Here is a 144,179-nt window from a genome sequence, read left to right as displayed (position 1 = left end):
TTTAATGTCCAAAGAAAAAAGAAGCCTGTCCCTAACAGTGTCAGAGGTTGCTGTGATATTTTTAAGCCAATAAATGGTATTTGGTAATGCCGCACACACATTCCTAGGGCTGCCCTAGGGTCAAAAGGCAGAACAAAAACAGATTACTGGGCAGAACATATACTTCTAATATAGGCTCTACACCAGTGGAACCTGACTTGAATATCTACTAGAGCCAAATATGTGCCTAGTTTGATCTCTCCGGTTTCATATGGGCAAGCACAGCTTGTCCAAGGAATAACATTTCTCAATGTTCATTATTTCTAGACAACCCTTTCAACCAGCCAAGGTAAATACTATTAGAGACTGGATCCTGTGCCCTATGGGACGTGCAGGAATTGATGTTAAGAAGTTCAGAGAGGATTCCATTAGACGTGGTGCCTCTTCCCAAGGCTACAGCTAGATGCTTTCCTCGTCCATCCATTCTGAAATCAGCTTGGTGAACTTGATAAACATTATTGGAGGTCTTTGGAGGTAATTTCGGTGAGCTACCACTTCGAAGGCTGAAACATATCTTTATCCATGAAAAGGAGAAGTCCTCCTCACACCTTCTACTGACTGATTTACATGAATTGATTTTGAAGTCCGACATTTTGTAAAACTGGCTCGGCAATCCAGGTAAAGGTAAACATTATCATTAAGTGGAAGTATGTTAACTTAAACTCCCAGTGTTCCTACTCCTACCATCTTTTACTACATATAATATAGACAGGTTTCTTTACGTGGGCACTTACTCTAATCCTTTTCATATTTATAATGAAAAATATCAGTTGAGTCCATTGTAAGCTAGATAACTTACTTTCTTAACTAGCAATGCTTGAGGAAACTGTACACGGCGTGGCTGAAATAAATGTATTTCTCTTTCAAATGTTGTATTTTTTTATAAGCCCCCTGTTAAAGAGGCCATCTGTTCACCCTAGTCACTTGCCATTTATCTATCCAAAAACTTAGTTGGTGTAGCAGCAGATCTTTTCCGTGCATTCCGGCAGATGTTTTCTAATTGCCCAAAAAACACAAATGACTATGATAAATTGAAGATAAATGTCAACCAACAAGTAAAAAATTCCCATAGCTCCTTTAAACGATTCGTAAAAATCTTTCCAGCACTAACGTAGATTTTATTAATGCAGAAAGTCAGTGGGAAAAGGTGTTGTGCATCAGAGAATTATCTTTCATAATATCTGTGTTGCAAATCCAGAGAAATTTTCCAAGTATTTGAAAGAAAATCAAAACATATACAACTCAAATGTGTATGTTTTATATAAATGGATATCCCCTTTATTCCCATCGGACTTTAACTCACCTTCTCTAGAGCCTTAAAAACCGGGCTCTGATTTACGCAGCATATGGATTGTGAATAATACATGATAAATACGTTTACAAAAGAAATGTATTCATTTATTTTTTTTAAAACAGTTGTAGATTTTGCATAATAAAATGTTTTCCGGAAGCTGCATATTAACAATTTGTACCTGTTCTACCTGTAGCCCAATTTACTAGACAACACCCTGATTTCTTATCATACTGCTTGTGGTAAACAATGGAATGGCTCAGTCTTATTCACCCAACCCGACTCTGAAAGACTATAGACAGGGCTGTAACTTCCATGGGACAGGGGGGGCACCTGCCCCAAGCACTGCAAGATAAAGACACTTTGGTCGCCCAGCAGGAATTCTCCTGTGCTGCCTGCCACTTCTGGATGCTGATGTGATGCCAGTCCGAGCTGAGACCTACGACCTTGTCCCAGGTACCAAGAGCCTTTGTTTAAGCTCTCTATGGAGCAATTGACTTAATTAGCATTGCCATAAAGAATCAGCTCAGTGTGGCGCTTAAGCAGGGAAAGTCAGCCAAAATATCACATGACTGACAACAATGGCGGCCTCCAGGTCTGCAGATGAAGAAAGTTTACTGGAACAAAATTAACTAGTTATTTTGTCAATGCTGACCTAGATTTCTGTATACTTGGAATTTCTCCTTTAAGGACACAGTAATCATTTAGTACATGCCTGCAATAACGCAACTTTTTTTTTTTTTGTTGGAAGTAATGAAAGTTTGACCCCAAATTCTAGGCATTCGTTCCCATTAGCGGTTTTGCTCCACAAAGAACTTTCTATGTCTAAGGTACTTGTTGATTTGAACTTATTGCAATTTTCTAAATATAACTGAAAGAATTTCTAAATATAATACATCATGTGATGGAAGAAAACATGTTTACTTTAACGTTCTTGGTAATAATGTTTTCTACCTGTGGGTTTTGATTTTTTTACTTCAAACTGTTCCAGGTGCGATTTCAAAATCTCCGCTCTCATAGTTTAATATCTATCATCCAGTAGTAAATTTCAAATTGAAATTCAAAGGAAGCTATCCCAGTCTACTTGACTTTGAATTCTGCTCTCATAGATTAACATAATATTCTAACTTCAGAGAGTAGGTTGCATACATTTCATTTTTTTTCCCAGATTAGTAACAAAATCATGTTGTTTCAATCATATGATGCCGCAGAGATACCATAACATTGACGTACGTGGAAATATAGCTGATTTACAGATTTATAACACAAAATGATAGGTTTATGTTATAGGAAATAGTTATGACATACATTTTAAATTGCAAAACCTGCTTGAGTAAAACGGTTTATAGACTTCTCCAAAACACAGCTTAATGCAGTTTATTCTATTAAAATGAAATACAAATTTTGGTGGATGTAAAAGTTTTATACCATACTAAAGGTCCTTGGATCTTGTAATTAACTCGGATTGTAATTAACGACAATCACAGATCTGCCTCGGAGTCCATGTGGAAATACTGACCCGGTGTCCAGCATTGCCTCTTACAGATCATGAAGCAGAACCGAACAAAATTTGTGATACTTTGTAGTACATCTGAAACTAGTAAAGCAATAAAATCATTTAATTGCATTCTACCCGTCTTTCTTTATCCTTTGATCTCTTTGGTCCATCAGATCAGTATTTGCACATATCCTGCGCAAGCAATCCACAGCAACACGTTTTTTTTATGCTTTATTGATGGTTTTCATTTTGTGATGTGTCATATATTTATAAACTGAACAAATAAATTATTCTTACTTTTTTATTTATATGATCCTAACTAGTTACATAGAAAGGGACAGCAACTCTACGGAAGTTAAATATGATGTCTATATTCTAGCATGTTAAACTTTTTATGTTTTATAGATTATGTTTATATTGTTTTCCACGTATATTTAATAAACTGTTGTGTTTTTTAAAGCCATTTCATTGCCTTCTACTCCACATCTAAATTTGATAGCACAGCACCGAGAAGCCAGCTTAAGAAAACAAATGATTAATAAAGTGATACCATATCGTGTACAACAGAAAACTACAAGAGGATATTACATGACACTCTCTCATACAGAAGACATTTTTATTATGTCTGGAACTACAATTTAACACACTCCGAGGTACATATACAGTAGGTTAATTTAAAAAAGTTGGAATTTTAGAATGCATTACTTTGTAAGTACTTTAATATGTGTTCACTAAAGCTATAACAATTAAATAAATATGATTACTTGACTTTATGAGAAGCTGCAGCTCTGAAGCTGCATTAGAATGCCTTCTCTTTGGTATGATGATTCACACCACTGATCGGTTGCTTGAATCTGCCTAAAGGGGCAAATACATTTGGGGGATGCGGAGAACAAGTGGAATCTTCATGCACAACATAATAAAATAAAAGATCAATACCAAGAAACTCAAGTGTAAGGTAGTGAAACATTTTAAACAAGCACCTGGTCCCTTTATACTGCGAGTATACTACTGACAATGTCCTTCGAACTATCAATAACATCTAAGACTGTTCCACAAAGCTTTATTAAGTTCAGTTCCATCCTGTAGGATGTAGGAATGACCTGGTAACTACCAAGTATCTTATAGCTTGCCTTAAATAGATCTTTCCTGATACTAGAGGTCACATGTTATAGTGATTTGTTAATATTCTTTCTAGATTGTTGTATGCAACCTTTCCTGGAAGCACAGTAACCACAAGCTCACTGCGTGAAAGGGTTGGGCCCTTTTCTTTAGAAAATATATTAAGTGGCAACGCTATGGCTGATCCCCTGCCAAGTTGGTTACAGCATGGATGCCATGCTGTAAGTGCCATACCACAGAGAAGCAAAACAAAGCTATGCAGTTACAAGATGGCGTGTCATTACAAGCCCCAATGGAAACACCCAATAGCTTCTTGAAAATACAAATGAAACCCCCCGCTAGTATTTCCGTGCTCCATGTTGAGCATTGTAAACATTAGTGCTCATCATGTTATTGATTACAAGAGTCTGTCTTTCATTGGAGGCTATACAATCACTCGAATAAACAGCAAATGACAGGGAATATGTTAACCTCTTCAAGATTCGCAATGTTAGGAAAACTTAGCAATGTATCACCGCTCGTGAGGTACAGAAAGTGAGATAGGCACCAAACAAGCAAGACCTCTTGATCAATATTAATATTGTGATCTGATGTGTACATGCTTGTACATTGGCATACACATAGAAACAAGGTTAGTTTGAGTAGATCCCTTGTACTACGTTACTCTTGAAGTATGTTGTCTAAGAGAAAATGCTGTTCTTGGTTTCTCTGTGTAGCAGAATACATGAGTGGCAATTCAGAAACAAACTATTTCTTGCTATAGTTCTACCATGCTTTACCTTTAAACACGATTGCATGGATCCTTGTCACCCAAGCAAGGGTGACAAGTTAGTCATCAACTTGCCATTTTACATTCCAGAATCTTACTACTCATACTTACCAACATCATCCCTAAAGCCTGTCCTGACCTCTGCAGCAACCCAACCAGTTTTATTGCATCTTGGATATTAAGTAAAGCTTACGGTGTCATTTTAGAGATGTTGTTTTCAACAGACTGGTTATCCATTCCTGGCTGTAGGCACCTGTTTATTTTATCTACATTATATTAACTTTTATAATGAGAGCCTTCCTAATTAATGGAAATAATATCTCATGGTGTTCACATGATTAATGCAAAAGTTTCACATATCAATACCAAAAATTATGAGATTAACGTCTGGAAGAAAATGTTTTTAGGAAATGCTGAGATTTCATCTTCCTCATAGAAAAAAGTCTATACTGTTGTTTTGCATATAATATACAACCCATCGTTGTAGTCAAGGTATGTAGGAAGAACAGAAATGTTGTATTGGCCAATGCCTAGTACTACAAATAGGATGAATGGAACTTGACCATTAATATCATTGTTAAGTGAGTTCCATGCAATACTTTTCACAGCAGGAGTGGGGGGAGGAGGTTGTTATCCTTCTATACAAAGTGTGAATGAGACATCACATGTTCACAAGTTACTGGTTGAATTGGAAATATTCCAAGGAGGGGTACAAAATGACTACAGGAAATGGAAGACATCAGTTGTGAGGAATGTCAAGCTATTTGGGTTTATTTACTTTGAAAAATAGATGCCAAAGAATAGCATCATCGCATTGGTGAAATATATTCAAATGGAAACCGATCCTGATCACACAATCCCTCATTAAGCAATGTGAGTAATTTCCCATTACTTGAGCATAAATATCGGAGTTGGTTCTGTGCCGTAAATTGGCCCTTTAGGAAAAGTGATGTCAACCTCAATTAGAATAGTTCATCAAAATAACTCGTATGGAGAACCTAACGAACCTGACATAGATGACATATTTCTCATATACTTGCAAAACGCAATTGTGTGTCACCTCGTTATGAACAAACTAAATTAGTAATCCCAGAAAGCAAATAGATTTTCCCTTAATTTGCTAATCATATGATAGCTGGAAAATTGCTCTAAACTTTTAATGGGTTAAAAGGTGGGCACATTTATGAAGCCGACCTAATCTATGAATAGCGCGCTATGCCCCCAGAAGCTGTCCTATTTTGACCCCTGTCCTACTCTATAGGGAATGGGGAATAAGGAAGGGAATGGATGGGCTCCCCAAGGCAAATTAAATAAGAGCATTTGGTTAAGAGATTAATATGATCAAATGTATCACTTGTTGCAGATAAGGCTCTAGGCTCTTAGGTCCTAGGAAGCTGTCCTATCACACTATTATATGGTATAGATTAATATCCTGTTAATAATGTGCTACATATCTTGCAGATTTTATTACATTAAAAGTATCTGTGCTCCTTTGAAAATGTTTGTAGATTTCATACGTTTGTAGATGGAAGTCTGTAACCATCCTTGTTATTGGTAATTTACTTTGTTACAGGGAGATACTCCATAAATTCATGAAGCTGATGTTTTAGAGGTCCGGTGACCTCTTTTACTTTCTCTTGTATGAAATCTCGACTCATGGTACGTTTGTTTTTGTTAACCAATTCTTTAATCAGATATGTATCTTCAAATTATTCCAACTAAACGAACCTGATGAACAATGACCTTTGAGTGGAATTCTGGTAGGAACGTTAATGTGTTCAATTGGAATATGTGAATTAAACTTCATATAATTTATTTATTTATAATAACCTGATGGTAGACTGAGCAGGGCAAACAGGAGTACTGTGCATTACTCAATAAATTATGCTTACTCTAAATATAGAGCCAACTCAGATGTTCTTGCAAACGTAGCTTCTGGGGGTTTGCCTTTCATAATGTATAGTGATATTATATCTGCCACCAACTCCTAGTTTAGTAAACAGACACCATGGTCAACCGAGGAAGGTTGCACATATGTACGTACTGTTGATGCTTAGTCAAGATGCAACATTAACTGTCATAATGTCAGCTGTGACCAACCATCTGCAAATAATACTGAATTAAGGATACAGTGAATATGTAATTACTGGGGTCATTTTGGAGGTTACACAAGTTTGGAAAAAAGTGAGTGAAATTGAAACAGCTTGTGGTACGATTAGGAAATGGAGCTGATGATTGACTGGATGTATAGGAAACACAGCCAACTTTCAGGATAAGAGAACTGGCTAGTCCACACTCTCTTAAAAAAAACTTGACTACAATTTAAGATATAATACAATACTGGGAAGACAAGAGGACCGAACACTTTGCAAGTTTTACAAATTCACCGCCTTGACATAAGGTTCTGGCTAAGCACTGAACAGTGTGACATGCATTAGGTTCAGTGAAACTTTTTGGTAACAAACAAAAGGTAATATTTAACTTTTAAATAAGATGGTCACCTGTCAGGCATGCAGATAAAAAATCTGTTACTGGACCAATATTTTTTTAGATGTTATTTAGAGTGGCCAAATGGAAAATATCCTCCTACAAGACACCTTCTCTCCATACCAAATATGTACAGATAAAAATATACTCAGCCAAATGTTGGGCTGCAGGGTTGGATATACAGCCCTCTAGCAGAAATATTAGACAAATTTAGATTTCTGTGTCGAACACAAGGTAAGTAACTTCATTATAGGTTAACGTTTAATCTCTATGTCTCGTTGCAAGCTGGTTAGCAGATGGCGCTGGTGATAGATCATTATAAATGTAGTTTGTATAATGTTAAATAACTATGTCATTTTGTTGATCATGGTGTACTTTTAATACATATTGATGACAAATTTGTCCTGACACTGTGTGAGCATTCATGATAGGATGAGTAACCCAATGAGCGCAAAGACCTGACAAACTCTTCTACCATGGTGACCCCAGATGTGATCAGCCACTGGACATCAGATGACTTGCCCAGTAATGAAAGTATTGGCCACCATGAGGAGCTACTTGAGACAAGCCATACTTATTCAAAGATGAAGAGCATGGACAAACAAGCCAATGCTACTTAAATAAAAAAAAAATAAGCAGTCTTTAAACAAAAAAAAATTAATTCTGCAGGGCCTCAGATCTAGAAATACCCCACACCATCCGATGAGGTTATTGAGTTAGGTCTTCTGCGTTTCTTCTGCAGCATAGGGGTGACTAGATGTAATATTTTCTTGCCCCACTATGAGTATTAAAATATTCTGTCTTTCTATTTGGAACCTCTGTAACCCTACCTGTTACTCCAGCCCCAGTACTAATTTATTTAGTAATTCTGAAATCTTCCTGGAATATATGCAAACGATGGGGAAATATAGTGCAGTTCTCCAAGAGGGAATCAGAGGTGGCGATTATAGTAAGGATGAACATTTGAAAAATAGCAACTCCCACTTTACATAGGAATTCTCATGCTCACAACTATCAATCACAAAGATGTTTATTGCCAATTCTCCATAAAATAAGGAGAATATCCTAAAAGGCGTAATCAATATGAAACATTTTAGCAAAGCAAAACGGAAAGTTCTTTCAATTCAAATTAAGCTTGTAATGGAAGAGAATATAAAACATCCTTTACATACTGCAATCAATATTCGGAATTAGTATTTCTAGCTGAGTCCTGCCTTACACATACATAAACTGGAAATAATTAAATTAGCTCCTCCGGGTGACATCAATATGCATAGAAATGAGCAGAGAGCTTTGTTGGCTGGATGGCACCTATTTATTTACTAAGCTTAGTACATCTGAGTGTTTCTTTTGTTTCTGCAACAGAGTGAAGACATTACAGATTTGGAAATGCCTGACAATTATAACGCTGACATCAGCAATATTTGGCATTTTCTTGTCTGTACAATTCCTTGTGACAATCTTGAATGATTCCAGGGAAAGAAGACCCATGACCTGGAAAGAAGAGAGTGTCACCAGGAAGATTAACGCCTTCTGTATCTTCATGTTGAGACATGCTTTGCAGTAAGAGTTTTACTAATTACGGTTAAGGGTCTGTTAACCACCCATGATGATTGATAAGACCACAGATTTCCTTCCTCTGCTTATATTAGTTTACAATAAAAAAAAAAAAATGGAAAAAACCAGTAGAGACTTTTTATGGTTTTGTTAACTACAATGTGTTTTTGTAACATTGCAATCATGTTGGCAACCTTAAATACAAATATATTTATACCTCATTTAGTCATTTAGGAAAACAACATTAATCAGCTAATAAAAGACATCCTGCATGTGTTCACACACATGACCTTGTGCCAACATAAATGATTAATTTATATAAGCCCTATCTATTTCAGTCATATCTGTCTCAGCCATATAGCAGAAGCGGTAGAGGCTAAAATAGTCAGACATATATTAGATTATTGGACATGCATGTGGCTGGGTCTGAGACAATACCAAGAACTGATTAAGGTCTGCATCAGGCAACATGAGAAGACTTGATGGTCCACATGGTTCTAATCTGCTGCTGTCAAGTTTCTGGGTTTTAAATGTTGTATCACTGGACTTGACCTGCCTGTGAGTATACTGACACATTTTCCGGCACTGCACATTCCAGACAGTTAGTTCCACGAAAAACTAGGAAATCACTGTAAATGACTGTACATTTTAAAGTGTTTAGTTTTATGATTTTATTTTTTATTTAATATTTGTATCTTACAGGTTTTTTCCACAAAAAGATGAACGCTAACAACAGGTTTTCAATGAACATAAAGCAGGGGTATGTCACGATATTATAGTTTGTTACATCGAATAGCATTTTGCTACTATATAACCTTGTGAAGAATACAGAAAGGTAAATAAAGGTACGGGGCCGATGGGCACACTTACTTCCCCAATTAGAGAAATAGGGGAAAGGAGGTGCCTGGAGGTTCCTCCCTTTTTTTCAGAAGTTCACCAGGAAGCCAGAATCATGAAGACAGATTTGGGGAGAAATAGAAACATTCCTGCAATTGGGGGGGGGGGTGTCTGGTGACTCTCTCCCTTTTTAGGAAGTTCACCAGGAGACCAGGTTCATGGAGAAGCAGATGAAGAAAGAAGACATGTGGAGAATCATGACAAAAAAAAAAAAAGAGACAGAAGAGCAAGAAGACAGAAGAACAGTAGAAGTGGAGGTGCCAGAAAGTAGACAGTGACAGCAAAGTGGTTGGGCAGAGAAGGGTGGATTTTGTAATTTCATTTAGTTTTCTTCCGTTTGGAAATTAAACATAGGAAACTTTTATTTGGCAAAGTTTAGTGTAAAGTGGTATATTTACTGTATTGCTTTGTGCACATTCTTTGTGTTGTGGTTAGGTGAAGGTGTGTCCCTTTCTACACAAAATGACATCATCAGGCATTTATTCATCTGCTGAAGCCTCAATAACTATGATGACTATACATATTACGTCAAACACATACGACGGAGACTGACCTCAAGGTGTGGCCTTCTGGATTTTGTGGAAGCTATAAAAATGACAAGAATTAGCTTGTTCTCACTCTCTCTCTCTTCTATTGTAAACTTTACATCTTCAAAGAGGTCACAGGAGCAGGTATTAGTGAGCATATGAAAGAAAGTACTTCTGTCTGTGTTCAGAGACAATATTTTAGCACACATAATGATAAGCCCTATTTATATATACTTATTTTTAATTACCGTAATTGGCTGTTACTATACCAGAGATTTGTTGAGATGTTAATGAAATGCATGGTTGGTTATCGTAATAAACCTGGTACATAGGGTACGTATTTTAACCGGTGTTATCAAGGTATAATATAAGGTGCTGGAGATACAGAGCATCAGTATTCTATGAGCAATTTATTTATAACATAAGGTATCCCAGTGGAAAACACCATTACCAACAGGGCCATCTTTTAATATAATGAGACCCAGGTAGAGCTCTTTCAGTGGCCTCCTCAGCCCCGTAGTACTAGCACAGACCCCTCTCCTAAGAATTCCTGCACAGTCTACATGCTTCATAGCGATGGGATATGGTGTCCTATCCAAGGGCTCTCCAACCACTGGCGGAGGCATTGGTGGGGAGGTCTGTGCTGGCCGCTGCACATACCTCCACCGACTGACTATAATGGCTGTTGAGGAGGACCAACGGATACCTGTCATGAGCCCCTAAGGCAAGCCTGGGCCCAGATCAGCTGCCCCTCTTGCGAGGCATTAAAGTTGGCCATGGTTATGCATCATACTTTGAGGAAATATGGCTCTGCATGATTAAAAAATACAGTAGTCGATGCTTGTAGATTTCAGAGCAGGATGTGTAAACTGTCCAATTTGCAATACAGGTAATGAATAATTACTTTAATAGACATACCAAAAAATTACACAATGTGATCACAAAACTGCTGGTTTCCTCAATGTTCTACCAACAACACATATTCAGATCCACAAATACTAATAATTATTTATTCTTAATGGCAAGCTTACAAAACGAGACAAGCTGCCACAAGATACAAGTTACTGTGTAATACTCATGCTTTGATTGAAAAATACCTTGGCAGCATTTTCCACTTTCAAAGCTCTTCCAGTGCGAGTTGAGAATTTTCCCAGGAGGTAATACTGACATCTGGTAAAATTATTGAAAGAAACACACCCATGACTAACTCATATTTATACACCACAGCTAAAAATGAATATCTGCTCCTGCAGAGAAGGATTGTATTGTGTGGTTTTCAGACTCATATTCATGATAAATATTTCCATGTGCATCTATGATTTGAAGGTGTGTTAGTTAAATATTATAAGCACTTAAGATATTATACAAATACGCACATACAGTATGCTGTACTTTTAATGTCCTTTTTAATTTAATAGATTAAAAATGATTTTTTTCTAGTTGCAAATATGCAAATAAGCACAATTTCTAATACATTGGGCAACTTTTTTTTTTTTTTACTTGGTCTCTTTCACTTAGTTTACATTTTTACGGCACTGTATAATATAATGAGAGACAATGCACGCTGCTTTACATGAGATATGTTGGTGCTTTTTTATTATAATGATTATTAATAAGGACACAATGTTTTGAGAACAATCACTAGCTGTAAATGTTTCATTGTGTTCTAGTCTCGTGCTCTTCTTGAAAAAATTTAAAATAAACCCTTTTCAGAAAGCTGGCACTAAAGCCTGTCTGCCAGGCTTCCATAGCAATGTTTGCTTTCTGAACGGAGCTGCAAGAGGGTTAATAACTAGCGCTGTGCGAGTGCACTCCGCAATTATCTGTGCATGCAATCGGTGGACCAAAATCTGCAGATATCCATTCTGCCAGGAGAAAGATGAAGGATAGCAAACGTAACAATGTTTCCGGGGGGGAAATATGCTTGTGTGGTGGGGAGGAAATACGATCATATTTAATGATGATAGGACCCAGGCTAAAACATCCCTATTGCCCCCTGTGTTGTCCTTCCAGTGGGCATTCTAGGCCAACCATATCTTCTGCCAGCACCCATAGTCATCCTTCCCTCAGCCCCTATGGTAAGCTTGGGACCACATTGTTGCATGTCAAAGGCTTGTGAAGAAAATGGATTCATGACAACAAGATGCCAGATACCCATTACTTAGCTTTTCTTTGTAGGCCATTACAGTCAGTTAGGACCTGGTGGGCCACTGGGCCTTATTTTTGGTTACAGTAGAGACCACTTGAACCAGGATGTTTATTGGGGTAGTCCATTCTCAACACCATTCTTTAGATATTTACATTGATACAATTTTATCTCCAAGCTGTACTATGGAGAGCGCCATCTTATGAGATATAAAGATCTACATTTTTTAAATATAACCAGAATCACAATTTGCATCTCTTAATTAAGGTATCAAAATAATACATTTAAGAAGAATCAGTTTCAGGCATAAACCTTCCATTTTCTAGAAATAGCCTTGAGACTGTGGTATTTTTTGAATTTATATCTGTCGGGTTGAATTATTTATTCATGACAAGATTTCATTTTAAAAAAAAAACGGTTTTCCCATTGGAACCAACATTTTTTAGATTCCAGAAACACTGTGAATGCCCTGTAGTATATTTATTAGAAGGAAAATAGTTTGTGTGAACATCAAGAGTAGTGTTTGGATAGAAGTTCTCTCTGGCGTGACTCATCACTAATAAATTACTTTTTTTTTGGTTCTAACTTAGTGCTTTTAGAGATAAAGATCAAAACTTGCTTTACGAGGTTTAAATCATGTCACTTCATCAACAAAGGGGAGAAACAAGGCGCTTGGTATGTTTTTATGTGTGCTGTTACTTATATAAATTAGTGGTTTTCTTCTGTTTTATAACAATTTTTCTTTCATGTACATCAAAGGAACAAAGTCAGAAGCTTAAGGTCTCAGTCTTTATCAACTGCAAAAAAAAAAACATTTAAGCAACTCAGAGCAATTAATAAAATGACATGTTTTAGAGAAAAGCCTCAATGCGATAGAAGCAGTCAGTGAGCCACGCTCTCAGGTGCCTTTCGCTCAACAAGGAAGTTGTGGCTGTAGAAAAAGACTTGGGTTTCCCATTCTCCGTTCCGTAGATCCTTCTGTTATTATTATGTGTGGATTTATATAGCGCCATGATATTCCGCAGCGCTCTACAATAGACTTCTACAGATTGTGAAGGTCTAAAGTCACATTCCCAAATTGCACCATATAAGTCTGTAGCCAAAAATAAAACACAAGCAAGATAACAAGATTTGAAATAAATCCTTGCTCATAGAGATTTTTTTGGTTTTTGTTTTAGTAAAATATCCTAACAATTTAACTGTGTGTTCAGGAATTAAAACACGCAACCTCTATATCTTAATATCCCAATACAATGTAATGATGTCACATTAAGTAACGGGGTACCCAATTCATTTGCTTAAACACGTTTAAAAGCTGTTTAATATTTGTGTTTATTTTATTTAACAGTCTTTTGTCTTAATATTAAGAATATTAATAATGACCATCTCATACCACTGATGGTGATCGATCGTCTTCTAGAAGGTTATTTATCCAACTACCGATTTTAGTTTTAGTTAAATCTACTTGTTTAATCTACCTGTACAAAAAGTAATCTTGTCTACCATTGGTTAAGTGTAATGTGTTTTAGTCACCTACTGAGGTTATTTATTAGTTATGTGCACCATTTGACGTCTATGTAACTTAAGGTGGCATCGGTGCCATTAGTTCCAACCCCTGTTTCACATACTGCCCTACTGAGTGGCTCATCTGAATCAGGTTTTCCTTATTTTTGCTTCTAGAAATGTAGAAACTTTCCTGTCTGGATCGTCGATTTCTCATATTTTATGACAGTTTAACATGTTTAGACAGAGTGGGGTAGAGAAGGAAATATTTAGTCCATAGAAACTTGTGTGTATAGCTTATACATCTCCCCTGAGGTCCGCCTGGGAGGTAGAATTAATATAACAAACTATGTTTATTGGATTATCCGCTATTTGTATTTAGTGTGCAGGATTTTTGACCATTTTGATAAATCACAACCTCATTTTCTGTGTTTTTAGTTACTTGGTTACAATATTAAATATTTTTTGTAAACTTTTACAAATCCCCAGAATAACCATCTCTGGATTTTAATTTTGATTGCAGCAAAGTACATTGTGTTTCAGAAGTAGTAGGGTGTTTGGCTGATAATATTTACAAGTCGAAAGAAATTACCTATTTTAATGTTTATTTGCTATAGAAAGCAGCTATCCACCAAAGAGAAAGAAGGCTTGAGGTAGGGGGGGCGAAACGCTAGATGCTTTTTCTGCTAAACAGCACTTAATCATTGGATCAGAGTCTGCATTGACCTAAATGTGGACACATCTCAGCGGCTAAATTCAGGAGGCTAGGTAGACACAAGTTTCCTCAGGGTTGGACAGCACAATATAGAAGTTTTAATAAAGTATGCTCAAGAATCTAAGAATATTGGTGGCCCTGGTAAAAAATGGCAAAAGACATAATTGTGAATACTCTAAAAATGGTCTTATGTGAACAGTCCCCATTTTCTCACCAACATCTCCACTAGTACACCTAAACATTTAAGCAGGGCTCTCTCCACCTAATGTATCGGTTAGTCTTAGTCTGTCGATTCTCGTCTTGTGATAACTCCTGAATATATGTATTGTATTAAGCGCTGCGTAGATTGTTGGCGCTATATAAATAAAAGATAATAATAATAATAATAAATAAAGTATAAGCACAGTAATTAATAAGATTCCTAATAATCAATAAGATCTTTTCCTGGAGTTGGCATGTTAACAGAAGGTGGTGGTGGTATTAACTAGTTTGCAAAAATTAAACCTTATATTCCAAAAAATGTCAAGGTTCTTTACCACTTTATAAAAAAAATTAAATAAGTCTAGTTCCTTTCATAGCAGAAAATCAATTATAGGGCCAAATATAAAAATCTAGTCTTACTTCTGGGTGATAAACTAGTTTATTTTTGTAAAGGTAACATAATAAGGTCTACTAGTCATCTTTCAAGGACCTGACACATAAACCTCAGAATGTTTTAGAATCAGGTATCTTGACATCTGTCTTTTGCCACAAGACCTTATCCAGACATCTAAAACATTTGGAAATTGAATACCACTTAAGTGTAAAAAAGATGCGCATATTATTCTCCGTACCCTATGCCGTGTTCATGCCATTTAGAGACACCAATTCTATTTGGAGGTGGATTTCTTTAGTGATTTATGGCCAGTCTATAAATCACATATTTAAGTACAGAAGACATTTTCCCTCGCTACCGATACAAGGTTTCTGTTCCCGGTTTCTAAAATTGCTTGCACGTTTAAAAGCCGGGAGGATAAATTTATATGCACTAGCAAACGTCCTAGACGTATTCTACAATTTATTAATAAACAGACGAGAGAATATGTAATAGAATGTTTAACAGGATAAAAAAAAAAAAGCTAATATGACAAAATGGTACAAATTTATTTTTTAATGTAAAAAAATTGGGTCTAGACCCAGCTCTCTTTGGAAAATTAGGATCTGCCCAGAGAACAACTGCCCCCTGGGCCAACCTGCCCCTGCCTTCAAACCAGCCCTGGAGCTGGCTAGCAGTGAACATGGTGTCCGTATACAGTGACAGATGGAGATATATTCAACCGAACACATCTCCTGCAAGCCGAGGAACTAGGTGGTAGGCAAATGCATAAAGGAGGATTCTGTTGCATCCCTTGGTGCAATTACAAGGAAGAAAATGTTTTAATTGAAAGGGAGCATTCAGATACGTGCAAATGATGTCTAAACTAAAATTATTTAACTACATTCTATAACTAAAAAGACATGAAATCAACAAATCATGGCTGCAACAACAATAAGGGTGTTTTTGAAATCAGTGTCAATCACAGTTATAGCTCTATAGGATATTATAATTAGTAAAAAAAATCATTAAATACTACTGTATGATTGTTGATTTGGAAAAAAAAATGTCTTTGCTCTCTAAAAACAACTTATTTTGCATCATAACCTTCTGAACTGTCTTTACCATATCTACTAAATAGGAAAACAGGTACTCTTATTAGGTTGAAAGAACAATTCAATGTTTCAGTGTTTTCATTGTTCAAAATGGAGTCTGCAAACTTCACCAAGCAGCTCCATCGTGCTGACTTTTTAGGGACTGTACCCAGTTGGGAGTGAGTTTTCCCCATGTGGATGAACACCTGACAAGGTTCAGTACATTGGGCAGTATGTACTCAGAATCCAAGGTGCATCAATTTGCATTGATTTATGAGATTTTTTTCAATCCATTATTCACCATGGAATGACAGCATGGAGAGAAGCAGAGGAGAGTTGGCAACACTAGGAGTAGAATTTCACCCAGGTGGGCCAGTATTATAGCAGCCCAAAACATATTTGGAAGGCAGTATGCCCAATTGGTGCTATGTAGTCTAGTTTTAAAGATGCTTAAAGAAAAGGAATGCATAATATAAAAATCCAGTCAATAAGTAAATTGTTCCTAAAGCCCTTGTTTCTCCAGAAATCCTGGAGGGTCTATGTAAAATTACAGCTAAAGCTTACAAGAAACACAAGAAAGCTTACGCCAGCAGCCCAAAATCTTAAAATCATTGCAGCTCACAAGTTGTCAGCACAGGTGTTATTAGTGAAAGGTAGAAATAAAATATAGAATGGGAATCTGAAGGCCACTGTTAGGAATGGATAAGGAAGGACATTGATCAATACCCTCTGAAGCACGCTGAACATTGTAGACTAGAATGTCAAGGCCTGAATACTGAATGTTTTAAGGCTTCGTTGTATTCAGATTAGGGCTGACACCTTCTGGCCCCATGGGCACAAGTATCTAAAATGCGCACACACTCACCGTAACACATACACACCCACAAAACACGCATACACTAAAACATACTCATTCCATCACACCTCTCACACCCTTACCTTCCCTTGCCTGGAGCCTTTCTTTATAGCTAGTTGCACATTATGCGAGCTGCCATGATATTGCTATTAATTGCTAAAATAGCTAATATAATTCACTAAGGCGGTAGTAAGTGTTGTTAAAAGAAAGAAAATAACTCACGGGAGACACAAGCTTCAGAAGGTATTTTTGTTTATTATATAACATAATGTAAACTTAAAGATGTCGAAACCGGGGCGTCTTTGCTGGGGTGTGGGGTCATAGGTGGAAAGGGTAAGGCCAGGGCCAAACTGCACTCTACCCTGGCTGTAGAGCCGCCGTGTGGTGCTCAGCTTCTCTAACTAAATGTGCACGTCAACAACTCTTATGTCTGTTCTTAATCTTAGTTGTATTTTATGCCTACACATAGCGTAAATGCAACAAGAAATTATTAGCGTAAACTGATATGCATTGGCAATTAAAATTATTTTGGGGTTTACTCACATCACTGAAATGGTATTATTGCATCAGCAATCTACACTTATAATTAACACCTCGCTCTGTCAGTAATGTTGGATGTCATGTATTAATGGCACTTTACATGTGCGTCTTCAAAAATAATTCTTTCAGTATTTAATGTGTAACGTGATATAGCTGAATTCTTCCTAACACTTATTTTTGGCAGCATACATACCGGCTATTGGTGGGTAGCGCATCCCAGAGCCCTGCTGTTTCACACATCCAAACCACTTAAGCACTTCATATAGGAATGTTCATGAAATATTCATTCTTTGGGTTCCACGACCTTCTATTGTTACAAAAAAACCTTGTAGAATGTATTTCCACAAACATGACTATTTAAAGGGTTTTAATGCTAGGGATGTGTGTCATAAAATTAACGGCAAACCACTTGAAAATAATCATAAAAACATAATGATGATTATATGATTATTACAAATTAAGACCCGGAGCCAGTTTACCTGCGATCATTGGAGTAGTTCACTGCACTATTTTGTATCAAAGGTCTGCATTGAGAAAGTATCTGTACTACATACGAATATTCATATACGTTCTTCGTATTTGTTTTTTTTGTTAGTTTCCCACTGGTTGCCATTGAAAATGCCATGAAACGGCGATGAAATCAATAAATGAACGCGTAGAAGTTAGGAATAGGGAATTTGAGACCAATTTTACATACTTGCCTACCATTTGCAACTTACCTACAATGGCATAATTACCTACAATCCGAATTTGAATTTGAAATAAGCTTAGTTATAGGGCTAATGCAAGGTTAAGGATAGTAGCAGTGCACCGGTTTGGTTCAAGATTTATTATTAATTTATCTAATTTTAAATTTAATAGGTTAATAAATGCGTGATGTCACAATAGTAAACTAAGAAATGGCGGCCACAACACGAAAACGAAGACGAAAACGAAGACGAACACGAAGAACGCGTTTATCTGCCACCATAATCGTTTATTCGAAAAACGAACAAAGGAATGCACAAGTCTAGTTAACACTCTAGCTCTCCTGCAAGCTCTCCTACTCCCACTTTAGTGAATAAACCCCTCTGTCTAATCTGTTTGTAGTCTTATATCCTATATATAAGCTTTTCTTGCTTCCTAATATTACTGAGCTGTTCTGACCCCACATAATCCACAGTAAAATCCGTGAGGTGACTTGTTCGAGGCTTCTTCCCACATTAACTATGCATATACATAATAGATACCTTCATGAAGGAGCTCACTGGGTGTAATACCTATCAGGGAATTAGTATTAATATTAGTAAATACACCCCTACATCCTAGCTAACAGTTGCTAAGTCTCTTAAATGGACTCTTAAAAACATATAGAAATCAATTGTTTGTCTTTGGGAGAATCTCCAGCTCCAGGCAGTGGCATAGCTAAAGGGGAAGTTGTGATGCGGCCCATCTCTCTAGGGGGCCTGGGTGACCCCTGCAAATGTGTAAGTGATGTGAGATGGAGTGTGTGTTAGCATGAGTGGTGTAAGAGGGAGTGTGTGTTAGAATGAGTGTGTAGGTGTGTGTTAACATGTGTAAATTTGTGTAAGTGTGTTTACATATGTATGCCACAGTGTATGTTGAAGAAGGAGAATGGGCAATGATGGCACAGACTACCTGTTTGGGGACAAAGTTGGCACAGATAAGCTGTTTGGGGGCACTGATAGGCTGTTTGGGGGCACTGATAAGCTGTTTGGGGGCAAAGTTGGAACTCACAAGCTGTTTGGGTACAACAATGGCACTGTGGGACATGTTGCTTGGCGCACCAGGGCTATTTTCACACCGGGGCCACTCTCCTTGAAGAGGCACTCTCCTTGAAATAAAAGGTAGTGTTTTCTGTGCATGTACACCAGAGGTCTTGTAAGACCATCCTGGAATGGAGGAAAGTATATTGTGTTGCAGGAGGTGTGTAAGCCATATGCATATAAGCCATATGCAAATACATTAAAGGTGATCCTGCAAAAAACGTGAACATTTAAAGTGACCACTCCACTTTTAAGCTCATAAAAGTGCATGTGATGGCTGGAGTGTCCCTTTAATGATATGACACAGGGGAGCAGAAAACCCGCCATAGAACCCACAAGAAGCCTTACAACTAACGCTAGAACCAACAATATCAGCTAATTACTTATATTACAACCACCTATTGTTCCAGTGCAGTAAAGTAAGCACACAGAAGGATGTATTGAGAAAATATTATCAGATAAGGACTGCAAACTCAGACATAAGAAAAATAAAATAACCGAGAGCAGAACCGTACGCAGTTTGGCACCTACATGAAACATAAAATCGCAGTACATTTCTCAAGGCTTTGTTTAAACACATGTACGATTATACAAAATTTTGATTATCGAGTCCTTTAATTTACCAAGAAAATAGCGACATGAGTAATTTGAACTCCCCTGACCATATGACAACACTGATGCTACAGATTTATAATGATTACAGTTTGTCAGCGAAGAACAGAGGGCTCTATTGATGCTGGACGTTTGCACCCGTTTCTTATATTTAGCCTGGAGCTATGGGATTTATGAAGGAAAACAGTATAAAATATGCTGTATTTAGAAAGTGAAGGCATGCCACTGTAAGCAACTGGTTTGGACTGGTTTCCCTCCATTTTTTTAGTGAGGAATATTTTTAGCATCCCTTAACAGAAAGTGAGTGCATTTATTTATTGCACTGGGCAATAAAAAAATGAATTATGTTTTCTATTAAAAAAAAGAAATTATTATTACCCTGTCATGGTCACAGCATATGTTTTTAACAGATTTTGTTAAATATATATCATGGGCATTTACTCTTTGTAAACTGGTGAGATATTTTATTCTATGCTGCAATCTAACTTGGGACCCTGAATTTACCATCTTCTGTGTTTGGATATTAGATATTTGCTCTCGCAGTGTGATTTTTCCAGTAAAATCTTGTTCCTTGTGTGATAATTTCCTGTGCTATTTTAATATTGATATTTGACTTGGATGCCATTCAAATGATTCACACATCTAGGCTAAACACACAAGTATACATCCATGCTCAACACACACAAGTACACATTCATGCTCTCACACAAGTACACATCCATTCTCAGACACACTCGATTACACATCCATGCTCACACACACAAGTACACATTCATGGTCTCACACACACAATTACACATCCATGCTCACACACACACAAGTACACATCCATGCTCACATCCATCCATACATAAATAAATACAAACATATGTACCTATAGTATAGATATATATCCCACCTCTCGCTCGTTCCCACTTTCCTCTCACCGCTCCTGCAGCTTTCTCTCTGGCCACCCGCGCACATTAAAGGGATACTCCAGCTACTATATGGACTTGCATAGTCACCCTTATCTTTTTTGTTCTTTTGCATATGCATGGAGGGATTTATCAGTACCCCCACCATGTACTTGCACTGTTACCCTGCCATATATTGACTTGCAGGAGGTGTTTTTGGTCAATGTACTTGCTGATGAGCTTATTTCATTCACCAACCAGCTTGTTGATTTGAAATGTTACTTTTAGAGCGTTAACATAATTGATAGCTGCAGATATGATGGAGCGAGCCGGATTCTGCAAACAGGGGAATGAGTGTACTTGCATGTCAGCAAGAGATTAAAGAAAGAACTAGCCCTTTCACCAAATTAAAAGATAGGAAAGATGTCACAGTTTTCAGACACTGTTACAATATATGTGTTACAAAGATGAAATCAGTTTGTAAAATGTATTGGCTCACATGGTTGGACAGTGGGGTGAGCGGCTTTCACCACCTTCTGTATATCTCAATATTCACTAAGGAATTTTTCATGGCACAGTGTCAAGCCAAAAACTGAATTAATACTGAATTCTGTATTTAGACAGGAATTACTAATATTAAAATATGAAAGGAATGAACCGTCCCTCAGTTGAGAAACCTCTACCATTGCAACTTACATGGTATTTTGAAATAAAGATCAAATGTTGCTTAAAGGGCAGGGGAGGCCCGAGATATTGTGCTGCCTGGGTCCAAGAATGAAACCAACCACTAAAATCACTCTGCATCAATTATCAATTAGCACACTGACACTCCCGCTAATACACACGCACACAGAAACTCATACTAACACACTCATCCAGAGACTCACACTAACACACCCACTCAGACACTCACAAACACCAACACAACCAGGCACTCAACACTAACACACATAGCCAGGCACTAACATGCACACACTTTCTAACATACACAGTCACACACAGTCACACACACTAACATACTCACACATATACACATAAGCAGACTCATACTAACACTCACACAACCGCAACCAGAATCATTAACACTCACTGGCACTAATGCAATTCGACACACACAGACAATCACACTAACAAACACACAGTAACATACCCACACACACAGACACTCACGCTAACATACACAGACGCACAGTAACATACCCAGACACACACACTAGCATACTCACTCACACAATCACATACACCAACAGACTAACATACCCAGAAACACACATATAAGCAGACACACAAACATACCAAAGACAGACACATGCACTGACAAACACACAAACTAATATACCCAGACACGCAGTCACATACACAACCCACTTACCATTGAGAAACCTCAGCCTGTCCTAAATTCAGCTTCTTAAAGCAATATCATGTGATCCTGTCTCCTTTTTAATAATAATAATATTAATAATTCTTGCAAACACATACGGGCGCCAGAAAGAACTAAGTCTAAGTGCCGCCTGGGTCACAGGGACCTACCGGGAAGTCATGTAAGCTCTGTTAAAGGGTGTTTCTTTTGGATAAGGTATGCATTCTTGCTCTATAACAACGCTTTAATCTTAAACCCTCATTGTGTTTTCATGTAATTTACACTTTATCTATTGTGTTTCAAAGTGCTGTTTGTATAATAAAATGCAGCATTAAAAACATAATTCCTAGTATTGCTGAATGCTCAAACCGTTCTTAGTAATAATTCTGGGGAAACCTTGGTTCGTTCATGTACTTCTCTGTCTTTTCATGGACAGCATATGTAACCTTAGCATACATAATGATGTCAGAGCATAATGCAGATAATATTTCATTTCCTTTTCAATGTTATAAATAACTAACTGATAAATAAAGACAATACAATAGCATACGACAATATCTTCATTAATGTTAGATGAGGCACATTCAGTTTTACTTAATTATGTCATTCCTTCTTTTTTTCTTGCATTATTTTTGAATCTTACATTGTAGCACTACTTGAACGAAAGACTGCGGAAATTGGTTTACTTTGGGTGAAATTTTGCTATGAATAATGTTTTATGAAACAAAATCATGGTTCTGCTGGCCACTAGTGGCTTATAATTACTTAATGTCTCAGGGTATACTGGTATTATTGACAGCGGCATATTTATCTTCACTTCTGTCCTAGGCCTAACCGAAAGGCAACGTCACCATCCACCCCCTCCATGCTGCAGAGAGTCGGGATATGACATCATATCCTGCATTCCACCTTTTAAGGATGCTCTGCACCATGCAAAAGGAAGCTATGGAGAAGTGTGCATTGTCTCAATAATCTACCTTTTAATCGACATGTTGAGCAGTGGCGTGATCCCTGTTAGTCCGCCGAGGGACGGCCACCCCCTAGACCTTTCAGCCAAGTCACTGTCTATGATATCTAAGAGGAAGTTTATGGGGTTGTGCCAAGACTATATGAATGATACATGTGCTCAATATGTGCAAATAAACATGTTTATATTATGTCATTAAAGTTTCCCTATTTTTTAAACTTCAGTAAGTTTCCCCTAACACAGTAATCTTTGAGGTGCGGAACATATACAGAAGAAATGCATTTTTTTGTATCAATGAAGTAGATTACCATTGTTACTGTCATAAACCAGAATACAGTTTTTTTGTAAACTGCCTAAAAACAACATAACCTGTAAAAGCAAGTTATCAATAGCCTATATGAATGCACACAGCACATATATACGGTATATTAATCACACATCTTAAGGTGGATAACAACATTTATTTTTTCTATTTCTGTAACGAGAACAGACATTTGCAGTATTTTCCTTTTAACCACATAGAGGAGTTGAACTCCTTGCTCAGTATTGATTGACTACAAAGATCATGTAAGATTCATGTTACTTAACATGGATTGCAAAAACAAGCTGCAAATGTTATGTAATTCTGTTCTCTGGGCCATTGCAAAGTGGTATGAATGTTTTTTGGGACCCAGTATGATGATACAGTGGATAGATGATATGAATATGTTTCAGGTGCTTACATATCTATTACATGTACACGTCCTTCTATGATCCGTGCGTATAAATTATTGGTCTATGATTAAGTGATGTCTAGCAGCTTGAAACACGTTAGGCGTTTTTGTATCTTCCTGCCTCTGTCTCCCCTCCAACTTTTGTCTTGTCTACGGATTAAATGAAATTTCTTGCGCTCTGTACTTCATATAAGGATTGCTTTGATTTTCTTACCAAACATCCAGACCTGAAATAGCCATATCTACTACATACCTTATCTAAATACAGAAAACTGTAGTAGAGACGTGCCTCTATTCATCAGCTGTAGACAGAAGCTACCATCGCATCCTTGTACTTGCTCACTGATATGACTGTATCTCCTTGTTCATTGCTGAACAGATTCCGGGATACTTTTCATCTTGTCCAAATACTGTTTTCAAATCATTATTTCAACAACAATTATGCAAAGACAATATACTGGTTAACTCATTTAAAGCAGTCTATTTAATGAGGTGTATTTTAAGTTGGACAAGATTGGCTTCAGAGAATAGTTTGTCAAGACCTTTAGGTGCTACCCAAGGGTTGTACGCATAGCTCTTGGGTGGTGTGTGTTTGTGGGAGGTCAGGCAACATCCGCAAGGACATGGTCACCAGTGATGTATTAATGCCCTACACCAGACCCAGGAGAGTTGTCCCCCAACATACTATGCAGAGGGGGTCCTTGTTGTCCTCTGCAGAGCGCTGGGATATGACATCACGCAGGGAGAGGAAAGTGTTGAGTTCTGCACAGTCTATTACCGTATAAATGGGATGGTTTCAAGGAGGGATCACTCCAACAGTCTGCTGTTCTTAGTAAGAATTGAAAGAAAGAACCAAGTAACAAAATAAATGTTCCTATTTTACAGGCAAATATAGTCTTTTGCTTGGGCTGGACTGGTGATGGCCATTGCATGATGACATCAATGTGGTCGACAGCTGGATATGTGCAGCCATGTACTACTTTTTTCCGCTGACATGGGGTACGGCCAGACATACCCAGTATTTGCCCATTGTCCCCAACGGTCAGTCCAGGCCTGCTTAGTGAAACTGAGAAACACTCAACATGAATAATGACCTAACATCCTTTTACTGATAAATACTGGTGCTAGGTCTCTTGCATGTATATTCTGTATGGATTCATATTACTACAATAATACAGCCAACATTATGTTTTTCAACTTGGCTATGGTTTGATGAGTAAGATATCAGGAATCTGGATCAAATTGAATGAATCCAATTTCAAAGGCAGACAGCATTATTTTAAAAGTAGGAGACCACTGGAGCTTGCAGTGACTAAGTAAGACAATGAATCAAAGAATTAAACATGATACCAAAGAACAGGAGGTATCTTAACCCCTTCACTGTAAGATAGGCATACAAAGTGCTGCAAACTATGAAGTGTTCTGTGACAGGCTCATGTTAGCATACTTATAACAGATTCCTCGTGATTGATGTAATATATATTAAGATTTAGTGTACTCACGCTTTTATTTATAATGTTATGCATATACGTATATTATATTAAAGTTAGCTACAGCCATATTAGTACAATGCTTAACTATATTTGAACTTTGCTTAGTTTTTACTAAAAGTGGCAGTATGTGTCGGGTTCAAGGTCTCGCAGGTGTCCAAACAAGATTTGTAGTGAACAACATTGAGTGACATGTTCAAGGTCATGCTAAGTGGCGACAGGGGAGATGTAAAAAATGGGGAAGAAGAGAAAGTATAGAAGAAAAGAAGGAAAGAGTACAAGGATAAAAGATGATAGATGAAAAGGAAAAAAATGGAAGTGAAAAAAGGCAAGGAGGAAAATCTGAAAAGGAAAGAGGAGGAAAGGGTAAAGTGAAAAAATGCCAAAAGGGAAGGAAGAAAAGTGGAAAAGGGGACAACTGGCCAGTGGAAAAGGAAGAAATGGGAAAACAGGGAATGAGAAAGAAGCGTATGAGAAAAGAACAAAAGGAAAAAGGGGACCGGACAAGGAATGAAAGAGGAAAGAAAATGAAAAGAGAAAAGAAAAGGAAAAAGGGGGAAACAAGAAAATGAAAATGGAAAAGACTGAAAGAATTTCTGGAGAAATTGAGACTTTAAAGTTAAGGAATTAAGACTGATGCAGAAAATATATGTTTTACATATAACTATAAATTACTGTTATTTTACCGATACATTTGGCTCTTGCTCCTTCCTTTCTAAAGCACATATTTATTTGTCTTGTGGGAATTTATCACATACTGTTTACTGCAAAATATGTTGAAAATGGGAATAAGCTAAGAACTTAAAACAAACCAAAACATTTTGACACTAGAGAACAGATACAGATCTAATGCAGCGTTTTAGCTTGCCTATTGTGTTGAGTTGTCATAAAGATATATAGAACTTGAAGATGTTTCACTAGGCATAATCCGATAATGGAAGAACATCACCATTCCTGGGACCCTCTTTCAAGACTTTGAAGCCATTGTAAGAATTTGATGACGTACTTTATGATGACTGCTCCGCTCATAAATTAAATGCATATTGGAATAATTGCATTTTACGGTTTACTCACATTAGAGAGTGGGACTTATATCTAACTTTTCTCCTTCTTTTACTAACAGATGCATTCACACTATCCAAATGTCACAGATTTGCATGCAGAAAAATGCATTGGAATCCATATAACTCCGATATACATGAAATTAAAAAATTTCAAGTGGAGCAAACTTTCCTTTTAAACTACCTATAACAGCAGCTATAAAGTTGCCAGGATTTTAGGAATTAATTTTATTGTCCAAACTCATCATTTCTGGGTGTTTTACAGACAAAAGCCTTTGAAAAATGGTTAAAATTATAAAACAAGCTATAACATTTTATTCAATGCCATTCTATCTTCTACTACCCCAAGTGCCCCTAAATTCTACGTTCTTAACATATTTTTTTTCCAATACAGATGCCAGGACTAGTACACAAACACATACAAAAAACACCTCAAATAATCACAAAGTCAAACATCTATCATGCTTTGGGAGGAAAGCGACAATCTAATCCATGTATCCACCTTTAATTAGTTGTAGGATTACTAAATTCTTATTAAAAAAAAATAGCATTGCTACATCAACTTTAAAAACAAAACAAAAAAAACTTTTTCATACTCATGTGAGAATGGATTGAAATTAACCACTTACATGTTTCTTCTTTTATTTCAAGAACTTTAATATTTTCTTTATTTTATTGTCTGAAACATATGGCTAAAGATTCATTTTATAAGCTAGCATTTAAAAGAAGAAATGCATCAAAGCTTGTGCCATAAATGTTATATGTTTTGGTTTTAATTAATACTCTTAGTACCAACGGAATGTTCTTTTAGGTCAACACGTATTGGGTTTTTCTCTCCATGGTATTGCTAACTTATTTTAGGTAGCAGGATTTATTACTTCTCGTTTATAAGCAAATAGCACTGTCAACTAAAAATGCAAGCAAGGGCTACATTACAATATAATTCTGTATGTGTGTGTGTGTTCGTGTGTGTCTATGTTGTATCGTATAACGTAGCAACTAAAATATTCCAGCACGTAGACATGGATTTTCTCTGAATTAGCATGTCGATGCTTGGTTGTTAAAGCAAACCACATGAATGAAACTGAAAAGCTAGTTACCGTTAAGAGTTAATGACCTCAGCCAAAATGACTAAGGGAAATTAAAAGTAGTCTGACAAGCCTTCATATTGATAAAAAGGTTCCTTTTATGATGTCACCCACACAGATACCACAAACTTGTATCCCCGCTGAGGTGATAAGGTCAGCACTTCCTGCGTTTCTGAATGATGTCACGCACTATAATTAATCACCCAACTCTAAAATAAAACCAGACACACTTCTCCCGTTAATATACATTGAAAGAGAAATAACTTATGGAGAAGACATGCTTGGTTGGTCAAGACTTCACCCAAAGTTGTAATTATGGATCTGTTGATTATTTTATTTTGTTTTATACAAGAAAATATTCCAAGTGCATTTTATTTTGTAAAATGGGACCTATTTAAAGAATGTATCATACATATAATATTTTTTAGTCGTGGCCCTTAAGGTGCAGATGTGGAGATTGTGTCTCCTTGCAACTGTAAAACTTAAGTACATTCACATTTGTTGAAGAATGCAGAAACACCTACAAGATAATAGAAATAAAGGGAAATAAACCAGGAATTAAAATGAAGACTTATGGCTGAACAACCTATTTTTCTGATATCAAATGAATGAATTATATCTAGGAACACCCCCAATTTGTAACCCTATACAGCTAGCTGGAGACGCAAAGGGTTAAAAGTCACGCAATGCTGTCAGAATGAACCGCTCAACTAATTTAATAAGGCTACTATTGACACTGAAATACTCTAATCTATTTGTTAACATCATGATAGCAAGCTGTACCATTCCACTACATTTTAAACTACATATGGCTATTTTAGTAAAATAATATTGCGATTATTAATCAACATTTTTTTAAAAAACAATACGTTGTGGGTAGCTTTTAAAGGCGCTTGCATACCTGTTTCCCAGTATTGAGAGCTAAATTTAGGTTGGGTAACTGATTGATTTAATGCTCCAAGTTTATAAATAAATAAATAAAAAAAAAAAAGAAAAAGAGGCTTCTTTTAGACATACGAGGAATACTGCAATGCATTGTAAGAAGTTTCTGAAAGTAGAAGGTTATACAAAAACATAGGGGTCACTGAGGCTGTGGGCTAACTTTAGCTTAAGCCCATACAATAAAATTCTATAGTCTTTTTAAAAATATTGATATCTTGTTTATTGGAACCAAGAGATGGTCAATGTCACACTGAATTTTCAAATTATATATTATATATACACACACACACTATATATATATATATATATATATATATACACATACATACATACATACATACAGACCTGGGCAAGAAAAGTGTCCCACCTCTAAAAACTGTCAAAAAGGGGTAAACGTGTGCGGATGCAATAGTGTCACTACATAAGATGTTATGGTAACAGAAGTGGCTCCAATCTGACCAAAAAACCCCAGAATAAATTCACAAACAAAGCTGTTACACCAAGAGAATACTAAATGACAGCCAAATAAAGACCTACATCGAAGGTTTTATTTAAGGATAGTTCCTTATTATGTCCCAGGGAAACTTTCATGAGAAAAGCCTTGTTTATGTCTCTGTTTCCATACTTGTACCTTTTCAGCAAAAACTAAAAACCTTTTTGTGACTTATAGAAAGAGTTAATGCCAAAAGGCAGTGTGTTGTGAATCATAGTTGTCTTGATACAGATATGCAGTCAGCCACCCACTAGGAAGGCAAGCAATCACCATTTCCAAGAATGACTGGTTTTGCTTTAATTAGGTATAGCCTATCCTGACTGGTTAAGGGAAGCGTACATGCGGTATTATGAACCTCTGCATTGATTCATGAGTCAAACAGTGTCAGTGACTCAAAACAACTAGACAATAGTCTAGTGACTGGATGAAGAAACCACATTATGGCCCCTTAAAATGGCTAATAAAAAATGCAAGTCTGATATAGCGCTGTGTGATAAAGTATTTACCAAAAGCAGGCAAAAAAAAAACTCAACGAAATGTTTGCGCCAAAATAAATTTTAAATATAATTTTATATTTTTATTTTCACATGCATTAAGATAGTGAAACTGTAACAAGGATCAGACTCAAGTTGTCTTACAAAGATTAATGTGGTGCTCAAAGTAAGCCACAGTTTGGTTGTTCAGAGGAGAACCAAAATGATATATTACTGTAAAATAATTAAAAGTGCTTTCTGTGAAGGTCTATCTAACCAGGTACTTAAAGGATTTACATGGTAATTACTAGTGTCCAGTGAAGTGTACCCAACTACTGACAAAGAAATAAGATAGTTGAACCAAATTAAAGATAAAAAGGTAAAAGGTCTACCAAAGTTCACATTTCTATTAGGTTTAAAAATAACGGATGAGACTTTATTAAAAGCTGCAAGTCTTCAGCAAGGTACAGAAAGAACATTATATATAATATTTTATGTATAATATAAAAATATTGCATTTAAACAGAAGGGTCTTCAGAATGTATTTTTACTATATGATTACTTGGTTTAAGTTTTGTTGTTCCCTAAAAGGGTGTGATCATGGCCATTTATTATTTAAATTTAGTTTTTTTTGTGCTGCTTCAATACTCAACTGGCAGCTGCACAACATCTGCAGAAGTCTGATTCTTTATCATATTTATTGTGTGAGAACATAAGGCTTATCGGCATTAATTGGCATGCTTCCTGGTTAGCAGGACAGATGTAAAGGAAAAGGGACTCAGCACGGTACCCGTGCATTCTCGTCTTCCTGTGCAGGTGAGGTGAACAACGCATTGGGGAGGCACAAGCCACTGGGTAATTTAACATATTTACCTCCCTATCATATGGCAAGCTTTAATAGGGGATAATGCTTGCAACATCAGGTATCCCTTAGACCAGCTAAATCTAATCTAATATTAGAGGATCACCAGAATATTTTGATGCAACAATAAGAAAATTATAAAAAATAAATTAAAAAAAATCAAAAAAAAAATAATCACATTTTACCAATTTGTTTCCTACCACAACATTGAATTGTATATAGAAACTTATTTAAAATCTATACAGTTAATACAACTTAATATGTAGCTTAAATATGAAAAATTAAAGCACAAACACCCAAAACAAACAAACAAACCACACCAAAATGTAATTACAAAAAGTTTCTTTAATTTCACTTTATGGAAATACATTTGGGACTTTATTTCCATCATACAAAAAAAAGATAAATAGCTAGCATTGTCTAATAATGCAGATCTATTACGTTTTAAACAAATGGCTGGTGCCAGTTGCAAGAATTCTTTTCATTCTGTATAGGTTGACAATCATTTAACAAAAACAAAATACAAAACAATTTTGAGGTTGAAATTAATTTTAACTTATTTGTTTTTATTAGACCAATACTTCACATGTACACACCAAGGGAAAGGAAAGATGTCCTTAAAAAAAAGTCAAACATAAAACATCTATATTAATTTATGGTTTATAAACGCAAACTAAACCAATTTCAGTGACAGGCCACAACGATGATGAATGTGACACTTAACACGTGGCAAAAAAATCCCTTGTCACCTTAATGTGTAGCACAAAAAAAAAAATCAAACAAAAACACACATACAATACATACATCAATCGATATACTACAAGATGGAAAATGTTGTCCATGTGTAGGCATTAATATGTGTTTGGTGAACAAACAACCTTTCACTTTAAGATTCAAGTCAAAAATCACAGTCATTGCAAACACAAAGGAAGGCAAACTAAAACAGGTCATCGTGACACATTGTTAAAATATTTTCCCCAGGGTCTTAATGTTTAAGTGGTTTGTTTAAGGTAAATGTAATCTGGATTATCCAGCAGACAAAACTTTAGAAGATTTAAGAAAAACATAGCAAAGGGTCATATTAATTAAATACGTACAGAAATAAATGGGCTTTAAACCTACTCAAATGGCATCAATAACATCTAACAGTCAATAGGTTTAGCGATGGGGAAAAAAAGATGAATTTTGGAAGAGCTCTTAAGTGGTTCACAGATTCCTACCATAGTGATCAGAGCACCAATGTATTTATATTCAAGTCCAATGATTAAAGTTTATTGAAACCTGTAATATTTAGTTTCTTAAATGTTTTTAAATGCCCAATGAGAGCACTCTGTGCTCAGGTAGGAGAAGCCCAAAAAAAAAAAAAAAGCTTCAAGGAGAATATCTGTACATACAACATAAGTAAAAAAAAAAAACAGCAGGTCGACCACAAGATTCCAGGAAAAGATTTTTTTAAATGACATTTTATATTGATATGTTTATTCCAGCGGCATACAGAACATTTACATCTTGCAGCAGTGGAACATAGTATGTGCAGAATAGGAGAAACAAAAAAAATCAAGGTAAAAGGGAATGGATGGCGAAATCCAGCACAGGAGAATAAATGACCTGAAGGGGTTTTGATGACTTAAATATTAAATATTTTTAAATAACCCACTACTTTTCTTTGCTATATTTAATGATAAGTTATGTAGAGACAGCAATGCTGATGTGATCAGTGAGTTGTGCTTTTATTATGTTGTATCAGGGCTGGAGAAAGTAGCTGCGAGACAACATTTGCATGGCTATCTTAGACACAAAATGAAGTTATTTATGGCTTCCAAATCTTGTTTTGAGATCACCACTGCTACCAAGTGTCAGGAACTTCAAACAGAACAGAGGAGCTGCTGTTACTGCATTCTGGAAGACAAAAACACATTAAAAATACATCAAAATAAGTTCACATTTTACACTAACTTTTTTTTTTTTTTGCACAAATAACTGTCCTATTGCAATATCCAAAAAAGCAAAAGGCAACTTGGCAATAAAATAAATTGCAAGAAGGGATTATATTAGTTTACCAAACACATTTAGAACAATAGTGATTCAGTTTGAGCATTTTTTATAGAAAGAAAAAAAAAAAAAAAAAAAAAAAAAGATTTGCTATATAAAAATTTACACCAATATTATTAAACATTGAAGAAATCTTCAGTTTTGTGCTTTTTGGCATTCAAAATAGTCCAAATAAACACGTATAAGCTAAAATATGTTAATAAATCTCTGGGCAACATTTTTTTTTATTTCTGTATTTTTATTCTGCAAATGAAGTAAAACAGATAATTGAAATAAATGTGGGAGTGGTGAAAAGATTTGTGCCCTGGCCTTTAAATCAAAAGGCCGCTTGTTACATTTTAAACATTAACGCTAAATTGTTGCAAATAGTATTTTGTTTGGCCGAGCTTCGCAAAGCTTGGACCTGATTTTGTGTTTCTGGAAGAATGTAATCTTTCCTTAATGGCTCATTCTGTCTGCTGCGGAAGCCTCTTGTAATCTGCAAATGCAGTGAAGCACTAGGGAAAAATGCATTTTATATTTAATAATCGACAGTATCGGCATCCGACCGGATCGCTCACAACACTTTGGCCAAATGAAAAGCTCAGCTTATTAAAATAGTGTGCAATTTGTATGTAAGTCTGATATCTTGCACTTTATTTCTAAGCAAATGTACAAGTTTCTGTGCAACGAAATGATTGCAACTAGAATAGCAAACCTGCTGGTGAAGAGTCTGTTTTCTGGCGCTTGTGAACTTTTGCTTTCTCCTCCAGCTGCTCAGACGCTCCGGGCTCAGCAGAACCCATTTCTTCTTCCTTGGCGTGTGAATCTGGATCTTCAGACACGGCCTCCTCTTGGATCGGGCTCATGCTCCTTTTTACCGACGAACTTGGGGCAGCAAAGCTGACAAGGTGTGAACACACGTGTGTTAATTCAGAGCTAGAACGCTTTATTATGACATGAAAAAAACGATTACTACAAACAAAACACACAAAGGACGCAAATAAAAAATAAAATGTTTTTTGTGCTGCAGGATAGAGGAGCATAATTGCCTTTTATGCCACGACCATATTACCGTATGCGAGTGCAGAGTCGCATTTATTCATATAGGAGCACATAGCCTGGATTATGTTAGAGGTTGGGTATGAATAGGCAGAGACAATTTAAAATCCCTATCACGGCTAATTCACTCTGCATTCACTGTAATAACATCGCTTGGAACGTATTCGTTTGTCTTTTAATCCCACGGCAGGTCTAAGGTTTGGCATATTCTAAACAGTAAGCAGATACAGAGATATTGCTTCTGTTGTAAGCCTTTTTACTATTTCCATATGGAAATAAATCTGACACTTATTCAAAACAGGCAGGAAATGTGGCATTTTAACAAGAAAACCAAAACAAAACACAAAGCACAGTATTGCATAAAAAAAAATAAAAAATATTACCCTGTATGTTAACTGGGGAACCTTAAACCTGCTTTTCTCCTGTTCTGCATGAATATATGTCAGTGTCCCTGCATTAAGTTGCCGATTGTTCCATTTACTAAAGAGTTTCTAAGGCAGAAAGGGCCGAGTTGGCCCTGCATAAGGCATAGGTAATGTGGCATAGTTTGGTGATTTAGCTATACATTATACAGGGCCAGCACAGAGAGGCTCTCTGGCATTTGCCCTTAATATATATGGATGTTAGGGAATTCAGCATTTCTCCAAACACCTCTTTAGTGAGCGGACCCCTTTGTGTTTGTGAGGCAGTATACGGTGCAGTACACACAAGCTATTGCTACTCGCTTAGAACCTTAATCTTGCTGAATTTCACACATTACTTTATACTGCACTGTACTTAACACTCAATGAAAAACTTGCCCTCCAAGGAACATCCCCCTTTAAATACTTCCAACATGGCGTTATCACCCGCTAACGGAAAACTAGGAGTGCAAGATTGTGTTGATCAGACAGCAGTACAAAAGTGAAGACAGTCCGAGATTCCACACTGCAGTTCCCTGCGCATATCCCCGGTATGAACGCCATCCCCAAAATACATCTGGCTGCCAGATGTTACATTCAAAGATATAATGTCCAGTAACATGGGATGGATGTTATTCCCAGTATGGATTTTTACATCAAGGTATTGCTCAAAAAGGGAGAGACCAGATTAATGACTTTTCTAAATGTCAGAGACATTTGGCTTGTTCAGCAGAAATGATCCAGATTTTTTTTTTGAAATATAATATATATATATATATATATATACCGTATTTGCTCGATTATAAGACGACCCTGATTATAAGACGACCCCCCAAAATCTAAATATTAATTTAGGAAAAAAACAAAAAGCCTGAATATAAGACTACCCTATAGGAAAAAAAGTTTTACTAGTAAATATTAATTCATGTAAACAATATTTTCATATTTAATAAAAGCTATGATTGAGAAAAATATTTTTTTTATTTCCTTTTATTTGCCAACCTGCCCCCCCCCAGTTATGCACATCTGCCCCCAGGGTTGCCACTCTGCCCCCAGAAATGCCTTATACCCCCTATTTGCCACTCTGCCCCATTATGTGCCTTTTAACCCTCTATATGCCACTCTGCCTCCAGAAATGTCTTATACCCTCCTATATGCCACTCTGCCCCATGATATGCCTTTAATCCCCTATATACCAGAGTGGCATATAGGGGGTTAAAAGTCATATCATGAGGCAGAGTGGCATATAGGGGGTTAAAAGGCATTTCTGGAGGTATTTATATATATATATATATATATATATATATATATATATATATAACTGCTAACAGCAATCACACTCCTATCAAGCCAAGGCAGCCAGTAAATGCTGGAACCTGGGGATGATAGGAGTCTGAGTACAGCCTCCCTATGCCATGCTACCACCACCACCCCCCTTACACATCCATACTAACACACACTCATTCACAAACATTTAAATACTCATTCATTCCATTAATCACAAAAACCCTCCCTCCCCTTACCTGAACTGCAGATCTCTCTCTCGAAGACTTCTGCTGGGGCCCGGCTGTGCGAGCAACTTCTCTGGCCCCGCCCCCAGAGGAAGGAGGGGGGAGGCAGAGTTATGTGACACTCTTCTAGCTTCCTGTTCTCCTGCTGCTCGCGACCAAAGCACCGGTAAGCAGCCTGGCCCCAGCGGACATTTTGAGGTCTGATTAGAAGACGACCTAGATTATAAGACGAGGGGTATTTTTTAGAGCATTTGTTCTGAAAAAAACCTCGTCTTATAATCGAGCAAATACGGTATATATATATATATATATATATATATATATATATATATATATATATATATATATTTATTTTTTATTTTTTTCTTTCCACTTTTTCTGAACTTTATTTATTTACATAAATGCAATAATGTAAAAAAAAAAAAAAAAAAAAAAAAAAAATACAATGCAAATGAAGATCATTGATAGTCCAATAAAGGTAAAAAAATGTTGGCATACTTCTGTACCAGCATACCAGTGTTTCAAGCACAGGAAAAAAAAAAAAAAAAAGACCACGAAGAGCTCTACAACAAGGAGTTGCATAATAATCTAGAGCGCCCGTGTTAGCCAGACATAGTACTCACAATTTAACAGGATCAGAGAACACATCTGTTCCTGGATCACAGAATACCTCGTTCTATCAATAAATTGCACCTCAAAAAAGGTCCCACATTCTCAGCCCACAGACCAGTTTGGGAACTAAGCTACACTTTATGGGGAAGGGGGGGGCGGGGGCAGCAGCGGACACCGGTATGGTGTGAACGGATAGTCACCTGTTCATGTAAAAGTCTCTGGGATTCTGTGAAATGTATGAATTGTACTGAGTTTTTAACCGCTTCCTCTCCAAATCCTTCCAGCCATCTTCAGCCCATTTTCTTTTAGCTTTATTTTCTTCATTCCTTTTCTCAACATATTCAGCATATGTCTGGATTCGATAACTTTCTGCATACCTGCTGGTGTTAACGGCTGCAGGAAAAAAGACCAATGCCAAAAATTAGTTTTTAAGGAGAAAAAAAAAAAAAAAAAAAAAAAAAAAAAGGAAGATCATTCAGTGCAAAGAACCAAGCTTTGGAAGGAAGAAAAAAAGTTTAAAAAAAAATAAAATTTAACAATGTAAACTGCAGCAAAGCAGTTTTCTAACGTTTCAAGCCTTTATCACACTCCAGTGACCAGAGCTTTTATTTTTTTTGTACACTAAATGTGAAAACAACAATTTATTTACATACTATTTCTTCAAGGACAGACTTTATGGATTTAATTCCATACTAACGGGATTTCACTTGGATGAGGAACTGTACCAGCATGGTTCATGCTAAAAACAATATACCACATACACAGTTACAGAAGAGGATTTGCACTTCATTGATGCTCATGAAGGGCTTTGGACCACGGATTAGGAAAGCATCTGAGCAGCAACTTGTAACGAAAGAAACACTCCAGCAAATATATGGACATTATATAAGTTTGTATGCAAAGAAAGAATATATATTCCTCTCCGCCAATTATTTATTTGAGTGCTTCATAACCGCCCCCCCCCCCCCAATATGTATTTTATCACTGGCCCCCGGCTATTCGCCTTCCATCCTGTGCTCTGCAATGAGCATATGGCGAAACCGTTTGGGGCAGTAAACCGTTCAACCAGCGTCTGTAAAGTCGGTTATGATTTTTGGGTTTCGTCAATGTCCCATAGAAACCAAACAGTCTACTCATATGATCGCATGTGCCAATCAGTGATCACCCCTTCTCTCCCATACTTTACTCCTACCATGAAGCAGGGATAGAGCCATCTTTTATAGTTTTTGTAACTTCTAAATTGTTGATATGGGGGGGGGGGTTACTTTCAGAATAAAGAACAAATTTATACAACACAAATATAAATCTAAGTGCAGTACATTACTGTGATCAGCAGACTTCCTACATATCTTTGTTGCAACATTTGTTTTATAGGGATTTGTTTTAGTTAAGGGTGATGCATGTACTTTAGTGTCAGATTTGCAATAGAATGAAATGCGTTTTTGGGGTGGGGGTGGGTAATCAAAAAAACATACGTTGAATAATGGGTAAACTACATAAATGGCATGTAAAAGCATTGTTGCTCCACTGAAGACAAAAAAATCCAAAATAGGTGCCCTAAGAGGGAATTGTTGGAAATTATATTATATATATATATATATATATATTTTGTATTTTTTTTGTTCGTTTAAGATGAAACATGCCCAAATGCCATGCATTGATTGAGGTTAAACATTTCCCAAAACTGAAAAAAAAAATAAAAATAAAATACAATATAAGTAAGTTGGTGCAGAATCCCTAGAACGATCAATGTTCGGTGGGGAAAACGATATCTCTTGCAGCATGTCAGAGTTTTCTTTTAATGGGAAGCCATTAATTCATCACATACCTTCCATATTGCTCACTGGTATAAACAGGCTTTCTGAATATTTTCTTTAAAGTCTCATTACATAAACCAGGAGGTTTACTTTGCAAGTGTGCCAGCAAACAATATTAGTCTGGCAATCTTGTTAAGATCCATACAGTGTGTGGAAGAGAGCAGAAATGTCGTGTTTAGTAAACACTTAAAGCCTGGTTTGGCTTTTGCTGTGGTTCTATGCATCAGCGATAGATGTTGCCATGACCGATGCCTGGTATTTCTCTGGATTTGTGTTTCAAGAAGAATGACGAGAGCTTTAAAGTCTTAAAGCCCTGCCATATACGGCATATAAAACTCTATTGTTTATCATCTTCAAGATCATTCAGGTTCTAGTTTGCAGGATCTTTGGAGAAGACCAAGGCAGTCTAGAATGCTTCCAATATGGAGATGCGGCTAAACACCAAAGCCCTACATTGTACTGCGTAAGAAGCCACGACACATTAAGACCATAACTATATTCTATTCACATGGAAAAACTAGATACCGAGTTAAATGTTTGCATTAGACAAAAAAAAACCAAAAAAAAAAACCCTTCATGGTGCCGAGCTTCATGTGTAACTGATGGCTTTTCTGCTTTAACTTAAGTAGCATTAAAAAAACCTCATTGCCTGCTTTCATACAGCAACAATTTACCAACATTCCTTCAAGTCCCAGCAGCTTTGCAGCTTTCAGCCTTTAATCTGCAAGCCAAGCTCTGGCCTGGAGCCATCTGGAGAATGGATGAATCAGCAAAATGAATTGGCTGTCAACTAGTGTCCTCTGCAGTTTCCAATTTAACTGTCTGGAATATTAAAATAATAAAAAAGGGGGTGGGAAAAGCATTGTTGCTCGAGCTATTGTACTTTCACAGCACAAAGTGTCATGCACAGATCTCCTCGCTAGGTCATCCCCAAGCGGCAAACGCAAGCTCTTTGAAACTAATATTAGGAGTGGGTGAAATTGTGCGTCAAAATACAAATTCCTAATACATGTACGAACACACAACTTTTTCGACTGAATCGGTTCGTTGCAATGAGCTCTGTCAGGATTTTTTTTTATTTATTTTTAAATTTTTCTTAAAACAATTTCCCAGAAAATCTTTCGATCCGGAATATAGTACTTCTTCAAACCTTAAAAACTGTCAGTACCATGTCCTAAGGCAATACAGCGGCGCCCTTTCAAAATATAACCTAAAACCTTCCAAGCCAGCACCGTGTGCATTATATCAGACAGCAGCCGCAAACTTTAAAATTTAATTTTGGAATTTGGATGACATTTGTTTTCCCCTGCAGAAAGCTTTAAACGCCGATTTAACCCCTTAATGACAAAACCCGTACATGTAAGGGCTCAAAATGCATTGTTTTCAATGGGTTTAGGGACCACCCGTTGCGCAACATTTTCAGTGTTCACAACTTGCGGCTGCAAGTATTTCATTGTACGCACCAATCAAAATCATTGCATATTCCACGGATTACAATTTTGATTTCATAGAAATCAACTGCAAAAAAATAAACCCGTAAAGGTTACATAAAAGTGGCAAATATCTCCTAGAAAGATTTTCTTTACCAGACATGCAACTTATTCAGCCCAAGCATCACACAATCAGAGCTGGACCTTAACGAGCTGTTAAAATAAATAAATTTAAAAAAAAACCTGTTTACCATGCAACATGTCCTAACAAAAACCATCTTCTCAAATATAGGCCCCCAGCTTCATCTAATGGTCCCCTTCTCTACTCTAGGGTAATTTTGACAAGAGTTGAGTTTTGGGTTATAGCATCATAATATGATCATGGAAGGCAGGATTAGAACGTCAACACGGTTGCCCAACGTTATAACGCTCCAACGCTCTAAATAAGCCATACATTTTACACAAGGCCGTTTTATAGACCATGACATCTGCATAGCTAGTCTCCCCTTTTTGAATCCTTTTCTATGTATTCTTTAGGATTGCATCTTTCGTGAGGTTTCTTTAAAATAAAATAAGGTTGTGATCTATGGAACTGCTTAAATAGTATATCCAAGTACTAATTACAAAAGATGCTAAAAGGAAAGAAATAATTTTCATTTGGAACTTGTGATGTGGTCTCAGATGATGAAAAGAATCCACCACAGGCGGAATACGATAACTTGGTTCTCGGCCAATCTATTGCCGCAGGGGAAAAATAACAAAGAGACTGTGCCAAACTCTTGTCAGTTACAGATACTGTAGCTGTATTATCACACCTGTGCACCCAAATATCCAGTGACTCATCTGTTCCAAGGACCGGCGCTTTCTCCCCAACGACGAACCCCTCTTTGTTAACCCACAAACCAAAAAACTGCTAACTTGGTTCACATGTATTCTTATAGGTTAACCAAAATGTTGTAATGTTGCATTATAAAGATCTATCATACAAAACTGTTCTATGTTCTAAAATGTGCACATATGAAATAAGCACAGACACAAGACTCTGTCCAGAATCACTCTTCAGATGAGGTCTGCAGGGTTTCCATCTCTGATGGTAGTCCACTGGAAAACTCCAGTAATACCGAGGAAAGTTTGACGAAAGGCCAAAAAAATTTCTGTTAACAAAAGCCTTGTGTCAATCCTAAAGAGCTGGACAGAAAGACCCCAGACTTTTGCTGCTGTGTGGTAGAGAACACAAAAACCAAAAGACGAATACATGAACGGTGGGATTCACATAGGTACAGTTCCAAACAACATTGCATAAAACTCTTCTATTAACAAAAAAAACACAAAAAAAAAAAAACTGAAGCCAAAAACTAACCAGGTTACATTATAGATATCTCTCTCTCTATAGATAGATATACAAGGCAGGTCATTAAAATATTTATTAAGATCAATTCTAGTGCAAAATTCTACTTGCTAAGGAACAACCCATTCGTATGGGAACTATTCCACCGAGGGAATTTGGTCTGCTAATTGCTCTTTATAAAGATCATGACCCAGAGCACAAATTAGAACGAAGACGCTGTAAAGTAAGCCAAAATTGCATTATATCTCAGTGTGTAATAACAGGATATCTATCCAGTCTATTTCAGGTTCTGCATAGACCTTTGAAACATAAAAAAGGTTTTCCTGTTCCCAAAATGTCAAACCCACCCGCCTTTCAGACTATCCTAACGAATTAAACAATTTTAAAAACAAAACACCCTAATAGGATGACAAATTAGAGGGGAATAATACAGTAGTCTGAAGAAACAAAATCTCAATCAACACAGAAAAAGAAACAAGAACATAATATTCCCAGTGCTGCTATGATAGAGCAGTAAACTATTTACAAGAAATACTCTAAGCAGAGTTACACTGGAAGAACATTTAACACAGATGATCTCTAGAGTAAGTCGCCCATAGAAGGCTTATTTCTTTAAAGGATGTTAGATCACGTACTTCTCCATTAAAGTAGCATTTAACTGGAAACCATTAAAGCATAGAGGCACACAGCAATATATTAACTATTTCACATTTTTCAGCTGTTCAACCCAAAGATGGGGCTTTTTTTCCCCCAAATGCGCAGATGTTAAAAGGGAATTCCCGCCATTTTGTTGGTGGTGGTATAGCTACTTAACTGGTACGGTACTGGTAACGTGTGATTTGTAGGCTGGTCTTCATGTAAGTGTTAACGTGATTGCCTTCAGATAGCATACACGTGATTGCATTTTGCGATCCCCATGGATTTCATTGATGGCTTAGATCCCATTGACTAAAATGAGCGTTACTGATCATGTGCAGTGGCATACTCTAGTATGCTCCCTGCTTTCAGTAGAAACACCTGGAGGAGGAGCCGACGCCAAAGAACCAATATGCATGCAAAACAGCACAACCGTGCATTAGCGCTTTATAAAATGGATTCTACACAGACCAACAACACAATGCTATTTTCAAGAGTTTTTTCCTACATGTATTTTTACCATCATGACATTTTAAAGTAAAACGGCAGCATACAAAAACTGCAATTATTTTTTAGGGGAATAAAGCTTAGACTTAATTTAATAATTTCCACTTAGTGGCATTTTCACATAAAACCAAATGTACAATAAGCCTTCTTGCTATGGTGACAACCTATTAATGTCACCTCTTCTCTCGCATGAACAGCAAACTAAGAATAAGGTAACATTTAACTTGATTGCATTAGGATTACGCTTTACTTCTAGCGAGCACCATTTCGTCGTAAGTGCTAAATTCAGCAGAGTAGATGGAAGCGTTCTACCAGAGGTGATAAAAACGAATCCACAGAGCTATAACCAGGAAAATTTTGAAGTGCAATAAATAAGTTACACAAGAGGTCTGACTTATTAAAGCTCTAAGCTGTGCGGTGCTGCATGGTTATAAAGGATAACTCGTGTTTTAAAACCATCAGGATTATGAAGGCCAATAAATGCAATCTGGATCTAAGATGTTGACTCTACTGTCCTATTGTTAACTGATAAAAGGAAAATCAAAAGAATCTTACAGCTACTAGCAGTCAAAAAAATGCAAAACTGATGTTTATTTAAAAAAAAAAAAAAAAGTGCAAAGCAAACAGTCAGATACAGGCCATAATATCCATGTACATTCAGATATAACTTTCAAGTGTCAGCCTCCATCAACTTTTAACTTAGTATCTACAGGCAACAATACTTTCAATTATTAATATTACAAAAACGGTTTTGGAACCTCGAAGTGCATCAAAGCTTTAACCACTTGAAAGTGAGTACGCAGAAACTAGCCTAGCTTAGTGTTTGTACAGGCGCTCACCCCTTCCAAAGCCAAAGACTTATCCATACATCACTGCAAAGAAGGCCGGCTTAAAAAAAAACTGCAACATTTATAGTTTGTTTTGTTTTTTTAAATCAAGTGCAATTATCTTCAAAACCTATTAGACATTAGTTACATGTAGATGTATATCATACAGAACAAACATGTAACTATTAGATATGATGTACATACCAAACACAAAAATATACCGTATTGGCTCGAATATAGGCAGCACTTTTTCCGGCCTATAGGTGCGGCCTATATTCGGGGTCTAGCGCCCGACGCCCGGGACACGCAGTCCCGGGCGCCGGGCAGGCAGCGGGGTTAGGATACAGATCCCCCGCGGCGGTGCAGGGGACCTGCATCCTACTCCCCGATACGCTCAGATAGCCTCCCCTGCCAGCGCTTCCCACGTGGGGGGGGGGGGGTTGCGCCAGAATGTGAGGTTTTTGTCTAAGCGCATCGTGCGGGTGGTCACCGGCTGCGGAGGTTGTTTACCCGCATCGCTGCCGGCACTGGAAGTTGTATACGCGTATTGCGTAGATGTCCCCCGCCGGCCCGCAAGACACCGGGGGGTCTCCTCTGGTAAGTCAGGGGGAGCAGAGGGACAGTATATCCGGGGGGGGGGGGGACAGTGGCAGCATATCTCGGGGGGGGGAGGAGGACAGTGGCAGCATATCTCGGGGGGGGGGGGAGAGACAGAGTGGCAGCATGTTTTTTTGATGCTTTTTTAAAGAAAAAAACTCTTTAAAAAAAAAAGCACCAAACTTTTAGGGTGCGGCCTATATACGGGGGTGGCCTATATCCGAGCCAATACGGTATATATATATTAGATGTTTTGATAGTAAACTCTGGAGTGTAGGGTCGACGGCCATTTGACTAAACTATATTTTTGTGAAAAATCATTCAGAAATGGTATAAGACTGGGGAATTTCACATTTCAAATTTATATGGACCTAAGCCTTTAATATCTTAGAATTAGATAAAAGTTTACTCAAAAACTCAATCTGATACCTGAAGCATTAACCTTCCTTACGAAAGGAAACTAAATGCCAGGTTTGTGGAGGAGGCCTTGGTGGAGTTACTGCTGCCTGGCATCTGCTGACATTCCTGCTTGGCTGACTTTAGTAAGGTCGCTATCCTGCACTCTTTCCCTGCGTTATTCTTCATTTAAAAAAAAAAATTATATACACATATATTATACCGTATTTGCTCGATTATAAGACGAGGTTTTTTTCAGAGCAAATGCTCTGAAAAATACCCCTCGTCTTCTAATCGGGGTCGTCTTCTAATCAGACCTCAAATAGAGTCTGATTAGGAGACTAAGATCCAGATCCCCCGCACCGCTGCAGGGGACCTGGATCCTCCTGTCTCACCCCCCCCCCCATCATACACACTTACCGGTGCTTCCTGCTGTATTTCCGGGGCAGCGGGTTGACGTCTACGCGATCCGCGTAGACAACGTCCGCTGCAGCCGGAAGGAGGTGTGGCTAGCAGCGGGGGTTGTCTGCGTCCGTCGCGTAGACCTTCCCAGACTGTCAGAGATCTCTGATCTCTGACAGCCGGGGAAAGTATACGCGACGGACGCATACAAACCTCCGCTGCCAACTCCACCTCCTTCCGGCTGCAGCAGAAGGCGACGTCAACCCGCTGCCCCGGCTGGAAGCACCGGTAAGAGAGGGCTGAGAGGGGAGAGAGGGGAGAGAGGAGAGAGGAGAGGGTAGGGGAGGGGGGGAGAGAGTGTGTGTGTGTGTTAGTTAAATGGGGGCATAGGGCATTTCTGGAGTGGCGTTAAGGGGGCATTTAATAGAGCACTCTGCCTCCTGAAATGCCTTATACCTCCCTATATGCCACTCTACCCCATAATATGCCTTTTAACCCCCTAAATGCCAGAGTGGCATATAGGGGTATAAGGCATTTCTGGAGGCAGAGTGCTCTATACAATGCCTTTTAACTCCCTTAATGCCACTCTGCCTCCTGAAATGCCTTATACCTCCCTATATGCCACTCTGCCCCATAATATGCATTTTAACCCCCTAAATGCCAGAATGGGATATAGGGGTATAAGGCATTTCTGGAGGCAGAGTGGCATATAGGGGGTCAAAAGGCATACCATGGGGCACAGTGGCATATATAGGGTTAAAAGGCATATCATGGGCCACAGTGCCATATTGGTGTGGCAAGCCTGGGGGCAGATGTGCGTAACTGGGGGACAGGCTGGAAAATACAAGAAATAAAAACAATAAAAATATTTTTCTCAATCATAGCTTTTATTAAAAAAAATAGTTTACATGAATTAACATTTACTGGTAAAACTTTTTTCCTTTAGGGTCGTCTTATATTCAGGCTTTTTCTTTTTTCCTAAGTTAATATTCAGATTTTGGGGGGTCGTCTTATAATCAGGGTTGTCTTATAATCGAGCAAATACGGTATATATATATATATACACATATACATATATATATATATACATACACATATATATATATATATATATACATACACACATACACACACACATACATACACACACATATACACAAGGAAAAATGAAGGTGTAGAAATAACCAGGATCCCAAAAGCCAAACGAGAGACCGACATTGTAAGCAAATAACCCACCGTAACTTTAATTCAGAGCCTTACCAGGAAAGGGTGGAACATATTTCTTTCCTAGGCATCAAACTTCATACTGCAATAAAAGGTCAACAAGCTTAAGTTGCACTTAATGACTTTACTGCTCTCTCAGGGGGACTCTGCTGTTGCCACAAGCGTATTTATTATTTGATTATTGAACCAAAAGACAAACTTCGCTGTGGGATAAAGACATGTTTAGAAGACTGAACAAACGCAGCAGAATGATTTATACCTATTTGCTAGGTAATATAAAATATTTTCATAAACAAAGCATGACAGCCTTGCGAAATGTTTCAGTGATGATATTACTCTACAGTCCACCCAACTATCAAGAAAAACAAAAAGTATAAAGCAGGCCCGTATTTGTAACAGGCAAGAAAATGCAACCGACGTTTGGGAATGCCTGCAATGAGACCTCTGACATCGTGGTATGAGTGAAATATTTATGATGGAAACAATGAGGAGAAAAAAAAAATAAAAAAATTCAAGAGTCAACAACAAGAGCATGTTTCAACAGGCTGCCGATTGTCCGGGCAGACTGGTCAATACGCCCATTACGCCACACAGCTAGTTAGGAAAAGTACACTTTAGAGTCACTCTGCCATTTAAAGGAGCAGGCCATTTGGCACGTACTCCACGCAAACCAGCGCAGGCATTCTTCAGACTTCTCCATCTACCGCCGGAGGCCCCTACTAGAAACAGGAAGTGTACTTGGGTACACTTCCTGCACAAGCTCTGTAGATCTTCTGTTGATTTCATTGTGAGTAGCCGCGACAAACTCAAGCATGCCAGCGAAATGCTAATCCCCTTACTTTCAATGGGAGTGCAGCACATGTAGAAAGTGTACTTTCTACAGAGGAAAAAGGTGACAGATGTCTCATTGTTTAACTCAAATAAAAAATGCATTAGCATCCATGCAAAATAAACACAAGCATGGGTGAAAAAGTCAGATAAGTTGTTGGCTACACCGCGCACCTTCACGAATGCTTCTTACCAGAAGTTGCAGAGCTACGAGTTTGATATCAGTGAAGACCAGAAGAAAGTATAGTGAATAAACTACTTTGTGTGTTTATCAGCAAAGAGGAAGTTCATTAGGATGGTTGCAGTCTCTGCTGTCCATTATTAAGCTGGACAGGATTTTCCTACAAAACGGCACTGAACTGGCGTTGCTTAATGCATGGTTCAATCAATAAGGTGAATTTAAAATTTCTATCGATTTACTTTGCATAAAAAAAGATGTTTAACAAATCTGATCATCCTTCATAAAGCTTTGTAATATCCAGAAGTTGAAACCTTCATACACTCCCATTTGTAGAATAAGATACAGGCAGGTTGTTGCTCCTATAGTACAGGGATACCCCCCCCCAAAAAAACCAAAAAACTACCAAAACAAAAATGGTAGCATAGATCAGTTTTTCTAGTTAGTAAATTGCTGTTGTGTTTCCAATCTAAACACTGAATAATAAGTAGTTCTCGGGATGCTATGGCAGTGATGAGTCTGAAGCTTACCTTACTCCACCTAGTGGCTTCATTATTACGTCCTATAAAAAGTTCAAAAATAATTTTTTTAGTTGCAGATAAGAGGAAGATTTGAGGGAGAGACCTCCGAGATCCCATAAGTTTACAGTATGTGCCTTTTTTCTACGTTGGTCCCAGATAAGCATCTACACGTGGGCCAATAAAACTATATTTCTCCATATTACCAGGTGAAAGCCCAGTACGCAAGATGTTCTTTACTTGGTATTTCAGGATTTAATGCTTAATAAACATCACATCAGCTGCTCTACAAATCAATGCATCATTAAAAAAGAAGTTGTAAAGTCTGCCCGCTCAAATCTGACCTCTTTGGAAAAACATGTAACAGATTTGGTCGTGAGGCACTATAGTAAAGGACCAACAAACCCACCCCCCCAAAAAAACCCACAAATTAGAGATATATCCATTTATAAAAATCCAGATAAATAGTTTCCCTGTCCTGAACTCAGGGGAGAGAAGAGTCTCACACCCAAGCTCTAATTTTTTTTTCTTAAATTCAAAAGAAGGTGAGCACCAGACAGAAGGAAAGATTAATCAGAATGTGAGAGGCACAAAGCAGAAGAAAGGAGAGGCAGATTAGACAGTTTAGAGAGAAATGGTGACTAGGGATGTAATAATTTTTGGCCGATATGTTTCGGCCACTGATATATCAGCAACATGCCGTAATTAATAAAAAAAAGTTAGGTGGAAAATAGTCCGCAGGGGCCCTGCTTACCTGTGCGTTGCTTGCTCTCTTCTACCACCCAGGGAGGTGGGGGAGGGTGTATGAACGAGTATACGCGATTGTGGGAATGATTCTGTGAATGAATGAGTATATGAATAAGTGCTTGTGATAGCGTGTGTGTGTGTGTGAATAAGGCTCTAAGTGATGTGCAGACCCCATGCCGCTGGCAGCATCAATACACAAGGGGGCAGCTAGCCAGATTTCAGCATGATAGGAGTGTAATTGCTGTAAAATTTATTATATATATATATATATTAGTTATTGAACTGTTGTGTCCGATTTGGGTGTGTTAACCAACTTTTATTAAAATTGGACAAAAAAAAATTCAATGAGATATATATATATATATATATATATATATAATATTGTTATTGAATTGTTTTGTACAATTTTGGTGTGTTGGGAGAGAAAGAGTAAAGTTCTTGAGCTTATAAAATGGAGGCAGTTGCGAGAGTTATAAAGTGCGAGAGAATGAGGGCTCCAGCAAGAAGTCCGACGGCAGTAGGGACATGGCAGCTTAACACATAAATTAAAGAGAAAAAGTAGCGTTCTGCAGAGGAGGACAGTCTGCAGCAGCCGAGGCGTGGCCCTTCATTTAGAACATGATGCGAGAACGCATTAAGAGCAACTCAAAAGCAATGAGCCAGTGGCTGAGGCTAAATAACAGGACAAACTGGCCCCTGATAAGCTCCCCCTGCAGGAAGGTAGAGGGTAGATCAGCCTATTGTACAACTTTGTAAAAACAGAACATTTCTTATGATGAAATGTTATATGGACACCATCTTCTTCAACAAGTGGATTTGTGCAACCAGATCAGTATCTAAAAAGGCCATTAAAGTTTGCTCCCTATTTTACTGCCTACAACATGGTGGTAAATATACAAAAAGTCTAAAAGAAAAATGCTGAAGACAAGAAGCTAACAAGTGAAATTACACAGTTTATTTGCCTTGTTGCCCCTATGGCACCAATGATCTGTAGGTGGCCTTTGTACCCATTACCACTAGAAATCTGGAAAGCGACTAATAAAAAGGGCTCCCCCATATTAGATTATTCCTAACATGATAGGAACTGACTGATCACAAGATTCTGCTGTATTTGACTTTGCATCTAAGTCATTAAGTTACAATTCCAGTTTAACAAGAACACGCGAACCAACTTCACCGTTGCTTGGCGTTGTATTACAGAGCAAACCAAGTAATCCCTTAGTATGTAACCCTTTCATTAGGCAGTCTGTACTCAGTCTTAATGTAAAAAAAAAAAAAAAGCAAACAGAATATCTAAAGGTTTTTCATTAAAATTGACAATTACAAAAATACTGCTGAATCTGAGCACGGCTAGATAGTGAGCAGGGCACCATTTACTTGCCATATTGGTTATCTTAGTTTGTCAGTTAATGCCATACCCTTTGAATGTATGTATTTTAACACACTGCACATTGTTGGCATTATATAAAAAAAGACCACTTGAAGAGGTATCTTGTGCTTCAGCAGATAATGTTAGAAGTATTTTCCTTGAAAGTCAATGAAAAAAAGGCACTATTAAGATGACATGCTTTCACCAAAATATAGCAGTGACGTATAGGAAAATCTTAGACAATATCAATTTGTTCATTGCTAGAAATGTGCGCACACATCATATCAGAGTGCTTATTTTTTTTAATGTAATTCTGGGAAGTTTGAAGCTATGGGTGCATGATAGGCATACAAAGTTGGGTGTAAAACTGTTTTAGACCCGGGATTTGATGGGAGTTTAGACACCCAGCACTTCTGCAGCTGCTCTAATCTCAAACTTCACAACAATTTAGGTACAAGTGGCCTGGTCTGCTCAGGTTCCTGAGGCAGGCATATGATGCACGGTAAACCCTCTGCAGTTTTATATATCCGGGTGCTGACACATGGAACAGTTCAACAATATTCACTGCCAATAAAAAGGACAGTTGCTCTCCATCTGGTGGATCTAAATCAAATGCATAGCAGGAAGTCAAGTGGCAGCAAACTCAACTTTCCTTCCAAGATAAATATGATGGAGCCATCACTGAATTACACTTGTGAAAAGAATCACTGCATTAAGAGTATCTGTGAACTGGCTCCATAAAGAATAACCTAGCTTGTGTCTAGCCCCCCCCCAGGCTAAACCATTCAAGCACCCTGTTACACTGTAATAAGCAATTATCACCATCAAGAAAACGCCAGGCATGGCTCACCAAATAGGAAGTGAATTTACAGATAAAGTGACAGATAAGTGGAACCGGTTAATACTGTGAGGGAATTAAAACATGCATGGGATATCCTGATATATTACAGATTTAGACATTGCCATTGGCAACGGTTCAACACGCCAAGGCTTTCCTACTATGCATGCCAACACTAAACAATAAAACGGGCCAGGGGTGCACTTATTCTGCATTATTGTGGCCCATTATTGGATCCTTAATATCCGGCACTAAGTGTAAGTCACGTTCTATGCTCCTATGTTTGCAGTGACTCAGACACGATATTCAGCTCATTCATGTGAGAAGGTCCAGGATCCTTTTAAGTTGGTTAATTCAGCAAGGAGTATATATATATATATATATATATATATATATATATATATATATATATATATATATATATATATATATATATATATATATATATATATATATATATATATATATATATATATAAATAAATTTTTTTTTTTATTTTTTTTTTTACAGAAAGGCTGAAATGCAAACAAATGTCTCTTTCCTAGGAGCTCAATGCATACATCCCAACAGTCTCGGTTGTTTTTGGACAGTTCCAATTTATGCACATTGTCCCAGGCAGCCATTGGGTTTTTACACTTTGGGTAAGCAACAGCGTTCCATAAGCACCTTATAATGTTTTAATTGGCAAAACCCCACCATAACAATGGCTAGAAGCCATAAACACCAGTACGTTCTTGGTAGATTAGATGGCCTTTGTGCATTTCCTGAATCCTAGTTACTTCGTGTAAAGTAGCTTTATTTTAACACCAAAGCTTAAAGAACAAACAGGTTCTTATTTTTATCGAAATAATTGCAGGTCTTCTCAATCCAGATATGCCATTAGGTTTCAGAATTGTTCCAACAGTAATGGTTAAAAAGTGTTAAGGAAATAAGTTTGGAAAAGGTGTCACAGCAGCTTTCTAGTCATTGTAACGAAGGAGCTCTTTCTACATAGTTGCTATCGCACTCCTGTGCTTTTAACACTGAAAGAAAAGCCTGTTTCTACTGTGAAGTGCATACATCATCACTGAATGTTTACCTTGGCATGCTGACAAATCTGATTTCTAAAGCAGAACGCCAGCATTCCAACTCCTCGTTACTGAAACGCACAAAGCAACAGAGACAACCTAATTCAGTTGCGCGATGGGCCCAGTGCATCCCTCAACTAGCAATCAAGATTTGCCCCACCACCGCTAAATATGAATAGCATATTTCCCTAGTACATTTTACATATAGTCAAGTAGATTCTGTAGTGTTCTTATACTATGGGAAGATGAAGAGTAATATAAGTTTAAAAAAAACAAACAAAAAAACTACCAAGCTTACTGGCATACTGACAGAGGAGACCCTGGTCTTGTGAGCTTACAATCTATTAAGATGCCAAGGCAAAATGATTATGTTCATTTGAAGAGCTTGCATTTAAGCATTTCAAAGACATCCAAACTGGGGCCAGCGCGCAAGACACCGTGCTGCCTGTGTCAAAAAATAAAGTACTGCCCCCTGAAGCCACGTCCCCATTATGTGACACCAACAGCCAGACACTCAAACATACAGACACACCTACATTCACAACCAGCGACATTCATTCACACACGCTAATTTCAATGGACAAAAAGACCCACTTCCAATAACACCCGCCCAAACACACCCACACTAACATACCCCAAACACACTAACACATGAAGACCTACACCCAAACTAAAAAAATCACACAGACAAACACACAATGAGACTCAGTCACTACACTATCACCACTGAAGCCTCAGGAAGAGCTGCCGTCTGGGCCCCATGTAAGGGCCGGCTCCGAGTGCAGGAAGCAATAGAAAGTGAAGGTCCACTGCAGCAAGAGATGTACAATTAACCAGTCTGGGGATGGTTTAGTCATACTGTCCCTTTAAGGAAACTTCTAGATTAACCACATAAACTAAAGACCATAAGTCATTTCAGTTCTGCTCCTTTCCTGCAAGTTCCTGCCTCTACTGCCAATATAAGCTCTGGCCGCAGATGATATTGTAGTTTATAGTTGTGACAAAGTTAAACTCCCATCAAGAGAAACGTTTACACGAGATGTAGGTCTGGCTTGTTTGTCGGACACTAACAAATCCCACAAAATTAAACAAAAACAACTTCTTCAAAGCCTTAAGAAAGTTAGTCGGCTTTTGTTTAAACCAGCATGTTCCTTCCATAGAGGGCCCAAGCAGCCCAGTGCTGTATAGGAGATTAGAGCAATGGCTTATTGTGCGTATGGGGTGTAAATTGCCATGTGTTGGCACGGCACAATTTAAACAAGCCCTGCAATGAAAAGGAAAGGCTTCTCTGGATTCCATTCGCAGCCATATGCTGCATGTCACGAGAAGCCTCTCGACACACTGCATTTATTTAGTGCAACTTATACAAAGAACTAGTGTACAGTGACAGTAAAGCAATGTAATAAAGGCAGTGTCTGCTTCTACATAAGGAGGAGAGTATATCAGAAATGCCTGCAAATCTGATAGTTTAAGGGTTTACTGAATACATCTAATGCAAATATTACAAGGCGGAAACCCACAGCAAGTCTATCCTGGAAGAATGGCTTGCCATGCATATGCCGTGAGATGAGTAAAGAAACCTCATCGCTTTATTGATATGGGGAAGGTTAACTAGTTACAACCATCTCAATTCTTACAGAACAGTAGTTCCGGACACACACACACACACACACACACAAACCGCATAGTCAGTTGGACTCTGCAAGACCCCAGTTTAGTAAATCGAGCCGTAAGACACCCAAAGCATCCCCTAGTGCCAATGGCCACAAGGGGGACCTTTTTTTTTCCAGGGTTCCCCCACCCCACACGGTAGCATAGTATGAGAGAACATATTTGTAGGATCAATGCTCTATTTTTACAGAATTCTCTTCCCATCTACACTCTTCATAGCCCTTTTAAGTTGTGCCACTGGCCAGAGTCTGACTATTCGGCAGTAGCACGCCAGCTGTTAGTCTTGCAGATGTAGGTGTTGTGGTCTGATAAACATGCCACTTATTCCAACAGCTGGCACGCTGCAGATGGGAAACATTGGCTTTATTTCTATTTGGTCCAACAGCAGCTGGTGGGCTGTACTTGGAATGAGAATGAGAAGAGGACCTCTGTCTGTGTAAACCAAGGTATGTATGTATTATCCTTTATTTATATTGTGCCAACAGTTCATGCAGCGCTTCCTACAATACATATATACACACACACACACACACACACACACACACACACACACTTATACACGTATACATATACACACGGGGAAGGACAGAACTACGACAGACTAAGAAACCAATACATTAGATAGAGAAAGCCCTGCTCTAGAGTGCATTAAGTAAAGAAGCATCAAAATGGACATAAAGACAGAGCCTGAATGATCTCCAAATGTTTTCCTTAATATTTTTTTGGCTTCCTTCCCATGCTCAGACTATAAATGCGTGTATAATGACATTCAAGAAAGTGCGTGCATAAGATCAATAAATCATACACCAATTTTGTGTCCTGAACATGAAGCATGACTTCCCATGCAAATGTATTTCTAGTTACTTTATTGCAAATAGAAACACTCAAAACTATTTGGGGTAAATAAACCCAAGCCCCCCTCACCCCCAAAAAGTAAAACCTAGGAATTAGATACATTCTCAGTTACTTCAGATATTAGGATCACCACAATCAGCAAAGTGGCACATTCAGCGCTGGTTAATGAAAAGTGAAATCTATGTGGTGCAAATAAATTCACGTCAAAAGGGAAGATAATTTTGGAAGCCAAATCAATTGCAAGCTCGGCCATTATAATAGGGCTGTATGTTAATTTATGTATTCTATAAGCACTGGCCTGACACTTTAAGGCCAGCAGCCACTGGTACACCGCCATGAGCTGGAGGTAAATGCGCAGATCAATCGGCCACTTGCCGATTTGGCAGATGCCCCTTGCGGAAAAAACAAACTGCAGCGATCGATATTTCTAGAGCAGAACTAAATGTTTCCGTGAAGCAGCTAAAATACACGAATCAAGAACAAAACAAATGTAAGGGCATTCGTACAGCTCCCATGGGGTGCGGAGACATATTCATAAATGTACAGGCAGGTCACATTGTATACTCATGTTAGCCGTGTTATCTGGGTGGGGGCACTTTATTAAAAGCATGGAAACAAGAACATGAAAGATTTACAAAACACGTAAAGGAGACGAAAGTAGATAAAGGAGAATGTTTACAGCATTAGAGAGGGGGAAAAGAAACAAACACATTTTTATAGTATTCTGAAATGTGACACCCAGGGTGTATATATATAAATAAAAAATAAATAAAGTAAAGCAAACTACTAAATAGTTTTTTATCGAGTGCATTGTGATTTAAACTCTCATTTCACTATTCATTATGAGAGGCCAACACAGGCACTTTCCTCCAGCTAGAACGGCTGAGCTGGCCCTGTATAATGCATAATGCAAATCTCACAGAGCCAGACAAGATCTTCCTGCCGCAGGAGCTACCAAGGGTTGGATCATCAAGGCGCACAGGGAAGAAGGCGAAACAGTCACAAGAAAGTGTTTTTGGAAGCACAAGTTAAACACATCAATTTATCAACAAGTGCTTGTGGATTTTACTCTTAACAGTCATAAGAACGGAATACACGGAAAAACAAAGAGGTTTGTGACTATCACATGTCAACCACAAAGTCACATGGTATCATCACAGCAGATTTGTTTAAACAGTTATTTTAAACAAAATGGTTGTAACCATTTAAATCATCATTTTAAAAATGCTTAACTTGATATGGATTAAATTTTTACTACTGACAAACATGTACATATTACTAAATAAAAATTTTAAAACGCAAAAGAACAGAAAAAAAAATAAAAAAATTCTTACATTAACATTGGTGACTTGAGGAATACGCCTTACCTATTTGAACCTGTTCTGACTGGCTTAGAGATACAAATGCTGATGTATCATCAATCCAAGATACTTGAATATTACCTGAAAAAGAATACAAGGAGTAAACCGGCTATAGAGAGCTACAGTACTCTAAACATACTTATACACACACATCTTAAGCAGGGGGAATGCATTTCACATTTTTTTAGTGGTAGAATTATTTCTATTACTTCCTAGCAGCTAAGTAGATATATCTGCTTCTCTTACACGTAGCAAAGGAAACCGTCTGCAGAAGGAAAAAAAAATTATGGCTGATATGGCAACCATGGGAATGGTCCAATTAGGTGAGGCGTAGCAACGGTTTACAATTATACCAGAAACGTTATTGCAGCCTATCCGGCACGGCACACCATTTTATCCAGAGAAGTATAAAAAGAAGCAGTTATTCAGCCAGCAGCATCCTTGCGTAGCCGAAACATACTGATAAATCCATGGTCAGCTAACCCCTTTCTAATCCCAAACATCCTCAGATAAAGTTCTTAACTCCAGTGATTTATGGGAATTTTTTTTTAAAGCCATTTTAGTTAACTACAACTGGTGTTGGGGGGGTGGCATGGACAGGACATCTGGTAGGAAGAAGCGTTCGTCCCAGTAAGTGGACAGCGCTAGGAGATATGAGCTAAAGTGGGAAGAACATCTCCTTAATTCTAGCTCTTCCAAAGATGTTACAAGAATCACGTTGACTTCCGGTTACTACCGATAACCTGTGCTTTTAATCAAAATCAATGTAATAGTTTAGGTGATTTGGTTTAAAAAAAAAAAAAAAAAAAAAAAAAAAAAAAAGTTAGGAACTTTTTCCTTCATAATCCTCAAACAAGCAGTAGGGTTTACCAAAGAAAACGCAGCCGGTGAGCTTTGCCCGGATTTCAAATATATTACATAGTTACATATGCGCTGATTGAGTAATAATCCCGCTATTGGCGCAGCAAACGTGTAACGCTTATCTGTGCACTTTAGGAAGATGTGTTCATTGGTGATCAATGCCTACTTTCTTCGCATTTCAGAGACAATGCAGGTTTGTTTTCAGTTTGTAAGATGTTCAGTACAGTCCAACAACTTGTGTGCAACTATAATACTGTGACAACTAAACCTGTAAAACAGGGCTGCCGAGTAACTCAGTACGGAGACAAGACGACCATATTCTATATTCCAGTGAATAAAGCAGATCAAATACTAAGAGGTAAACTCAGATTATATCATCGGGTGATTTTAATTGTAAATTTTATATAGCACTGTATATAAATGCCTAGTTCAATATTAAGACACTTAAGGAAAATCACGGATTTACGTGTGGCTTAAGCAGTGCAAACCGCCTTCCTCCCGGGAGAATCTTTCAGAGTCTAGCCCTTATAATCTTACAGCTTTAGACATGCCTTATGATATCTCTAGAACTCGGCCTCAAAACAACTTTTTAGTTTATTCTTCAATTTCTGTGTCCGCCTTAACACATTTTCTGACCTCCAGTTGTGAATGCTTTCCTTTTTTTTTTTTTTTCTGGAAACAGGTGCAATGCAATCTGCCCATTTATAAAACATACACGCCATGAAGTTTTTAAAATAATAAAAAAAATGGTCAAATCTGAATACATCACAATTTGATGCAATATGCCCTAAACATTTGATTTTCAAAGGATACCTGTATCAATGTCATAAAACAAGGTTTAAAATTAACAACTGGTTTATATCCACCTTATAAAAAATGCTTCAAAATACATTTTATCTTTGAGTTAGGCAGTATTCTCCAGTCTCTATCTTAAACACTATAGCACAGGCCAATAAGGACGATGAGGTCACTTTAATAATAATAAAAAAAAAAAACACATGGAAAACAATTTGAAACCCTCTAGCGTAGGCTGTATAATTCCACATGTGGGAATATTTGTTAAGGTTTCACTAATCCACATAATTTGGTTCAAGTAAAACAATATAAGTAAGAAACAAGGGGCTGGAATTAAAGGGACAGTTATTTTTAAATTAACCTGTAAGGCTTCTTCTCAGCATCTCATTCTTTCCAGAGTTGTTTTTTTTTTATTTTTTATTTTATTTTATTTTTTTACGAGAAATACTCTGCAGAGATATTAAACCTCAGACGTTTTCGTTCACAACTACGTTCTATGTAGATCGCACATCTAACAATTCTCTAAGTGGTAGACATATCCAAGGAACGTTATTTTTACTAGGTGTTCGGGGAGTACTAGGTGGTTTTAACAAAAAAAACATGGAGGACACACAGGCCTGTAAAATGATCGATCAGTTGATAACCAGGAGCTATTTATAATGTTACAGAAAATAACCCCATAGGACACCATTACCGGATCAGCAATTGTCCATTACAAATTCCCCAAAAAAAAAGAAAAAAAAAAAAAAATCAAATCTGATTCATACCACACTATTTAAATATTTCAATGTCTTACCAAAGGCACTGAACAGCTGGTAAAGGTCGCTTGTCTTCCACTCTTTTGGAAAAGCAACATGAAGAACATTGTCTCGTTTTGGATTCACTAAACAAAACAAAACAACACACATTAAAAGCTAGAATACAAACTGGAGAGAAAGCACACAAGTCATGCCTGCAGCTTGGCAATAACCATACGTTATCTGCATTTCAATTTATTTTAAACCGTCTCGAGAGACGCGTACATCAGCCCGCGATAAACAAAACTTGCGTTTATGAGTGGTGCAGTTTTGTAACACAGGCAGAGTGTCCACTTGTAATCTACTCCCTAAATCTATACATAATGACTTGATGCTGCGGCCAAAAACGCAAGGCGGCTGTGGTAACATCAAGGTATCAGCTGAAGGCTCCATTCTCACATTTGGGATAGAACGATTTTGAAGTTTACAGATTCCTTAAAGAAATGTCAGCTTACAACAGACAACTTGGCATCGCACTCTGGCATGACGACGTGGAAATCTTCATCCAAGATATTGTCAGCATAAAAAGGTTCATGTTAGTCAGATTTCCCCATGCATCCATAATTTGTTTAAAAAAAAACAAAAAAAACACTTACATGCCACTCATGTAAAAGCGCACCGTGGAATGAAACAAACCAAGGTGACTGGTTGGGTTTGCAGAGCTGCCCTTATAGCACAGTGCCGATAAATAGTTACATTAGAACTGTGTGTAGATATATTTTAGAGATGCACACTAGAGCCCTGCGCAGGACGGATTTTTAATCCCGCTCCAGCGATGTGGGTGTTCCACTCCCGCCACATTTGTGGCCAATCCCGGCCGCTCCCGCCACATTTGTGGCCAATCACGCCCACCTCCTTACCTGAACTGCAGAGTTCCCGCGCAGTCCCACAAGGCTGCCTTCTCGCTGCTCCCTCAGTGTCTCTTCTCTTGCTCTGCCCAGGAACAAGGGCGGAGTCACGGGAAGTGACATCACATCACTGTTCCTGGGCAGAGCAAGAGAGGAGACTGTAAGGGAGCAGCGAGAAGGCAGCTTTGCGGGACTGCGCGGGATTACCGGGACCCTCAGATACAGTGCCTGACCGCCTGCTCCCGCCAGCAGCACCAGCAAGACCGCCCGCAAGTTTTTTGGCGGGTCCCGCGGGACCTGCCTCCCAACGCAGTCCTCTAACGCACACCGTAAATACTAGGCCATTATCAGGCAACTAAGGAGCCAAAATTAAAGGCCACATTTAGTATTTTTGTTCTGAAAGTTCTACTAGGTTTTAAAAATAGAAGACTGTCAAATTCTAGCCAGGTACTTGTCCGGAAACAGTCACTTCCGATGGAGAGCGATTTCTTGGACGGTAAAAGAGAACAGAAAAATTAAAAAAAATAAAAATGACACAACACGTCCAATACAAAGGTTCAAAAACATAATTATTGTTAGATAGCAACTGAGGTTTCATTTCTGTCCGGAAAAGTATTAAACATAAAAGTTTATAACCATAGTAATTGTGCATGATGAAGGAAGATAATACGGAATTTATGATATGTTGGGGTGATGGCAAAACACAAAAGGAACTTGTTTATATCAGTCCAAAGCATATGGAGTGTTTAGGAACTTTTGACCTTGTGCAAAGGCAGTCGTTTTTTGTGAAGTTTATTATAAAGGCAATTGATGTTTAACTGAATGAGATATTCTTAAATGGGGGAAAAAGAAAAAAGAATCCCTGGTAGACTTCATATGCAACTACAAGATAATTTATTGCAAGTATTTCTTTACAAAATCAGGGACATAAAACCTTCATGAAGAGACTTATTACCAACGCATTATCCTGCTTCGCCAAATGTAATCAAATAATATTTTAAGAACGCAAAACTGCAACTATCCACCGCCATCTCCCATGGGCAGCAAAAGCACAAAAATGCCCAGACAGCGTGCATAAATTAGCCAAGAATCTGCATATTTTAGGAGTCTCTTAAAAATAATAAAATAAAAAAAAACCTATCACTCTTCCGGTGCCACAACCCAAGAGGGATGCAGCAGGTAGGCGGAAATAACGCAGCGCCATATACTTGTACCGCTTTGCACATAAATATGGCAGCCTCACTGTACCAAAGCCCTGACACGCAGAAGGCACAGCAAATGCAGCCTTAAACCTTATGCGTTTATTCACAAAACCTGTGAGCATTAGCTTGAGGTATAAAAACACATCTTAAGTTTGTGGGTTCATTTAGTACACAGTATGTCGAGGCGAGAAAGGGCTAAAGTCAACGCATCACATTAACGATGGCCCTTTTATGGTAGGAGAATACCATCGTTTGTGTTTTAAGAATAAACTTCTCACCGAACAAACTCAACCGAAACCCAATGTCAAGTAAATGAAGATGAATCAAAGAAAAGAAAAAATGTCGGTGCGCTAAGCTAGTCTCAGGCTCAAATAATACAAATGTATACTATAAGGCCTACCAAACAGTGTGAGCATGCTGCAAATACAGTGTGTTGGCTGTACAATGTATACAAAAAACAAAATACTGTCTGCGCTTCTCACCCTAATAACGTTGGCAACAAATATATAAACATAATATAAATGAGAGGTTTTGGTTATATGAATTGGCCAAAGCATAATTAAGCTCACCCGCCACGTCAAGGCACACTCTCAATAGGGTGAGATCCTACTCTCACCTCCTACATAGTGGGCACACAAAGCAGTTTATACTGCTACCGAAACCTTATTAATGTGTTGGGGGAGGTGCAATTAAACCTCCTCCCATTTAACCCCTGGAAACCAAGCTGCAACCAGACTGCACATATTTGAGGTTGTTGGCTCCTCATCAGTCTGGTTGCAGCTTGCTGTCCAGGGGTTAAATGGGAGGAGGTTTAATTGCACCTCCCCCAACACATTTATAAGGTTTTGGTAGCAGTATAAACTGCTTTGTGTGCCCACTATGTAGGAGGTGAGAGTAGGATCTCACCCTATTGAGAGTGTGCCTTGACGTGGCGGTTGAGCTTAATTATGCTTTGGCCAATTCATATAACCAAAACCTCTCATTTATATTATGTTTATATATTTGTTGCCAACTTTATTAGGGTGAGAAGCGCAGACAGTATTTTGTTTTTTGAAGATGAATCAAAGCCTACCTGCTTCTGCCATGTTGGGTACTAGCAGCGCAGTGCGTATAGTCGTGCAGCGCAACGCCAGATAGACGAACAAAGTAGTGTGTGTGTGTGTGTGTGTGTGTGTGCTCTGCAGCACATCAACATTTATGTTCTCACAATAGACAGTTTTCTACAACTTAACGAACAAGAACGGTATTACTTACAGTCCGGGCCTTCTAAATTGAGATAAGGAATGTCCATAATTCTCATCAAAAACAGCCTAAATAGTAAACAAAATATATATAATTAATAGCAGAGAAAAATGACAACGTAAAGATGTAAAGCAGCTTCAATTGACATAGGCATAAAAGTATATAGCAAATTGTGCCGTTACACAAAAAGCAATTCTCATGGCCAAGTTCGGTCTATAATTATGCCTCTATAAAATGGACCACAATAAAAATAGCTATGACACTCAATTGTCTGGGAGCTCACTGAACAAAGAATGCATCCAATTTTTCCTTAATAAAATTTACGCCTTCTGCATCTCCGATCCGTGGCAGGAAAGCACTCTACTGGAGCTGACTGGTGACAAGTATATCTGACGTCTGGAGATACATTTGACCAAATACATCTCCGTTGGGCGAAATAGTTTGTTTTGTCTACATTGCGGCCTCCAAGCATCATACTATAGGCATTCCTTTTTTTTTTCTTTTTTTTTTTTAAATACACAAAAAAGTTTATACATTTTTTTGTATTAGTATAACAGTAGCAATATATGGTATAAAGCAATAACCTATTTATAATGCATTAAGATAATCACTTTGTTCGTAAGCATCTCCAGTTGCTACAAATTGTCCACATACGATTTTTTTCATAATAAACCAAATTTCCACGATAAAATATTTTGATTAACCCAGAAGGAGTTCAAGGGAATTGCTTAAAGTCCAAGTACAAAAACAATGCTTGTCTGCACCCACAGAAGCCAGGAAAGAATAACTAACCAGATATTGACACTTTCCCTTGGAAGGGCATCTTTTTTTAGTTCATTAATAATCTTTTGCGAGGTTAACTCTACCGGAGGAGAAAAATCTGCCCCCAGTTACTCCATAAAGATGAAAAAAAATTGCAACCGTGTGTCTTAAAACAAAATGGGATGAGCTCACATGACATGAACTGACATTTTTAGTATAGTTTTTCATATGGACTGACCAAGACCTTCAAGTTCCTCTGTAGAATTAAAGAGCGATGGTAACGTTTACAGAAAGTGGCAGATTCATAGCTGGCCTTTGCAGGATGATCTCACTGGGAACCCACCTGGATATGTGAACGCAGACTAAACCAAAGCCCGGCTTGAAATCTTAAGTACAAATTGTAAATCCATTCCACAGTCATTGATAAACACATGACTAAACGCCAACAAAAAACGGATATACTGTTAGATCAAGAGCTGCCTCGAGATTTATTGCGCTTATCCATTTGCTTTGCTGTCTGGGCTGCTCGCACTGTTAAGAGCTTGCAAAATCTGACAATGTGAGGCCTTTAAAAAGAAGGACATGAGATATCCATATTGAAGGATCTTCAATATGGATATGGGAAGCACACTTTACATGGCCATATCTCATGGTAGAAAGCTGGATAAAGTCAACATAGAGGGGAAAAAAACCATGAAAACCATGTCCAGTTGGCCAACTTTCACAGTTCTTGGGTAAAAGCCAACGCTGACTTGTGGTGACAGGTCTACATTAGTGCCTAAGATTTCCCTACCAAGTTTTTAATTTGGTAAACTAATATGGCACATCTTAGTCAGGGCAGACATTAAGAAGAAAAAAAATAAAAAGCTAAATTCTTCCAAAGTCTACACTTTGCACTTGTTATTCCCAACGCTCATGGATAGGAAGCCTTCTTGAAACAGATGCGAGTTAAATCCGGCAAACTACGGAGCGCGTGAACTGTGCCTTTATAATACCGGAGTCCATGTATAGTGCGGTTTCTAAGCAAAATAGGATGTCTTTATATTACAACATTTGCACAGTTTCCTATGTAAAATAAATCAATATCCTGGTATTTACCGAAATCTTTATGACCGTGTAAGTTTGTTATCGCTTCTAGTACCCTGTTATTGCAAGTGTGTCGAATCAAAGAAACATGCTGTCTTTACGGGGTGGGTAGAGAAGGCTATCTAATAAACAGCAGCCAGGTCCAAAACCAACACGCCTCACACTAACCCTTTGTACGTTGCTAAGCCATAAGCTGCAGTGCTAGCTCTCGGGATGGCTGTACTAAATTAACAAGGAAGCGGTTAAAACGTCTTCCCTCAGCCAAGATATCCTGCAATCAGCTAAATATTTCTTTGATTCATAACTCAAACACCAGGTTCCATAGATGTTTCAGCGCTAAAAGAATCAAGAGCATAAATTAACACAACAGCTCTCATCTGTCAACCCTCCAGAGCAGTTTAGATGTCGATTCTACAGCCTTAGCAGGTAGGAAGAGGAGCTCTCCGCTAAATCACCCTTAATCCTAGCTAATTCACGACAGAAGATCCTTATTGTCAGAACGGGAGAGTATGTTATAAAGCCAGACAATACTTTATTTAGTCTGATGGTCTACCGGTTTTAGTTTGTGGACCGAGTCATTCCTAACCCACTGTCTTGGATGGGCAGTAATGCTTCACAGTAATATAGGATTTCAAATGTCAAATATTCCCTTGAATTAAAACCCACCTGTTGAAATCTTAATTATATACTTCAAGAAAGAATCAAATCAAGTATTCTGCATTTCACTATTATAATAATATTTTGTTTTAGTAAAGTACCAGAGGAGATATTTACTGTCACTCCATGCTTTCCAGGCTTAATGTTAGCGTGGCTGTTCAGTGAAAAACGCATGGCCAGATTCTGTTTAGGTCTTCTGCCTGAAGGCCATGCTGAGTTGCAGACACAAGTTACCTATTTTCTAACTAAAAATAGTCAAGGGCAACGCTATAAGCCATGCAGACTTCTGTTGCACAGACAGTATGAATAATGAATAGATATTAAAGGGGCAGTCACTCAGATTTACATCGCTCACCCAACACCCAAATGAAGGAGAGGCTTCAATTTTTGTTTAGTTTAATGAGACACAAACTGCTTCCAAACCAGGCACGCGCCTTGCTTGGAGCACACCACAAGCAGTTCCGTTACTTACTTGTTAAAAAATGGCCGGATGATCTTTGAACGAGCCGATACAAAGCCTTTAGGGGGACTTAGAAACGATCCTAGTAATGGAGAGAGGAGAAATGTGCTAGATTACAAAACCAGTCAACACTTCTGAATCTTGTTGCATTCTGAACTCCTATCAACAGCACTCAATGAGAGCTGAAATGTGTCTAAGTTACCTAAAATACATTTAGAACAAAAAGGGCACTAAAACAATTAAAATAGCCAGCCACCCAATAGATTATACGGTTAAATAGATTATACGGTTATAGCAGCAGGCCAGAAAATTATTCAGGAGCTTAGCCATACAGTTGGAAGAGGAGAGATGTCGCATCATGGGAGTAGAAGCATGGCATGGAAGAACGTTGAGACGTTTGTAAAACAATCACCTAGATAGTTGGCCATGGAGATAAAACACAGTCCGGTGATGTAGGCATCATAGCCAGCTTCATGTAGCTGTTCTGAGGCAGTGTTGTAGCTTGGAAATCCATCAGCACTGTCTAAATAGAAGAAGAAAAAAAAAAAAAAAAACCTTCAGAAATCAGTGGAATCGGAACACTGCATATATTGCTCTTTGGGCCACCGTCGACTCCAAACACTTTCACTGATATGAGCAGCCAGTTTTAGCACACATTCAATTGGATTTTCTGCTAAAACTAATCAATTTATGTGCTTATAGCAGGAAGGTGCATTATTGCCCCACACATGCATGTTGTCCGTTATGTATTTAGAATCCCAATGTAGGCACAGGCCTCTCAACACCCCAATTACACCCCATCAAACGTCTACACATAGGCAGCACTCTCGGTTCACATAGCGGTCGGGCAGTAAGAATGCTCCTACATGAGATAATGCCTCTGAAACCAGCTTCTTTGTAATGAAAAAAAGGTTCTTTTACATAGGTTCTACAAAAAAAAAGCCACTACACCCTGTGTTATACCTGTACAAAAAAATAAAAACAAACCCAACGCCCAACACTGAACATGGTTTATGAAAGTTACAGAACAAGCCAATTAACCATCTCGATTGCCAACAGAAGCCTTACCAACTTTCGTGGGTTTGAAAGGAGGCTCTTTCAATCTCTTTTCCAGTTCAGCAAGGGATGTGTTATAAATAATTTCCTAAGAACACATAAAAAGAGGCAAAACAATTAATGCCAGATGTATATTGCTCGCCATTACAGCATAGCGGGGAAGACTGCTCTATTGCCCTCATGTGGTAGGAGAACATATAGGTTAGAGGAACCAGAACACAGACATCACTAACAATGTGTTAATAAAACATTCCCTGGCGATAGAAATAGTTCTCAGGAAAGACAAGTTACAGAACTTCGCACTATATAGGGGGCACCATGCGACAGCCACTCAACTAACATGCATAAGTCTAACAGACACGTGCCTCGGAAACCGTGTCCCACTTTTATTCATATTTTTTTTATTTTCATTTAGAAAACATGAATATAATCAATAAAACGTGAACACGCATGGGATAGACATACGGCTATCCTGAATCTAAGATGAGAGGAAGAACCGACTAATGTGCAAGTCTTTGCTTCTGCATCAGGGCAAATGGCCAAAGTTTCTAAAAGACATTGTCACTGCATAGTGTATTTCAATAAATTATATACAATTTGACCGGTATACCTGAATTATAGATGTACTTCCGATAGCACCAATAGATTCAACACCATGAAAAGTTAAGTGGCGTTGCTTGCATATGTTCTACATCGAGACTCGAGCCACAAACGGGTACCCCACTACAGGACATGTATTTCTAATAGGTCACTTACACCTTTAAGATAAGCTACTTCCTACATTACTGTACTCTACCTTAAATGGATTCGTACTGGCCATAAGCTTTGTGTCCAACACTCTGAAAGAAAAGAAGTTAAAAAGGTCAATGAAAATGTAACTGCATGCCATAACAGGATTCATTTTCTCATGTTTAAACACTTTAAAAATGACAAAAAAAACCCCAAAACAAAACAAAACACACGTACCTTGGAAAGACACAAGTTGTTACTTCCTTAAATTCATTTAAATCCTACATGGAGACAAAGAAAAATAATTTGGATTTATAGAAAAAATACCCAACCATGTACATACTGGTTTGTGAACAAACCCAAGGAATTGAGGCAATATATAATTTAGAAAAAACCTCAGGAATTTTTTATCCACTGAAACAATATAGTACAATTTCTTTTTTTATTTTTTTTTGTTTTTTTTATATAAAAAAAAAAAATCTTTTTTACCTTTCAGTATGTAGTCTATAAGGTGTACAGGAGAGTTTGTTAGCAGGCTTACTCGAACCAAATTAACCAATTACTAAACCTGCAGACTGACGCGTTCTACATGCAAAATAGGACCCATGCAGCCATCTAGCCAAGCCTTAGTTTTAATGGCTGCAGCATCCCTCAGAAGTGTCAAAATAGTATTAGACTTATGGTGCCCTACTAGTATTCCCTTTGTAATTTTTTTTTTAATTATTTCTTTATTTATTTATTTAACACTGCAGTAAGTTATGTAAAACATTAACAAAACTTTGGATCAAATTCACAAAAATGCTAACATGAACGTTATTAGAACACAAGACATTTAGCAAATACTTACATCGGGCAGCTGGCAGAAGAACTGGTGAATAGTGTGCATAACATCCAATAGCATGTTGTGTCCAACCACAAGTTTACCCTGCTCAAAGATGATAAAAAAAAAAAAAAAAAAAAGGTATGACATATAGGACTGCCAATAATTTTGAGTTTTGAATGAGTGCATTATATTTACTTTATCTCAAAGCCGTTTGACATCCTTTTTAGCCGACTATAGCAACTACCTATCAGTGGCTGTTCCTGTAATGCATGACAATTAAGTGTGCCAAAGTTTAAACGATGAATTATTTTTGGGAAGGGTTTGCACGTGTAATATTAGTACTAGGAGTGCTGTAAAAGCAATACATTTGGAAGCGGAGGAAAAGCACATTTAAGCACCAGACTAACCGATGTTGAGATTGCATGGATGATCCGAGAAAATCCCACTGCATCATTTAGTTCTTCCTGCAACGGCAAACATTTAACAGACACAGAAAAAACAAAAACAGCAGAAAAAAATGTAAAAGAAGAAGTGAGCAACTTTTGCACAGTCCATTTAAAATTTAGTGATTCCACATGAGTTCAGATTTATTTTGAGCGATAAATGAATTATGGGAACAGAACATATGTATTGATCATGCATCTGTTCTTATTTTCTAGTTCTATATTGTATTTTATTCTTTATAGTATGATGTGTAGTCATTACATATATTTAGCGATTTAGCTTCTATATTAGTGTTTCTTTATATATTTGATTCCACATCAGTTCAAGACCGATATCTATTTTCAGCACTTAATTTGGTTGTAATTGCAAGTTCCAATACCTGCTCCTTTGCTTGCTTGTCCTGTTCGATTTTCTTACGCTCCTCTTCATCAACTTTATTGATGACTATATATCTCTCCTTCTGAAATTTAAAAGCAGAATACACCAGAGGTTTTATACATATTTCAGGAAAAATGCCACTTTAGCTAGTCTTAGAAACCTCTGCATCAATGCGACGGTCACCATGGGATGAAGCAAAACTGAACCATTTTATGGACCACATCTATGTCTTGTCTAGCAATGATTCTGGGTCTAATACTCAGTAACGTTTTCATTGATACAATATCCTGGCCGCAGAATTTTTGTTCCAAAAGCAGTTCTTAAATATATTTGATTTTTTTAATTTTTTTTTTTAAATGCATTCCTCATGAATGTAAAGATACACAAGCACCTTTCAGCTGCGCTGATCCAATGCATATAAACCAAAATTTATTTTTTTTGTGAATAAAATTTTTATTCAGATCCGAGTGAACAGGGCAAATACAGCAAGAACCATCGGTACAGACTCCAAGACATTCGTTAAAATGTTACAGAGTACATCATCCCGAGGATGAAAAATTGGACATTAGTAAGTCGTGGTAAACACAGAAACCTTGGAAATCGTATGATGTATAAGCCGTAACAATGTAAAGAGTAGGATCTGAGATTTTGCTGTTTATGTATAACAAGTGAGCAGCGTTAGGAAGAAGGCCGATAAAGACGTGATGATAACGCCTCTATTGATGCAGATAAAGTGCTCACAGAAGGAAAAAAGAGAAATAAATAAAAATTCAACAAGAACCCAAAATTTATTTTTAATAAAAAAATTAAGGGTTGAAAAGCAGGATCTCTTCTTGCATCTTATTGTAATTGTACTTTAAGGCTTAAAAACCTAGAACAGGATTCTGCACTTAATTTCCAAAAATGAAACCCAGAGGCCCCAAAAGCTGTTGCAATACTACCTGCCCAGACATCTTAAACCACGCACTACACGTCCTTCCACAAAAGTGTGCAAGCGGTATTAATAGTGTATATGTAAAAAGTTATACTAATTAACGTTTGCAATTCAAAATTGAATGCAACAGCATAAAAATAGTAATACAAAGTGACGGAGGATAGTAGTATCAGGACACATACTTTAACACCATCTACATAATGAATTGTTCAATACACTTTAATGATTCGGCTGAGAAAACTATTATAAAGCAGGCACCCAAGCTTCACATAACTTTCTAGTAACTATTATGTTGCTTGGTTTTAAAAAGTAATTTACAGATAAACAAACTTACCTTTTCTGACTCCAGAGTCTCAACATGAGTACCTCTTGGATACCTTTCAAGAGAAAAAAAAAAATATATTAGAATTTCACATGAGATTGCCACAGAATATTGCTGAACACCATCGATCCATCATCTGAAATGAACAAAGGGTTAACAGCAGAAAGACAACTTTTGTTAAGCATATAATCCAAGGGGTATCCCTGCTCATAGCGCTGGTGTCACCCCAGAATACGAAGAAGATCTTATTACTATTGCTTAATACTGATTGATTGTACAGCATCATTTCAGTTCTAGTCCGCTGCAAGCAATTGCCAACAGCCAGGCATACACTGCCATAAATGAAAGGCCGGTGTCAGTAAGCAATAACTGTGTAAATAATAATTACAACCCCCAAATGCTACTAATATAAACAGAGAAGGAAAAAGTATTGCTACTCTATCATGTTAGTGTTCAAATCTTTAATGTGTGACTTTGCTCTGCCTCTTCCACACATGACCAATGGAGAAGAAGAAGAAGAAGAAGAAAAAAAATAATAAAAAAAAAAAAAAAGAGCAAAGAAAAAAGACCCACTTACTTCCAGTTCAGCGTCTGGTATATAAGCTTCCGCTGGTACCTAAAACAGAGAATTAAAGATTATTTTCTTACACGAACAGCAAGTGCAGCAACAGGAGCCCTTTGCCAAGAACTATATCACCAAGTGTTTACCTTACTAAAAACAGGATTACCCAATGGGAGTTTATGTGCAATGCTATACCTTAAAGCCAACAAAGAATATAAATATACATTTTGAAAGCTTTACAGATGATATAAACCTAACAGCATCTACTTATGGCATATTAAAAGTAAGCCACTAGGAAAATTGCATATATTTGTTTTTGGCCATAAAACACTGACCCAGTACAAGGCTCCAAATCCAAGCTTTTCCTCTTTTCGTCTTTTAAAAAGTCTTCCACACGTTCACTGGAAAGAAAATCAGTTAAGATTAGTGGGCCCCATATTTCAAAAAGAAACAGTCCCCAAAATGTTTGGCAACAACTCCAATACCATAGGGCAACTGGAACATCTTTACTTACGAGGGGAAATACTTCCAATTGATTTAGATCCTTCCCGGGCAGCCTTTACTTAAACTAGGAAGCATTAATACGTACACACGTGCCATGTAAGCCACCAACTCAGCCGCTAATCACATGTAAGCTAGCAAATCATCGTAGTTCAGATAGCATGCGTGTAACTGGCGGCTGGTCCTCCTATTGAACCCAAAGTTCAGCAGAACTACCAAATGGAGTTATTTTAAATGAATACCCAATAAAGTTCCATCATTACATTCCAGAATCTTCGTTACAAGCATATGACGTAATATTCAAAAAATCCCCCCCCCCCTATACATGCAGATGTAGCACTAAGCTAAGGCCAAACCAAAAACTTTACTCATCACAAAATGAGAATTATTCAGTTCTAGAACGTACACAATTTTTTCAATAAAACCCTTCTGCTCATCAGGTATGTTTACAGGAGTCTTTGGAGCATTCGGAGATATATACGATGTTGCGCTTGAACCGTTGGATTGAGAGCGCTTGTCTTCATACTGATCTCGCAACCGTCGTTCCTCCTCTTGATTCAAATACGGAATTCCTGGGAAATACACGGCATACGACTAAATAAAACCCCTTAGTATCCGCAGAAAACGCATCTGATCCATTCAAGCATCCGACTGGCGACTTACCATTACGAAAAACTTTATTAAAATCAAAACCCTGGTTAGCCAAAAAGTCTATACTTGAGCTCTGGAAGAATAAATAAAAAAATGGCATCACACAACAGTTTATTTCTCTTGCATAATAAAAACAAAATCAACCGAACGCACTGATGAGACATTAGTCACTGCGATCATGAGTGGTAATACCTATAGTTCAATTTTTAAACACAGCAGCTGCTTCGAATCTTAATAAAAAAAATCTAAATAAAAAAAGTACCTGACAAACAAACTTCTTATCTGGAGAATTTCTGTTAAATGGCTTCGGAAAGATATAAAAATTAAAGGATTTTATCAAATATCTGCAAGATAAAAAAAACAAAACACACAATTATGAGGGTACATTTTGACAAGCGAAGGCTACAGAGAAGGGGGAGGAAGGCAAAAACAAAACAAACAAAAAAAACACCTACTTTCCATCTGTGTTATCATAGTTAAAAGTGCATAAGCCAAATTGAAAGAGTAAAAAGTCCATTGAGTGCTGAAAGACAAAATGGGAAATAGCATAGAGTCTAAATGTATTGATAAGCTGTTTTCATGCATTCATTCATACACACACACACACACCCCAATAATATACAGAGACTATGATGCACGTCGTAGCCATGTGCTTCACTGTCAGGGACTCGAAAGCAAGTCCATGCTGATTTACAAAGCCAAGAATGTCTTCAAACTGACCTTTTTCAGCTTCTGATATCTTTCTTCTGGTGTGTCGAAGCCATTTGTTAAAGTGCTAACAGATGGGCCATCGCTTATTCCTGAAAAACAGACGAAGTTCTTGTAACTCATGCAATAATTACGTGCTTTAAATTAAATCTTTCCCTTTACCAATATAGTTATACATATTCTACACATATAGGAAACATGACATCACAATTAGGTCCTAATTACTCATAACCAGAACACTTTCCACAGAATTACGTTGCAAATGTGGAATATATTTTAGGCTTTTACTATAAAGCATTAATGTAAAAATCTACACAAATAAAGAGTCTAATACATATTCCAAGTTATCAACTTTCTATGTTATAGACTAGATATTAAAAATGCCCAAATAAGACATTATAATAAAACTGATTCAGGTAGGTGGGCAAGCAGTAAGTTTAACTATGAATATCAGCTGCGTTAATGTTTTAAGACATTCCAGCCAATTTGAGTCAACATATCTGCATTATAATTCCCAAACCTCATACTGCTCTTGTATTAATGTAAATCTCTGTATCGTATGGTGATGAGATAATACAACAGGAGATCAGCCACTTGCTCCGCATAAACCAGTAGAGGTGCGGGAGCCTACTGGTGGTATCGCACTATTCAAGACAGAACATGGGTACAGCCATACAATCCCACCAGATACGGAAAGCGTTCTTTCAGCCGGGCTCATATTCCATCCCTCCTGCCACGAACGTGTAGCCTTTCCGGGACTACATGAAGAGGAGTGTAGGCTAGCAAAACGTAAAGGCGATATTCCTGTAATATGTAGTGACTCCTGAGCAAGACAGCTATTCATGGTCTGTATGCAGGTTAAGTTTAAGATACAAACCTCTACAGAACAAAGTGAAACAGAAGAACACAATGTTTCAACCATAAAGAACAAAAACAAACATTTGAGAAACAAACCTGAAAATTCGCCATCAATAGCTAAGAAGTCTGCCTCTTCAATCGCTTGATAAACTTTCGGTAACTGGTCCTTAAAATCTGAAAAATAAAGTCCTCGGTGTAATATCTCATGTACGGCCAGAATTATAAGAGGTTACAGGCTAGGAAAACATACAGTCTTACATCATGGACTGCAATTTAATGCAAACAACCGATAAAGGGTAAAATCGCACATATCCAGCCAGCGGCCACACACTACAGCGCGGGGTCTTCTGCAGTAGTGCCCATCCAGGTAGCCAGGAGGCTCAGCTGGGCAGATGCCCGGGTTGTCTGATGGCCAGCCCCTGCCATTAAGCATGTGCATTTGCTGCTATGAATAGGTCAGAACATATATACAATAAGCACAATCTCTGGGCTTTTTATTCAGCAAATGTTGAACGATTTCCCGTGGTCTACTCCAGACCTCACGCGCCGCACAGGTGCTCAGCACTGCTCCTTGACGTCAGGAAGCAATTACCAGGGATGTATTCTACATATTCTGAGCCCAGATAGACGCATTTTATTCCATGTTAAGGCTCCTGCTCATGTCCGCTGTCTATGATTCACTTAGGGATCCTGCTTGTTAACTCTAGTTGTTTCTGCTCTTTGTGTCAATGAACTAAAGGAGAAGTTGACGGGACAGTTGGGGTTTTAACAGCTTGACATCACGTTACACTAGAGCAAACCGCCAAGGGGATGGAGGGCAGGAAGAGCCTGGCCAGCCAATGTAAATCAGTTTGATTTCTTCTATGGTTTGACTTGTGTGTTATAATTATTAACTGTACTACAGGCTAAGCCTTTGCGTACTTGGTTAGGGTGCCGAAGGTTGCGTTCGGCACTGTGTTCCTCTTGTACGCAATATGTATGTTCTGTTCTTGAATAAACTCAATGAGGCTTCTAACAAAGGTACACTAAAAAGTGTACATTATGCAGGGCCTGCTCAATCCATCCTGCTGGAAAGCCTACTATTGTTGGCCCTTCATAACGAAGTTGAAAGTAGGGCTGCAACTAACGATTTTAATAATCAATTACTTGGCCGATTATTTTTTCGATTAATCGATTAATCGGATAAAAAAAAACAATATGCAAATTTTTTGTTTATTTTAAATAATTTAATGAACTGGATGTTAAAAAACAACTTAAAATTTACATTTGTTATGATGTAATAAAAAACAATATTTTCAAAGTACAAAAACCCAAACACAATATTTATGAAACAAAATAACCCCAAACATTCTGAAAAGAGGTGGACTATTACTGTTCAAGAAACTTTGCCCCAGCCCTGGTACTTTGCACTTTGCACCCGGCACTTTGCCCCACCCCTGGCACTTTACACCCAGCACTCAGCACTTTGCCCCAGCCCTGGCACTTTGCACCCAGCCCTGGCACTTTGCACCCAGCACTTTGCCCCAGCCCTGGCACTTTGCACCCAGCCCTGGCACCCAGTCTCCAACTCTGCCCTGTACCCAGCCCTGCCCCCACATTCTGCCCTGCCCCCACACTCACACCCTGCCCTGCACCCACACCCCCACTCTGCCCTGCACCCAGTCTCCCACTCTGCCCTGCACCCCCACCCCCACTCTGCCCTGCACCCAGTCTCCTGCCCTGCCCCCACACCCTGCCCTGCATCCCCACCCCCACTCTGCCCTGCACCCCCACCCCCACTCTGCCCTGCACTCAGTCTCCTACCCTGGCCTGCCCCCCCCACCCCGCCCTGCATCCCCTGAAACCCCACCCCCGCGAACCGCTCTGTGCGAACGGAGCCACTCGCACAAAGCGATTCGCACAGACATGAAGAATACTTACCTCCGGAACGCGTCACATCCGTCACGCAGTGCAGAGCGTGTAGCGGAAGCAGGGAACGCTCGCGGAGGTAAGTAAAAGGAGCCAACAACGAATCGATCACTCGATTAATCGATAACGGAAATCGTCGACAACGATTTCCATTATCGATTTTATCGATTCGTTGTTTCAGCCCTAGTTGAAAGCACAACTCTAAATACTATCCGTGAGAGCCATCACCATAAGTACCATCCGTAAACCAACCACACACTGAGGTTACACAAACACATAGGGTGGTAGGTAAACGGAAGAGCCGCCCATCAGAATACAATAAAGGAATTTAACCATATATAGGATAGGGATATTCTGAGACGAGGCCAATGACTGATTCCGGTTCGCTTCTTCACAGCAGGCGAATGGCCCTTATAACTTTTCCCACGGCTGCGCTCTCCATCACTCACCTCAAAAACATGACTACAAAGCTGTATTGAGTTAAACGAGCGCAGGCTGATTCACGATGATCGCATGGTGATGTTCTGAGCAAATCGCATTTACTGGCCCCATAACATAAGCGCAAACAAAGCCCCAGCATACCACACAATAACGCACGGTCCAAAACACATCAAACTGGACAGTTATATTATACGGGGAGAGGTCCCTCAACAAAGCTTGTAGGGGGAGGAAGTTTTTTGTTACACCACTGCCAATGATTATAATGAATGCTTGATGAGTTTTATCACCATGCATTTCACCAACAGCCTTTAGGCAGAGTTTAAACACAAAACCAGTGGAAACCCTGCCAGCTGTATGGGCCATAACCACGTTAAGGGAATATACTAATCAGTTTAGGCAGCCTGAACCGGACACATTAACTCCATAAAGCCAAAGCACCGATACCAACAGCTACCACAATCCCAACACCTAGCAGGGAATTAAGAAGGGCTACTTATAGCATGTGCGTATTAACCCGGATATAAAATGATCAGAACTAAACCGATGACAAAATATCACGGCATGTGTGTCACCAAGTGAGAGTACATGACAGCCACGACTCGGTGTGCTTGGTGTGCTTGGTACGCTCCGGGGGGGACGCTTTCCCCGGTTGAAGACACATTAGAATTACACACAGGCAGCACGTATAACTGGGATCACTCACTGGTCCTGGTGATTTCCATTCTTGCAAACCTTGCACCAGCAATGCTAAGAAGCCTAACACCAGTTGCCCTTTAACTCCTCCCCGGGGTATCACTTCCGGTGTTCAGATCCTCAGGTTGCTACTCCAGCCGGCTTGGAATCCCCCGCCCGTTACACACATGCATACGGAAAGGGCGTGGTCACGTCGTTCGTGCCCAATCATTGCACAGAGGCGTGGTTTCGGACGTTTAACATCATCGCTCATCGTTAGTTCGTGCGTAGGTTCTAGTGATGGGAAGTTCGCATCATTAAAGTGAATCGGTTCATTTCGAGTTATTCTTTGAAATGAATCGATTCATGAACCGATTCATGTGTAACGCATATATATATATATATATATATATATATATATATATATACATATATATACATATATATACACACACACCTGTGTGTGTGTGTATGTGATCTAATGCGGCTTCATTGTGTGCCCCTGAATGGCAGAAATAATATGTGGTCACCCTACTCCCGAGTACACCGATACCCCACATGCATGGGTTTATCAGGTTGTTTGGGAGGTAAAATTCGACATTTGGGAAGTGCGCTTCTTTTTAAATTGGAACTTTAACATCTGGTCCTACTGCCCCGTGTCCTAATAGGGCCATCTTTGAAGCCGGGTTATTCAATTTACCCCATCAAACCATATATTTCCGAAAGCTAGACACCTCAAGGTATTTCAGATGGCGGCATATTAACCCTTTTAGTATTTGCATTTAATTTTAATTTTTAGTATTTGCATTTTATCACAGAAATTGCACTTCAGGTGTGATTTTACAGCTCCTGGTACATGTCACTGTGAAACAACACACCGATATATGTTCAGCAACATCTTTTGATTGCAGGGATACCACCCATGCATGGGTTTGTCTGGTGTTTGGGGGCTAAAAGGCCAGATTTGGGAAGTGCACTTTTTTTTTTTCATGTGGTCAATAAATGATTAAAAATAATAAAAAAGAAAAAAGTTACATCCCATTGCCATAGCACAACATCTAAAAGGTATAACCCTCTGCCTTCGTTTAAAACCCCCAAACCCGTCAAGCCATAAGTATGAAAAATACTACCCTATAGGTTACTATCTGTAAGGGATGGCTATGGCCACCTAGGAAAGAAAAATAAAACCAAGGATGTGGGGTATTTCCATAATCAGGAGACGCAGCTAAACAAGAAAAAAAGAGCAGGAAATTATTGCTACAGACAAGTTTGGCAGTGATTGATGGCCAAATGGCTGCATGAAAAATGTCCAAATGCCCCTGATGAGATACTCTGGGTTGTCTGCTTAACAGAAATATATACTTTTATGGGGGGTATTTAGAATTAGGGGGTGCTAAACAGGCCCATATGAGGCATAGGGCCACTAAAGCGAAATGTGGAATCTATAACACGCATGGTCTGTTTTTTCCTAATTTCAGCTAGTTTTTACTAAAATTCTCATCCTAAATTTTCAGCTAATTATGGTATCAAAAGAAAGTCTTCTCTCTAATTGAAAAAAAAGACAATATACAGTTTATATGGGTATACTCTTTGCAGGAAAGGGGGTGGGTCGCTGAACCGACATACCCCAAAAATAGCAATATTGCTCTGGGACTTGAGGTGCAAAAAATCCCTGGGTCTTACAAAAGAGAGTTGCCATTTCAATTCAATTCACTGAACCTGGGACCTCCAGGTGTGGGGTGAGGTAAAGCAAACCGGCCCCAGTGGCCCCTCGCCCACCCTGGTAGTATACACATGTACTGGCCCACATATTTAAACATATACACACTGTGTAGTAGCGCCATTACCTATACCTATGAAAAAAAATCCTAGATATTTTTTATATATTAAACATATAGCTTGAAAAACCGTCAGGATGAATTGGTATGGACAGAACAGAACGGCTCAGCATACTTTTTCTCCCTATTTCTTTGGCATCTAAGGTCTGTCTCATTTTACACTCAATACAGCCAGTTCACCCTCCTCTAATATGCTTTAAACATTTACCACACGTATGCTTTTTTTTCCTCAGGATTATTAATTTATTACATACAAATGAACACTATACATTGAATCACTCTCTGGTCCAAGTAAAGTATCTGAGTGTTGTATTCTTCTGTTGTTTTCCTTCTGTAATTGAATTTGACCAGACCTCTCACTTTTCAAACATTCCTCCAAAACAAGAGTATTTGTGACAACTTTTTTTTAGGTTTTTCTGTGGCTGGCTGTCTTCCATTTTTGGCCTTCTTTAAGAAAAAATTTGCCAGCCTCTCCAACACATTCTGTGGTCTGCTCATCTTTGGGGTTGGAGTAGGTGAGCTGTTGTGATCTGCTTCAGAGGAGGAGATCGTGTTATCAGATGGTGTTTCCTCGTTAGCTTCAGCAACATACTCTGAAATGATCGTGTAAGAGACGGCTTCTCCTGTGTCCTCTTCGCTTTCCTCTGGTGGTGGAACAGTATTGGTATAAATCATGTTATCAGATCTAGTTTCTTCGTTAGTTTCAGCAACGTACTCTGAAATGATCGTGTAAGAGACGGCTTCTCTTGTGTCCTCTTCGCTTTCCTCTGGTGGAGGAACAGCATTGGTGTAAATGGTGTTATCAGATGGTGTTCCCTCATTAGTTTCAGCAACGTCCTCTGAAATGATTATGTTAGAGACGGCTTCTCCTGTGTCCGCTTCACTTTCCTCTGGTGGAGGAAAAGCATCAGAGTAAACATGACCAGGGACACATTCTGCTATATTCTCCTCCAACTCTTGAATTGAAGATTGTCTGTTATCTCTCTCGATGTTTCTCACGGCATTAATTGTAAAGTTTATCACAATTCCTCCAATAAAGCAACTCACTATTACAGACTGCCATTCATAGCAGCAAAACCCATCATCAATTCTGGTAATGAAACCCAAAGCACTATATGGTACAGGACAGCTAAAATCACTTAGTGTCCAGTAAGACATATCTCCGAAGAATATATCAACTGAATTCGCAAAATGGAATATAAAGTTATCCTAGACAGGCACAGCTCCTCTCAGCTAACTGGCAGAGCAACAAATGTTCAGTGCCCTGCACTCACTAAACTTGTGCTGCAAAACACATGATGTCATAAAGACTGAGCACAGAGCAGTGCAACAGCATCACAGCCTGTGTCTGAAAAGCTGACACAGACCTGGAAAAAAAAAACCAGTATAAAACTATAAACATACCTGGGAACACTTCGGGTTTGGCCCGGAGAACTCTGGGAGAAGTGTTTCTTCTTAGGTTCCCCGAGTCAACACCTGAATCATCCAGGTCACGGCGTCCTATCATGCCCCACTCCCCTCCCATTTCCCCTTTAACCCCTTAAAGAACAGGCTGGTTTTTGTTGTACCCTTTGGGTACAAGGCTATTTTAGCACTTTTGCTGTGCTTGTGTAATTTTCTCCTCACCCATTTAGTGTACCCACACAAGTTACCGTATTTCTTCAATTATAAGACAACTCCCCAAAATGTGAATATTAATTTAGGAAAAAGAAAAGGCTTGGATATAAGAGTACACTATAGGACAAAAGTTTTACTAGTAAATATTAATTCTTGTCAACTATTTTTTCATATTTACTAAAAGCTATGATTGAGAATTTGTTTTTTGTTTTTATTTCCGAACCTGTCCCCCAGTTATGCACTCTGCCCCCAGAAATGCCTTATACCCACCATATGCCACTGTGCCCCATGATATGCCTTTTAACCCCCTGGCATAAATAACATGGTCAAGAGGTCCTCTAATTGTACTGCACTGATGACTGCATCTCTCTTCCCCCCCCCCCCCCCCCCCATTACAAAAAAAAAAAAAAAATTTAAAGAAAAAAAAAAACCTTACATCCCATTCCTTTTAAGGGTGGTGTCGTTCCCCCCCCCCCCCACCCGACATCAGCAGGAACTCCCCCGACCACACAAGAAACCACACAACTTGGATCTTACAGAGATTATAATTTGTCCAACTCTTAAGACTATATTTTGTTTATCTTTACAATAAAAAATGCTTTAAAAATAAAAGTTCATCCTAAAACTCTCCTCCAGTAATTTTCTTACTTTCTGAAACCGATGAAGTCTGCATCTTCAAATAAGCAACTACATCTTTAGTGCTAAATGTCAATAAAACCCGAAGTTTCTACACAAGTTACAAAAACACGTTTAAATTGTCGTTTCAACTCAATACATAACTAAACACTGAAATACGTTCTGCATGGTCTACAAGGCTGCAAGTCTATTCTAAACAAAAAAAAAAAAATTCTAAGCAAAAGCCAAGTCAAGATCGCATAGAGTCTGGAGTATAAGGGCTATGACATTCAAGAGGTTGGATTGTCCGGTACCAATACCCTGTTTTGGGTTTCCATTCATCGCCCCCCCCCCCCCATCACATAGGGAAATGCTTGCTGTTATGCCTGGTCTTTCTAGTGCCATCATCCTTTGGCCTGTGCTTGTGTATGCGAGATAAAGCAACAGTTTTCTCTAGGTCCAATTCAGCATAAAGCTCACTTTGCGGATTTGTTGTCCACGAAACCGAAGTCGTATCAGGGCTTTGTGGCGTTTGGGGATTGTCCGAATCGCACCCACTCTCCATCTCAACTTGAATGTAGTTTAGTTTCCTATAGTCTTGAGTTTGCTGTTTCATATCAAAGTTAAAATACGTAGCAACGCAGTCCTGACGGTTGAGAGAGTCTTGTCCTAAAGACAGTCTATTATGATACAAACGCATTGCTTCTTTGGAGGGAGAAGCCCTCTGTTCTAAGCTATATTTCTCCTCAAAGACCGAAGGACTCGAGGGCTGACTGTCAAATCCACACAATGCAGTTCGTGTTGAAATATAATTTGTATTTTGTGAATCTGAGCTGCTGCTGACTGAAACAACCATACTTCTAGACCTGAAACGCTCACTCTGAAGAGCGCCAATGTTCTCATAACCCATCCTTCTGATGCAAGATGCTTCTCGACGTTCGTCGCTGTCATAGCCTGTGTCACATATAGCATGATTCAGGTCTACATTAGAATTAATGCTGTGGAGGACGTCCACTTCTGCCTTTTCCTCTTTGTTTCGAAACACAAATAAGGGCTTTTGGTAGGCTCTTGATCCTTGATACTCCCAAGACATCTCAAGATAACTGCGTGTGGAAGATGCTTGGCTGACCCCACCATCTGAAGTTTGTTTTTCCAGGGGTTTATGATCATATCCAAGTCTCACTCTGTCATCCTTATAATCCACGTACCTGTAAGGCTTAACAAAAATGAACACATGCATAAGGGGAAGGTCGTAGAATGGAAATACTTGTACTTTTACTCAGGTGAGATTAAGAAGAAGGATTCTCACCTGTTCTGAAGTTTGCGGGGAAATCACATCAGGGATAATCTCACCCCCAATTGGTTCAGGTCTGCTAGAAGATGACAACACATACGACGAGGCTGGAAATGATGGGTAGGTCTCATATCTGTAGGGCAAGGTTTGCTCTGCACCTAGATGGAAACATTTTTTTCATTACTAGTATAATATCAAAATTAGGTTCTCCTAAAGTTCTCCTTGTGCTGTTCACTTTTTCTGTGTGTAAAGTTTCTGGGTGCTTGCATATATTCTAGGTCTTATCTTTGCCCAATCTACTATACCAATTAAATGCTACAATGGAACAGACTTCATTAGCATTGCCATGAAGAATCATCTCAGTGTGGTGTTTTGGATTACCCAATATATCACATGGTTGACAATAGATGCCTATATGCATGCAGATAATAGGCATTTATTAAAAAATTAACCAGGTTTTATTAAGTTTAACCTATTTTTGGTGCTCTTGTCTGAAGTGTATTTTAGCATTGCGTCATCATTTGGGGCTAAAAGACTCAGGGCTTCCACCCCTTAGAACCCCCTTCACCTAGCAACAGAAATATTCCATCATTTATCAACTAAATTGGTCAGTGAGCCTCTACAGACTATATTAATAAAGTCTTAACACTTCACATCATAATAAAAAACCACGGTGACCCGGGGGATTCATACATTAATGCGACCAAACAGTCTGTAGGTAACTGTGTACTACGGGGAAATCTACAAGAAAACAGTGCCAAAAAATTATTATTCTTACACGTGGGACTGTCGCTGTCTGTATCAGAAATGATGCTTATCCTGTTATTTTGCATGGAATCCTGTAACTTATTAAATAACTCTTCTGCACGGCTGCACTTGAAGCCAAATATACCTAGAAATGATAAAGCAAGACATTTATTTTATATCGAACACGCAGCAATCTGATCTATTTGGAACCTTTTTGGGTTTTGCATATTTTTAACTATATGACGCAAGAAAGGATTAAAAAGTAACCATGGCGTGGATCAAAAAAACAAAAGAGAATCTGTGTGGGCTTTAAAATAAGTGGCCCGTATAATTACCTTCCCCAGTCTGACATCTTCTGCCACATACGAACGAGAAGAGATTGGAGTTGTATCCATACTTCACCAAGCAGATATAGGGCCACTTCACAAACCCTCCTTTTTCGAGATGCAGGACTAAACAAGTCTCTGTAAGCTCCATAACCCCCGGGCATATCTTTCTACCATCATCATTCACATTTATTACCTTAGATTCAAAAAGGACACAATTACAGGTGACTGTAAACTGTCGCTAATAGCAATCAAAATTAATAGCTTTGGGGTTTTAGCATTTGTTGCAAGTTCCATCCCTCAGTCAGTATAGTTCTATGATGCATAGGCGAAGGGTTAATGTTATTAAAGGGGAGATTCCGAAAACATTTACACCCCCTGGTTATTGCCCTACAGTTGGAAGAAATTGTTAATATTAGGTTACTTAGCAGTAACCACCCTGTGATCTTCTGCCATTTGTAAAGCTAGGTCTCAACCTGAAAGCCTCTTGGAGATCGGAGCACGGCGCTGGTTGGGTCACACATTGTGTAACCGTTATCTATATTATTTTACAGAGGGCGGTAGATAAATGGAACAGCCTCCCATCAGAAGTGGTAGAGACTAATACAGCAAGGGACTGGAATAGACATATAGCTATCCAGACTCTAAGACCAAGGACCGATTAAGGTCGGGGTCTTTAACTTGGGAAAAAGCGGGCTGAACAGTTATTTTTCAACACCAAATTCTGCGTGTCTTTGTTACACCCTTACACAAGCCACATACCGTCAAATCCATCTATTTGCAACAATACTGTCCTCTGACTTCACAGATGGGGTTTTGAGGTCAGCCCAGAGCAGTACGATACAAAAACCAGCTTAGAAAAGCGATACAACCGTAGCAAAGTACAGCACACAACATAGTTTCACCGAGGTCCTACTGCTAACCGCTAGGTACAATTACCAAAACAGATCGCATGATGGAAGGGCCCTTAACGGAACCGTTACCTTAAACCGGTTTTCAGCTTCTTCGACATCGCATCGCTTTCTTTTACTACAGAGACAAAGGCCCATCCCGCCTGCAAAGATCCCAGAGCAAAAAATGATCAACTCCTCACCGTTAATACATGACCATTAATAAATAATTAAGCAGCCTCAAGCTTTCTGATATCTCTGTTAAAAAAAAAAAAAAAAAAAAAAAAATTTTTTTTAAACTGAAGTAAAAGTTCACCAAAGCTGACTGATGCAATTTACACGACAGCCAGCCCAACAGGTATAGTTCAAGTTGGGTCTCATATTAAAGACGAATTTTAGTCTAGCAGACTTTCTGAATTTAATTTCTCCAAATCTATAGAGAATTGCATGTTGTCATTAGGGAACATGATGTAAACAAAATAAAATCACAATTTTTTTTCCCGCCAGAATAGGTCCGCACACCAACTTAATTCACGGCACCATTAGTTTATCATTCACACCAGGTTACAACACTAAAAGCCTGATATAAACCAATAAAGTCCCCCAAAGAACCCCATTTCTCCTATTACCTGCCTGATTCTCTAACCTAGTCAGACCAGGCCACCTATTTACCGCCACAAATACCACATTATATATAAACACTCAGACTGCCCCCAGGACCAGGTTTATATAATAACGCAAATGAGCGCATGTAGACACCCCGTTAACTCCTCTCTCACCTGCCCCAAATCGCTTACAACCAAACTTCTATGGGGTTTGATTTTGTGAAACAAGTCAGGATTGAAGCATACATTGAACCTTCAGACATATTACCCCTTTTGGGGTTTTATTCACTAAAAGGAGATTTGGGCATAAAGCTTGCGGGGGGGGGTGCGGTTTTAACTCTCTTGCCCCTGTATAATGCATAATTCAGCATGTAAGAAATCTTGATGGTTTAACTATACATTATACAGGGCCGGTCAAGTGCTCACTGGGGTTGGCCCTCCATAATGTATAGTGAAGTCAAGGTGCACAACTCTCCTACAAGCTCTCCCTTTAGGTCAAGATGACAACATACCCCTCAACATTTCAGGAGGTATATACAGCTATAGGGGAACAGAGGCAGTGTTATACATATGCACAGCCAGGGCACCTTGCTAAGTGCGATATTATGTCATATCATAATGCAGAGCATCACTACTTCTCATAGGGAAGCAGCAATGGATTTCACAGCTTGCTGGGTCAGTCAGGGGCGATCGGAGAAGCGAGACGGTGAGGCTGCTCAATGGGACAGCAACCCAAAATCATGACTGCCCTGCGGAAAACAGGACACCTGGGAGGTATGTACCACAGTTACCGCACATAAAATGCTCTGCTCTCTGAAACGAGAAGCGTTTTAAAAATCAAACAGAGCTTTGAAATAATCTTTATATAAATAAAAGATAATAATAATAATTATTAATATCAAACTTTATTCCTCTCATATGCTATACAAATGTAAATGGATTCAGCACGCTGGTTAGCACTGCACCGGTGCTAGGACCCAGCGTCCACCACACTGACAAATTGTGCCGAAGTGCTCAATGATTCCTGCCGCGAGTTCACAACACAACATATGTGTTTATAACAATACATAAATGCACTGGGACTTCGCCTCATATTGTAATAGTGGCACTTTGTCTAAAATAAAAGATAAGACGAGGTTGTGCCTAAAATGTGTAGCGTTTTTAAGAGATAATTATAGATACAAAGTTTTATGTATCTTGTGTTTATGGCTCTACGCACGGGTTCGGTGACGTCATTGCTACTCCGGCAGAGAGATTACGCACGAAGCTGCCAGCACTTGGGCGGTCTCTAAGAGGAAGGAGATGTACTCTATGTGTTGACGCTTAGAAATATGGCGGCACCCTCCAGAAGTGAAGAGGAAGGGGATCAAGGTATTTATTAAGTTGCGTAACGTCAGCCGTTTCGGGTGGTTTCGTTTGTTGTAACGATGTGGGCTATGCTCGGGTTTACAACCAACATTTATACGGAAGCAGCAATCGTGCAGCGGCTTTGCCTGCTGCTTTCTCTGTGAATTAGGGGTTTCCAGTATGTGTGACGTTTATGCAAAGCGGTAGAAATCTCAGGGGCCAGGTTGTCATGGTTCCTAAGAGTCTCATGCTAATGATGAAGTGGTAGGCAAATGGAACAGCCTCCCAGGAGAAGTGGTAGAGGTTAACAGGGAGTTTGAACATGTGTGAGATTGGCATATAGCTATTCCGAATGTAAGACAAGACCAGGGGCTGATTAATGACTTTATAGACAAAAACTGAATAGCTGAAGAGAGCTGAATAGGTTATAGCTACGTGGTTATTATATATGCCCACACACCTATATTCCAGTCCCTCTTCGAATGTCATATTCTTGTGGTTTGTACTTTATTGGTTAATAAAATAGCCCCCGGGTGGTAGTTTGTTTGCCACTGGGTTTACCTCACTAGGGCTGGTTGCACTGTCAAGGCTTCATTATGTCATTCCCCTACTAGTTCGTGTCAATGACCCTGCTGATATGACGTCTACGTTGTCATTAGTCAGTCATGTTGTTTTGTTTTTTTTTATTGTTCGTGTGAATAAAGTTTTCTCTGGCGCATTGCAGAACGTGGCAGCGAGAGTTCTCGAGTGCCTTCCCTTCCATAGAAGCGCTGAGCGTGCAACGCTTCCTTCCAATGCCTGCTCCCTTATCCTGTTAGTTGGCTGCGCTTAGGAGACGGACGCCGGGAAGGTGGAGCGTTTCTAAGTGCTGAGTGACAGGACAACGCACAAAAAGAACAAAAAATGAGGAAGTGTGCGCTTGATCCGATCCATAAATAGTGTCGCCACCAAATTTCCAGAACTACTCTGCAACGAGAGAGACTGATCAGTGCCATTATACGCATAAAAGGTCTGGGGTTCGTGCATCAAAAAGTTCCAATGATATATCCTGCTGCATGCATATGTTTAATAGTAAATCTGATTTATACGTTCGGTTATGGCGACGGCGCACATTTTCTCCTTCTCGTTATATGCTTACAGTTGTTAGAAATCCACCCCTGGAGTTTTGTTACCCCGTAGGGAAAACAATCATGTAGGAATTACTGCCTTTCGCAGGGATATCTATGATGGCGATACGTGAGTGAGGATATCAAAGCGGCTGTGTGTCCATCGGGAAATCACAGGTGTAAATATTAGTAAAGGGCATTATATTAATATGGATTATTTAAAGGGACGTTCCAGCCATCATATGGACTTTAATGGGTAGGATAGCTGTGAGGTCCCCATTGCAAATCCGTATGAGGTTCTGTAGAGTCCTCCTGTATGCCATCTATACTAGGTGAGATCCAATGTGACCCCAATACACGTATTCGGAATGGGAGTGCTTTCCTGCCACTGATTGGCTGTTTCCAGTATCAGATAGCAGAGGAGGCAGGAAGCTGCAGCTTCCACTAAAGGCAAGCGATTTGTTGACGAGTTTTGAAAAATGCATATTAAAGAATGGATTCTTTGTCCTTAAGGCTGGCTGGAGCACTGTATCGTTCCTTGAGTCTTTGTTTTATTACTCGCCCAATAGTAGAAAAGCTTCTTGGATACTCATTGTTTGCTAGAGCTGCCGTAGGCAGAGATGAAGTCCGATTTCTCTGCGAGATGAGCTATAAAAAGAACACGGTGAAGCGCAGCGTGTCTGGCTGCTTTAGCTGTGATGGGAGGTGTATGTGTGTATAAGAGCAGTAGTTGACTTGCGAATGCCCCAACATTGTGTAATGTGAATCAGTTCTTGGGTTTTGTCTCAGATTCAGGATAGCCGTATACCTATCCTATGCATGTTTACAATCATTGACTATATTAGTCTCTACCACTTCTGCTCGAAAGGCTGTTCCACATACCTTTCTCATTCAGCCAGAGCCATATAGTCGTTCGTAAAATCGGCAACGCATGAGGCAAAGACTTCATCTGACTTCACGTTGGTCGATTTAATGTGTTGGCCGGTAGTAGGAAACCTAACCGGATTCAATGCATGGCTCACGGACATTCACACGCAGGCCCTGCAAGAACTCTTAGAAATAAGGGTCCCAGCTGTGCCTGTGGGTCACGCTGCTGTGCCATGTTCAGCCAGTTCTTCAGGGGGGCTTCCTCTTCACAAGTTACTGGCGCTGTCCAGAGTCGTGTGAAATAGGCCACTTACAACATCATGTTCTCAGCTCTGGATAAGGCTTGGATCAATGTTCTGTAAGTTCAGGACCTAACAGAGGCTGTGATAGATAACATTTTGGGTAAAACGGCATTCAAACTATTATGTTTTTTTTTATTATTATTATACCTTATACAGCTCTGGGAAAATGGGACTTTTTATATGCGAGTTCTTGATATAAATAGACCTCTGCTGTTTTCTAGGATTAATTACATATCAAGGATTTCACGACTATCCCTGAGGACTGGTTTCTCCGTTTCAATAGAAAAGACGTTTTGCGAGCTTCAGGTATGGAGGAGGACGTGAAGTTAAAAGGAAGCAGCGTCGACCCCATCCCAACATCCAAGATAGACTGTAAGATTTCGGTGAGCGAGTTCTCGTGCCACTGCTGTTACGATATATTGGTGAACCCCACCACTCTGAACTGTGGCCATAGTTTCTGCAGGCACTGCCTGGCGCTTTGGTGGGTATCTTCAAAGAAGACAGAGTGTCCTGAATGCCGAGACAAGTGGGAGGGATTTCCTAAAGTGAACATTCTACTTAGGTAAGTGGTTACCATGGCGATATCTATAGAGATGTTTTTAAACTTTAGTTGTATATTTTACTTCCTATTTCTAGCTTTCCACGCTTTTCAATCCACTCATTGGCAAGTAAATATTTATATTTTATTAAATTATTGTAATATTTTTTTTTCCGAAAGGGGTACCAGACAAACAAAAATTTTAGTTAACTCCTACAAAATAATTAGCTGTAGATATAAATATGAGAAAACTAAAAAGATCATTCAAAGTTTTTGTCTTGGTCGAGAAAGTATTAAAGGTGCTGTTCCATATAGGTTTTTTCCCCCCAACCTTCCTAGATTTTTATTATGTACTAGTGTTATGTACATCTCACTTATATTCCTTTTTATAATAACATACTGTTTTGCTGTATTTTCTTGATAATGCATGTCGGTGGGGCCTCTTAATCATGTCTCTGCTCTGCTGCCAGTTTAGTAGGGGAGATGCCTTTAAGGTTCTGTAAAACTTTTTACAGCATTTATCTGGTGATATTTTAAGAGGTTCCCTAGGTGGAACGGCACCTTTAAAAAAATAAATAAATAAATAAATAAAAAGATGTAAATTCCCAGATTTTTGGAACACAATTTGGATGGACAGCACACTACGTCAAGCCACTCAATGGCGCTGCAGGGGATCTTCATAATGTAAAGAAAGTCCCTCTATTTGTTTCCATTACAAGTCAGCGTTTCATATAGTTAAATATGTTGTGTTTATTTACTAGATTGAGAGTTGGCAGGATAGTTGTCCATTATTCATTATGAAATGCAGAGACTGGCAGGTTTATCCAGTGTGAAGGTCTGATCTGGCCCTGTGTGATGTACAATTCAATGGGTGAGGAAGAACAGATTTAACTACCGTATTTGCTCGATTATAAGACGAGGTTTTTTTCAGAGCAAATGCTCTGAAAAATACCCCTCGTCTTCTAATCGGGGTCGTCTTCTAATCAGACCTCAAATAGAGGTCTGATTAGGAGACTAAGATCCAGATCCCCCGCACCGCTGCAGGGGACCTGGATCCTCCTGTCTCACCCCCCCCATCATACACACACTTACCGGTGCTTCCTGCTGTGTTGCCGGGGCAGCGGGTTGACGTCTACGCGATCCGCGTAGACAACGTCCGCTGCAGCCGGAAGGAGGTGTGGCTAGCAGCGGGGGTTGTCTGCGTCCGTCGCATAGACCTTCCCCGACTGTCAGAGATCAGAGTTCCCCGCACCGGTGCGGGGAACTCTGATCTCTGACAGCCGGGGAAAGTATACGCGACGGACGCAGACAACCCCCGCTGCTAGCCACACCTCCTTCCGGCTGCAGCAGAAGGCGACGTCAACCCGCTGCCCCGGCTGGAAGCACCGGTAAGAGAGGGGGGAGAGCGGGGGAAGGGGGGGGGAGAGTGTGTGTGTGTTAGTTAGTTAAATGGGGGTATAGGGTGTGTGTGTTAAATGGGGGCATAGGGCATTTCTGGAGTGGCGTTAAGGGGGCATTTAATAGAGCACTCTGCCTCCTGAAATGCCTTATACCTCCCTATATGCCACTCTGCCCCATAATATGCCTTTTAAACCCCTAAATGGCAGAGTGGCATATAGGGGTATAAGGCATTTCTGGAGGCAGAGTGCTCTATACAATGCCTTTTAACTCCCTTAATGCCACTCTGCCTCCTGAAATGCCTTATACCTCCCTATATGCCACTCTGCCCCATAATATGCATTTTAACCCCCTAAATGCCAGAATGGGATATAGGGGTATAAGGCATTTCTGGAGGCAGAGTGGCACATAGGGGGTCAAAAGGCATACCATGGGGCACAGTGGCATATAGAGGGTTAAAAGGCATATCATGGGCCACAGTGCCATATTGGAGTGGCAAGCCTGGGGGCAGATGTGTGTAACTGGGGGACAGGTTGGAAAATACAAGAAATAAAAACAAAAAAAATCTTTTTCTCAATCATAGCTTTTATTAAAAAAAATAGTTTACATGAATTAACATTTACTGGTAAAACTTTTTTCCTTTGGGGTCGTCTTATATTCAGGCTTTTTCTTTTTTTCCTAAGTTAATATTCAGATTTTGGGGGGTCGTCTTATAATCAGGGTCGTCTTATAATCGAGCAAATACGGTATTTGTTATACAGGGGCCACTCCAGCTTTTCAGGTGACGTCAATGACCTGAGATCACAGCTTTCCTATTTTAGTGAATATGTAGGGGGCTTAGTAGTTGCTTTTCTTCTATATTTAACATTGCAGTTTAACATACACGGAACCAATGACTGCAATGTCTAACCTTGGCTTGCCTACCGTACCTCACTGGGAATTTAGTTGCGTATCTATGCGTTCTCCCCTTAAAGGAAGATTCGCGACCAAAGCCCCTTAAGCTGGAGGCACAGAGAGGTAGCAGGGTCTGTTATATTTCAAAGAAAAGAAAAGGTCTATGTACACGTGCAAAAATCAAACTTGATTTGTATGCATTTTGAAATGGTCTTGGCCTGAGTGGTGTATTGTATAAAATGTCACTTAGTTTCTTTGGCGTTCTTTCAGGGATGTCATAGAAAAGCTGTTTCCTGATGACATTCAGCAGAAATATCAGGACATTGAGCAAAACCGTGACATCGCCCAGGCGCTGCAGGCCTTCAATAAATACGGCAATGATCAGAATCAGACGTCTTCCACCGGTGGACGAGCAAATCCACAAAGAGGAGGGGGATTCTTCTCAGGTGTTCTGTCCGCATTGACAGGCGTGGCGGTAAGAAAACTGAACTATCCTATGCTTTCAACAACTTTCTTTCCATCCGGCCTCCGCCGTCATTGTAAAAGATAGATGGTAGCATTCACATTACCTTACTTTTAATTGTCAAATCGGTAAGACTGACAATATACAATTTGACATTAGGACATACGACATGATGATATATAGAGCTTCTCTTCTACTCTTGAGAGCTACCTTCTTTTGAAAACCATGCTTGAAAGTGTTACATCTAAAATCACACCATACTTTAGACTATTGGCCAATATAGCAATCGGCATATGAAGTTATGTATTAGTATTAATGGACAATAATCTGTGTTCTTGAATGGTTTAATGCACGCTGATCTTTTCAAACAAATTTCTACTAGTGAAGTTAATCTTAACGCAGAATGTAAACTGTTTCTCTTGGCCACAATCCTAATCTGTGCAGTTGTCGATAAATATAATTAATGAAAAAAGCTGTAAAATCATCTGCTATCCGAGGGCCCTGAGCGATGTAATTCTGCTATCGTTCCAAATCTTAGTAATATAAAATTGACGTTGAGCGTTGCTGCAGTTGACGAATAAGTAATGTTATTCATATGCGGCTCCGGAGGGTTAAACATTAGCTAAGAATATTCCCTCCTGTTGTCTTTGCGCTGTCATATTCTTGTGGTTTGTACTTTATTGGTTAATAAAATAGCCCCCGGGTGGTAGTTTGTTTGCCACTGGGTTTACCTCACTAGGGCTGGTTGCACTGTCAAGGCTTCATTATGTCATTCCCCTACTAGTTCGTGTCAATGACCCTGCTGATATGACGTCTACGTTGTCATTAGTCAGTCATGTTGTTTTTTTTTTTTTTATTGTTCGTGTGAATAAAGTTTTCTCTGGCGCATTGCAGAACGTGGCAGCGAGAGTTCTCGAGTGCCTTCCCTTCCATAGAAGCGCTGAGCGTGCAACGCTTCCTTCCAATGCCTGCTCCCTTATCCTGTTAGTTGGCTGCGCTTAGGAGACGGACGCCGGGAAGGTGGAGCGTTTCTAAGTGCTGAGTGACAGGACAACGCACAAAAAGAACAAAAAATGAGGAAGTGTGCGCTTGATCCGATCCATAAATAGTGTCGCCACCAAATTTCCAGAACTACTCTGCAACGAGAGAGACTGATCAGTGCCATTATACGCATAATACGCATTATACGCATATTGTGATATAAGGGTTACGTAGTAACAAATTACTCAAATCACTTGGAAAAAGACCTGATTTTTAACATTGTGTATATTTACAATTGTCTCTGGCCTAGAATCTCTAGCTATTCATTTTGACATTTTTACTTCTTCCTACATTGTATCGTTTCTCTGGGTTAATGGGATCCTTAATCAGCTGTGTATCCTCCTTTCCTCTTTCATCAGGTTGTCCTGCTTGTGTATCACTGGAGTAGCCGCGAGTCTGAACAAGACCTCCTCGTCCATAAACCAGTTACTAAATGGACCCCTGAAGAAGTCATCCTGTGGCTGGAACAGTTGGGTCCATGGGCTTCCCATTACAAAGAACGTTTTTTGGCAGAGAGGGTTAATGGGAGGCAAGTCATTGTTTTTATTGCTATTTTAACGTAAAGCTGGCATGAGTATAATACACTGACCTCTATGCATGCCGCATTGCTCAATTTATTTTTACTTGGCATCATATTATGAAAAGAACCTTAAATTATTTGCTGTTCACATAGTGAGCTGTGAAGTCTGTATCTAACTTCCTTATTTATCTTGCGTTCTGATGGATGCCGGAGAACAATGATTGTGTGTATATATTTATATATAAAATCCCCTGCGGCTAAATGGTCTTTGGAAAGTACATAAAAGACAGAGGATTAAAGGGAAAATGTGACGTGACGCGATGCTGCTTGACTCGTCAACGGGTCAGGGTTTGTTCTCTACAGAGGAGCTATAGATTCATCACCTCGAATTTACTTTGCATTATGGAGGACGCTCCCAAACGCCAGGCTTATCCAGATAAGGTGAAAAATCAATTTCCCCCAAGAAAGCAGACAAATCTCGGCAAATCCAGACAACGGAAAGGCAAGCGGTGCTCAAAATCCGCGAACTATAGAACCAGTCCGCAAGCTCATGATTAAGCGCGCTTATGTGCGAAACACGTTAAGTGTGTCCAGCTCTTTTTGTATTTTCTACTGATAAAGTGGGCCCCGGAAATACACCAATAAAAGAAGGGGCCTCATGATCAGGCCTGGATGATGCTAGTGGGGGAGGTCACCGTAGGGCCAATTCCCTATAGGTCAGGGTTAATGGGGGGTGGGGTTAAGAGGGCATTAAAAGGAAGACACTTTCTTATGGTCATCTACCTCTTTGTAAAACAGGAAGGAGAGGCAGATAGAAAAGTTTGTTTTTCAGGAGGATTCCTTTACCGTGGTGCCATGGCTGACTTGGAGGTGCTGATGTCCAGGATCCGAGACTCGGCTTTGCGACGGGGGACGGCGTGGCTGGAGGAACGGCTGGAGCAGCTGACCGGTAGCCCTTCGCAGGCAGAGGGCGGCGCGGCGTCTGGATCTTCCGTGGCGACGCAGAGGATCACCAGGGCACGGCGCACCCGCCCCCCAGAGAGGTTCAGCCCGGAGTTGTCTGCCGGCCGGCGGCGGAGTTCCCGGGTCCAGGGGCGTGCGGCTGGCAGCCCGCGAAGATCCTGTCCTACGAAGGTGGGCGTGGCGGAGCAGGAGACTCATGACGTTCGCCGAACTGCCGGGACGGCTGTGCGGCGTGACGGCCGGGGACGAAGAGTGTCAGTGTCCCCGGCTCCAGGTCCTTCTCGCCGGTTGGGGGCGGAGCCGGCATCGGGGAGGCGGGCTGCTCGGCAGCCCGGCAGAGCGGAACGGCGGTCCGTCTCCCGGTCGCGTGACCGCTCGTCCGGAGCGGCAGCTAGGGGTAGAAGCAGAAGCAGGACTCGCTCCTTACGGCGGTCCTGCTCGCGGCACGTCTCACCTCAACACTCCAGTTCGGGTGGCCGCTCTAATATGGCTGCTCCTTCATCTGGACCGGCTGCAGGGCAGTTCAGCAGGGCTTCATCATCTCAGCGGCGGGCGGCTTCACCTGACCTCTTCTCCTCTCCTGCACAGCCCCCTTTGATGGCTTCTGGAACGGCTGCGCAGGCACATTCGGGCCAGCCTGGTGAGTCCTCAGGGGATATGATGGCTGCTCCTGTGTATGCTTTCCAACAGGCTATGACGGGGGTTAAAGATGTATCTGGGGTTAACCCGGGGGATTGGGGTTCTTTTATGGGTGCATTGGCTTCCCTTTTGAGAAATATTCCTGCAGGGGCTCCGGGCGGTTCTGGGGTTGCGCCTGCAGCAGTGTGGGGGGGTAACGGGGTTGCGCCTGTTGCACCTACAGCGCCTGTTGCGCCGACTGTACCCGTTGCACTGGATATACCCGCGGCGGCTACGGTTTCTGTGGTTTCTATGTCTTCTGGGTCAGAGGTTACGGGGGTGGCTTCGTCTGCGGTTTCCGTGCCTACTTCCAATGTGGTAACGACAGTCGTTGCGGCTGATCCGGTGCGTCCGTCTGATACTGCAAAGGGGGAGGTATACGTCTGTTTTGAGGGTCCTTTGGGAGCTCATTTGAAACAGGAATTAAAGGAAAAAATTTGGAAAGGGGAATATGTGGATATTTTTACCCTTCTCCCGTTGGAGCGGTTTCAGTTGGATAGATCATCTAAGTTTGATGAGAAGAAGGACGAGGAGAGGCGGAGGTTTCGCCTGATACCTCGCACTTTTCAGAACTGGTTGCAGGCATTTGCTATCCTGGCAAGCGTAATTGGGGAAAAGGCTTCTGACCAATGTTCTCAGCTCTTTTGTTATATGGACAGTATAGGGGAAGCTCACAGGTTATATGGTGGGTTAGCCTGGCTCCGCTATGACGAGCAGTTTCGCCAGCGTAAGGCGGTGCGGTCATCTATACGGTGGGATCATAAGGATATTGCCTTATGGCTTAAGGTCATGGCTCCTGTTCGGCAGCCCTTTTCAGGGACTGCCGGCGGGGCTAGCAACTCGTCGCCGGCAGGGCTCAAAAAGGGATATTGCTGGCAGTTCAATGAAGGACAGTGCAAGTGGGGTACCAGCTGCAGGTTTAAGCACGAGTGTTCCGGGTGCTCCGGGTCCCACCCCCTGTCAAAATGTTTTAAGAAGGGAAAGGGGTATGGTTTTAGCTCAAAAAGGGATGACTCCAGTGAGACTAAGTGAGATGCGGCCCTGGTTGGCTTGTTACCCTGACAGGACGGCTGCGGGGTTGTTGGAAGCCGGGTTTTCTGACGGGTTTTTCATTCCGTTTTCTGAAATTTGTGTTTCTGGTGTTCCCAAGAATTTGAAGTCTGCCCTGTCTTTTCCTGATATCGTGGGAGAAAAATTGTCAAAGGAGGTGGCTCTGGGTCGTATGGCGGGCCCTTTCCTTACCCCCCCCCTCGATGATTTGCGAGTTTCACCTTTGGGTGTAGTGCCCAAGAAGGAACCCGGAAAATTTAGGATGATTCATCACCTTTCTTTTCCGAGAGGGGGTTCCGTGAACGACGGGATTGACAAGGAGTTGTGTACCGTCTCATATGCTTCTTTTGACTCGGCGTTACACTGGGTTCGGCGTTACGGGCAAGGGGCTTTGTTGGCTAAAACCGACATTGAGTCGGCTTTTCGGCTCCTCCCTGTTCATCCGGATTGTTTTCATCTTTTAGGTTGCTTTTGGGATGAGAAATATTTCGTGGATAAGTGCTTGCCTATGGGCTGCTCGATTTCATGTTTCTATTTCGAAACTTTTAGCTGTTTTTTGGAATGGGTGATCAGGGAGGAGGCTGGGGTCTCTTCTGTCATCCATTACTTGGACGACTTTCTGTGTGTTGGCCCGGGGGGGTCGCAGGTCTGTGCAATGATGTTGTCTACGCTCCAGAGTGTTATGAAGCGTTTTGGGGTTCCCTTGGCTCATGACAAGACGGAAGGGCCCGTTACTAAGTTGAAGTTTCTAGGAATAGAAATTGATTCTCGGGCCATGGTTTTCCAGTTGCCTATGGAAAAAGTGAATGACTTGCGTTTTTTGGTTGGTCATTTTCGTTCGGTTAAGAAGGTGACTTTACGGCAAATACAATCTCTTCTGGGTAAACTTAACTTCGCTTGTCGCATAATCCCGATGGGGCGGGTTTTTTGTAGGCGATTGGCGATAGCCTCCGCCGGGGTTAAGGCCTCCCATCACTTTATCCGGATCACGCATGACTTGCGGGAAGACTTAGCAGTCTGGGACGTGTTTTTAAGGGAATATAATGGGAGAACCGTGTGGATGGATGAGGTGGTTTCTAATGTGGATCTGGAATTTTTTACGGATGCGGCTGGTGGTGACGGTTACGGGGCTTTTGTGGGGGGTCAGTGGAGTGCCTCCACTTGGCCCGCCGCTTGGAAGGGTTCTGTCCTCTGTCGGAATCTAGTGTTCCTTGAACTTTTTCCGGTGGTTGTGGCCGTGGAGTTATGGGGCGACCTGTTTCGAAATAAGCGAGTGCGTTTGCATTGCGACAATTCGGGTGTGGTGATGGCTATTAATAAGGTGTCTGCCTCTTCACCCCCGGTCGTGAAATTGTTGCGGCATCTTGTTTTGCGATGTCTGCAACTTAACATGTTTTTAACGGCAGTCCACATACCCGGTGTAGAGAATTCTATCGCTGATGCTTTGTCTCGACAGCAATGGTCACGATTTCGGCAGCTGGCACCTACGGCCCTTCAGGTGGGCTTGCCTTGCCCATCCTGGCTTTGGACGATGGGGGACGTCGCGCTTTGAACCTGATACGTCGGTCGCTGGCTCCCTCTACTTGGACGGCCTATCAGAAGGCTTGGACGTCCTGGGACGCTTTTGTGGGGTCCTGCGGAAACCCTTCCTCTACTGAAGATAGGGTGTTGGTGTTGCTGAGGTATTTGGGCGACTCATTTGAGAAAGGGGTGTCGGTTTCCAAGGTGAACCAGTTGGTTTCCGCTCTTTCGTTTCGGTGTAAAGTGACGGGTGAGGCTGATTTCTGTAAGGTCTTTGTTGTTCAACAAGCGTTAAAAGGCTTTCGGAAAGGTTTCCGGACGAGGGATTCTCGTCGACCAGTTACGTTTCATATCCTGGGCGGGCTTTGCGAGGGTCTGGGCACGCTTTGTAGGGACCGGTATGAGGAAGTCTTGTTTCGTGCTGCCTTTGTGGTGGCCTTTTTTGGGGCCTTGCGTATCAGCGAGTTTGTTAGTCCATCACGGGGGGTTGGTGGGGGTGTGTGCTTTCAAGATGTGTTGGTGGGGGTTGATGTGGTGCGGTTGTTTATTCGGCGGTCCAAAACGGATCAGTTGGGTAAGGGTTTTACAGTCTCCTTGTGTCAGTTGTCGGGGTCGTCCTTGTGTCCGGTGGTGTGCTTGTCGCAATTTTTGCAGTTGCGTCCTAGTGTTCAGGGGCCAATTTTTGTACACACTGATGGTTCCTTTTTGTCGCGCTATCAGTTTGTAGCGATATTCCGTAAAGGGCTGGCGCTGCTGGGATTGTCCCCTGGTGAATTCGCGTCTCACTCGTTCCGGATCGGTGCGGCCACGGAAGCGGCTAGGTGGGGCCTTCCTGATGAGACAATTCAGCGCATTGGGAGGTGGAAGTCGTCCCGGTTTCGATCTTATATACGGCCTCAGCTCGTCTGATGTCGTTTCCCCCCCCCCTCCTTTCTGCTGCGTGTTGTTTTAACCGGTTTGGTTTGTTTATTTTTTCAGATCAGGCCTGCTGCCAGGTGTGGATTTTTGGCCATTCATTTGTCTACTGGGCGGAAAGGAGGGCGGCCGTCCGAGAACGGGGTACTCAATTGGGTCTTTCAATGGATGACGCTCAGGTTAGATGGTTCGGTTTTCGGGGTAAGACTTGGGGGGAGATTATTGCCGAATTTTATGCTAGGGTTCGGTCCGATTCTCCTCCGCATGTTTTAGTGTTGCACGGTGGTGGTAACGACCTTTGTGGAATCCCACTGAGGGTTTTAATGCGGGACATTAAATGCGATTTGGTACGGTTGGGGACACGTTTTCCGGGAATGGTGATGGTGTGGTCCCATATCACTCCACGACTTTTTTGGCGTGGTGCCAGGTCATTGCAGGGAGTTAACAGGGCCAGGGTGAAGCTTAACAAGGTGGTGTCTAAATTTGTGTCCAGATTTGGGGGTATTGTGGTGCCCCATTATGACCTAGAAGGTGACAATGCGGCTCTCTTCCGCAAGGATGGTGTTCACTTGACCGATATTGGATCGGACATATGGTTGTTGGATGTTCGGTGTGGTGTGGAGAAGGCTGTTTCTTTGTGGAGGAGCCAGCACATTCAAGTCGGGTCGGATGCGCTGGCCGTGGCGGGGAACTGAGGTTCCCGTCAGGTTTTTATGGTTGGTGTAGTCATGATACGTGGTAAAATTGTCGCGGTTTTCCATCCGAGGTATGGAATCCGTGAGTACTGGAAGTGTTGGTGGGCCTTTTTTCCACGGGCAGGGTCCCATGGAAAAGGGAGGCCTTCGTGTTTACACCACGGGCTAGTGCGGTTTTACGGCTCGTGGTTGGTGTACGCGGCAACATGCTGTGATTAGGTAGTGGTGATGTACTTAGTTGTCGCACGGTCGGTGGTTGTAACCTCCTTGGGTTGAAAAAGGGGTTAAATCTGGCGGTTTATGCATTAAGCTTGGAGGTTACACAAGTTTCAAAAATGTATGTTTAAATAAAGTTTACGTGTCGCAGTACTTACCAGAAATAAACTGTGGCCTTTTAAAATCCCATCGGTGGTCTGTCATTTGTTTTATTATTATTACACTCTTAACATGACCCCACAAATGTATCTAGTGCCTTGATCAAGTGGGCCCCGGAAATACACCAATAAAAGAAGGGGCCTCATGATCAGGCCTGGATGATGCTAGTGGGGGAGGTCACCGTAGGGCCAATTCCCTATAGGTCAGGGTTAATGGGGGGTGGGGTTAAGAGGGCATTAAAAGGAAGACACTTTCTTATGGTCATCTACCTCTTTGTAAAACAGGAAGGAGAGGCAGATAGAAAAGTTTGTTTCCCTCCCACCCTCCCTGTGTTTTCTGCCGGTATCTGGTGGGGCGGGGAACTGAGGTTCCCGTCAGGTTTTTATGGTTGGTGTAGTCATGATACGTGGTAAAATTGTCGCGGTTTTCCATCCGAGGTATGGAATCCGTGAGTACTGGAAGTGTTGGTGGGCCTTTTTTCCACGGGCAGGGTCCCATGGAAAAGGGAGGCCTTCGTGTTTACACCACGGGCTAGTGCGGTTTTACGGCTCGTGGTTGGTGTACGCGGCAACATGCTGTGATTAGGTAGTGGTGATGTACTTAGTTGTCGCACGGTCGGTGGTTGTAACCTCCTTGGGTTGAAAAAGGGGTTAAATCTGGCGGTTTATGCATTAAGCTTGGAGGTTACACAAGTTTCAAAAATGTATGTTTAAATAAAGTTTACGTGTCGCAGTACTTACCAGAAATAAACTGTGGCCTTTTAAAATCCCATCGGTGGTCTGTCATTTGTTTTATTATTATTACACTCTTAACATGACCCCACAAATGTATCTAGTGCCTTGATCAAGAGATTTAGATCTTTGCTGATGCTGACTGGTTCTATAGTCTGCGTTTTGAGTGCTGCTTGCTTTTCTAGAGTGTGCATTATGAAGGCCAAGGCAATGAGCCCCCGCTCCAAGAATAGGAGAGTTTGAGTCCTCTAACCGAAGAATGAGTTATGTAGAGACTTACTAGGGATCACCCTTTATAATGTATAGTGAAGTTAGGAGTGTTAAACCCCAATGCTCCTGCTTTAGTGAATAAGCCCATTTTAGTAATTTATTGCGGTTGGCATCTTTATTTTCAGACTCCTCCTGACTCTTGTTGAGGATGAATTCTACAAAGAGCCTTACAGCATTGAGAATAACAGCCACAGAAAGGCCATTATCATGGAACTGGACAGAGTCAAAACATTAGGCGTTAAGCCACCTCAAAATTTATGGGAGTATAAGGTATGTATATATATTTTTAATGAGAATGATTAATGTTAATAACCCTCCGGTGCAGAATATGTGTGTTCACACTACAGTGCAGGTATTTTAAAAGGCTTATAACACAAAAGAATCCAACCGTGCTTTCCACAAATAACATAATGTTATAAATACTGTGCTATGTATAAGGATCCCATCCTCAAAACAGGGAAAGTCCTATAAACTTGTATACCTTGTATGAAAAGAGTTCTACACAAGCCCTTGTATTAAAATATATTATTTTATTGTACAAAAAAGAATATTAATAAAAACAAATAGAATATTTCATAATATAGACAACAAAGGTTTCTAGGAAACTAATCAGAGCATATGGAGGAACTATGGCTATGTATATGTAAAGTGTCTCAAGTGCATGCAAACAATAAATGGATCATAAAGTGCTAAGTCATTCAAGTATAATTACATATTACTCACTATGGAGTGCACCTATTAATGTTGTAAACATGCAACTGACTATTAACATTGGTAATAAGTATTAAGGTAATTCCAATAGTCAAAAAGACATCTTAAGAGTCTTATACTCCTTACCCATATTGTCCTCCACTTCCCCTACGCCGTTTCGGTTCTCCTTTTTCAAGGGGTTTTCCTAGAAACCTTTGTTGTCTATATTATGAAATATTCTATATGTTTTTATTAATATTCTTTTTTGTACAATTTTAAAAGGCTTGTAGCACTGATGGTGTGTGAGAATGTTACGTGCAAAGCGTAGAATGTCTGTCCATTGCAGCCAAATGGGTGTATTAGATTGGAATATTGAGGGTGTTACTTTTTGGTCATCATAAAATTGCTGTGATTTGGCAACTTTTATCCAGTGGCATTTGCCTTTGTAATGGACTTAAAGGTGAAATGCAGATGGCCCTTTTGTATTTGCCAGAACATTACATAGAATTCCCAGGGAGCTAAGCAAAGCATAAAAAATGTCAAACGGGGACGTTAAAAGGTGTGTGGTTTGTCGGTAACCGTCAGTCTATCTGGTAGGGACGGACAGGCTGGCATGTTGAGTTATACACAACTTGAGCCAGATTTACCCGTTGTATAGAGAGAGTCCTGCTCTAGCTCCAGGTATTGCGCATGAACCAAGATTGGCTCACACAGCTCTTGTCAAAGGACTTTGCCACCCTCTTTTGCTGGGTCTCATTGTGCGATGACCTATTCATATATACATATATATTTATATATATTGTGTTTTATTTTATTGCAGGCCGTAAACCCTGGGAAATCGCTGTTTCTTTTATATGCCCTGAAGAGTTCTCCACGGTTCAGCATTTTGTATATGTTCTTCTTTGACTACACAGAAACCTTTTTACCTTTTATCCATACAACCTGTCCTTTACAGGGTGAGCAAGAGGAGGATATCATCTCCAAATTTATTGTAAGTAATTCAATGCACCCGCATACAAGCCATTCTAAATTAAGAAGTTAAGAAAGTTTATGTGTTTGTTGAAAAGTACACAGATCATTTTCATAATGTTGAGGCTGGCAAAAAAATGTAAAAAAAACTTAGTTACAACTCTTTTATATAATTGTGTTCAATGAGAAAGGCATGGTGTAATTATCTACAGGCCTTCTATTGGATACAAGAAAAACATGCATGTTATATAGAGCTGCACTTTTTTCTATTTCCCTATTGACTGCATACAGTCGGCATAATCAGTCCACAGAATGTGACTGTTGCCTTCGCAGGTCATTTACCTGCTAGATAAAGCAGAGCTTACGAGAGCATTTGGCTGTGATAGGGAAATGAGCACTAAGATCAGGGAAGGAGTACCGCGTTTCACGCATAGTTTGGACATGCTGTGTTTTGGCTTGCTTGTAACCTGGTGATCAGAATAACTGGCCAGTTTTGATAGCGGCTCAAAGCGAAGGTACATCTTAAACCGTTGGTAAGTTAAATAAAAATCAAGCTTTTACACTGGTGGCTGCTTACTGCAAACTGTATAAACATCTCTTGCTTTCTCTTGTGTATGTAATATAATGTTCCGTTGTTTGCTTTTTCTTCAGGATCTCAATGATCCAACATGGAAGCAGTGGAGAGAGTTCCTGGTGAAATACTTGTTTCTTCCATATCAGCTTCTTGCTGAGTTTGCGTGGGACTGGCTAGAAGCTCATTACTGGACGTCTCGGTTTATTATTGTGAATGCTATGTTACACTCGGTCCTGGAATTATTCTCATTCTGGAGATTGTGGTCAAGGAGGGAACTGAAGTACGTATTAACAAGTTTTATGTGAAACCCAGTGTGACGAGTGTCAATGACTACCATAAGGTCTCTACGACTCTGCGCCTGTCACAAAGTTACAGTTTGTTTTTTTTCCCACTTTTTCTTTTAGGTCTCTTCCTCGACTGATGTGGGGCCATTTCTGGAAGATGTCAACTCAAGGGCTTTTTGTTGCTATCTTCTGGCCAGTAATCCCCCAGTTTGTCTGCAACTGCTTGTTTTACTGGGCCTTGTATTTTAACCCAATCATAAACATTGATCTGGTGGTCAAAGAAATTAGGAGACTGGAAACGCAAGTGATTTAAAGTCAAGCCCCGGGGGGACAGACGGACAAGTCATGACACTGAACTGAAAGACAAGACTTTACTTTCTTTCAAGCTAAGAGTTGTCAAGGGATGTAGAATGTCACAATATTTTCAAGCATATTTTACTTTATTGGGCAAGATCACCCTTATCAACCATTACCAATGTTTCCCTTTTTTTTGAGAGATGAGAGGAAAACTTAGTTTGGGTGAACCTGGGTTCTACACGAGGATTATTGTACAGCTGCTTTAAATCAGTGAAAATACAAGGTGCCCTGTGATATGAACTATGGTCCTGCGAGTGGATCATTGCTAATAAGTGGTCATGATAAATTTCGGTTTCTTAGTGGACGGTGCAATAATTGAGTGGCCTGAGCTTATATTATATAGTTTGGCTTGTACAGTGAGTGGCTTTAAAAAAAAATAAAAAATGTTTTGCCTGGGTGTGTTAAAAAGAATGTCAGTATAACAAAGACGACCTGATTTCCCAAATTATTTTAACTTACTAGACATTTTTTAAATATGTTTCCAGTTCTAAATAGCAACATTTTGGTGTTAATTCACTAAAGGCGGAGTTTGCAAAAAAAAATGTGCTTTTTAACTTTACTATCCATTATGAAGAGCCACCACTAGAAAGTTTCTCCAATGTGATGCTCAGCTGGCCCTGTATAATGGATAATTCAATGTATAAAACCTTGCTGATTTAACTTCACAGCATACAGGGCCAGCCAAGCTTTTCCGGCAGCAAACGCTCGATGGGGTTGAGCCTTCCTAATGTATAATGAAGTCAAGGAGCTGAAGCCACAGCTCTCCTTCACATTCTCCTGTCAACTCTCTTTACTGAACAAACTCCTTTATGTTTAGAATTGACATTTGTTGCTGTGATTGTGGTAAGTTCATTTCAGATGTGGAAAAAAATGTCTTGTTTTTTGTTACGTTGGCAAAATAATCAAATCAAAATCAAATCAAAAAAGGATCGCGATGGCTAGGGTAGGAACCTTTCCATCTGGGTCCTTTTTTGTCATAATTTAAATAAGTAAATTTGGAAAGGATTTATGCCACATCTCTTCGCATTTCTTAATTTAAATTTAACTGGGTTTATGAAATTTTGGAGCTATACAAATGTTTTCAAAAATAAATAAATAAAAAAAACCCTCCTGATTTACCATGAATTGGTCATTTTTTTTCTTTGCTAATTCCTGAACTGTATTTATAAGGTATATAAATATGGTTTTATGGGTCTTCTGTAAATACATCCGTATAATGTCTTCTTTGTGAATATATAAATATGTTCTATTTAATACCAATTAAACCTAAATATATTTCCAGCAGCTTGTTTATGTCACTGTGACTATACATGCTCCGAGCAAGTTTTTTTTTTGTTTTTTTTAGCTGGTACTGTGAAACAGATTTTTTTTTTTTTTTTATTAAATGTGCTTTAAATAAAACAAGATTTGCAAATTTGTCTTTTTCCTGTTTTTGTTCTCATGTAAACGTTTTGGAAGTATAAAACACTATATACTTGCACTGTCCAGCTACTTTGGAAAAACAAAATACTGGAGTACGTTGCTCAGACGCATTCTTGATGTAGGTTAGAATGAGTTTATTAAGCTGTCCCCTCATTCTGTTGTTACCATCACTTCTTCGAACATCCTAACATTTCAACTTGCCAGAGGGACATCATTCATCCCACTCATTATTAACTCCCATAAATAACAAACCAAATAGTATAATTAGCTTAAACTGAATTTCTTAAAAGCTTCCCCCTATAGTAAGCGTATGCAATATGTAGTGATGTACTTTGCACACGCACCCCATGTAAATCACAGAACTAAGTTGTGATCCCAAAAAGCTCAGAAGCCTATTTAATAAATGTTTACTTTTTCGCTTGGTTGAGTTTAGGCGGTGTCAGCACGTTGTCTTTTTAACATACTCCCTGTAGATTGTAAACTCCTTTGAGCAGGGCCCTCCTCACCTGTTGTTTCTGTAAGTCATATTGTTATGTTACATACTACTTGTTATGTCCTGTCTACACATTGTACAGCGCTATGGAATTTTGATGGGGCTCTATAAAACAATAAATAATAATATTTAGTGTAGCAAGCAGCTATATTTGGCTACCTGCTCCATACCTGCTGTACCACTAACATCCTTCACTGGATGTGCCCAAACCTTGATTATCCCTCCTCCATCAAACTGTACAGTAAGCACTATGCATTCCGGTAGGTAGTGATCTCCTGACATCTGCCAAAATTAGCCCATCAGATGAAGAATTATTCATCATTCCAGAGAACACGTTTCCACTGCTCCAGAGTCCAGTTGTGTGCTCTGCACCACTCCACCCGAAGCTTGGCATTGCTTATAGTGACCATTGGCTTGCGTGTGGCTCCTGGGCCATGGAAACTAATTTCATGAAGCTCCTGGCGCACGGTGCTTGTGCTGATGTTGCTTCCAGAGGCGGTTTTGAAACTCTGTAGTGAGTGATGCTACAGAGGAAGGGAGACTTTTATGCGTTACATGCTTCAACACAGTTTCCCCCCCTCTGAGTATGAGTGGTCTACTGCTTCAAGGCTGCACTGTTGCCTAGATGTTTCCACCTTACAATAATAGCACTTACAGTGCAGATCTGGCATGGCAGAATAATCACAAACTGACTTGTGGCAAAGGTGTCATCCTCTGCGGTACAACCCATTCTACTGCCAATGTTTGTCTGTGGAGATGGCTGCCTATGTGCTTGATGTTATACACCTGTTAGCAATGGGTGTGACTGAAACAACTAAACTCTAAGTAATCGGAGTTTCCACATAGCTTTGGCCATACAGTGTACATTTGCTGCTGTTTATGCACCTTTTATTGCGGCTTTTGCAAGCTACCAGACACACTACCAGACATTCATATCCAGAAAGGAAGAATGAGAGACAGGTTCGAATGCTTTTTCATTCATAATCCCCTACTCAGTTATCTTTTTTATTTTATTTTTTTATTATTATTATAGCGCATACATATGTCAGATTTTCATGCATTTTGTATTTGGCTTTGAAGGGCAAACTCTGAAGGGCAAAATTCACATTTATGTAATACATGTTTTCAACTTTCCCATGGTGTTCAGAGTTAATCAATGGTTTGTTACCATGTTCTTGTACAGTTTATTTTTAGCTTGCTGTTGAAGTTAAATATTTGGCTGGAAGAAAATGCGAGGAAGTTGGATATCCAGGATAATCACATGTGTAGACCAAGATTACAGCTAAATTCACTGTAATTACTGCAAAAGGCAGTAGTTTTTTGTTGCCATTTAAAGCCTTCTTACAAAATGCCCCAAAAAAGAATTGTTTTCCTTTTACAAACTAAAACAAATGATCAAAATTGCATACAATTCAGGAACGGGCAAATTTTTACATGCTTATGGTTTTGAATTTTGCCAGTACAAGGAATTATATTACTAATGCTGCGTATGGTTACAATTTAGTAGGTGGAACGGCACCAAAATCCTCATGTGTTGCACCTAAGCTGGTTTTAGCTCTTATTATTTATCTTATTTATAAAGGCAAATGTAGAACAAATCACATCCAAGGAAATGGGAAATGCTGATTCTGCTAAATGTTAGCACTTTTCCCCTAAATATAATACAAATCACATTGCCTCCAATAGAAAAAGAGGATGGACTAGGGCGGCAAATAATTAATTTTGGTCTAATATGTAAACCAGACACTTCTGTCATTTTAATGCAATTAAAGTAAATAGTAAATAAACCTGCAAACAAGGAAAATATCACTTACCTTATGAAAAAGTTGCAGCTCCATAGCTGCAGCAGATCGCCCCTGTGTGGTCTGTTGTATTGGTCCTCTGATTGGCTGCTTAGAATGGCCAATCAGTGGCAGGAAAGCTGTCCCTTTAAAATCAATTGGGGCATTTTCTAGGCATATACACGGGTGGTCTCATTAGACCCCCATTCCCCCCCTGAAAGGTGTGCAAAGCCTGTGCTGGAGATCACATGACATGAGCTGTTTTTGGCCTGTATAGTATATAGCTGGGGGGGGCGGAAGAGGCAGATGTATATGGACGCCATGAAAATGTAATGGGACCTCTCATATGATGGCTGGAGTGTTTCTATAAAATATTATATAATATTATAGTACTGAAAACGATCTTCACAACCTCTAACTGTTTATGTGGTTTATTCACAATTTGTATAGAACAAGAAAAGTGCAGAGTGATTGACAGTTGTCGTCTGGTTGTTTTCATACCCCGATATGCGGCTACAATGTCAATGTTTATTTTTCCTCAAGCACAAGATCATTATTTTTTTTCTTCAATTCCTCCTCATTCCGAATAAATGTACAAAATGTATTTTGCCTTCTTCGCTTCATGCTATGGTTTATATCTGCATGGTGGATAGACACTTCCACATAAGAAGTCTGGATAAAGAATATACCTGTTGTTATAAGCTGATTTCGTTAGGCATTTCCCAAATTCTCTGTCGCATTTGCACACCATTTTTTGGCATTTATCAACCGCCTCATCTGAAAGACAAAAGTGTATGAAAGTCTGTATCGTTTTAAAGATAGAAACACGATATTTGATGGCGGATAACCGTTCAGCACATCTGGTCTTTCTGTTTTTCCTGATGTAAAGACTCAAACCTTAATCGGTCCTTGTTCTTGTCTTAGATATCCAGACACACACAAACATACACAGACAAAGACACGTGCTCACACAATGGCATACCCCACACACACACACTAACACACCCAGACACACAAACATAAACAGACAAAGACACGTGCTCACACAATGGCATACCCCACACACAGACACTAACACACCCAGACACACAAACATAAACAAAGACACGTGCTCGCACAATGGCATACCCCCCACACACACACACTAACGCCCAGACACACAAACATACACAGACAAAGCCACACGTTCACACAAAGGCTTACCTCACACACTAACACACCCAGACGTACAATGGCATACCCATACAATGGCATACCCCCACACACACACAAACATACCCAGACAAAGCCAAATGTTCACACAATGGCACCCCCACACACACACTAACGCCTCAGCCTGGCGCACAGTTAATGCGATGTTCAGTGGCCTCGCTCAACCTCGCTTCCTGCTGGAAATAAGGGAAATAAAGAGCTAAGTGCAGGTGTCGGGACTCTCTTTGTCCCTACTTCTGGAGCATGCCGCCGTCTATTGGGGCGGCTCATTTCTCACTTTGCTGCCCTGGATCTGTCAATACCCCTTTGTAAATGTATGGGGGACTCATATTCCCATATTCATTTGCTTCTTTGCCTACTTGCATCTAATTTTCCACGCAGGCGATGTGTTTGGCCAATCAGCTCCAGCTGTAAGAAGACTCCCCCCCCGTGCGCAGTGACACATTACAGCCTTGGCTGACTAGTCCTAAGCCTGGGGTGGCAGGTTCAGGGGGGGTAGACTCCGGGGTCCCACCGCACAATGGACCGATGGACTTTGATCTCCCCAACTGGCCTATTTACGCTATGGATTCTGTGCCGGCTCAGCACAACCTTCATAGATATCATTAAAAGGCGCTGCTCAACCGCACTGGGATATGACATGGTTTTTTCTTTCTTATTGTTTTTTTTTAATGCATATTAAGGGATTCAGAAAATACTTTAACATACATTCTTCTTTGGTGGGGCATTCTTCTTATGGGAAGCTCTGAGTTCTGGCTTGGCTCTCACTCATCACCATCCTGCTGGCTCAGCAAGCCATAATTATGATAGGAAGTCTGCCCAGCAGAGGCTACTATAAATTTAATCATACGGAGACAGCAGCATGTGCTGAAGTTACGTTTTTAATATTACTATAATTAAAATGTGTCCTAGCTTGGCTTTGCAATTATAGAGGGTTGACGTTACATTCCCTGTAACGTGCTTCCATCGTTGTGCCCTTAAAATGCCATTTGCTGTTTAGTCTGATTTTAACACATTTGCTCATCTTTGGTTACAATACAAAGCATGTACAAAAATATTTTTCTTAAATTCATCTTTTATTTAGAACGACGATATTCTTGTCTGAAGGCAATTTCATAAATCTGATACCAACTAAGGGCAAATATATATAATATATTCCTTCTAGTGCCCATCAGATAAGTAAAAATGAATCTCAGAAGACTGGTTTCGGCAGGACTTACCACAATTCACAGCATTATCTTTGCAGGTCCAGCTGTAATGACCCATTTTGGTGACGCAGCCAGCTGCATCTGCTCTGTCGTAGCAACAGTCGTGCTGCTGACAGCACCTTACAGAAAAAAGGCAAGTAGTAAATGCGGATAAACCTGAACGTTAGTACATTTGTTACTAAAAGGCATTGAATAATATATCAAATCTACAAAAGTCTTCGGTGAGCTTGGGTGGAAGGTAATAAGACTGGGACATCCCTGCTACACCCCTCAGCAAATCTCTCTAATATGTCAACTCAAGACGTACCATAAATCCACAGTCCATCCTAGTCATTGTGGAGTCAAGGGATTCTCCAGTTCTAGCTGAACACTACGCCTCCCTCAGTAACACTTTTCTAAACTTTTCCATCTATTTCAAATTGACTGGATGGAACCTCAAAAGCTAAAAACCAATATATCAGGCATGCTTTATAGGCTGGATTTCTTTACATTACGTTTTCATTGACCATGTTGAAATTGGCTGAACCAATTGGCTGTCCAATTATGATTGATTATGGTTGATGATATCACGGAACCATCAGAGTATCTTTTTGGAACACTTGTCACTGTGATAAATACTTGGATACAATGTATGATCAAAATATAAAAATGCTAAAAGATATATTAAAAACCTATTTTGTATCTAACCACCAATTCATTTGGCATTGCATTAGGTAACTTTCATTAACTGTGAGCTCCAATGGCTTGTGGAAGTCGAATGATATGATATACAAGCAATTGCTGCTGACGCAGTGTGGCTTTTTAATAGCCCCTGTCTATGTAACTCGACCAAAACAAACATAAAACGTATTTATAGGCTAACAGTATCTGAGATAAAATAGAACATTGCAGTGTGCAAGAGGTGACCTAAGGTTTACATTCTGGATTCTGAGAAAAGTACATGGCATGAGAGCGCAGCCCAACAAGCAGCCATATTTGTAGTTTTTATCTCTAGGCTCCGTAGGCTGGCATAGGAACACATCTTTATTTGCTGCTTAATGGAGAAGAATGTAGATGGGACTTCAAGTTGAGGGATCAGGCCGTCCCCAGCACAATGGCCAATGGCAATCTTTTCTTATGAACTGGTGGTAGTTATTGCAACCACAATGTTCATTCAATGCTAGGGCTGGTTCCACCAAGGTGGGTGTATGGACTTAATGCCGTATTATGATCTACACCATAGTACACAATTCAATTACTAGCTAGTTAGAGACCGTTTAAATGCATGACAAAATTTATAAAATTACATTTTAAAAACTCCTTCAAAGTAACTACATATTATACAAGGCCAGCTCAGCAACTTGGGTGGGCCTTTAATAATGTACAGTGAATTGAAATGTGATTTAGTAAATAAATTCCCTAGACGTATTACTTATTTTATCATCTTCCATATCATCTACGTACCAGTCTGTCCTGTCTTTTGGCCTTCCTTGGCCTCCAACTCCACAGTAGCACCCATACCCAATATAAGCAAATGAAGATCTACCAGTGTAACAGTAGATAACTTCTGCCAGGTCCACAAGTCCCCTCCGCCGAATCACATGAGATTTGCCTTCTATTTCTTTCAAAGCTGCAAACATAGAAACATAGGTTTTTATAGATAATATCTACCAGATTACAAATGTGATATTGTGCTTATGATCCTGGGTAGTGTTTATTTTTCACCATAGTAGATGGGTTTATCACCTACGATGATCACTATATGTTTCTCCATGACCGGTATTGCACTTTATATTATACGTATTATACGTTTCAGGGTGTGCTTGCGTACTTGTATTTGTAAAAGTACCCGTGACTTCCTTGTGCATTCTTCCCTTTACATCTTCAGTGCATTTCCATTGTTCTAGTTACATCATTCTGTAAAGGATACCATTTTTTTACTTTGTTATATGTAGCATTAAAATATAATCCCTAGACAAAACATTCATTTAGCTATCTAGTATGTTTAGCAAGTAAACCTTAACAGGTCTATCAGTTTATTATTTCCTTAGTCACCGACATACAACTAATACATACACTGTAATAAGCCCTGTCAGTGGCAACAGCCTCTCAATGCATTCAAGGAGATCAACGAGAACCATCTCAACCAAGAAAGACAGCAACGTAATAGCCTTTTCTACAAAAAAAATAAATCTCCAACAGCCTAATGTCAGTCTCATCCTGTCCACAAGGGCCATCCAGAGCCAAAATATGAAGCCAACATCCCATGTGTGAAGGAACCATTCATCCCAGATGTACATTCTCATCAGTGGGGTGAGATTAGCATCTATCTATGAACAAGGATGTCTCGCTGTTGCACTTGGGGAGACCACAAGTGATCCCCACAAAAGAAAAATATACCCCGCTGAGGCCCATGTAATGGTACCAGTGAACTAAGAGAGTCTTCTGAGCAGGGAGACAGGCTATTAAGTTGCTGTCCATTCTTGGTTGAGCTAGTCTTGTACATTTTTGTACACATTTTTTATCCTTTGGGAGATCTTTTGGGTTCTCGCCTAGTGGAACAATGACTCCAGACGTGGACCTTTTTGCTCACTTGTGCTTAGAGGGACACCAGCTGGATCTCACTGATTAGGACTGGTGGTACCAGAGAGTTGTCTTGTATTTTAATCTTGGATTGCCCTTGTGGGTATGATTATTTTGATCAAATTAGAGTGATTTTTTTCTCTGAAAAGTCAAAACGAGTTTAAACTTGAGGTTATTGTCGGTGGGGGCTGAGCTTTTTTTTAGTTGCTGTGTGTTCTCTGGTGAATTCATCTTTACATTTAATAATGCAACATAATAATACACTGCTTTTCTTTATCTCATAGCCACTTGGCTTGATGACTCTGGAATTTTCAGGGCCCATCTATTACAAATAATCCAAAAATAAACTACATAAGCTACATTCTTCCTAAATATTCTAAGTGGGCACATGCACCAATGGGGGCTATTAGCAGCTTCTTGATCAGCTTGCATGGCAGTGCTATATGAGATCTCGGGGGGCAGATATTTTTCTCATTTTCAAAGACACAATAGCTTAATGTCTTTACAATTCACAGGAGAGGAACGTATGACTAGCAGATCAGCAATCAAGGAAACCGGATCATTGTGCTATATTTCACGATTCCATCAGTATGAACAATAAATCGCCAAAAAGTGCAAAGTAAGAATTTTTCAATAAATTTTACATTTTCATACACACATTTATTTGCCTTTAATATTACTTTGTTTCTTCCAAGTATCACCACCCTGTTTTTGTTTTAAACTCCAACACTCAGGTGTGGCTCTAGCATTCTAGGGGCCCGATCCAAAAACTATGAATTTGCCCATCTCCAAACCTGCCAAATTTAATTACACACAAACTGAAGATAGCCATATCCACTTTCATGGTTTTGTTGCAAAAATATATATATATATATGTTGGTCAAATTGTGATAAATCATAATAGGAAGATGTTAATGAGTATAGGAAAATGTTCAGATTGTATGATTGTATGAAGTATGATCTGTTTTGGGACATCTCATGATGTACTTGTTACATTCTTATATTGTAAACCAACACTAATAAATGCCTAATAAATAGTTTGCTGTAATTGTCAGCATTTTATCAGGTAATCAGATGTTGCAAAATCCCCAAACATTAGCTTAGATTGAGATGTTATTTAAAAGAAAAAGAGGGCAAGTGGGTAGATGTCAGGAATCAATTTTTCACTGCCTGAACCATGGCTTTTTTATACCTGTGGTGTTTACATCTGCAACCACTAGTGGCCACCCTTCACCCTCTGGAGCACTCAGAACTCAGGTGTGCCTTGTTACCTGGGTTGAGCCCTAGTCTACATCCAGCCGGGCCTTGTTACCTGGATTACCCTGCCTTTATGAACCTGCCCTGCCCTTCAGTCAGGGCCTTTGTATTGAAGTCTATGGACTTTCCTGCTGTGGCTCTGCACCTGTACTGTTCCTGCTTCCCTGCTTTGTGTCCTTCCAAGTGGACTCCCTGCTTTGTGTCCTTCCAAGTGGACTCCCTGCTTTGTGTCCTTCCAAGTGGACTCCCTGCTTTGTGTCCTTCCAAGTGGACTCCCTGCTTTGTGTCCTTCCAAGCGTGCTGTGTGCCTTTCGTACCCTTCCAAGCGGGCTGTGTGCCTTTCGTACCCTTCCAAGCGGGCTGTGTGCCTTTCGTGCCCTTCCAAGCGGGCTCTCTGTCGGTCGTGCCCTTCCAAGCGGGCTCTCTGTCGGTCGTGCCCTTCCAAGCGGGCTCTCTGTCTGTCGCGCCCTTCCAAGCGGGCTCCCTGCCAAAAGACTTATTACCTGTATTTTATTTTGCCATACGTCCGGTTACTTGCTTAGACTATATTACCCTTATTTGCTGGTCCTGTTATATACATGAAATACACTGCATTACCTGGATTTCTGTTTGTGGTGTCTTTGTTTGCATAATCATGCACCGTGGGTTACATACTGAACCCCAAGTATCCCCTGCGCATGGGCTCCTACCCGACCTGATCACCCGAGTCCTGACAGTAGATTACATCTTGCCAGGACACAAACACAGAACATCCCTCCACTTTGCAATGCACAATGCACACTTTGCATTAAAAATTATGAACAACGTTGCTCTAGAGCATGGGGTTCTTCAGTATCTTATACAGAAACAGATCCTCTGCCCACCCAAAGGTATCATTCAAACTCCACTTGTGTCCACCCAAATTTAGCAAAGCATTTACTCAATAAAAAACAAAAGTGAAAAAAGCGCTACAAAAAAATGAATACAAAAAAGAGAGCTTCCAAACCAATACTCAGGGCAGTCTCCCTTAAACTAGCCCCCCAAAAAAGCATTAAATAATCCAAAATAAAGTGAGAGTAGGTGAGCTGTAAGTGGTAAAATAAATAGATTATGAAACACCGTGATAGATTATAAAAAATATACTTATGTATCTATATATATCACTCCACGGTTCTTCTTTCAAGTTGCTATGGATAATATTACATGGAAAACAAACAAAATAAAACGTACATAGCGTAACTTGTAGTAAAAATATATTAATGAAGAAGCAGTCCAAACTCGTTACAACCACTTGAAAAAGGTAATACGAGTTTAATCTACAATGTAGAAAACAATAGGTAGTAGAACATGTATAGCGTGTAACTATCCGTACACTTCAACATTGGGATCTGAAGGTAAAATGAATCTGCTTACGGGAACGAGCACATCATGTGCCGAATTTCTTCTGAATATTCTTTTAACACTTATAGCTCACCTACTCTCACTTTATTTTGGATTATTTAAAGCATTTACTCAGTGAAACCAAAAGTAATTGAAAAATGTCAAACAATATAAATAAAAAATAGAAAAAAACGGGGAGGATAGGAAAACCAGTGAGCGAGCTTATCACAGGGGTGTCACATTGTAACTGGGTAGAACGTTTAGAATATTTACAGAATAGAATGCCCAAGGTACAGGATACACATCCTGTTTCAAACTGGCGTTTTTAAATAAGAGTTACTCATCTAACATAATATATATATGAAACAATAATATATATCATACCATAACATAATATATGATATTCTGTCTAAAAGAAAAGTTATTACCAAAAAGTTATAAGTTCAGATAAAATAATTTAACCAATCTGTTTGAACATAGAGCATCAACAGGGTTTCTGCCATAAGAAGGACCTCTGTTGGTAGTTTGTCAGGGGATCCCACAATTTTATGATACATTTTGAGCTTTCGTCTCTACATTTGTGTAGAAGAGTTTGTTGTTCAGGAGTGAGGGAAGTACAGTAAATGGGTTGTGGCAAGTTCCTCTTGGGTTGAGAGACCTAACGCCCAGTGAAGCCAACGAGGGCTCAGAAATATCCAACATAAGTCACAAATTACCAGGGAATAAAGGGAGATCTTGAGTTTCTTTGAGCTTTAGCTTTGAATGGTGGCTGTGAATGGACCTAAAAAGGTGATGATGGTGTATTTAGGTATACATTTTGGTGGTCAACACATTTATAGAACACAATACAGAAATCCATGACATGTTAGGCTCTAACACTTTGTAAACTACCTGTATTAGGACCATAAAATAAGTAAACTTTAAGTGGGTTACAAAGAAAATGCATACACAAAAATGCTGTTATGTAGGAAAAGTGCCTACAGATTATTTTTTTTCAATTAAATTGGGATCATGTTCATTTGACATGAGGATTTTTTTAAGGACGTTGGCTGTGGTCAATATATTTTAAAACTTAAGTAGAAAAGATAGATTTATGAAGAGTTAGGGTTGGTTGGTTTGACTGAAAGAGGAGAAGTAATAACTAGATCAAAGCCTTTCAGTCATTGGGCTTTATGTCTGGATGCTCATTGGAAACAATGTATCTGAATGCCAACCTTGGCCAAGCTGTGCCATAATGTTTCTTAATAATAATGTTAACAAAGATAATATTTAGTTAATAAATTATTTTCTCCTGTTTCCAGCACATCCATCTGGCATGTCCTTAACCTCAGAAAATGTATGGTTGTCTTCTTTCTATGGTTGGGGTGGAAACAGAGTTTGTGGAGGTATTTTAAGGTTATATATTTTAGGTTTTTTTATGTATTCATACCTCTAAGGTATAATGTCTAACAAATAAATGTCCAGACACAGTCCAGCCTTTCATATAGTATTAAACAAAACTACTCCCTTGACAAAGGCTTACAGATGAAATGTTGGGACATTTCCACTCCTATTCACCGAGTTTTCAGCTACTTTGGTATACAAAAGTGTTTTATTAATTTTTTTATTTGTGTTTTATAGTCGAGGTGACATTGTTTAAAATGATTTTGATAGAGTATAATGGATAATCCTTTTGAGTATTTATGTATAAAAAATTACTTATTATATTACACATTTTATATTTTATATGTTTTCTAGCTTTGTTTAAGGAGTTGTATTTTAGGGATAGAGCTGTCTATTGGGCTCTATTTATGTTTTAGATAAATTACTATATAGTTCTATCTATTAATAGTATTTTTGTACGAAGTCCTAAACATCTTGCCATATATATTTAGATGAACCTTTGAGAATTTATTGAATAAACATCATTATGGTGCAGCTTGGCAAAGGTTAGTATTCAGAGGTACGTTGTTTCCAATATTTGTTTCCATTTTACTTTCATGTCATCCATAGAACAGCAAGTGCCAATAAGTTACCAATACTGGGCAAAATTCTTTTTGGAACATACAAAGTTTATTCTCCACTGCAGTTGTCTGGGGCGAAAAAATAGCTTATTTTCATGCATATTAAAGCAAAACATTAGTAGAATGTTTCAGTTGATTACTCAAAATTGTGTATTTAGCCACCTATTTGCACTAGCGTTTTTCCGATAAATAGGAGCATTAATATTTTACATATTTCAGGAGCTAACGATGATGTTGGCTGCATTTATGAATAGTTTTTGTTCTTTAGATCTTAGACGTTACCATTAATACAGCAACAATATCTATATTAAAACTTAATAAGAGTGCAACAAACAATATTAAATAAAATGTGACTGTCATATACACAACTTTAAGAAACAAAAGTATGGAAATTAATGCATTTTTTCCAGGGACTATATTAATAATATATCATCTCGCAGCCAATCTAACAATCTTACTCCGGGTTCATTAATTTTTCCCTATTTTTTGTCAAAGTAGCAATATCCACTAAAACAAGGAAAAATAACGCTTTCATGTTGTATAGTTATATTAGAGATAAGTTATTATATTGTTTGCTTTCATTTTTTTCTTTTCAATTTGAATCCTATTTTTTTAAAACAAGTTTGCCCGTAGGAGTTTTTTCTTACTGTGGTTACTTATTAAACCCATGACTTTGCAGGCAGGGCAAAGCAGGTATGTATTATACATTTTGTATAAAATGTTAGTAATAATATCTATTATTTGCTTCCCTTTTAAGAACTTATTGCTGCATAAATCTGACAGGTCTTTTTCCATTGAAATATTTTATTTTATTTTATTTAAGTTGTACCTATGGTCTGACTTTCAGATACACACCGGATATAATCATGATATTTATCATTTGCAGCACAATGTATATGGTCAGTGAAGATTATACATACTCATTCACATAGTCTCATCTATAGAAGATCGACCAGATCGTCAAACTGGAATTCCAAACTCAACCAGGGAGAATTTCAATCACACAAATCCAGAAATCATCTACTTACAAATATAAAGGCATAGCACGAGTACAATCTTCATCTCCATTGAGTGATGGCAAAGACACAGAGTTCGATTGTATTTCTTCTTCCTCTTATGAAGACTGCAGAGAAGAGTTCCTTTTTAAGTAGCTTTTCTATGAGCTTAAGGCATAATAACTATGTTTCTCTACCAACAGCCTCTTTTTGTGTGTGTGTGTGTGTGTGTGTAGGTCCGTCTGTTGGTATTCCTGGCATCTGTCCCAGTGATTTCCTGAGTTTGAGTTCTAGGAGGTGGTGATACCATTTCCGCTTGTGTCTTGAGCAAACATTTCATTGAATATTTTTTTTTATGTTTTTTAAACAGAGAGCAGCGCAACAACACTAAAGATCCTGTGTGACCTTTGTAGACCCAATGGACCTTTCTTATAACTATACAGTAATAAATCATGTTCTCCTATTTTTTTTATACGGCAGCTATAGAAAACTTGACCAGGATCATCTTAATCAGGACCAGCCTTACCATATAAGTATACTACGCAGCTGCCTAGGGACCATCCGTGAAAGCAGAACCACAAGCAAGTGCAAACAGGAGGATGGCACCTGGAGCAAACATCTGAAGTGCTATGTAAAGTGATATCTGTCAGTTGCTGGATCTTCAAGACCATCTACAATAAATCTGCATCTTTACAATCATGTGCATCAATTCATCTGAGAGCCTGCCTTCCTTCTCATAACAAGGGATCATCAAGGAACCTATCTGCAAGTGTCCCATCCTGGCAATTAGTAAGCCCATTGGTCAACGACCCTTAAATTGGGCTTGTATGAGAAAGTATAGTATAACATCTCCATTTAAGCGTGTAATTAAAACACGGTATCTTCCTCACCATTTGCTTCTAAGTTTCTTAGTCCAGTTACATTACAATGTCCTCGTGTTACATCTTTTTTTGAATGTTCTAGTGCTATATAAAGTAATACAGTCCATTTTTATTGTGTAGAAATACAAAATGCAATTGAAAAATGATGCTTTACGCCATTTTATGCACCATATACAAACTAAGCGTCCTCAACGCTAGAAATCCAGAGTAGCCGCAAATGCTGTAAAGCGAAACACAAGATTGTTTTGTATTGTATACAATAAGAGCTGAAAGGCTTTTTTTTGACACTATACAAATCTTTAGTTGCGTGTTGTATGATAGATATTTCTCCACACCCTAAATTAATCTCCTTGTAGATATTATGGCCAAATATATACCCAGTTCTCTGTCTTTAGGAAGTGTAATCCTGTATTTTTATAACCTCTCCGTGACCAAAGGTATTTCATAATCAAAAGACAATATCGTACCCACACACATTTTATATTGCTTTATAGGTATGAGTAGTTCTTTATTTTGAAACCATATTCATTCATATAACACAATACTTGTTTGGGGTTTTTTTTGCTTAAGACAGGGGCCACCGCTGAAAAAACCCACATTATGTTCAGCCTTCATCTCAATTATGCTCCAAATTATACAAATTCTGTTTGTATGCATGCACTAAGCGAGGAGGAGTATAAATGTTACTTTATCAAATTACTTAGTGTGTATTATCCCATGATAATTATATGCTTTTTTCCCCTTTTTTTCTTTTATGCATGAACATCAACAATAATTACCGGACAGCTTAATAAATAAAAAGGACAAAGGAATATATAAGAATAGAGAAGAAGGGCATCCTCCAGGATCTGTACAATAAACAAACTGATTTTAAACAAATGTTACGCCGTGTAATGGGAAAGAGCTTTTATTTTTAAATTGCCAATTTCTTTGGGTGGTTTTACCTGTCCTTGAGACAAAAGATTAAATAAGTGGAGGGGTGTATGCATAGTCATTTGCGGGGGATTTATACATACACATTCATTTACATGGCACAAAAAACCCCAAACCTTTCACATTCTGTCCACACACTGCAGATTAATCGGCATTTATCACTCCATATCATGCCAAAATATTACTAAAGACTACACATTTATTTGCATTTATTTATTCCACATTGTTTCCTTATAACTATTATTTCCAAAGCACTTAAAAATCAGATTTTCAATACTTACCAAAAATGTAATACAAAAGATGTACAAAACACAAAACAATCTCTGCTTTTTTATGAAAATCTTTTATTAGGTTTTTGTCATTAAAGCAAACAAAACAGAAACATTAACAGATAATGCTGATCCCTACCCCTCCCCAATCCCTCTGCTTTTTAAGTCAATAACAGAGCTGATGGGGTTTGTTGTTCGGGGAAAATTAAGGGGTTCTATATACTATACTCAATACTAATCATTTTATTCAAACCAGCCACTACTTGGTTATTGAAGCTCCAGAAAGGGAATGTTTCTCAATGTTTATGTGCTACCGTACACTTACATACCAAAAGAGCTCCTACTATAGAAATGACCTGCGTAAAGACTTAATATAACTGCAAACTCATTGCGGTTTCACTGCTTACATGTGAAATGGCTCATTTGTACAAAGCTGAAATATGCTATGCGGTGTTACATATGGCTTAACTCGTATGCACTAATTTGGGTCTCAAATATAATGAGAGAGAATGAGAGAGAGACACACAGAATATATATTCAACAAGAACAGCAGCAATAAAATACAGCTACAGATAATCAGTCATTTTATACTGTGTCACAGGTTAATATATATGTATGTATGTCAGCCCATAGATGTATATGTATGTAATATACATTATTTATTGTCCCGAGTATGTTTCCTAACTAAACAGTAAGGGGTTCACTTACTTTAGCTTAAAACAGACAAAGGGGTTTATTCACTAAATGGAGAGTTAACAGGAGAGTTGTGTTTCACCTCTTAGGCTTCACTAAACATTATGAACGGCCACCTCAGAAACTTGGCTGGCTCTGTAGAATGCATTCATTAAGTCAGTGAGATTTCTTTTACCATTGACGTATACATTATACAGGGTCAGCCCCAGAAATCTACCTGTCTTGGCATTCCATACAACTCTCCTTGTGAACTAAATCTAAAGTTAAGAATGAAAGAAGCGTTCCTGAGAGATGATTAATGCTTTGCTGAATCACCTTTATGCTACTGCTAAATGTTCTTCAGCAATAAACCAAAATCAAAAATCATATTTGAAAAAAAAACAAAACCCAAACAACTAAAACTTCCCAAACAAAATAGTTAGATATTGCAATTAGAAATGAATCATTATATAGAGGTAGTCTTAGCTCTCTTTGCATGCATTCAAGAAGAAACCCGGATTGTAATATGGAAAGCAATGGGTACTGAAACCAGATTCCCTAAAATCTGCTTGGGTTATACTTGTGTTAATTCCCATTAAATCAGGATTAAAGTCTTGATTCCGCAATCTTATGTAAAATAACTTATTTGAAACAGTGACTGAGGCAATAGACACATCTTTATAGAATTAATTATTATTATTATAGCAACAACGTTTCTGAAAATTAAATGTAACAGGACATGTTTAAAGAAACCCACATTATCGACCAACGAAGGCATCTGATAGTTTAGCAAAAAGCAGCATTATTTCAGCTGGATGAACAGCTTTAAATATTTCAAATTAGGTATTTTTTTGTTTGTTTGGTTTTTTTAAACAAAAATCGCATGGCTAGATGGTGATGGTGAATAAGGTGATCATTCTTTAATCTAAGATTTTTTATCTAATACTCTAGATTTTTTGATCTTCCAGTAAAGACATCACTAATAACGGTAAACATTTTTTGGTTGATCAAAAAAAAGTAACAGGATCATATATTGGAATTTATTTTCAAGTATCATAATCCAAAGTGAGGCAAACTTCTAAAAAGGCACAAAGTGATCTGGAGTCACAGAAAGGACTGGAGATGGTGCGAGTTTACATCCTAACTTTCATATGCCAGCATCGTATATGAATCCGCTGCTTACCCCAGTGTCTCAAAACATATTAATGTACCGCATGAAATGAAAGGCGTGACGCACAGGTGATACCGCCATCCATAATGCCCTTAATATGGAAACTGGCATATTTACATGACGCCAAAATACTTTCTGTGGCCAGGATGCGGCACAGAGGCTGGGTGGATGAAAAGCATGACGGTGCCGGTTGGATTGACTTTCAGGTTAATCAACGTGTTTGATTTGAAATATCCCAGGAACTCTTTTTCAAACACATCATAAAGCTTGTAGCCAGCAGGACACTGGGTGATGTTCAGCATGCTGAGCGATGTAGCGATGGGTTTAGGAATCCCATCATCCCCCGTATTAACTATCGCCACCGCATGCTGACCATTCATCATCTCCCTCTTCCACACCTCCAGCCGGCCGATCTGTAACAGAATTGTTAATAAAAAATGAGATGTGTGTGAAACATGCGAGGTGGTCAGCACGTTCGAGACATCAAAGCCACTTTGTTGATATGCACCGGTTTGTTTTTTATGCCTGCAGAGACCAAGCGAGCGCCTGTCCAGTTTTTTGCATTGCTGAGGGGGAAGCTGGAGAGGTGCTTGGGTGAAGATGCTCCCTGGTCAGTTAGAGGAGTGTTGAAGAGACCGGCAGAAGCATCTTTTTTAAAGTATTTTCTCCGTTGACACAGCATTTCCTGAGCCTGTTCTGGAGTGGGCCAGAGGCAAGTATATCACACAAGGAGATGTGTTCCGCTGAACATATCCCCTCTGTACGGTAAATACTTTGAGGGGATTCTGCAGACATTAACGTTTTGTTGTGGACAACATGGAAATGTAAAGGGATCACGCAGCTATCATATACATTAAAGTTCATATGATGGCTGGAGTGTACCTTTAAGCTGCCACCTGCCCACAGACCAAGTGGATGGATAGAGAACTCCATGCTTGCACAGTTCACTTAATTCAGAACACGGGGTCTACAGAACCCTATAACGCTCGCTGCGGCATTTAACAGGGTCAACCACTGGATAAAGATGCAAATCCTGGCATCATCTGCCTCATTACAACAGAATTTCAGGGGTGTATATTAAAAGAGGAAGGCTGGGGTGAGGGAGCACTCTGGTATTTTAGTACTGTACAGCTGGAACGGGCTGAATATAATAAAATCTACAACGTGATATATCGGTCCACTCCTGATTATTTACACTAGGTTTCTTCTTATGGCTCCCACCCACTAGTTTCACGATTGATGCATTTGTGCTAAAAGTGAGTTTTATATTCAGTTCAATCTGTTGTAAATGTTACATGTAAAAAAACGATAATAAACAATAAAAATGTTACTTGGCAATAGAGATAAATACCTTTAAAACCTGTCTCCCTTGCTTTCCTAGAGAATCCTGGTTGATATGTATGAGAAGGCGGTTTTGCAAAAGGTCCTTGGCGTCTTCAGAGATTGTTCTTAAATCATTGGACATGATAAGTGGAGCTGCCAGAATCGCCCAGATTGCCAGCTGGACTTTAGACTGTTCATAGCTCAAGCCAAAGTCCCCAGTGATCAGCTAGAAGGCAGAAAAGCAGACAAAACACATATTTACAGAGAAACTCATACTGTTCAGCTGATCTATTTCCGTACACCTTTCGCACTTTCATTACGACACGGTATACAGTTCATGCGATCCGCAGAGAATCTAAAGAATAATCTCACCATGTCAGGATCGTTCCAGCGTCCCGGGCCAGCAGCCGGCTGCAACACATCCTGATTCGCAGCGTACCACTTCATTATAGAAAGTACGCTGTCCCAGGAGTCCTGAATGTCGCCGTAATTTCTCCACATGTTACAGATATTCCCAAGTAGGGTGTAGTTTACCTGTTAAAGGTTAATGTACAAAAATTGAAAAATGAATGTTTTATCATTGCAAATACACCATGGTCATTTTTTTTTTGCCTCTCCGATGTTTGGGGTTTATTTATTAATATGGGAGACAGCAGGGGCTTGGAGCTTTTACACTACCTGACTTAACTCTTTATTATGAGTTAAACTCGTAAGACTCCTTCATGGCTGCTTCTAGTGCCAGGTGAGTCAGGCAGATGCCTGGGGTGACTGGGCCAGGGGAGCTCTAGAAAATGCCTCGAGAAGTTGGTCGGGGACCTGATGGGGTGCAAGGAGTTAGCAGAAGACACTGCAGGACCGGTACAATTTTACTACGCACTGCCATGCTTGCTTTGTAAATAATGCTCAATAATACATCAGAGAGATGTCATTCTCTCAGGAGAAAATCTTTGGGGCTGACTCTTCATAATGCTTAGTACTATCAGGGAGTTAAAACGTTCAGCTCTTCCACTTTACCCCAAGTGGCTGAAAACTTACACCCCTCTCACAAACTCCTGACTGGTGTGTTGTGTTGTGACCGGTGGCACACCTGAAGAGGACCTTTACTCTGAGAACCGGCGTGACTACCTATCTTGCAGCCGGCTACAGGTACTGACCCACTATAATTCAACAATAAAGAGTTCTCTCTCTTGATAATGATCAGCTGTCACGAGAGAGAGTTCTGCTCACCTGAGGTGGGAGGCCTCCCTCGTAGGCTGGCCAACTACAGGAATACAAGATAGGTCTTCCTGTTGCGTTTAAAGCCACGCTCATTTTAGGGTATCCTAAAATAAAGAACAAACTTCATTCTAATACATCAAAAGTACAAACATTAAGTCAACATAATTGCACCACTATGTACCATTTAAGTAAAAAATCTTCAGATATAATTGATATGTTTCTATTTTTTCTGTTAAGTCTTGCTTTAAATTTGTGTTATCAAATGGGAGGTTTTTGAACAATTACACAAATTGTGGTGGCCTTTTAGACTAGATTTACTCTTATATTAGTTGATAGCAAACAAGCGGCCATGCTAAGAGACTGTGCCATACATTATGGAATTTATGTGAGCAATCGCTCGCTATACGATCATACTCGAGAACGCTTATGTTTGACCCAGAGTCTCTGAGAGAAGCCCTGCTTCTCTGGGCTTCCAAGTCAGTTTCTGCTTTCTCTGGACAGGGGCGTGACATTTGGCCACACCCACTCACTGCTCATTCCCCTCCCACTAAAGACTGCCGGGCTAGTCCCGCCCCCATGTGTGGTTCGCCCCCCCTCCTTCACAAACCCACTCTCCTAGAAGATGGAGAGCTTGGGTAACCTACCCCCCCTGGGAAGTACCCAGATATGTACAATACAGATACAATGGACAGAAGTAAAACAGATAGCAGACCTATGGCTTTCTCCGTGGAATTTGAGTAGCAACCATCAAATTTTAACATATCGACTTCCCACGATGCAAATGTGTCGGCATCAATCTTGATAGTTTCGAGAGTGGTTCCGGGGTAACCACCACAGGTATAATTACCCATATCACTGTATATACCCAACTTCAGCCCTTTGGAGTGAACCTGCATCAAGGGAGAGGAAGAATATCCATGGCTAACACTTTATAAAACCAAAAACAACTCATCACAACAGTAGTAGTAACATTGATCTTCTCTTGTAAAGGAAGAATGATGGTGACAAAGGAATATATAATATAATATGTTTTATCTCTGATTTATGCATGGTTCTGGTGTGATTGGATGCCACAGGAAGTTTTTTTTCTTCATATGTTATGTATATGGTCCCAGTCTGTTCTGGTATACATATACCTAGGACTCTATCCTCTCTACTGAGTTAATCAAACTTTATCAGTGGAAACAATGAATTTCTCTCATTTTGTTTCAATAAGATTCATTTATCTTGAGACAGGAGGCTGCTATTGTTGTCAGTCATGTGACGTTCCCTGCTCAAACGCCACACAGAGCTGCTTCTTTATGGCAATGCTAACAAAGTCCCTTCCTCCATTGATTTTCATTAGTTAGAGTCAGACTGGGGCATGAACAATGAGCCATTGAACTGCTAGACATGGAGATGACTGTGAACATTGACAGATCAAGCTTTAGATTTTTATTTAAATCTATTTATTACTGGAATATTATTGGTTTCCACATACTCACATAGTCAGCAAGTGCCTTTATGCCACTTGGGAACCTGTCTGGGTCAGGTTGGAGTCTTCCCTGGGAATCCCTTTGTTTTAGAGACCAGCAGTCGTCGATTGACAGATACACATATCCAAGATCTCTCCAGCCACCATAAACCATTCGGTCTGCCATGGCTTTTATTAAATTTTCACTGTAAATAACATTTGGCATCATGTGTAAATGTGTACGTCTATGCATCTCAGCAAGAAAATATGTAATGATTAATACCATATCAGTTATTTAAAATGAAAAAGAATTAAATTTTTCCGTTAAAATGAAAAAATAATAGCAATACAAAATAAATCATCGTACTTGAAGGAGCACAGGACACTCTCTTTTGAGATTGATTTTCAATCTACATTACCCTATTTAGTGCAAGAGGTGTCTGATGTAGGAAGGCAACATCTAAACTCGTGCTGCATTACCATAGCACAAACAGAAACACAAAAGATCCCTTTGCCACAATGGGTTAATAATGCGACATATGGGTTTGCCGAAACTAACTTGTTTTACTTGATTGTTACATTCATTTTATGAATGACATGGAACCATTCATGATAAGAGAACCTCCTCTCCGCCGTCCTGTTTAGTGGGGAAACAACTGCATGAGTGCCATCTAGTGGGCATTTATTGCATTACAAAACTGTCAATAATAATAATAATATATTATCTATTCACTAATCTGTCACCACCGATTAAATCCTAAAATCACAATTGGATTTAAAATACTTGTTTGCAATATTCAAATATAATTCATATACCTAAATGAAACAGTGATCTTTTTAATACACATCAGCATAAGTGTTGATGTATACAATTTCACCATTCAAATGAAAATAAATATGTAGGAGCTTATACATTAAGGCAAAGCATTACTACTAAAAGTTCAGGGTCACTAAAACCAACCTTATGCAATTATCTGGATCATTCTTGCAGTCTGTGATGCATCTGTATCGTTCCCACGTCATCCATCCCATTGGTGGGGTCTTCACTAAGCCGTTGTCCAGAGCAGTACTGAGCGTGTACAGGGTCAGCAGGAGGCTCAGTGATAAGAGATACATCGTATCCAATACTATCTGTGAAAACTGTGGACAAAAAGGATTGCAGATTATCATTTAATGCAGCATAGGAATCTGGTTAAAACAAAAGTGCGCAGTTCTAGATAGCAAAATATTTTGCGGTTTACGTTTGCCACGTCCTAATACTAAATCTTTTACAAAAAAAATCTAGCCAAACAAATGAATTACCCATTAAGACAAACCTTGCAGGGGTCAGTCATGAAAAGGTTCATGGCTGCTAGAGATGTGTGCATTTCATGGACAGGGAAAGTGTCCTCATATAGATGACACAAAGGATTCAGAAAGTCATCATGTAGGTAAATCCTATGAGGAATCCGTACCTGATGCGTTTTAATGTAGATTATTTCTATTCTTCTAAACAGGTCCAAAATCAGTATATAATGGCACTGATAGGGTGTGGCCGTCATGAAACATTTTGTAAATAAGCCATTTATTTCCTGCTCACATGATCCTTGAACATTCCTTACGTGCAGTTATTCAATGAGGAGCGCCAGAGAAATCACAACTGTGTACCCAGGCGGAGAACCGCTCGGGGAACTGCGAACGGACTTACAAGAGAAACACAGAGACGCAATAACCATGGATCCTTTCACATATCTGCCTCCACTAAGTGATTTTCTAAAAGAAACCTTCCTTATATTGTTTCAGGCCGTCACTCGCTTGATCATAGATATCCCAAGTGCAGTAAGGATGAAGCAAGCTGGATGAACAGTTGGGGATCTCCAGTTGGGTTGTAGGGAGAAACACTGATGTTCTTCAACTACAACCCTTATCAGACTGTACCTAATCGGAACCCAGTGTGCACCAGCTAAAAACAGCCCCATAATGTCAATATAAAATGATCTCCATAGGAACGGGACACCACATGTTTTACACTCACCCCATCCCAGGGCCAACAAAAAGAAATTAACTACAATAACCTACTATGTTCTCATGACTGGACACTGAATGCCAATAGTCACAAAATCCCATGATTTACATGAATGTAGCTGCTGAACCCTCTCTCACGCCTTTAGCGGAAGGAGCGCGGGCTCAGTAGGTTTTTCGGCCTTATCTTTAATCTTTAAATCACTCTGCACTGTGAAAATCCCCCAAGACACACGGCAATGAAAATGATCTAGTGCAATAAATATGGAGCTATGAGGGGAAAGGACTGGGAGTTGACTTTTTAATCCACAAACCATTATCGGTACCGATATTAGCAGTTTGGAAAGAATCCAGATTTACTTGTTTGTCGCCCAAACCAAAACTCAGGAAGAGGTACAATAGCCAGATCACCACTATTGTACCTCTTCCTGAGTTTTGTCTAAAGGCTGTCTTGTACAGCGGGCAGTTACTTTCAAGGAATCCATGTATAAAGTGGATATAGAGGCAAAGGTGATAATTGTTAACCTTATTTGCATGTGCCTACCCAGAATCCCTTGTGGTTGTGAAAGCACCATGAGATTTCTGAGGGAAAAGCAAGCCTTCTGGCTTGTCTGGTGTCTGTAGATGAGTGTTTAATAATACTTCTACTACCCCTTAAATTTTAGTGGAAGGGTTTCCATCACCTTTTACCCACCATAACTTATGTAATGATTTTACTTAAGCATATAGTGATTATTTCTTTTTGTCTTTGTTCCCTTTATAATTGAGAACAAAGGAGTATTCATGTATATAGATGTTTCAGCGTATATATGATACAATTAATGTTATCTTCCGTGAGAAAGTTAAGGAGTAGACACTGCATATCTTTAGAAATGTAAATTGGAATGGGAGATACATGGGAAGACTACAAGACCTGAGTTACTATCTAGGAAGTAACATTTGGCGATTAGGGTGACCAAGGATAAATTCCAAACACATATGTAATGGTTTTAAGTTATTTCTTAGACCAGAGCGTCTCTCACAGGTAAATTAAGAAATTACAACGGTGTAAATATGAGTAGAAATTCTAATTATAATGGGTAAAACCCACGGTTATGATTGGAGAATTCCAATCAAAAGGTGGAGGCTATGATGATAAGCCCTGTCTTTAAAAGCTTAGGTCTTTAATAAAGAGAGAGGAGAGAAAAAAAAAAAAAAAGATCGCACCCTGAAATAGACAGACCCTGACGGACTTATTCACCAAATTTACCCCAGAGAATTGGAATCTTAAAATTCTGGCACCATATTTCACTCTTAGAATTACTTTGAGTTCTAACCTATATAACTTGTAGAAAGTTATATTCTTTCCTATTTAATTTCTTGCCACTGAACCTGGATTAATTTCTACAAGGACCGGTTGGACCACAGCAACAAGTGGTGGTAAATATAATTGTTTTATTATTCTGAATAGAGATGAATTTTGTCTTCTTCGTATAGAATTCCCTGTTTCCGGGAAATTGTATATTGCATATTGTATATGACGGCTTGTGAGACTGCAGCTTATAACCCGTGATAATAACAATAATGAAAAGGTATTGTTACCTATAGACGAAGTTTGACATTATTTGCATCTATTAGGAACTTCACTAATACTCTTAGACACAAACAAATTATTTTTAATTTGTCATATTAGTTAACCTAAGATAAGAGAAATAGTGATATCTTTATTACTGCCCTGATTATTATCAATTTTTGGTTGCTGAGTGGACTGGAAATTAATTGTTTGTTAGACTCATAAAATAATTCATATTGATAACTATCGATAATATACTGTATTTGAATTGATTTATTTTTGACATGTTTTAAGAATTTTGTGTTTTATATTATGCACTGTGTGACTCATAGATATTTTATAAATTGTATTTACAATAAATAATATTTTTATTGACTATCGTGGCGATATCTATCTAATTTGAATTATAATTTTCAGCGATCTGAAAGAATTTAGGATCGGAGATAAAATATAGGGTATCTCCTTAAATTAATATTGTGGATGTGGTACTACAATATTTGGTAGCGTCGTTATTTTGTGTGTGACACGAAATATTGGTTCTGCCTATTTTGTCTCATTAATATCCCTAACAATTGTCAGTGGTGAAGTCCTCAGTATGAGTGGACAGTGTCAATACTTTAAGAAAGCGGAAAAAAAACCAAATAAACTCAACTCAATAACAACTCAAGTCATATGATCTTCTTTAGGTGAGCAGTCACAAGAGACTCAGTCATGCGTTTAGGACTAGTAGTTTTTAGCTTTCCTTAACAGCGCTTTACTTGGTAGACAATTACCACACTAGAAAAACAGCAATGAGTAGAATAAAAAAAAAAGAAGAAAATAGTTACGTACTAACAGCAAATACTAACAAGACAGAATGCTGATTTAAATGCTGCATTCACAAAAGCTGGGTGTAATTCAAGAAGTAATGGTGTAGTAGGAAGGGGTTAATATTTTAATGCATATTCCAGCTGAGCGTCCCCTCTTTGCAAGTACATGGAGGGATTCTGTAGAATGCCCCATATGCATTTGCCCTTTTCCCCATCCCCCAGCTCAAAGCAATCCAGGAGATTTGTTGGGCCGAACATGATGTATTCACCTCCACTGGCTCGGGGAAAGCTGTGGACGGGGGTCTGTTCATACCTGTGCATGTGTGGGAAGCCCACCTATCGCTTTCAATGGGAGAACTTTCTCAACACCACATTAGGAAGCCAGTCTGTGATGAAACATTTCAGACTATGGAGGCTGTAGCTTCTATGATTTTTAAAGATTTTCTTTTTTCAGTTTAATAAGATAATATGAATGCTTAAGAAACTACTTACAAAGTATTTTCATATGTATTCATTGTTCAGGGGGCTTCCTGTGACACTGAAATGTGACTTAATAATACACAGAAAACTTTTTTTCTCAATACATCAACTTTTTTTTCTATTTGTGCCAGGAAAAAAAAAAAAGAAGTAGGAGTGGGTCGGGGCAGAGATGTAGCTATAAGCCCACTTAACCTGAAGGGTCTCCTTGTGTTGCTCAACTGCAGTGTCACAAGGTGGAACCTTGGGAGCTGAAGTGGAGGTATGTGTTGCAATAGAAGATCTCCCCACCTGGCTCAGCTGAACAGTGTCCAAAAACTGGGACTGTCCCATAAAAACAAGATACTTAGGAGATATGTTTATCAAAGAGCAAAAAAAGATCCCCATGGAACAAAATGAATACGAACAGTTTATAATCAAGCAACAGAATACTACTTGTGCCTCTTCCAGGACAAATCTCCATCATGCACTCCCTTGCAGACCTTGTGCTGCTCTCATACTGCAGAGAGGTCCTTCCCATAATGTATACAGGACAGCAAAGGAGCGGGTGACAGGAGGCTGTCCTGGAAAAAGCTATTTGGTGAAACAGGCATCAGACCTACAGCTTGTTTAAATATCATATCCCAGCTGGCCAGAGTTACAGCCACCGAGGAAGTCATGAAGTGAGCTGCCCTGTGTCACCTGATGGAAGCAGAGATCTGATCAGTCCACAGGCACGTGCAAAAGTCAGTTTGATTTCCATAAAACACACTTTTACACACTAACCTACACTGCATTATGCAGCACAGAATACACATTTTTTTAAATAACTACAATTTCGTATAATATATATATTTCTGGAGACATATTACTGATGCATAATAACTAATTTTACAGATAAAGGGCTTCTACTAAAAATCAGGAAACAGAAAACAAAAGTGCTAACTAGAGACTGCAAGTCTCTATATGATTCTCCTGCAGTTCGATCCACTTGTGATCATATGCAGGGTCCTGATTTTAGGTCTCCTAGAAGTACCTACTATAAAAATATTAATCAAACTACATCATGACTTGGTTTAGCCGAAAGGAGACATTAGCTGATGAAGTTTCAACTGGGAAAGGTGAAGAAACAATAAGCAAAATAATGTAACGTTAAAAGAGCCTAAACATATGATTGAATGCCTCATCAGACTGTACCTGTGCCCGCTGCAGGTGGATTCTCCCACTGCTGTAACCGGACACAGTGACACAATGGGACACAAACGCCTTAAACAGGAACTGAATGCAGAGATCACGAGACCAGCCCGAGCCCTCCTTCCCCACACACACATTCACTCACACACCCTTCTGTCTAAGGATCCATTGAGCCTGTAGACAGATCACTGCTGCCATCTGCTGGTACATGTTATAAAAAGGCGTCCACACCAGGATATTAACAGGGATTTACCATAATCATTGAACTATTCAATTTTCAGGTCCCGCTCAGGCCCTTTTGAATATTTACCAGAGCAAGACTGTGAATGAAAGTCAGCCCTGGAAATATTTGACAAGCTTATGTGCCCACATGCCACATGAGGGGCATAACTAGAAACCACAGGGCCCCAGTGTGAAAATCGCCACGGGAGCACCCCAGCTTTACAAGAAACATGTCCCACACTGCCACCTTTGCCCCCAAACAGCTTGTCTTTGCCATCTGTTCCCCCAAACAGCATGTCTGTTCCATCTATACCCCCAGACAGCCTGTCTGTTCCATTTCTACCCCTAAACAGCCTGCATGTGCCACTTCTGCCCTTAAGCAGCCCGCATGTGCCAGCTTTGTCCCCTAAACAGTCTGCCACCTCTACCCCTAAACAGCCTGCCTGTGCCACCTCTGCCCCTTAAGCATTCTGCCTGTGCCATCTCTGGCCCACAAACACTTATACATTTATTCATTCACTCACTCAATTATATGAGAGTCTGTGCATTATGTCCAGCCCGCAACCCAACTGCAGCAACCCCTCTGACGCTGGAGTAGCAGATTGAGTTAGCATGGAAGTGTTGGCCTGTGGCCCCGAGAGCATTAGCCAGTCCGGACCAGTCATAGACTATACACTGTCCAAATATCATGAGATACTGGAGTAAATCCTATTGGTGGCTAAAACAATTAAACATCCTATGTATCATACCATTGCACAGTGTGACTTCTCTACAGACGCATAACACGTGTATGAAATGTATCCGCAGCGCTGTGTAAATTACATAAAAACTAAAGTTAAAAACCCAGCAGCGACAAGCTGTAAGTAAGTACCCGAGCGCTGCGCTCGAATTTCGCGCCCTCTCATTGTGGCCGCACCTCGGTCCTTCTCCCACTAGACGGCGTTGTGAGTAACACCGGCTCCGGCACACAGATTGAAAGCCGGGAGCGGAAACGCCGCTTGAACGGCAGGTAACGAGCGAGTGAGTTATCCGAGGCATTTTACGTGTGTTCGGCGGGTGTTGTGTTGTGTCCACTCATTAACGTAACGGTGCTTGCTTCTTGCTGTTGGAATACATGATAAAATGGTTTCGGTAATTGGAGAAGGCGGGCGGATGTTGCGGGGTTACAAAGGAATGTGCGACCCATATGAGAGGCGTATTTGTACCGGCACCTAACATGTTAACTTGTATAGGTGACGGTGGCCGGTAAATGCCCGGGAATGCCTGCTGTTTTAAATGGGGGTGTGTTGGCACTTCCTGTAATTATAATTAGCATACCTGCCCCTATTGTGGTACAGGAAGGGCACGTGTCAGTGCCTAGGTGGGTTACCTGGCAGGAAATGAAGTGTTACTATGGAAACTGGGAGAAAGTGTAGTTTGTGGCTGGATTACACCTTGTATTGTGAGTGTTGCTGTCCCTTTGAAGTTACAGTGATGTCATTAAGGATTTTTTTTATAGTACTATCAATAATCTCTAACATTAAGTTATCAATGGACTCCCCTAGGAACTTTCCTTGAGAATATTAACTCTTTAATAGTCCATCACAAAGCTGTTGGTATGACACCCGGAAATGTCGCAGGGAAACAATATAAGAAGGTTAATGAGCAGAACCTTGGATGTGTGGAAAGCTTTGCGCAAGATTTGGCTGACCATTTTATTATGTCTTCATTGAGCGTCGTCTTGTTTTTCTTCTAGCTTTGTACGAAGTGCCTCAAGGACAAGTGGATATGAATTGTTCTCTTGTTCTGGCATTGTACTAATATCAGCTTATAGAGCAGAAGACTTTCCCGAATCTTCCCAAATAATAATTATTAAAAAAACAGAACTGACAGACTAAGACAAACCGAATACTGCGGGGCTGCATTCAAGGCCCCGCAGGTTTCTATTAATAAAGTCATTATCATGCAAAATGTCTTTTTAAGGGTTAACGAGGCATCTTGCATGAAAAAAAGAACATGTATATTTTCTTAGGCCATGTACATACCCGGGACCTGTCTGGGTTTGGCCCAAAGAACTCCGGGAGAATCTCCACAAATCCTCCTGATTGCAGGGTCCCAGTGGCTGACTCCCTGCCCGTTTCTCACTTAAATGGGACTATTCCCTGCAATGTCGGTGGGCAGTCCTGGCCCCGCCCCCACAAGGATAGGCTCCAGGTAGCCGGGGCCCATAAGTTCCCAGCTATTGCCATATCCTGCCATAAATGTTATCTGGAATCCTGGCCAGACCCCATCATAAAGTCAGTGGAACATGAAGAGCACCCAAGCAGGGCATCTTCAATGGATGCCAGATGTCCTGTCCTGGGTGCCATAAAACCTTACTGGGGACCCAGCACTCGGTAATGCCAAGTCTATAGGTGGATAGATGGATAATGATGTGTACAAGACATTGGCATTACAAGTAACCTACAGCTGGGAGAACAGATCTTTATACTGTGTTTATACTGTATGTATATGTTTGATCAACAATGCTCAAGACCCTTTTTATTATACCCTTAATTATTTGATATGAAAAGATGGACCTTACCGTTTACCGAGGTACCCGTATGATAAGCTCTGCTAAATCCTAAGTAATAAGGTGTTACCAATTGGAATTAAAGGATGGACTGCATTATAATATCTGATTGTGAGAAGCATGAAGTGTGACAATGTATCTGAAGATTTGTTTGCGTTACAAATGAGGTGTAGTTTGTATTTTATAATCTTAAATACTCACAAGCCATAAGGGTTGGATACTAAAGGAAATCCCCTTGTTGGTTTAACTGTTAAAATTGGTTACCGGGTAGTAACAAGGGAGTGTGCATCACGTGAAATGTATTGCGCTGACCTTTTAAACACATTGTGAACTTTAACCATTTAAAAAAAAATAATAATAAGATAAACAAAAGTTCTGTATTAAGCAACCTCCTTACTTATGTGACCATCACAGTGAGCTGGAATTCTCCTTCCGTTTCAGAAGCTGCAGGACTTTGGAAGCTGCATAGTGGTTAACATGTCTTATGTTACTAGCGACAGACTCACCAGGCAGGAGGACATAAAGAAGGGACTTCAATTTATTCAGTAAGTCGGTTTAATTTATGATGTCATTAATCTGAGTACCAGAGTTTATTCACTAAACAGTAAATTATGAGATTGAATATTTCATATCGCCCGGGTTGGTATAGATATTGGGGGTTGGCACTTCACAATGTACAAAAGCTAACTTCTCACTATTTAGTGAATAAATCCTCTGGCTCACACTTTTTCTCCAGACAGTTCACACTACTTACCGCTATGATGTTAGAGGGAACTTAGCGCACTTCCAATTATTGTCTTTAATAAAAATAAATTCCAGCAGCTACTGTGATGACATCTAATGGAACTTTCTCTTTAAATGAATGCATCTATTGTATTGGAAGTCACATGTTCATTATATCTTACTAAAGAATGAGCATGGGCTAGATCCTAATTTTTTTGTCATATGAACTTTAGTAAATCTACTTTTGGGATGAAAGACAAAAATATAAATTGCAAAAAACAATTAGTTTCATAAATGATTCATGAGACATATCCCCACTTAGGATGTGGTTTAAGTTAGAACCAGAACTCGCTGTGGTCATCGGCCACGTTCCGCACCTGCTGAGTTAGTTCGCTGGAGAGCTGGTTAGATGAGCGGAGTTCAAGCCGTGCATAAAATAAAAATTTTCTACAGCGTTTTCACTGTTTCGAGAAACATCGGTAGGTATGTTTTTAGAAATAAATCATAAAATGGGAGTTGTGTCCAACTGTTTGGGGTAAACATTGAACGATTTCTTGCAAGCTTGATTTAGTAACCATGCATATATGTTTTAGGTCTTCTCTGCCATTCTTTGGAACAGACAACGAATATGAGGTACTTCAGTTTTTAAGCATGCTCTAGTCTCTGCCTATGGCTTGTTTTCTGTTATTTGTATATTTTGTTTACTACAACTTTGTCTATCCTTAGATTTTCTTGCAAAGACTCATTAGAAACCTGTACAATGAAGGGAATGACTTGTTCAGAGAAAGCCGCACAAATGACTCCATTAACCAGTATTCCGAGGCACTGAGTGTTGCCGAATATGCTTCTTCAGAAGATATTTCCATCCCAGATGACGTGTTGGAAAAAGTGTATGCAAACCAGGCAGCATCTTACTCCAAAATGGTATTTAAGTTTTATCTCTGCATTTATGTAATGATCATCCATTTCTTAGGAGCTTGGCAGTCCCTGTTATATCACTCCTTCTCTTTGGCTCTGGTAACCTTTGTATGGGTGATGTGAGGACAATAAGAAGAAATAAAGACAGTAAATTAAGCTTTTGTTTCCACCTTTTGGACTCTTTATCATAGGTAATGTAGTTGTATTATTTCAGGCAGCAGTGGGAAGAAGAGAACCTAACAAAGCATAGAGTCTATAGAAACCCTGGGCTTTCCTAGCATGAAAACAACCATGCGCTACACTAGCAATGTATATGAGATGCTTGAGATTAATTGGCTGTCCAACATAGTACAAATTTAACATTTTGTAACATTAATGTTTAATGTCATTTTATTGAATTAATCTATCGTCAATACTGTAAGACATGATGATCATTCTCCTTTGGCCTGTTTGCAACAAATGTTTAATTTACCAAACTTACCTATGCATTATCAAGGGCCAGCCCTGGAGGGTTTATCGCAGTGGGAACTTGCACACGGTAAATCAATAACATAAAATGCTTCAACCCACAATCTAGTCGGTAAACCTCAGATAGAAAGACCTTTAATAACTGCTACTATTACTGTTCTTTGGGAAGCCTGGAAGCTGAACTTTATGAATATCTTTCAGTTTGTGACATCACGCCAAGTTAAGTTCTGAAAAAGTTACTTTATTGTGTAGGGTAATTTTGTACTTGATAGATTTCTTTTAGGAAGCCGTTCCCCTCAAAAGCAGATTGTTGCCTCTTTCTAATGTTTTTTTTTTTCTTAATCCTGTTACTTTGTCCTAGGGCCTTCATGAGAATGCCTTAAAAGATTGTGAATCCGCCATAAGCTTGAATGAGGACAATCTCAGAGTGCTATATCGCAAATCCAAAGCACTATACATGTTGGAAAGATACAAGGAAGCGTATGACTCTGTGGCCAGGTGCTCCCTGACTGCTCCACAGGTGATTTTTCTGTTTCTGGTCATGGGTTTACTTTGTATATATGAGTGGACATCACCAGTTTTCCGAACAGTGGGATGTTAGCCTCATTTATCATAAAAGATTAAATCTAGATTGCAATAAACATTTTATCATTGTGCAATAAAGAAAATGCAGAATGTTCACTCAAACAAATTGCTACAGAGTGTAAGCAAAAAATTATGTATATGTGTGTTCATTCACCAAATATCACTTTCATAATTCCACGCTGTGTAAAGTGTAGTTCATTATACACATGCAACCACAACTTTACTTCAATGTTGTAAAAAACAAGATAAAGCTTAGCAGGACCCTAATAAATGGTTTATTTTTTAACTATGTAAAACTATAACATTTGTTGCACTGGAAGTAAGTCAGTAATTGTTTGCCTTCATAGGATGAAAGTGTTGTGAAGCTAACTCAAGATCTCGCTAAGAAGTTGAAGCTAAAAATCAGAAAAGCATATGTCCGATGCCAGGTATACACTGTGATTACCAAGCTTACATCAGGATTTAACACTTAATTTTTTATGTTTTTTATTTTTATTTATTATTGTTTTATCTATTCCAGCCAGATCAAGAAAAGCCTAGCGTGGATGGCACAGAGAAGGTATGGTCATTTTATATATCCACAGTTCACAACCTTCAAAAGTGAAGAGTTCAGCTAACAGCTGGGAAAAAGTTAACGGCTAAAAGTTATGTCTGGTTCTCAGAGATTATGATGTGATGGCCTGTGGGTCTCTGTTAATGTTAGTAGTGACTTCATATGTTTCCCTTCCCTGTTTAAATAATATACAAAAGGCTTACCAATATTACCGATGGCCATGAACTGTCCATTCCAGCATATTGACTAGTGACTTCTGTTTGTGTTTGATGCTTATTGAGTTTTTTTTCCCCTGCTGTCAGAGGAATTTTAATAATAATAGATGGTATTCACAGTCGTCCTTTTTGACATTATTTTACTAGCATCTAATGATTCTGAAAGATAATTGGGTTAGCTTTTCCTATGCCGCTTTGTTTTTAACTCCTAAGGTTAAACTGGGATTTTAGTAATGATTTTCACACAAAAAAAATTAAGGATAAAAATTATTTCCTGGTCCCTTGAAATGTTTTGTCTGATTTTAGTACAGAAAAATTGGACAATAAATGGTGACGTGTCATAATCAAGAACTGTACCCTTTTACCTTTTTCATTTGTACTTCCAGGTGTCAGAAAGTTTGGCAGAGCAAATTGAGCCAGGTTAGTATCTCGGGTGGTGTTCAGGAATGTTTTGTTTAGCTATTATGTTTCTTCTGTGTTTATGAAATACAAAATTATTTAAATCCTGAATTATTTTGTCCCTTATTTTCACTTCTGACCTAACAAAAGTATCCAAATAAATTAAAGTGTGACAAATATGCAAGAATAGAAGAAATCTGGATGGCGGGAATACTTTTTCACAGCATTGTACCTAAACTGATGTCCCTAAATAAAAGTAATACTGCTTAATTCTACAAAGATGTGACCCCTGAAATTCAGTAAGACAAACCTCTTAAGGCTCTTATCTGTTAGAATGTAATGTACATGAGAAAATGTAATATGTTAATTATAAGAGTGATGTAGAGGGAGGCTCTTGCCATCAACAGTGCTGGCGTAATTGCAAGCGAAATCATATAACAAGAAAAAAATGGATTTATGTTAAGTCAATACTTTTGCATAATAGTTTGTGCAGTTAAAATAAGTTCTCTATTGTGATATTTTGGTAATGTTTAAAAAGTGCAGTAACAGCAACCTTTTGTGTACCTGTTCCTTGGGGCAATGGTAATGTAGACTATTACTCTAAGTATTTTAACAATACTGTTCTATCTTACAAATGCTTTTTTCTTTCCCAGACTTGCCTGACATCAGTTCTGAGTCTCCTTTGTCGTCCTTTCAAACTCTGAGTGTTGCTATGAACTCTGTAAATGACCTGGATTCCGTTCCAGTCTCTTCTCCCTCTCCCGATGTTATCTCTATGGCTGAAGCAATGACTTTTCCATCTGCGCTTGTCAGTAATGGGTCCTCTGCTTCCTTTCCAACTTCCTACTTGCGCGATGGAGAAGTAATTGGAGAGGAGCTGGATCACATCCTTGATTCTGTGCCAGATTCTAACCTAAGCATGGTGAGAGCAATGCCTTCTGCTAAAATTCTATATCCCCTGCACGTTTTTCCTAATGCATAAATGTAAATTTGCGGTTGAATGTACACCGTATCGAATTTTCATGCATATTTACTACACTGTCATTCTGGAAAAGGAGCAGGAACGCAATTCCTTGGTGAATATATGAATTTGGACTAATAAATTGAAGCTGGAGGTTTTTTTGGCAGATAAGTAAGCAAGTACATGTTGTCTGGGTCATCATTGCTGGTTTCCCTCTATGTAAGCTCGTGCTCAGCTGCTTCCCACTGGTGTGGGGATCCGTGAAATCACCCACCATCTTCAACTCTTTTGTAAGCAGTGAAAGACCACTGAAAACTAAGACTTGGTTCAGTAGATCTATTATTGTCCAAAATCCACAACTTTTTGCATTCAAATGTTATCAGCAAGACCTATAGGATTAGCCTGCAACACAGCCAACTAGTTCAGTGCCTACTTTTATTCTATCTGGCCACAGGAATCCATTCTTATGTTCTTTACCAGAATGGGGGGGGTACATTGTTCCATACAGTCTTGGTAATAGGCATATACCACCATATATATAATACCATATATACCACGTAAAGAGTAGGATACCTGTCTCCAATAAACTGCACTTCTGTGTGAATGCTAGTTCTGCTGACTTTATTTCAATCTCTCCTTTTAGATGAAGTGAAATCACTAAATAACGTAGACTGTTATACCTGTTATTAATTATTATTTTTTTTGGATATTAACTGTATGCGGTCCTTGTTCTTTTTCAGTCTATTACTACATTACCAGAGTCTTTATCTACCACTGTAGGAAGTTTTCCTACTAATTTGGTAGAGTCCATACGACTTCACAGCTATTCATTTTCTGATATGTACTCCCAGCCGCTGACGGCAGCATTCAATAGCTTTTCGCTAAAGTCTTCTGTGGACTCTCATGGAGGTAATCTTAAGTATCTTTGTCCCTCCCTGAACTTGAATTATTATTTTTGGAATGCTTTGTATTTGAGTTTAAATGGGTGGATGGTGTCACAGAAGATCATTGTGGCTGTTACACAGATTATATTTTTTATAAAACTGTCAGGAGGGGTATTTCTTTGTGTTGAAACTTGACATGGCTCACATTTTATGAAAATTTAGCGAGTGAATTAATTACAGGGTAACCTCATTGGTAGTAATTTAGAAAGCAGTAGTATCTGTTGTAATCTAATTACAGTAACAAATCTGTCTATCTATTCCTAAGTAACATGTGCAAACAACATATACCGTTGGGTCCCCTATCTGCAATTTCTAAAACTGATTCTTTTCTGTAGTGTAGTCGGCAGCTACCCCCAGAAATGTTTTGCATGTTACTTAAGTTAAAGAGGAAAACCTTACACGTACAGCTAAATGATCTAGTGTGAGATCAGTAGGGCAGGGGTTGGTAAAATCCCCAATAAACCCAGTGACTGTCCTAAATCCCATGTTAGCCCGGTGTCTTTCTGATGAGCGAGTCATGAAATCTGACGTTGGCTGAGGCGAGAGAGTAATGCAGATCCCTGAATGGACTCCATGATGATGATATATCTTGGTCTTTGAGGGATTTTGTCAAGATGCCTACTCTTTTTAAAAGATTTTACTTAGGTCCCAAATTTGGATCAATATGTTTCTGGCATTGGTTTAGTGACGTCCCAACTCCTTTGAAATGGCTCAACCATCAGCCAAGTTTTTGTCAGGTTTTCAGTAATGTTCAGCGTGGGACCCTGTGTACCACTATCTGATTGCAAAGGTTAACATTTATTTAGATTGACATTGGACAGGGTTTGGCTCTTATAATGTGTGATTATTTACTGAGCTTTTCATATGATTATATTTGTAAAATATATATATATATTTTTTTATAGTGGGTATGTTAAATCCTTTTACTGAACATTAAAACAAAACACAATTCTTTTCTATTAGCCATTGCGATTGTGTAACCTCTTTACTGACAGTGTATTTTTCCTTTTTATGTTATTTCAAAGTGTCTTTAGGTCACCAAAATGGAGCATCTAATGCTGCTTTGATGAATTCCTCCAAATTTCCAGTAAGTATGACAACATTCTTTTAACTACTCAACATGTAAAAGTAGCTTTTCCATAAGGTAAACGGTATCAATATGTAACAACTGACAGCTAGATGTATCACATGACGCATATTTTAGGTACTTCGTTCTTGTCGTAAAAAAAAAAAAAAGGTTTAATCCTTGTCTTACTTAAGGGCACTACTAGAATCTCTTCTCTTGATTGTTTAAAAAAAACATGGCTGCCGGCATAACCACTATTTCTACAGTAATTAGCAAGACTGGACACTTCCATACATATTATGCAATAATGCTTAACATACGGTTTTTTTTGGGGGGGGGGGTTGTATCATTCATCTAGGTACTTTATGTGCTTGTTTTCATTGTTCTTCTACCCCTTTGTTCATCATGTTCTTACAAGAAAAGATGTTATTACAACAAGCAAACGTTCTTTGCACCCACAGCAGTTAACCTCTTCTCTTCCACATACCTTCTCCTTTATTTCCTTTCTGACCCTTTTTTTTTTTTTTTTAATTTTTATTATTAAGACTTCATTTAGAAACTAAGCTCCCCCCTCCACTCAGACCAAGTATCTTATCCTTAATTCCTCTTTTCTCATCTAACCAATTAACCCTAAGAGAATTTATCTCATTCTACAGCTATGTTTCTCCCCGATCAGCTGATTTAAAACTCTTGTGTTAATCCAAGCACTGGAGTAATACAGGCTGCAGTTGATTCAGTTTTATTTTCTTTTAGGTCCATAATTCTGCATATTTTCTTCGGCCAAACAGTCCTTCTCCATTTTCGGAGAGTCCTATTAAAGGATTAGAAGGATTTAGCAATATTGCGTTGTCGGTTTCATATTCTACTCCCGTGAAGGGTGAAAACCCGCTGGAAGGGACACATGAGTTCAGGCAGGCTTGTCAGCTATGCTTGTCCATTGCAGGTAAGCAATAATGGCTATTGGGCTGTGCCCAAAAGGTCATCCTATATCTTGCTGTGCAGATATGTAGTTTATTCTTTTGGGCACATAAGCAAATTGTTTCTGAATCGGGGCATTCATCAGTACTGTTATAAAGCTGCATTTGGTAAGGGTGCCAACAGAGCTGTATGATGCTCTAAACATGGTGGTAGGGTTTCAAGGTACCTTTTGCTAAATGCATAGTGTAGTTTGGAATGTGATGTCTATGATGTTGGGTATGTCATAGTATAGTGGAAACTCAATGTATAAAATGCATTTTGTGTAATGTATACAGTGTAGAATAGGTATCCTGTTTTTCTGGGTCTGCAAGGTTATTGTTCATTGTTTAATTAAAAAGCTGAGGTCAAAAGATTGAAAAGGCATGTTTGCACCACGTTCTCACAATTATTATTAACAACTTGGATTTCAGCTTTCCTGAAGTTGAAACGTTCCTTAATTAACCAAAAACCCAGAAAACATTTAGACCAACAGAACTGAACAGTTTTTAGTTTTTGATGTTTGAATTATGTAATGCCAGATTCCATAACCGTGATCTCCCTTTAACAAACTATCTCAACATTCTGTACCTTTTTTTTTTTTTTTTTTTATTTTTTTTTTTAGGATCAAAATGCCATAGTTTCAGCATTAACTTCAATTTGGATCATAGATGCAAGAAGGACATTCTTATTGGCAGAATGAAAAATTCTGCAGATGGCCTATGGAAGAAAATAAGGCCAAGGCCAATAAAAAATCAATATTTGGGACCATTTTATATATGTAAAGGTATATTCTTTTGGCTTACATAATAACTCTAGCTATGAGTGCTTTCTTTGTTCTTTCTTTTAATCTAGTTTTCAATGTATTTTACTCGAGTTTAAGGCGAGAGATGAAATTTATATAAAAAGAGCCTGCTGTCTTTTTAGGTTGCGGGGAGCACTTGTTTAATATTACAACAGTTGTATTCAACAGCATTAGATTCCCTGGTTGACTTTTTAGTAGAGGGCTGTTATATTTTATCTAACATTACTTGTACTGTATCTATTGTGATGTTTGTATGGTAACTATGTTACTCCATCTAATACCGTAACTTAAATCCATTTTAGATGTTGCTCAAGGAGTAGAGTGTAAGTATCCAGGACACTGTACCTTTGCCTACTCCCAAGAAGAAATTGATGTGTGGACGCTGGAGAGGAAGGGGATTTTTTGCCGAGATGCTCTTTTTGGTGGAGATGGCAAAGACAGTTTAACAATTCCGCATTTACTGCAGGAACACAGCGGAAGATTTGTGTTTCTTTGTGAGGTAAATTACATTTTACGTCATTCATATACGATTCATACTTTTGCAGATGGCATAACGTCATGCTTTCACGCTTCTGTATCCCTGTCTTCTTTGCTGCAGGTCTGCTTCTTCTCTTGCCTCTACCTCTTTATTCATCTGCTTCTCCCCAGTATTGGCTCCATTGGCCAGGGATTCTGGAGCACATCCTCAAAAGAGGGGAGCCTCCATGCACACCCTGTCCTGATTGGAGGAACAGGGAAGAGGCTGTCCACGTGGTGTGCTCTGTCTGCCCTTTTGTGGAAGTGTTCTAAGACTCCAAAATAATGAAGATCGATTTGCGGAGAAAGAGAGATGCAGAAACGCTACTCCTCGGCTAACCTGTCTGCAATATCCTGGCTTCTTGGGGTACTTCTGCAAAAGGGCAGAGCCATGACAGGAACCCTGTGGACAGCCCCCCATTCCTCCAAAGTTCCAGAAGGCCTGGTCAATAGAGCTGATACTGGAAGAAGCGGACAAAGACAGAAGAACAGAAGAGGCAAGAGAATACATTGAGAGGGAGGGTGAGAGTGCCCGGCTGCACTCGGAGGAGGTCTGTGGTCTGGGTGAGCTGGTATGAAATTATGTTGGTCCAGCCAACATATTTCAATATGCCACACATTACACTGTTTTGGCACCCCTGACCTATAATATACACCAATATTTGTTTTATTTTTTAAGAATATTGGGGTTTGTTTTTTTTTGTGTTTGTGCAAAAAACCCTTCCAGCTTTCAGTAGTACAGGGACTCCTTTAGCATGCCTATGACATTATTCAATTTCCAGCCTACCAAGCAGTGCAGCCGCTATGATTTCTTGATTCCTGATTTCAGTGCAATTACATTTTACCCCTCCGGAAAACGCTTCTGCAACAGAGTAGAGTCGTGATCCCATCCAGTTCAGATATGTTTCAGTATACCTCCCGTAAGACATTGTTTTTCAATCGCACATTACAACCAGGCTACAAACTTAACAAGGGAGCACTTTTCCTATTATACAAACTAAGTCACTTTATTATATGTGGCTTCTTTTCGCTTTCAAGCTTTGTCATTGTTTCTTTTTTTCTAAATTAAATTTGTCATAATATTAAACTCATTCTAAATGATGTGTATTTATTACAAAAGCTCTTTTGTACCGCAGAAATGTTTTGATCACAAGCCCAGAATTATTAGCAAGGAAAGTAAGGACTCTTCATTGTACTGTTCACATCCTCTTTTAAGGCATGACTTTGAAGATAACAAGTAAGTCTGGCCAAGCTGAATATGAATAGTGAGTGATTACTAGTAGTGAATAACTCATAACCTGTGTTATGTATGCGGTCACCACAACAGGCAACACACAGATCTTCTGCGTTTGGTCTCTGTAGACCTGTTTTCTCGTTGATACTGTACCTTTTCCGCTTTGCATCTTTTCAGCTTTGTGTATTGCTGTAACTTGGGTGAGGCAGCACCTTTTTAATTTAACATACCTGTTTATAGACCCCTATGGGACGTCCCACCAATCTTGTCCTGTTTGTGAGGAGCAAAAAAAGCATTTTAGCTACAAATCATTTTCATTTTTCAAACTCAGTTGAGGGCACCCTATGTGTCATTGTGTATGTGGCTTATTTATTTTGGCAGTAGGGTGTCTAGCGTTGTGTGCTAAGTAGGTTTTGGCTCCACTTGTGTGCCAATCATTCATCAGACTAGAATATTCTTCACAGGACACTGACTTGTATTTGCAAGTTTTCTTTTTTAATAGCCACTCTTGTATCATTATCGAAGCAATGAATCAAATGGTTTCCTTTACCGATCCCTAAAATACTTCTGGCCATGATTTTACCTTTAAATAAACTTTTTGTGAAATTGAGGGCAGGGTGTGAACTGGAAGTTAACACGGGCAATACCTTTCAGACTGAGGTCCTTTGTCTTCCCTTCTGTCGTGTTGACAGTTTGTTGTTACACTATAGGTTTACATTAGCTTTTGGTATGTTGTTGCCTATAAAATGCTTTTTATATCTACATACGTATCTTTTTTTTGTTTGTTTTTTTTTTTTTAGGTGTCTTGTTCACATTTTTACCGAGAGCACAGTAAAATATTACAAGATACGTCCTTTCAGCCCGGGTTTTGAGTTGGATTTGTGCCGGCACGAGGTCCGCTATGGCTGTTTGAGAGAAGATGACTGCTCTTTTGCTCACAGCTTGGTGGAGCTCCGGGTGTGGGTGATGCAAAAAGAGACCGGTAAATAGCTGCGACCAACCCCCTGCTGTTTATGCAGTTCTTGAATTTGTTACATACAAAGTACCGTAATAGTGACTTAGAATTCTGTTTTATTTGATCTGTAGTTGTTGTTTTTCCTATAACACAAAATGTATGTAGTCCATGGGCCAAAAGCTGCTGTTGTACAAAAAATATTAAGCAGATTTAATGGACTCTTTATTGGGTACCTGCATTAACCCCACTCAGACTATTGGTCTGGTTATATGCATCCCTCAAAAGCTTCCACCATTAACAGACATACTTGCAAATTAAATTCACATTTTAAGCTCCACAATGTTATGATCTATACGTTTCGGGGAGGCCGTCACTTCTATTTATTCACATCAGGGATACCCTACCCAGTTCTGCAAGAAAATGTAATTCCTTTATAGAGTTAGATTATATGACCACATATAACCACTGCTTTTACGTTACAAGTATGCTGTCTTTCCATCCAGGTATGTCTCTTGATACCCTTGTACAGGAGTCTACGAACTTCTCAGGTGTGGAGTCGGGTGCCCTTAGTTCCCAGGTATTTGTATATGTAACTTCTCACCGATTTGGAAATTGTGAGTGCACACACTATGGTACCTAAAATTCCGAAATGCAGAGCCGCTCTTCAGCTCAAAGTTGATATTTTAACCTTTTTATCGTATGTACTACCTTTAACTTACCGAAAATTAATTATATATCAATCATTCAAGTATTCTAAACTAAATGTGATTTCTCTGGGGCTGATATCATGGGATCATACTTTCTCCGTTCTGAGCTTCAGTACTTTTTACATGTATTCATTAGAGTTGACTAACTGAATATTTAAAATAAAACATGGTCCCTTATTTAATAAGCTAAATTGGTATAGTGCTTTATTTTTATAATTTTCTTATAAATTCAACATTTTTCTGCATGATATTGTTTTAAGTTTTTCAATTATTTTACCGTTAATTTAAACATGAATATGAAAAGTGAATACAAAGTAAACTGAATGAATCTAATAGAAAAAAAGTAGAACATACTTGGTTCTACATACTGTTATTATTTCCATATCTGTTCCAAATCACGCTCATTCCGCCCAGATTAAAGTCATTGTTTCCAG

At 39.2% G+C, this 144,179-nt stretch overlaps 5 protein-coding genes across 5 annotated transcripts in view; 2 read left to right on the top strand and 3 right to left on the bottom strand.

Moving 5' to 3' along the window:
- Positions 1-32,181: 32,181 nt before the first annotated feature.
- LOC149278293 (poly(A)-specific ribonuclease PARN-like) lies at positions 32,182-74,315 on the bottom strand. The gene is made up of 24 exons (XM_089502123.1): positions 74,297-74,315; positions 71,341-71,418; positions 70,399-70,478; positions 70,134-70,201; positions 69,941-70,022; positions 69,691-69,751; positions 69,434-69,599; positions 68,862-68,927; positions 68,542-68,580; positions 67,977-68,019; positions 66,710-66,790; positions 66,294-66,350; positions 65,911-65,988; positions 65,301-65,344; positions 65,131-65,173; positions 64,347-64,422; positions 63,691-63,801; positions 63,291-63,360; positions 60,326-60,381; positions 57,021-57,107; positions 54,575-54,649; positions 36,153-36,345; positions 33,085-33,269; positions 32,182-32,234 (listed from the first exon to the last, which is right to left on the bottom strand). The coding sequence occupies exons 1-24, from the start codon at positions 74,313-74,315 to the stop codon at positions 32,182-32,184; spliced, it is 1,911 nt and encodes a 636-aa protein (XP_089358249.1).
- Positions 74,316-78,693: 4,378 nt separating this feature from the next.
- Positions 78,694-81,751, bottom strand: LOC149278292 (fibroblast growth factor receptor substrate 2-like). The gene is made up of 5 exons (XM_089502140.1): positions 81,686-81,751; positions 80,712-80,898; positions 80,408-80,521; positions 79,645-79,787; positions 78,694-79,551 (listed from the first exon to the last, which is right to left on the bottom strand). The coding sequence occupies exons 1-5, from the start codon at positions 81,749-81,751 to the stop codon at positions 78,694-78,696; spliced, it is 1,368 nt and encodes a 455-aa protein (XP_089358266.1).
- A 4,376-nt stretch (positions 81,752-86,127) lies between these two features.
- On the top strand, positions 86,128-100,701 carry BFAR (bifunctional apoptosis regulator). The gene is made up of 7 exons (XM_089502132.1): positions 86,128-86,381; positions 88,920-89,124; positions 90,513-90,682; positions 97,997-98,141; positions 99,382-99,552; positions 100,182-100,384; positions 100,509-100,701. Exons 1-7 carry the CDS (start codon positions 86,128-86,130, stop codon positions 100,699-100,701), a joined length of 1,341 nt encoding a protein of 446 aa, XP_089358258.1.
- An 18,375-nt stretch (positions 100,702-119,076) lies between these two features.
- On the bottom strand, positions 119,077-124,073 carry LOC149278290 (alpha-N-acetylgalactosaminidase-like). Its single transcript, XM_089502139.1, has 7 exons — positions 123,919-124,073; positions 122,989-123,163; positions 122,217-122,394; positions 121,514-121,608; positions 120,659-120,820; positions 120,315-120,512; positions 119,077-119,376 (listed from the first exon to the last, which is right to left on the bottom strand). The coding sequence occupies exons 1-7, from the start codon at positions 124,071-124,073 to the stop codon at positions 119,077-119,079; spliced, it is 1,263 nt and encodes a 420-aa protein (XP_089358265.1).
- An 8,146-nt stretch (positions 124,074-132,219) lies between these two features.
- The window catches only part of ZC3H7A (zinc finger CCCH-type containing 7A), a 14,966-nt gene continuing 3,006 nt past the window's right edge, over positions 132,220-144,179 (top strand). Inside the window, exons 1-14 of the mRNA XM_089502138.1 lie at positions 132,220-132,287; positions 133,059-133,098; positions 133,192-133,389; positions 134,213-134,371; positions 134,784-134,884; positions 135,591-135,624; positions 137,305-137,473; positions 138,534-138,595; positions 139,328-139,517; positions 140,154-140,315; positions 140,636-140,832; positions 141,986-142,086; positions 142,884-143,065; positions 143,542-143,615. Coding sequence (XP_089358264.1) covers positions 132,220-132,287; positions 133,059-133,098; positions 133,192-133,389; positions 134,213-134,371; positions 134,784-134,884; positions 135,591-135,624; positions 137,305-137,473; positions 138,534-138,595; positions 139,328-139,517; positions 140,154-140,315; positions 140,636-140,832; positions 141,986-142,086; positions 142,884-143,065; positions 143,542-143,615 — 1,737 coding nt within the window. The remainder of the gene's footprint in view (positions 132,288-133,058; positions 133,099-133,191; positions 133,390-134,212; positions 134,372-134,783; positions 134,885-135,590; positions 135,625-137,304; positions 137,474-138,533; positions 138,596-139,327; positions 139,518-140,153; positions 140,316-140,635; positions 140,833-141,985; positions 142,087-142,883; positions 143,066-143,541; positions 143,616-144,179) is intronic.

The sequence above is a fragment of the Sceloporus occidentalis genome, unplaced genomic scaffold, assembly GCF_023333645.1.
Source record: "Sceloporus occidentalis isolate IW3139 unplaced genomic scaffold, rSceOcc1.0.p SCAF_195, whole genome shotgun sequence".
Lineage (NCBI taxonomy): Eukaryota > Metazoa > Chordata > Lepidosauria > Squamata > Phrynosomatidae > Sceloporus > Sceloporus occidentalis.
Note: the sequence above shows the minus strand (reverse complement) of the source record. Positions and strands in the feature narration are given on the sequence as shown.

What these genes read in the sequence shown, in the direction of transcription:
- LOC149278293 (XM_089502123.1), bottom strand. An exon ending in CCAGTACGAATCCATTTAAG is followed by an intron (nt 64,423 to 65,130) that starts GTAGAGTACAGT and finishes ATGTGTTCTTAG; the next exon opens with GAAATTATTTATAACACATC. An exon ending in CCAGCTGTTCAGTGCCTTTG is followed by an intron (nt 54,650 to 57,020) that starts GTAAGACATTGA and finishes ATTCTTTTTCAG; the next exon opens with GTAATATTCAAGTATCTTGG.
- LOC149278292 (XM_089502140.1), bottom strand. Translation starts at nt 81,751, where the DNA reads ATGGGCCTTTGTCTCTGTAGTAAAAGAAAGCGATGCGATGTCGAAGAA. An exon ending in AAGATGTCAGACTGGGGAAG is followed by an intron (nt 80,522 to 80,711) that starts GTAATTATACGG and finishes TATCATTTCTAG; the next exon opens with GTATATTTGGCTTCAAGTGC. An exon ending in CCCCGCAAACTTCAGAACAG is followed by an intron (nt 79,552 to 79,644) that starts GTGAGAATCCTT and finishes ATTTTTGTTAAG; the next exon opens with CCTTACAGGTACGTGGATTA.
- BFAR (XM_089502132.1), top strand. Translation starts at nt 86,128, where the DNA reads ATGGAGGAGGACGTGAAGTTAAAAGGAAGCAGCGTCGACCCCATCCCA. An exon ending in AAAATTTATGGGAGTATAAG is followed by an intron (nt 98,142 to 99,381) that starts GTATGTATATAT and finishes ATTTTATTGCAG; the next exon opens with GCCGTAAACCCTGGGAAATC. An exon ending in TGGTCAAGGAGGGAACTGAA is followed by an intron (nt 100,385 to 100,508) that starts GTACGTATTAAC and finishes TTTTTCTTTTAG; the next exon opens with GTCTCTTCCTCGACTGATGT.
- LOC149278290 (XM_089502139.1), bottom strand. Translation starts at nt 124,073, where the DNA reads ATGTATCTCTTATCACTGAGCCTCCTGCTGACCCTGTACACGCTCAGT. An exon ending in GATCCAGATAATTGCATAAG is followed by an intron (nt 123,164 to 123,918) that starts GTTGGTTTTAGT and finishes TGTTATTTACAG; the next exon opens with TGAAAATTTAATAAAAGCCA. An exon ending in GCTGGAACGATCCTGACATG is followed by an intron (nt 120,513 to 120,658) that starts GTGAGATTATTC and finishes TCTGCCTTCTAG; the next exon opens with CTGATCACTGGGGACTTTGG.